Genomic DNA, 144179 nt, shown 5'->3' with positions numbered 1-144179 from the left:
TAGATGAAAAATAAAGTGTATTCTTCTGTCCAGGGCTAATTTGATGTATGACAGTCTAAGTAGAGATTTATGCTGACTGCAGCGTGAAGACAAGGAAGATGGGTAGGCCATAAGTGGATGGTTTTAAGATTATAGGAGAGAAAAATAAGTGTCTGTCCCCTGCTTTCTGATGCATTGTCATATGATAAATAGAGATTGCTGAATTATCCAGGAAACCAGTTGTAGGTCAACACTCTTATTCCAAAGTTACCCTCTATTCTGCCGATTCCAGTGGTCTCAGTGGTTAGAAGAACAGCTACTATCTGCACATATCTCATCATGTTAATGGTCATATTATAACGCAACACACAAAATCGAAGTATCAAGAAGACCAGAACATAAACTTCCATCCATCCACTTATCACATCAATGTAAACTTGTTAAAGCCATACATATAATAAGATTCCTTCTATCGGAACCAATGGGACTTGATATTTGGTGAATCATAAAATATTAGACAGCCATAGAAAGTAGAGAGATGGGCTGAGTGGTCACATTAGCACATTTAGACTCCTATATTTTAAGAAGTTGCTTGTTTCTTTTATAGGACAATATTTTGGTGATGGATGCATTTATTTGTACTATGTATATCCACACGTACATGCGATGTTGCATTGTTTACATGTCCGTCTGTGTTGAAGGTTGGCAGAGTCTTCTGGGAGAAAGTTACAGGGGAGGTACTATAGACAGGCCATGCCCAGGAGGAGCCCTGGGGGGAAAGAGTGTGGTGATGCTGATACACTATGGCACCACCTGGTAGGGGCAGAGGATATCGATTAATCTATCTATTTGTATCATTAGCAGAGAATGTAATAGATCTACCATGTATAAATATTTAAATTTTTTGCAGTGTTTTAAGGATTTTCTCTAACCATCCTACACAGTCCAGTCACATTAATGTGACCACCTGCCAAAATCCAGACATTCAGGAAGAGAGGGGATGTTGTGATGATGTTCACTGGCATGTTGAACCAATGCAACTTCAGTGCCGTAACCAGCTGCGCTAGTTACATGGTTGAACACCCATGGCGCGAACAACCCGATCGAGGTGGTGGAAATTTGCTGGCCAAGGGAGTATGGTAAACTCATCCTGGTGCTCCTGAAACCACGGAGGTATACAGCGAGCTTTATGAAACGTCGCATTGTCCTGCTGGTAGATGCCATCATCCTGAGGAAAAACAATTCGCATGTAGAGGTGAACATGGTTGGAAAGAATAGATGCATACTTGTGTTGATCCATCATGCCTTCCACAATAATGAGTGCACCCAGATGGCTGATGACACGTGCCTTCTGCGATTGGTTATTTAACGTTGACGTCAAAAGTAGGCGGTGGTCACATTAATATGACTGGACTGTGTAGTAGTTGAATGGTTGCCAATGGATACACCCATGAAGGCAAAAATCTCGTATGGTCTTCTCTTGTCAGGAAATCCAGCCATAATTTCCTTTTTGCAGACAGACTATCAGGTAGGACCATTACATAAGGAAATCATGGCTGGATAAGGCTGACAAAATTCCTACATCCATGGTCGTATTCATTGACAACCCAAAAAGACAAAAAATTGTGTCACCAGTAAGCTGATTAGAGGACTTCCCTAATTGTGAGGGCTTCACCAGAGTGTAATAGGTGTAGGCTTAGGATAGGTGTAAGGTATAAAAGAACATACATATCTTCTGTTACCTTCTTTGGGCCTCCTTGTGGCGTGCGGTGCTCTGCTGGCATTCTTCTGTGACGTCATTGGCCTAGGGTCACCGCTGAGGCCTGTGATGATGTGACTGATGGTGGCTCAATCACAGGCTTCAGTGGTTAGCCTGCGCCGATAACATCACAGTAGAATGCCGGACATAACCAGGAGAATCCTGGACACCAAAAAGAAGAATCCAAAAGAGGTAAGGAAAGGTGAGTAAGAATGTTTTTTTAAAAAAAAAAAAAAAAAAAAAAAAAAAAAAAAAATTCACGCCCTCTGGGCCTCCATTTATTAGAATGTTGAGAAACTCCAGAGTATAATGCGGCAGAAATTTTAGTTCACCCGAGATGAATCTCCCTTCAGTTTCATAAAACACTAACAATTTGGAATATTCAGGTCGAACCTGGCGTGGTATGAACTGATTCACCCATCTCATCTAGGAAAACTGGGCACACAAATACACGCCACAAGCTGCGTATAATAGCGAAAGTTTGCATTAAATCATAAAAATAAATTTCCATTTTCATATAAAACCCATGTTGGCGTTGTACATGCTACGTATCATTTATATGTAGCCACTGCACTTGAGCTTGCTTTCGCACCCTGTATACCACTGCATATTAATTGTCTACACGCCACTCATTTTGTCTCGATTTCCAAGGTCTAGGTTTCATCTCTATTTTTATACGCTCTGGGATTTGATCACTCTATCATTTTCACCATTTCTTCATAGTACAATAAGATTTCAGATAGTGCTTCATATCTGCAAGGCCTTTGGGAGTTGGCGAACTTTGGCTGAGGTGTCAAACACAATGTCAATAAATGAGGATTGCACAGTTTCTCAATTTCCTCCGTAGGATTGCTGATTTAATGCCTGGAGACAGTAGCTGTCATTAGGAGGACGTGGAAATAAATGAAGCTAATTTCTGGGTTTAGCTATATCAATATCTTCCCAAATCTCATGAATCCCATAGTGACAACTTTGTGCTGAAACAGAAGATAACAGTTGTGTCTCGGTTCTCTATTTTTCATGTAATTGTCAGGCTTAGCAGCCAATATGTTGGATGCGCCCAATTTGCTTAACATTAGGTATCAAGCAGTTTGTTGTCAGATCATGTACTTGTTAAATATTCGGTTTTGCTACTTGGAGCCTGTTTACAGTTTAATCCAAGTGTTATTTGTCTTATAGATGATCATTTTTCTTACTTTTCACTGCTCTTTGTTGTATATGGATAATCACTTTCAGGTTGATATCACACGCTGCATTGCCAGATATTTTCGGTGGGCTAAAATGTTGCGTTTTGCAGCATTTTTGGGGTCAGTGGCAGAGATGGATATTGACGCAAGTGTCGTATTTTGATTTGTAGAATTTTTGCTGTCAAAAATAGTATGCGTATATGTATGGCATGTTGTTTTCTCCATAGACTTCAATACGCCTAAAAATCCATGCGAAAAAAGACATTCGTTCACATCTGTGTTGGTAATCCGTTTGGGGAGTCCACATGGGGACCCCCCCACCAAACGTAATATCAAGCGTACTGGCAAGTGGTGTGCGGGGAAAGCACGCGCATCTCCATAGACTATAATGGGGTCTGTGTGTTTGTCGTGAGATCTCCGCAGGGATCAAGTGGACACGAAAGTACTTCACAATCAACTTTCATATCTGCATGTTCCGTGCGGAGATCTCACGGCAAGCACATGGACCTCATTATAGTCTATGGGGGCATTCACACAGAGTAACGCCAGCGTGTATCACAGCCGTACACGCCGGCGTTACAGCAGGGCTGCCGAACACTTCCCATTCATTTCTATGGGAGCCGGCATGCGAGCGCTCCCCATAGAAATGAATGGGCTGCTTCTTTCACTGCGAGCAGTCCCACTGAAGTGAATGGGAAGTGCCGGCGTATACGGCAAGCTCTACTCATGCCGAGCCATACACGCCGGCACTTCCCATTCACTTCAGTGGGACTGCTCGCAGTGAAAGAAGCAGCCCATTCATTTCTATGGGGAGCGCTCGCATGCCGGCTCCCATAGAAATGAATGGGAAGTGTTCGGCAGCCCTGCTGTAATGCCGGCGTGTACGGCTGTGATACAGGCTGGCGTTACGTAGTGTGAATGCCCCCTATGGGATCCGTGTGCTTTTACTGCACAGCATTTGCAAATGTGTTTGTAGTCCACATGCAGACTCCCCAAATGGATTACCAATTACCACATGTGAACCAAGGGTAAGGCCCAATGTAGCAACGCACAGCAAAAATGGTACGTAAAGAACCGTGACGGAAACACGTGTTTTTTCCAGCTGCGCTTTTCACGGAAAGTCCGCAGAGTTTTCCTTTGAAGATTTTCTGCCCCTATTTCCTATAAGGAAATCATTTGCATTGTCGCAACAATTTGAAAATGTAGCTTTTCCTGCTGCTGATTTTTCTCTGCAATAAGTGGATGTATTAGTTAGAATTCCCTTCACTTTGCAGGTACTGTAAAATGCAGCATTTTTTTTGCAGTGCTTCTGCCGCACTCATACGCTGTATTTTCACAATGTGACCCTGAAATCACCAGTAAGGCCAGCTAATGCTGCTACGCTTCTGTCAGGTAAATTCGGCAGCTTATAGCAACATAAAAACACTTAAGGCGGAGGCCCCACGTTGCGGAAATGCAGCTTTTTTTTGTTGTAGATTTTGTTGAGTTTTTTGAGCCAAAGCCAGCAGTAGAAGTATAAGAACTTCCTATATATTTCCCATTCCTTTTTTAGCTACTCCTAGGTTTGGCTAAAAAAAATGCAGCAACATCTGCAACAAAAGAAGCTGCGTTTCCGCAACGTGGGGCTTTAGCCTAATACTGCTGCAGGTTTAAAACTTTGCACTGTAGGTTTTAGTTACAGCCTATGTGTGAGATTTGGGATTTTTTTCCACCATGCTCCTACTATAGAAAACTCCACAACCTGCTGCAATCCGAGGCCTAAAAACTTTTTCACATACACATTTTTTTCTTTTTTATTCTGATATTTTTAATGATCACTTTAATGACTTTTTAAACTCCTAAGTTTCACTATTTGCTTTAAGCTAACCTCTGGACACATCATTAAAAAAAAAATTCTGGAAAATTACCAGAAAAAAATACCATGGAATTTTTCTCTTTGTGCAATGTCGAACCGTTAGTGGCTTGAAAAGGAATGGGAAATATAAAGGCGCTTTTAGACATTTCCCTTCTGTTAAATCCAGTCCTGACTGCAACAAAAACCCACTGCATTTACACAATATGGAGCCTCAACTTAAAGCTATGACCCCAAGTAGCAACCTGCAGTCAAAAAGTGTTGCAGAAAAGACAGCGACGGAGGAATTTTAGAAATTCCACTATGGATTTTGTTCTGCAATGTGTGGATGGGATTAGCCAGATTCCCATTTATTTTGCAGGTAAAGTCAAATGCATTTTTTTTTTTTTTTTGATGTGGCATTTCTACCACGGCCAAAATGCTGCGTTTCAGTAACATGGGGCCCGGCCTTAGGGAGCCTTCACACGGAGTTTACGCTCACTCAATCTGAACGTAAAACTCGTTCAGAGTGAGCAGCGTAAAAAAACGATCCCATTGACTTGAATAGGTGCCGGCATACACGCTTATCACATTGAAAGCAATAGGTAAAAAAGCCTCCCATTGATTTCAATGGAGAGCGCGTTTATGCCAGCGCCCATTCAAGTCAATGGGATCTGTTTTTACGCCGCTCACTCTGAACGAGTTTACATTCAGAATGAGCGAGCGTAAACTCCATGTGAAGGCTCCCTTAAGCACATAAAAAATGCTTACAAGCTCAGAAAACTAGAGAATTTGAAAGTGGGTTTACACAAACACATAGTAAATGACAGGCTGCTACTTCTGCTTTTTGCATTCACTGATGTGTTTGGCTTTCAGACCCTGCACTGAAAACAGAGGCCCAAATTTCTGCTAAATTTTTTTTTTAATTTTTATCTTTTCTTTTAATCAATTGCCACATTTGTAAATTGAAAAAACTCTTCCATAAAGATATAGTTTAAGCGGAATACATTTGCAAAAGATTCTGAAAAGTTTATACAAGACCTAAAGGCTACAAGTCTCAGAGAGCTGTCGGTGCAGTCTGCGGGTGCAGCCAATAACTCCACAACAGGACAAGGACTGCAGGTTGGAAAACCTAGCAGACCCCTCTCAGATCCCAAATTTTTAATCCTTTCAAGAAACGGAAATGTTTTTTTATCTTGACATTTTTTCAGCACAAGTTGTGTTTTAATGGAATGATTTTAGGGTACATATAATTTATTAATGAACACTTTCAGTTTGAGGGTCTGTTCACACACGTCAGCAAATGATGGCATATGCGTGTAAACACTGATATAATCATGCCATCATTGAGGTTCGCCTGTTTTAGGCTGAGGCCCCACTTTGCAGAAACACAGCTTTTTTTGTTGCAGATTTTGCTGCATTTTTTTGAGCCAAAGCCAAGAATGACTACAAAAGGAATGGGAAATATATAGTAAGTTTCATTAGGGCTAGTTCACACAGGGGGCGGTATAGCGGTTTTTGGCACTGAGAGTGACGCGGGGCGTCATGTTACTCTCGGGTCAAAACCCGCCTTTCCTCCCCAGACTCTGCTCAAATGAATGCCGCTGGCGGAAAAAAAGCAGCCTGGCGGTCTCCATAAACCACCATTGTGAGGGGGTGGATTATGACGCGTAATCTATGTCATAATATGTGCCCGTGTGAACGGGCCCTTATACTTCTACCTTCTCCTCAATATACTCCTGGCTTTGGCTCATGCAATATGCAATAGATTTATGATGTACCTTCAGTCACTGTAATAATACTGGCACATTTTTAGACTAAGTTTGCACCGTCTAAAGTGGGTATAGAATAGCGGTCACCCAAGCTATTGTTCGGCTGACATCTGTCTCACCCGACACCCTTATATGAATGCACGCTGAGCTTGGCTGAGTACTACATATGTAACAAAGTAACAGAGAGGACATAGCTGTAGCAAGACACCTCTGGCGGAGGCTTATCGCATATCTTCCTGAAAACAAGAAGATTGGCAATTGAAATCCAACTACTCTTTATTATTTATCTCCCCTGGCATCAGAGGAGAAGTGAAGGCTAATAGAATTTTCGGAGTTCTTTTTTTTTCATGTAGATTGTGAGCCCCGTTTTTTTCTCCTATCAGTATGTCTTTGGAGTGAGGGAGGAAATCCACGCAATCACGGGGAGAACATACAAACCATTGCAGATGTTGTCCTTGGCAGCATTCGAACCCATGACTCTAACACTACAAGGCTTCAGTACTAACCACTGAGCAATCGTGTTGCCCCTCGAATTGTCATACTGTAGCTGACTGAGGCAAATCTAATTTGTAATAAAGAGGTCATGCCATTACAAACATTGATAAATGTCAGATTACTGGGGAACTGAGTGCTTGAACCCCCAGTGATCAGTACAGTGGGGGCCTGAATGGTCCTCTTGAAGCCTTCCATTGAATGAAGCAATAGTGCACTTGAGTACATGGCGCTCCAGTGCTATAGGATGATTCAGTGCTAAGGCACTGCTGGACATCTGCATAGATGTGAATGGCAGCTACCAGGATTCTTTGTTTACAGAGAAGCTTATGTCCCTGCTATAGATCATTGGGGGTCCCAGCACTCAACTCCCTGCAATCTGACATTTATACCCTATACGCAATGTCTGTAATGGCACAACCACTTTAAGGCAGAATTGTTAAATATGCCTCAAATTACCCTTTAGCCCTATGTAACTTAACTTTACTATATGTATTTCCAGGACAGATACCATAGAAAATGAAAACTTTGACAACTTACTGTAATGTAAGGTCTGGTGACATGAAGGTACAGCATCTAGCTCTTAGTGCATCATGCTTAGTTTAAGCGGTTCATGCACAGTAAAATACATCCTTTATAGGTTCTGCATGACATTTTGTGATGTCACAGAGCAGGGTAAAGAAGGATATCCTATCACATAACATAGGTGCAACTTGCACGCCAAGTTGCACTAAGTGTTAGTAGGTGAAACAAATACTCTGGAAATATGGAAGAGAAAATATATTTTTGTTTGGATCAGAAAGACATGGACAGAACAGGTCAATAATTGGACTTCTTCTGGTGTCAGAATCAATATCCTAAAAATAAGGATGATGGAGAAACCAAACCAAAGGTAGGAGGCTGAACAGGAGTGGTAAAATGAAAAATTTATTAAATGCAATAACTAAATAAATAACAGTGCAATGCGTTTTGCAAACCTCACTTTATCAGGTGAGATGAGGTGAGGCTCACAAAACGCGTCGCACTGTTATTTATATTTATTTTTACTTATTAAATTGTTCATTTTACCAAGTTCACCCTGTTCAGCCCCTTCCTATGGTTTGACTTGTGAGAAAATTTTCTGTTCTTCCTTGGAGGTGGTTGGAAACGCCTTCTTTGTATCTTCTTTCTAAAAATAAGGAGATTTATGTATAGAAAATATAAATGTTAGTGACTTTAGCTCTGCTCCACAATAGTGGTCGATATTATCTAACCATTACCAATTTAGACCAATTATTATTATTATGAATATTATCTAAATGTATATACTTTCAGCATACTAGTGCAGATCCAGTCCATTGTCCTAATATTTGGCGCCGGCAAGTAACATAACAATCCGTCCTTTCTTGATCTTAAGTCAAATCCACATGTTAATAATTGTAATTCTACAAACATGACTTCCCGAAATGTATTGCATTATCTTGGATAAGAAGAATATAAAGTTCACAGAATGCATATAAGAGACTGAATGAATTACCTTCTGGGGATATCGGTAGACTTTAATTGCCACACTTTCTATGCTAAATAGATTTAGATTTTTTCTTCAAGGAAGTAAAGCAAGTTCAACTTTTTCCTTCACCGACATTAGATATCGCAGATTAATAAACATTAATGGTAAATGAAATTATAAAGGAAACTGAAAAATGTTAAGGTGCCGAAGATTGGTGTAAAACATAATATTAAGTTATAAAGGAATATTACCGAGGACATTATCACAAATGTTATTATATTCTAAAACTTCCAGTGATTATTGTTACTGGATGATGATCACATTTCCAGCTGATATGTGCATTAAACGTGGGTAGCGCTACTATAAATATGAGAATAACAAGACAGATTTGGGTCAGGACAAGGACATGCATAGAAAAGATGCAGTTTGCATTCATTACGGGTCACAGACTAGAATTATCCTGTCAGGGTATTAGCTGGTTTTAAGATAAACCTAATTAATTGTCAATTATATACTTCTTATCTATGTGTTACTAAGCGTGTTATTTAAGTCTGTATTACTAATGTACTGATTCAATAGGACTTGATCACCTGTGACAGAATCTGCACAACGCTATGTGAAAATAAAAATTGGACAATAAATAAAATAAAGTATAATATTTTTAAAAATATATATCAGTACATTGTTTCTCCCATATTTACTTTTGTGCGCCCTACTATCACTTTAACTCATTCTTCCTTCCTATTTTCAAATTGGGTTAACCCCTCTCCTCTCTGCACTGTATGTTATATGTCAAGTGTATAGTTAAAGTGTAACTCCTATTTTTTTTTTTTTTTTTGGGGGGGGGAGAGGGTTGGTGACCATTTTTGTAATGTGCTTTATTGTCCTATCTAACTTTCTTTTCATTATACACAGGCTGCAATATTCTCTCTAGCAACCCCCTAACTGAGATGTTACATGGGAAAGTCTTTACAAATGTTAGAATTGGCTGAAGGTAATTCTCAATAACAGCTGCTACAGGAAGGGAAGGCAAAGATAGCCAGCCCTAAACCTAGGCCTACTTTGTGTCCCTAGTTGTGTCCCCAACTGTCCTAATGACAGGAACAACTGGACGACAAACCCTACTCTAGATAAGTGATACAAACAACAGGACAAGAAAACATAACACAGAAGAGGAGTCAGCAAGCAAAGGGTCAAACCAGAGAGACAAAACAGTACCAAATCGCAATCAAAAAGAGTAGTCAAAAGACAAATGAAGAGGTCAGAAAATACAATATAAGAGCAAAGGTGGGGCAACATGGTGGCTCAGTGGTTAGCACTGCAGCCTTGCAGCGCTGGAGTCCTGGGTTTGAATCCCGCCAGGAGCAACATCTGCAAGGAGTTTGTATGTTCTCCCTGTGGTTGCGTGGATTTCCTCCCATTCTACAAACACATACTGATAGGGGGGAAAAATTTACATTGTGATCTTTATATGGGGCTCACAATCTACAAAAATATATACACTATGTGATCAAAAGTATCGGACACCTGGCTGAAAATGACTTACAAGTTCATGGTGCCCTCCATCAGTAATGCTGGAATTCATTATGGTGTTGGCCCACACTTAGCCTTGATGACAGCTTCCACTCTCGCAGACATACGTTCATTCAGGTGCTGGAAGGTTTCTTGGGGAATGGCAGCCCATTCTTCACGGAGTGCTGCACTGAGGAGAGGTGCTGGTGAGGCCTGGCACGAAGTCGGTGTTCCAAAACATCCCAAAGGTGTTCTATAGGATTCAAGTCAGGACTCTGTGCAGGCCAGTCCATTACAGAGATGTTATTGTCGTGTAACCTCTCCGCCACAGACTGTGCAGTATGAACAGGTGCTCGATCGTGTTGAAAGATGCAATTGCCATCCCCGAATTGCTCTTCAACAGTGGGAAGCAAGAAGGTGTTTAAAACATCAATGTAGGCCTGTGCTGTCAAACCCTAATATAATTGGTTATTTTTGCAAAATGGCATTTTATTTAGAAAAAGTAATAAAACATAATAAAACCATGGTATTGCCATAAGCATAAAGGCTCTGTGGACAGCCAAACTGTCTTGTGTCCTTAAGGGATGCTCTAGATATATTGGACAAAGAATGTACAAAACACTGCACCCCTTCAAGTTATGCTCCATAGTCAGTGCTTCATAAATCTAGTAGGCTGCTACACAATAACCTACATTGTGCCCCTCCTCTGACTCCACCCCAGCCCTGGCCCCTCCTCCAATTGAGTGAAACCATCCTACTTACATTGCACAGTACTGTCGGCCATTTTTGTTGTTTACAATTATACCCCTATAGATAAAATGAGCTTCTGTTTCTTACTTAGCGTTATCTATTAGGGCAACCTTACTGCCATTTTTTTTTTAAATAATTGCTGGAGAACCACATTTAGATTTATCCCCCCTACTAAATATGTTCTTATGAACATCATCCACTGATAAAAGGGTTTCTTAGGGCTCTTGATCATGTGGTGTCTATCATTTGTGAAAACATTGGACCTTTGAAGCTCTCTGAGGTATACATGTGAATCACATGGCCGAGAATCAGCTTGGTCGTGTGAATACAGCAATAGGCAATATTGTGGATTTCATCATCTGAAGCTCCCTGTATAGTTTGTGCAGATTTGGTTTCACTGCAAGTGATTTGGGTTTTGACTGCAGAGACACGACTGATACTAAAAATAGGGGGTGCAGTGTCTACCAAAAAGGAGAAATGATCACGGATTACGCGCCATTATCCGCTCCCTCTATGCCCGTGTGAACTAGCCCTAACATGTCTTACAACTAGCTTGGTGGCTTCCAGTCACACAATGGCGACATTGATCAAGTCTCTTGCGCCTATCTTCTTCTACTTCTGGCCCTTTTTTTAGTTTATGGTACGCTCTATATATTTATCATGTGTTTTCGCCTATTAGGCTAAGGCCCCACATAATGAAATGCAGTTAAAAACCATGCCAAAAAAAAGTGGTGGAAACGTACCATGCTTTTTTTCATTGCCACGCTCTTCCAAAAACTGACCCCTATACAGGCTAACGCTAGGTTCACACCTGCGTTCAGGGTCTCCGTTCTATGGTTTCCGTGTTCTGCATGCCAGAAGACGGAAACCATAGACCGGGTCCGGCCGTGAGCGGCGGTGAGCGTTTTAGGCTCTCCGCCGCGAAACCGGATTTATTTATCCGGACACAGAGTACTGCATGTCCGACTCTGTGTCCGGATTATAAAACCCGGTTTCGCGGCGTAGAGCGCAAAACGCTCACCGCCGCTCACGACCGGACATCTTTCTCACCCATTCAAATGAATGGGTAAGAAAGACTCCTGCAGGTTTCTGTCTCCTGCCTCTGTTTTAAGCAGGAAATGGGAACCTCAAGTACGGAGTGCCGGGCGCAGATGTGAACTAGCCCTAAGGCTGGATTGACACTGGGTTTTTTGGTCCGGAAACTGAGGTGGAGGCTGCCTCGGTTTCCGGACCAAAAAACAGGTAGCTGTAACTTGATGCTGGTGCAGTGCATCGGCATCCAGTTGAGCACTCCGCTCCGGATTAGACGGCTCCGGAACAAACGGCTCCCAGAAAAAAGAACTGACCGGCTCCCATTGATTTCAATGGGAGTCATCTTTTTGGTCAGGATCAAAATCCTGACCGGAAAACTATGTGTGAACTCAGCCTAATGATATAGTTAACCTCTACCTTTCCGGTCACATCATGTATTATATTTCACAGACCTTCTACCTCAAAACTAGAATTCTCCAGGCCTAAACCTAAAGTGGCCAAAACAACAAGCCATTTCACTGTTGATTCTCTGAAAGTCTTTCTAGATACCACTTAAGTCACGCCATGGTTTATCTGCAGGCCTCAGTCTCTCCACCATCCATTCATAGTCGTCTTTCACAAAGTAGTCATTCCAGTCTCACACATCTATATCCTTTCAATTATATACAAGCTAGACATGGGCTTCAGTCACCAAACATGGCTTAAACCATGGACACCAAATGGGACCAAGAACACAACCTAATACCCACACTCAAACATCATCAACTTTACAGCTCCTTTGTAGCTCCTCTCTACAAATATCAGGAACCTTCCATGTAATCCGGAGCAACTTCCTTCAATCAACCGACAGATGAGGGATGGTATAGTTTATCTCAATTACACACAAGATATGTAGGGTTTAGTGGATGCTGGAATTTTTTCTTGTTTATATAGTCTATATTCTTATGTTATTAGTACCTGTAGACCTCGATGAGTGACATAGGTAAGATTATCAAGCTCTATGTACATTGGTTTGCATGACCTTGAACAAGAGGAAGGTGAATTAGTCACTTCCATCTAACCAGTCACTACAGTTACTAGGGCATCTGGATTGTAAAAGTTTAATGGGAATTTAATTTTTCAAGATGGGTCACCAGGAATGAACATGTGTTTTGCCCTTTAAGTGTCGTTAACATGGTATGGGGACCAGAACGAGAGCTCTCTGTACAGCGGGAGATGAGCAAACACATAAAGAGCCATTCTAATTGACATTTGGTACTAAAATGAGGGTCTCACAGTAGGCAGCTAAGTGAGGAGCCAACCCATCTAGTACTTTTCTCCCCTTGTAAAGACTTCAGCTCATTACTCCCATTCTTCACCTCCACTGAAACCTAAGTAAATTAAGGGGTGGTAAAACAAGGAACCTAGGATAGCTGAGTATCCAAAAATAGAGAGCGCCTGGCTAATAAAAGCTACATATACTAACTCAAATATAGAAGGTAACGTAACAAAAAGTCCTAAGGGACGTTTCCCATCATCAAGTGGTGAATATTACACTGTATACTGTATATTAGCCTCAATGTAAGAAAAACCTGGACAGAAACTATTGGGATTTACTTATTCTGGAATAATGTATGTTTTTTGGAGTGTTTGGGCCATTGTATAATACTGGACACTGCTGATTACTGTGGATGGGTCAGACCCAGTGGCGTAACTAGGAATAGCGGGTCCCCGTGGCGAGCTTTTGACATGGCTCCCCCTCCCCTCGACCAACACCGAAGACCTCAACCGACCGACACCCCCCCATTCCTGTGCGCTTCATTATGCCCCATAGTGGCTCCTGCATACAGTATTATGCCCCATAGTGGCCCCAGTACACAGTATTATGCCCCATAGTGGCCCCTGCACACAGTATTATAACCCATAGCGGCCCATGCACACAGTATTATGTCCCATAGTGGCTCCTGCATACAGTATTATGCCCCATAGTGGCTCCTGCATACAGTATTATGCCCCATAGTGGCTCCTGCATACAGTATTATGCCCCATAGTGGCCCCAGTACACAGTATTATGCCCCATAGTGGCCCCTGCACACAGTATTATGTCCCATAGTGGCCCCTGAACACAGTATTATGCCCCATAATGAACACCCATGAACAATTATTATACTCTGGGGTCTTTCCAGACCCCAGAGTATAATAATAAGAGACCAAAGGGGGGATAAAAACATAAAAAACACTGTCACTTACCTAGCCCCAGCTCCACTGTAGTCCTCGCTGTCCAATTGGAACATCTGCACTTCTATAGCCATACCCCAGCATAGGGATCCATTTGGCACTCAGCAGGCCGACATATTTGGGAATATATTACAAAGAGCTATATCTTCTTGGCACTTAGCATTTCTCTCCATCTAGAAAGCTGATGATTTCAATACCTCTGTACAGAACAATATGAACTTTCCCTTTAACAGAGGTAAATATTGGTCGTATGAGTTCATGGTGGCGCCCATTAATATAGGAAGCCATATTGCATGTACATACATCACATTGGGCCGGTAGGTACTGAAAAAATACCTGGGCATGTATCTGATCTATGTGCTAAACCTGATAGAGCGATATATAGACCCTAAGTTTCTTTTCTCTAAGCAAAAACCACAAAGGTGATCTTTTGTACTTGGATGGAGTTTTCATTGTACGCATTCATTAACATAAAGACAATAGTATTCTGCTTAGTTAGTGCTAAATATTCTCCCAATGTGAACTGCAGCCTCTATAAAGACACTCCATTTATAGGACTTAAGTCACCTTTAGCACTATAATGTGTGAACAGAAAAAGGCATAATCATTCAGACAAATCATATTACTCCATTTTAATAACATATTCCAAGAAGTCTGTCATTTTTTTGTAGGGTCTGACCATTTACTTTAATGACTGTGACATAGATTAAGAATTCATTTCATGGTTCTGCAAACAGGCCGCGAATATTGTAGAAAAATACAAAGAAAGTACTTGAACATGATTTTTTAAGTTATTGAATATGAAATATTTTCTTGTTATAATTATAGCTTTTCATAATCACGTTACATTGTGGCATGGTAATGCTTAAGTTTCATAGCAGACTCGGAAGTAAGATATTCACTGAAGTCAGTTCTTACTGGTTTATTGTCGAATATAGAAATATTAGGAATTATTTCTTCATATACTGGGGTAGTAGGATCAGAAGTGCAAGTCATAGAAGTAGTAATATTAATAATATACAGTCCTATTAAAAAGTTTGGGCACCCCTATTAATCTTAATCATTTTTAGTTCTAAATATTTTGGTGTTTTCAACAGCCATTTCAGTTTGATATATCTAATAACTGATGGACACAGTAATATTTCAGGATTGAAATGAGGTTTATTGTACTAACAGAAAATGCGCAATATGCATTAAACCAAAATTTGACCGGTGCAAAAATATGGGCACCTCAACAGAAAAGTGACATTAATATTTAGTACATCCTCCTTTTGCAAAGATAACAGCCTCTAGTCGCTTCCTGTAGCTTTTAATCAGTTCCTGGATCCTGGATTAAGGTATTTTGGACCATTTCTTTCTACAAAACAATTCAAGTTCAGTTAAGTTTGATGGTCGCTGAACATGGACAGCCCGCTCTCAAATGATCTGAAAACAAAGATTGTTCAACATAGTTGTTCAGGGGAAGGATACAAAAAGTTGTCTCAGAGATTTAACCTGTCAGTTTCCACTGTGAGGAACATAGTAAGGAAATGGAAGACCACAGGGACAGTTCTTGTTAAGCCCAGAAGTGGCAGGCCAAGAAAAATATCAGAAAGGCAGAGAAGAAGAATGGTGAGAAGAGTCAAGGACAATCCACAGACCACCTCCAAAGAGCTGCAGCATCATCTTGCTGCAGATGGTGTCACTGTGCATCAGTCAACTATACAGCGCACTTTGCACAAATAGAAGCTGTATGGGAGAGTGATGAGAAAGAAGCCGTTTCTGCACGTACGCCACAAATAGAGTTGCCTGAGGTATGAAAAAGCACATTTGGACAAGGCAGCTTCATTTTGGAAACAAAAATTGAGTTGTTTGGTTATAAAAAAAGGCGTCATGCATGGCGTCCAAAAAGAAACAGCATTCCAAGAAAAACACATGCTACCCACTGTAAAATTTGGTGGAGGTTCCATCATGCTTTGGGGCTGTGTGGCCAATGCCGGCATCGGGAATCTTGTTAAAGTTGAGGGTCGCATGGATTCCACTCAGTATCAGCAGATTCTTGAGAATAATGTTCAAGAATCAGTGACGAAGTTGAAGTTACGCTGGGGATGGATATTTCAGCAAGACAGTGATCCAAAACACCGCTCCAAATCCTCAGGCATTCATGCAGAGGAACAATTACAATGTTCTGGAATGGCCATCCCAGTTCCCAGACCTGAATATCATTGAACATCTGTGGGATGATTTGAAGCGGGCTGTCCATGCTCGGCGACCATCTAACTTAACTGAACTTGAATTGTTTGTCCAAAATACCTTTATCCAGGATCCAGGAACTGATTAAAAGCTACAGGAAGTGACTAGAGGCTGTTATCTTTGCAAAAGGAGGATCTACTAAATATTAATGTCACTTTTCTGTTGAGGTGCCCATACTTTTGCACCGGTCAAATTTTGGTTTAATGCATATTGCGCATTTTCTGTTAGTACAATAAACCTCATTTCAATCCTGAAATATTACTGTGTCCATCAGTTATTAGATATATCAAACTGAAATGGCTGTTGCAAATACCAAAATATTTAGAACTAAAAATGATTAAGATTAATAGGGGTGCCCAAACTTTTTCATAGGACTGTACATGCTAAATATCGCTAGTTCATACTAATTCCATGAATAAAACAGAATATGATTGTTTATGGGCAATATATAAATAGATAAAAATGATAAAGAAATATTTTTGGCTGATATTGCAGTCATGTTGTTTTTTGGCCCCCAATGTCTACTGATTGTAATGCACAACATTGCAGGTCCTTATGATGGTGTAGATTCAGGTGAGAAGACTGACTACGAGGTCTGGTTCACATCTGCATTTGGTAATCAGTTCGGGAAGTCTGCATGGGGACCCCCTAAATGGAATACCGAATGCATTGGCGAGTGGTGAGCACTGAAAGCACACAGACCGCATAGACTATAATGGGGTCTGTGTGCTTTCCATACGGTGCCCGCACGAGTCATGTGGACAGGAAAGTAGATCCTGTCCGCATGACTCGTTTGGACATGGTATGGAAAGCACACGGACCCCATTCTAGTTCATGGGGTCTGTGTGTTCCATAAGCTCACCGTTGCAAATGCATTTGGTTGTCCTTTCGGGGGGGGGTGTCCCCATGCGGACTCCCTGAACGGATTACCGAACGCAGATGTGAACCAGGCCTTACTTGGCAGTGATACTTATGTGGAAATGGTCAAAGAGCTGAACCCAACTAAAAAAAGTTTGTCTCGGATAAGAAGTGAGGTAAAAATAAAATGGATAAAAACAATTAATATAAACAACAATTTTATAGTTCCTCCCTTTTATTATCATGATGGCGCCATATGGTGCAACTTTCTTGAGAAGATTCAGTAGAGATGAATTTATTTCTCATATTTTTTTAGCCACCTTTTGTCTCCAATTTGGAGCTACTGCTGGAGTCTTCATTAATGAAGGGAAAGTAAAGTTGCAGTTAGCCAGCCATGGAAATTAGTTAAAATTTGGCCAAACCTGGTGATTTAGATGGTGCTGGCCAACAGTCTAATGTTCACAAGAGCTTCAAGATGTTAGGAAAAAAGTCAATGGGATTCTGTTTTGCAGCACTGATCCTTATGCAAGTTATCGTGCCAGAATCAGCGCCGCGTTACCCCGTGTGAATTCTCCCATGGATGCAAAGAACCTCACATTCTCACTGGCTTCAGGACCCACTCAGAATGGTCATGTGACCACAGGGGTCCTGCACATATTCAATAAACTAGCATCAGAATAGCATATGCAATGCAATAACATCAGCTGACAAAAAGAAAAGAATTAAAGAAACACATAAAGCTAAGCACAACTAGAAAGCCCTACCTAGGGAATTTTACAACTTTACACCATTTTTTGGTACTTTTAGCACAAGTACTATATAGTCCCCCATCTACAATACGGTAAACATTGCATTATGGCTGAGAGTTCTCAACTCTTTGCTACATTGGTTCTTGAAACTTCTTCTATAGACTGGAAAGGCTCAATAATCCTGTCGGTAATTGTATCCGACCTTAATCCTTTAATGTCTGTCAGAACATCGCCACATTTAATAAGTGGATTTAACAGTGTTTATTTGTCTAATCTCCATCCTACAGCAAAAGGGTCTCCAAAACAACAAGGGTTTATAGATATGTCCACCATTTGTACTACGGAACTGCCATGATTTTTTGTTTTCTATGGAAACAAATTAGTATCACGATACGTGGTATTTCCTGGTATTTGTACTTTTTTCATATCAATTGGTCACCTCGTACTCATTGCATTCACTCATCTCGAAACATCTTGAGCTAGGAGGAAAAGGGAAGAAGGACACATATTTTCAAGCAATGAGCGCAAGGGGCTTGGAAATACTCTACAGTTCCCTGGACTATAAATCTGTACGATTCTCATGAAGTCAAGTCAGAAATAGTCAATCATGTATTTGACCTTCATAGTTATAATGATATTGTTACATTTTCCTTAAAGGGAAAAGTTGCAGACTGGTGGGCGACTGGTGGAAGCCAAGAGGTGCCCACACTTCTTTCATTTCAATGGGATTTGTTGCTGAGATGGGAAAATCCCTTTAAATGTATTAGTCTATATATATAAATATATATATATATATATATATATATATACATACTCTTTCACAGAATTCTCTCTTTTAAAGGGATTCTATCATTAAAATGCTATTTTTTGCCCCTAACAAGTAGGAATAGCCTTAAGAAAGGCTATTCTTCTCCTACCTTTAGATGTCTTCTCCGTGCCGCTGTTCCGTAGAATTCCCGGTTTTCTTCTGTATGCAAATGAGTTATTTCGCAGCACTGGGGGCGTCCCCAATGCTGCGACAGAAATCTCCAGTGACGCTTCTATCTTCGTCTGGAACAGCCTCTCCCTTCTTCCGGCACTGGCTTCAAACTTCTAGGCAGGCGCAGTCGGCTTTTCTGTCGGGCCTCGGACAGAGCCGACTGTGCATGCCCGCGGTATTTTTCCTGTGGCCGCTTACACAGTAAAATGGTGTAAGTGGCCATTTTCTTATGGCTGCTTTCACAGTAAGCTGGGGTAAGTGGTCACAAGAAAATGGCCGTGGGCATGCTCAGTTGGCTCTGTCATCAGAGACATGCATAAAAGTTTGAAGCCAGTGCCGGAAGAAGACGCAGGGAGAGGTCGTTCCAGGCGAAAATAGAGGCGGCGCTGGAGATTTCTCTAACAGCATTGGAGACACCCCCAGTGCTGTTTGAGCACTGGCACCGCCCCCAGTGCTGCAAGAGAACTCATTTGCATACAGAAGAAAACCGTGATTTCTACCAAACGGTGGTGCGGAGAAGACATCTAAAGGTAGGAGAAGGATAGCCTTTCTTTAGGCTATTCCTACTCGTTAGGGACAATAAAATAGCATTTTAATGATAATCCCTTTAAGTTCTACTTTGACCCTAAAGAGATGCACAATGACACGCCGTCTACATCAGCAGAAGCCAAGTTAAGAACACCACTGGGTGGACAAACTGGACGGTCTTTTGAGGTTTCTTTCATTCTTTCAAGATGACTTTCATTTCCATGTTATTTCAATGGGTATAAGAAATGATGGTTGAGATATAACTAATGTGCAGTCCTTCTTATCCTCTCATGGTGGCACCCATACCCTCTTTAGCATGGACTTCCTATGGAAAAGATCGGATGATTATAGAAAACCTTTCAGATCCCACAGCAATAACCCCAGTGGGAATTATGGACATTATATTTCTTGCGCATTCCTGTGATTTGCATACCAATTATTTTTAATGTGCCTGTCTGTTGCCTTGAGGACCTCTAAAATAAATCTGTTCACTTAGTTCATTAGCCTTATTCTCTTCCAAAGCCCCTGTTTGTTTTTTTTCTACGCAAGGACTGGCGTACCACACGGACTCCATCTTTCTCCCTCTCCACCTTGTGAATTGTCCCAGTCTTTTCCTTCCCATTGAGAAGAGATATAGGACATTGGAAATGAAGCCAACCCTTTAATTGTCCTGCAGTGAATTATTCAAATGTATAATCTTTGCAAAATTTCAGCGCAGGCAATGCAAGTAAATGCTGTGCATGTTTAAAAGTCATTTCCATAAGTAACTGCAATTTCTCTACTGTTTGCCCCTGTTTAATGAGCTGAAATCTTGTTTGCATTCCTCCCAATTTCACAACGAAAAGCGACCAAGCGTTGGTACCGAAATTACATGGCCCAAATTAAAAGCATACAAATGCTTCCCGGAAACAGTAAAAAAAAAAAAGAGAAAGTGGTCTGTATAGAAGGAAAAGTAGAAAAAAAAAACGGTAATAATGTACAATGCTATACATGTAACTCATATATATATATATTTATATGCACGCGCTCCGTGACAGTTATTAAAAACGGCCTTAAGTGCACCCCAAGACTCTTCATTTATTTCAGACTTTCATTATACAAGTACTAAGGCCTTTTTTTTTCTTTTTTTTCCTGCTTTTAGTTAAATGAACTTAATGGCAATAAATGCAAATGTCTCTAAGAGGAAAATAGTTAACATTTATTTATTCTTACTGTTGTCTCTTCCCTTGCTGGTATCATTAGAACAGTTCGTTGCATCCCATTCGCTCCCATTATCTCTGCTATCAGAGCCACTCAGCACGACTCCTGCACGCCTAGAAGTGGTTTTCAGAGGCCCACATAGGGCTGGTACATCATCTCCCAGGCACCGGCTTAATGACGAGAAAAAGAGCAGGGAATGTGTCTGAGGAAACGCACAGAGAGGGGGGGGGGGGGACACACACATCTTTTCTGTACTTGAGCTTATCTGTGATGTGACCATATTTGTTAGGCTATGAAGGTCTTATGACCAGAGGTAAACTGCATTCATGCTGCTAATGGGAACAAGGTATCATACCGTAAACCTTTGTTGCTCTACAAGGTTTTTATTACAATGCACTGTATTCCAGCAAAGCAAGAAACTTGACACTAAAAAGTTTTGAGCACGCATCTCAGCAAGCCATCATTTACTTGGATGGATCCTCTACAGCGTGTGCTTTCCCATTATGCCATGCGAATAATTACAAGGCTTAAAATAAACCCCTAGTCTTATTAACCCAAGTTCTCGTCATAGGAATACATTCATTTATGACACATCTGATGTGTACATTAGTCTGATGTCTTCATGCAAGTTAGCGATGTGTAGACATATACATGCAAGTCCACCAAACGTCTTGTCAATTTGCACTAGTAGATGGGTCCACGGGATCAGAGCTAGGGCTACGTAAAGTCTGCAATTCACTTTTATTTCCTGATTTGCTAAATTCTATTTATTTTTCCCCAAAAAAGTACATTGAGGCTGCTTTCACATGGAGTAATGCTCTGCTCATTCTGACACTTAAACACGTGTCAGAGTGAGCGCTGTGAAACAGAATCCCATTGACTTCAATGGGTTCCATCTTACGCATGCTACACATTGAAATCAATGGGAGGCTTTTTAACCCATTGATTTCAAGGTGTAGTGTGCGTAAGACGGCACCCATTGAAGTTAATGGGATTCTGTTTTACGGCGCTCACTCTGACAAGTGTTTACGTGTCAGAATGAGCAGAGCGTAACTCTGTGTGAAAGCAGCCTAACATGAGAAGCGTACACGTTTCATGACTTCAATTCTACCAAAAAGAGAAAAGCAAGATGAGGCAAAGGTTGTACTGCATGGATGGAATAGGAATCTGTCACCAGGTTTATCCTGCCCGATGTAAAACAGTAAGGGTATGTTCACATGGAGGAGAAGGTCCCAGAAAGCTTTTCCGCCTTGTGAACATTCTGCGCGGCTAGCCGTGATGGGACGCCAGTACGGCATCAGTATTCTGTCGCGGCATTCCGCTCCTGATTAGGCCTGAATGAATGGGCCTAAACAGGAGCGTGTCTCGAGCTGCCATGGCTGAATCCGCGGCAAGATAGGGCACCTCGCTTCTTTTTTCTGCTAGTGGAAAAAAAGGCAATCGGAAGAAATACACTAGCAGAAAAAAAAGCAAGCGGCCCCTATTCAGTCAATGGGAGCCTTTTTTGCAGGCGGATTTTGAGGCGGGTTCCGCATCAAACTCTGTATGAACTAGCCCTAACTGAAACCCTAATTTCAGTCCATTACTTTTTTCTTGCCATACTTAATATAAAACCAGTGTTTATAAGCAGATTAAAACAATGCTTGGATTCATAAGTGGTAGATTCTCTCCGTCCTTCAACTGCTGATTGACAGCTTTCTCCCTATACTGTGCATAGGGAGAAATCAGTCAAACAGCAACAAATAGGTAGGAAAAAACATAAAAAGTCCTCCACAGCATCCAGACATCATTGAGATGACTCCGGTGCCCTAGATAGGGCAGCATAAAATTGGTAACAATATGTCAGATAAGTTTACACACAGTTGTATACCATCGGTTCTTTAAATTTCAACTATGTTTTTTTTTATTGAAAATAAAATATATACGTTATGAACATGTCAGACATGTACATGGCACAGAGTATCTAACCCCCATACTGGAGTTTATACTATAGAGTATATACCTTCCCCTATCCTATTGGTTTTAGAATATCTTATAATGTGGCATCCAATGGCGCATGCTAGGTTTTTCTGTCAATTTCCATAGAATTCCTACCTAAAAAAACAATTGTGGCATACTTCTATATACCTTTCTGTAAAACTGGTGGTACAGAAGTGCAATACAGTCAAGTGCACTTGGCTTTCACCATACAACACAAAGTTTGTATGGAGTATTAACTTACTGCTGTCCATGAGGCTTTGCTGCCATTTTTTCATGCAAGTATCCTATGTCTAACATTGCAAATACAATAGAGTAAAATAAATCTGCACCAAAATCTAGGGAGTATGTAGGTCCTAAAAGCAAAATAGTATCATGTAGGGGCCTCTTATAGGATCACAAACATATCTGTGTAGTCTCAAACCGATTATACAATATCGAGATAAACTTCTTATGGGGTGGACCCATTTGCCAAATGTGATGCAGACAGTGGCCGAAAATGTATCCCACGGTTAAAGGGGTGACATTGGCCATTGATTCCAGAGCATTTGCAACTGTCTATAAGTAAAGCAGGTCCCGCCCTAAAAGCATTTGCAGGCAGATTCGGAAATCCATAAAAAGACGATTATCTCTATGTATTGCTGCATTGATTATGTAGGTATGTTTCTTGGTTTGGGAGACATTTTGGACCTGACAAGCTCCCATTATCTGAGTTGGAAGAGGTGTGTTCTTTACAAAGTCAATGCACAATCCACAGTGGTAGGACATTATCATTCATGCCCAATATTTGCAGGGGTATTGTAATGGAGAGCCGTCTCAGCCTGGAAACGGTTAACCGTCGTGAAAAAAAACAACAAAACATGGCTGTTAATTAGAAAAAGTTGACATTGTCTTCTAAGATAAATTTTCTGCTGAGGTAGAAAGCTCTTTACTGCAAAGTTGCACACAGCCAGCCCTATTCCTCACCCCCCGGCCCCCCCTCTTCTTCACCAGCATCATTTACATCGGTAATTAGTTGTAATTCTGCAGTGCTCATTAGAGAAGAGCTGGAAACATATCAAGTAGTGCAAACGCAGTGGGATAGTAGCACATAAGGTTTAGAGGATTAGATGTCTTAGCGCATGTCATGTAGAGGGAGTCGTAAAATAGAAATAAAGAGTCAATATCATTTGGGGTAATGTGAAAAATATGACGGATTTGGATGTAGGCCTTATTTTGTAGATTAGATTGTCAGCTCTTGTACCCAATTAATCTACATGTTAGTAGCATAATACGTCAGATATGGTTACAATAACTGTGCAGCACTGCTGAATATGTCGGTGCCATGCAATATAGCCATAGGGGTCTACCATGACTACTAGAGATGAGCGAACAGTGTTCTATCGAACTCATGTTCGATCGGATATTAGGCTGTTCGGCATGTTCGAATCGAATCGAACACCGCGTGGTAAAGTGCGCCATTACTCGATTCCCCTCCCACCTTCCCTGGCGCCTTTTTTGCTCCAATAACAGCGCTGGGTAGGTGGGACAGGAACTACGACACCGGTGACGTTGAAAAAAGTAGGCAAAACCCATTGGCTGCCGAAAACATGTGACCTCTAATTTAAAAGAACAGCGACGCCCAGCTTCGCGTCATTCTGAGCTTGCAATTCACCGAGGACGGAGGTTTCCGTCCAGCTAGCTAGGGCTTAGATTCTGGGTAGGCAGGGACAGGCTAGGATAGGAAGGAGAAGACAACCAACAGCTCTTGTAAGAGCTAAATTCCAGGGAGAAGCTTGTCAGTGTAACGTGGCACTGACGGGCTCAATCGCCGCAACCCAGCTTTCCCAGGATCCTGAATGGAATACACTGTCAGTGTATTCCCGTATACCCGATATATACCCCGATACCCGTTCCAACGGTGTGCCCCCCCACCTTCACCCCAGAAATACCCTGCAAGTCCCCTAGCAATAGAATTGGGGCTATATACACCCACAATTTTTACTACTGGTATACAGTGCCATTGTCTGACTGGGAATTCAAAGAATATATTGGGAATACAAATACCCTCATTTCTTGCTACTGCCATATAGTGCCAGTTTCTGACTGGTAATTCAAAGAATATATTGGGGTTACGTGCACCCACAATTTTTACTACTGGTATACAGTGCCATTGTCTGACTGGGAATTCAAAGAATATATTGGGAATACAAATACCCTCATTTCTTGCTACTGCCATATAGTGCCAGTGTCTGACTGGGAATTCAAAGAATATATTGGGGTTACGTGCACCCACAATTTTTACTACTGGTATACAGTGCCATTGTCTGACTGGGAATTCAAAGAGTATATTGGGAATACAAATACCCTCATTTATTGCTACTGCCATATAGTGCCAGTTTCTGACTGGGAATTCAAAGAATATATTGGGGTTACGTGCACCCACAATTTTTACTACTGGTATACAGTGCCATTGTCTGACTGGGAATTCAAAGAATATATTGGGAATACAAATACCCTCATTTCTTGCTACTGCCATATAGTGCCAGTGTCTGACTGGGAATTCAAAGAATATATTGGGGTTACGTGCACCCACAATTTTTACTACTGGTATACAGTGCCATTGTCTGACTGGGAATTCAAAGAGTATATTGGGAATACAAATACCCTCATTTATTGCTACTGCCATATAGTGCCAGTTTCTGACTGGGAATTCAAAGAATATATTGGGGTTACGTGCACCCACAATTTTTACTACTGGTATACAGTGCCATTGTCTGACTGGGAATTCAAAGAATATATTGGGGTTATAAATACCCTCATTTCTTGCTACTGCCATATAGTGCCAGTTTCTGACTGGGAATTCAAAGAATATATTGGGGTTACGTGCACCCACAATTTTTACTACTGGTATACAGTGCCATTGTCTGACTGGGAATTCAAAGAGTATATTGGGAATACAAATACCCTCATTTCTTGCTACTGCCATATAGTGCCAGTGTCTGACTGGGAATTCAAAGAATATATTGGGGTTACGTGCACCCACAATTTTTACTACTGGTATACAGTGCCATTGTCTGACTGGGAATTCAAAGAGTATATTGGGAATACAAATACCCTCATTTCTTGCTACTGCCATATAGTGCCAGTTTCTGACTGGGAATTCAAAGAATATATTGGGGTTACGTGCACCCACAATTTTTACTACTGGTATACAGTGCCATTGTCTGACTGGGAATTCAAAGAGTATATTGGGAATACAAATACCCTCATTTCTTGCTACTGCCATATAGTGCCAGTTTCTGACTGGGAATTCAAAGAATATATTGGGGTTACGTGCACCCACAATTTTTACTACTGGTATACAGTGCCATTGTCTGACTGGGAATTCAAAGAATATATTGGGGTTATAAATACCCTCATTTCTTGCTTCTGCCATATAGTGCCAGTTTCTGACTGGGAATTCAAAGAATATATTGGGGTTACGTGCACCCACAATTTTTACTACTGGTATACAGTGCCATTGTCTGACTGGGAATTCAAAGAGTATATTGGGAATACAAATACCCTCATTTCTTGCTACTGCCATATAGTGCCAGTTTCTGACTGGGAATTCAAAGAATATATTGGGGTTACGTGCACCCACAATTTTTACTACTGGTATACAGTGCCATTGTCTGACTGGGAATTCAAAGAATATATTGGGGTTATAAATACCCTCATTTCTTGCTACTGCCATATAGTGCCAGTTTCTGACTGGGAATTCAAAGAATATATTGGGGTTACGTGCACCCACAATTTTTACTACTGGTATACAGTGCCATTGTCTGACTGGGAATTCAAAGAGTATATTGGGAATACAAATACCCTCATTTCTTGCTACTGCCATATAGTGCCAGTTTCTGACTGGGAATTCAAAGAATATATTGGGGTTACGTGCACCCACAATTTTTACTACTGGTATACAGTGCCATTGTCTGACTGGGAATTCAAAGAGTATATTGGGAATACAAATACCCTCATTTCTTGCTACTGCCATATAGTGCCAGTTTCTGACTGGGAATTCAAAGAATATATTGGGGTTACGTGCACCCACAATTTTTACTACTGGTATACAGTGCCATTGTCTGACTGGGAATTCAAAGAATATATTGGGGTTATAAATACCCTCATTTCTTGCTACTGCCATATAGTGCCAGTTTCTGACTGGGAATTCAAAGAATATATTGGGGTTACGTGCACCCACAATTTTTACTACTGGTATACAGTGCCATTGTCTGACTGGGAATTCAAAGAATATATTGGGGTTATAAATACCCTCATTTCTTGCTACTGCCATATAGTGCCAGTTTCTGACTGGTAATTCAAAGAATATATTGGGGTTACGTGCACCCACAATTTTTACTACTGGTATACAGTGCCATTGTCTGACTGGGAATTCAAAGAGTATATTGGGAATACAAATACCCTCATTTCTTGCTACTGCCATATAGTGCCAGTGTCTGACTGGGAATTCAAAGAATATATTGGGGTTACGTGCACCCACAATTTTTACTACTGGTATACAGTGCCATTGTCTGACTGGGAATTCAAAGAGTATATTGGGAATACAAATACCCTCATTTCTTGCTACTGCCATATAGTGCCAGTTTCTGACTGGGAATTCAAAGAATATATTGGGGTTACGTGCACCCACAATTTTTACTACTGGTATACAGTGCCATTGTCTGACTGGGAATTCAAAGAGTATATTGGGAATACAAATACCCTCATTTCTTGCTACTGCCATATAGTGCCAGTGTCTGACTGGGAATTCAAAGAATATATTGGGGTTACGTGCACCCACAATTTTTACTACTGGTATACAGTGCCAATTTCTAACTAGGAATTCAAAATGCGCAAGGCTCCCGGAAAGGGACGTGGACGAGGCCGTGGGCGAGGTCGGGGGAATGGTTCTGGGGAGCAAGGTAGCAGTGAAGCCACAGGGCGTCCCGTGCCTACTCCTGTGGGGCAGCAAGCATTGCGCCACTCCACAGTGCCAGGGTTGCTTGCCACATTAACTAAACTGCAGGGTACAAACCTTAGTAGGCCCGAGAACCAGGAACAGGTCTTGCAATGGCTGTCAGAGAACGCTTACAGCACATTGTCCAGCAGCCAGTCAGACTCTGCCTCCTCTCCTCCTATTACCCAACAGTCTTGTCTTCCTTCCTCCCAAAATTCCGAAGCTTTACAGAACAATAACCCAAACTGTCCCTGCTCCCCAGAGCTGTTCTCCGCTCCTTTCATTGTCCCTCAACCTGCCTCTCCACGTCACGATTCCACGAACCTAACAGAGGAGCATCTGTATCCAGATGCTCAAACACTAGAGTCTCCTCCATCTCCGTTCGATTTGGTGGTGGATGACCAGCAACCCACCCTCATCGACGATGATGTGACGCAGTTGCCGTCAGGGCATCCAGTTGACCGGCGCATTGTGCGGGAGGAGGAGATGAGACAGGAGTTGGAAGAGGAAGTGGTGGATGATGAGGACACTGACCCGACCTGGACAGGGGGGATGTCAAGCGGGGAAAGTAGTGTGGATGTTGAGGCAGGTGCAGCACCAAAAAGGGTAGCTAGAGGCAGAGGCAGAGGTCAGCAGCTTAGGCGAAGCCAGGCCACACCCGGAATCTCCCAAGATGTTCCAGTTCGTACCCAGCCCCGAAAAACTCCCACCTCGAGGGCACGTTTCTCGAAGGTGTGGAGTTTTTTCAAGGAATGCGCCGAGGACAGATATAGTGTTGTCTGCACAATTTGCCTCTCGAAATTGATTAGGGGCTCTGAGAAGAGCAACCTGTCCACCACTTCAATGCGCCGTCATTTGGAATCCAAGCACTGGAATCAGTGGCAGGCAGCAACGGCAGGACAAAGGCCGACTGCCGTTCACGCCACTGCCACTGCCTCTGCCTCTGCCTCTGCCACTGCCACTGCTGACTGTGCTGGCGATGCACTCCAGAGGACGAGCCAGGACACCACTTCATCTGCCTCCGCCACTTTGTTGACTTCTACCTCATCCTCCCCTGGTCCTGTCTTATCTCCTTCTCCTGCACCATCAAAGGCACCATCAGGCGTTTCTTTACAACAACCCACCATCTCTCAGACATTGGAGCGGCGGCAGAAATACACTGCTAACCACCCACACGCGCAAGCCTTGAACGCCAACATCGCTAAACTGCTGGCCCAGGAGATGTTGGCGTTCCGGCTTGTTGAAACTCCCGCCTTCCTGGACCTGATGGCAACTGCGGCACCTCGCTATGCCGTCCCTAGCCGTCACTACTTCTCCCGGTGTGCCGTCCCCGCCTTGCACCAGCACGTGTCACTCAACATCATGCGGGCCCTTAGTTCCGCGTTTTGCACAAAGGTCCACTTGACCACCGACGCGTGGACAAGTGCATGCGGACAGGGACGCTACATTTCACTGACGGCACACTGGGTGAATGTAGTTGAGGCTGGGACTGCTTCCCAAACTGGCCCGGTGTACCTCGTCTCCCCGCCTAACATTCCTGGCAGGGACACGAGAAGAACACCCCCCTCCTCCTCCTCCTCCTCTACCGCCTCCTCCTCCGCCACCGCCTCCTCCTCCGCCACCGCCTCCTCCTCCGCTGTTAGATTGACCCCAGCTACGAGTTGGAAACGTTGCAGCACTGGCGTTGGTAGACGTCAGCAGGCTGTGCTGAAGCTGATCAGCTTGGGGGACAGACAGCACACTGCCTCCGAGGTGAGGGATGCCCTCCTCGATGAGACGGCAATATGGTTTGAGCCGCTGCACCTGGGCCCAGGCATGGTCGTTTGTGATAACGGCCGGAACCTGGTAGCAGCTCTGGAGCTTGCCGGACTCCAACATGTTCCATGCCTGGCCCACGTCTTCAACCTAGTGGTGCAACGTTTCCTAAAGAGCTACCCCAATGTTCCAGAGCTACTGGTGAAAGTGCGGCGCATGTGCGCCCACTTTCGCAAGTCGACAGTAGCCGCTGCTAGCTTAAAATCTCTCCAGCAACGCCTGCATGTGCCACAACACCGGCTTTTGTGCGACGTCCCCACACGCTGGAACTCAACGTTTCAGATGTTGAATAGAGTGGTTGAGCAGCAGAGACCTTTGATGGAATACCAGCTACAAAACCCTAGGGTGCCACAAAGTCAGCTGCCTCAGTTTCACATCCATGAGTGGCCATGGATGAGAGACCTTTGTGACATCCTACGGGTCTTTGAGGAGTCCACAAGGAGGGTGAGCTCTGAGGATGCGATGGTGAGCCTTACAATCCCGCTCTTGTGTGTTCTGAGAGAATCCCTGATTGACATCAGGGATAACTCAGATCACACAGAGGAGTTAGGGATAGCATCCGATCCGTCACAGCTGGAGAGTAGGTCCACACATCTGTCCGCTTCACTGCGTTTAATGGAGGAGGAGGAGGAGGAGGAGGAGGAAGAAGAGTTGTCCGATGATGTGATGGTGATACAGGAGGCTTCCGGGCAACTTCGAATCGTCCCATTGTTGCAGCGCGGATGGGTAGACATGGAGGATGAGGAGGAAATGGAGATTGAACTTTCCGGTGGGGCCAGAGGAGTCATGCCAACTAACACTGTGGCAGACATGGCTGAGTTCATGTTGGGGTGCTTTACAACCGACAAGCGTATTGTCAAAATCATGGAGGACAACCAGTACTGGATCTTTGCTATCCTTGACCCCCGGTATAAAAACAACATCTCGTCTTTTATTCCGGTAGAGGGGAGGGCCAATCGCATCAATGCTTGCCACAGGCAATTGGTGCAGAATATGATGGAGATGTTTCCAGCATGTGACGTTGGCGGCAGGGAGGGCAGTTCCTCCAGTAGGCAACCAAGTTCTCACCGGTCCACACAAACGAGGGGCACACTGTCTAAGGTCTGGGACACCTTGATGGCACCCCCTCGCCAAAGTGCCGCCACGGAGGGTCCTAGTGTCACCAGGCGTGAGAAGTATAGGCGCATGTTGCGGGAATACCTTTCCGACCACAGCCCTGTCCTCTCCGACCCCTCTGCGCCCTACACGTATTGGGTGTCGAAGTTGGACCTGTGGCTTGAACTTGCCCTATATGCCTTGGAGGTGCTGTCCTGTCCTGCCGCCAGCGTCCTATCTGAGAGGGTGTTCAGTGCAGCCGGTGGCATCATCACTGACAAGCGCACCCGTCTGTCAGCTGAGAGTGCCGACCGGCTCACTTTGATAAAAATGAACCACCACTGGGTAGAGCCGTCATTTTTGTGCCCACCTGTGTAAAGCACCCCAACATGAAACTCCATGTCTGTACTCAACCTCTCCAATTCCTCCGCATCCTCATACTCATCCACCATAAGCGTTGCACAATTCTGCTAATACTAGGCTCCCTCCACCCTGATTTCCCCCAACTCTGCTGGTTAGAGGCTCCCTCCACCATGAATTTGCCCAAACTGGGCTGTTTAGAGGCTCCCTCCACCATGAATTGGTCCAAACTGGGTTTTTTAGAGGCTCCCTCCACCATGAATTTGCCCAAACTGGGCTGTTTAGAGGCTCCCTCCACCATGAATTGGTCCAAACTGGGCTGGTTAGAGGCTCCCTCCACCATGAATTTCCCAAAACTTGGCTGTTTAGAGGCTCCCTCCACCATGAATTTGCCCAAACTGGGCTGTTTAGAGGCTCCCTCCACCATTAATTGGTCCAAACTGGGCTGGTTAGAGGCTCCCTCCACCATGAATTTGCCCAAACTGGGGTGGTTAGAGGCTCCCTCCACCATTAATTGGTCCAAACTGGGCTGGTTAGAGGCTCCCTCCACCATGAATTTCCCAAAACTTGGCTGTTTAGAGGCTCCCTCCACCATTAATTGGTCCAAACTGGGCTGGTTAGAGGCTCCCTCCACCATGAATTTGCCCAAACTGGGCTGTTTAGAGGCTCCCTCCACCATTAATTGGTCCAAACTGGGCTGGTTAGAGGCTCCCTCCACCATGAATTTGCCCAAACTGGGCTGTTTAGAGGCTCCCTCCACCATGAATTGGTCCAAACTGGGGTGGTTAGAGGCTCCCTCCACCATGAATTGGTCCAAACTGGGGTGGTTAGAGGCTCCCTCCACCATTAATTGGTCCAAACTGGGCTGGTTAGAGGCTCCCTCCACCATGAATTTGCCCAAACTGGGGTGGTTAGAGGCTCCCTCCACCATTAATTGGTCCAAACTGGGCTGGTTAGAGGCTCCCTCCACAATTAATTGGTCCAAACTGGGCTAATTAGAGGCTCCCTCCACCATGAATTGGTCCAAACTGGGTTTTTTAGAGGCTCCCTCCACCATGAATTTGCCCAAACTGGGCTGTTTAGAGGCTCCCTCCACCATGAATTGGTCCAAACTGGGCTGGTTAGAGGCTCCCTCCACCATGAATTTCCCAAAACTTGGCTGTTTAGAGGCTCCCTCCACCATTAATTGGTCCAAACTGGGCTGGTTAGAGGCTCCCTCCACCATTAATTGGTCCAAACTGGGCTGGTTAGAGGCTCCCTCCACCATTAATTGGTCCAAACTGGGCTGGTTAGAGGCTCCCTCCACCATGAATTTCCCAAAACTTGGCTGTTTAGAGGCTCCCTCCACCATTAATTGGTCCAAACTGGGCTGGTTAGAGGCTCCCTCCACCATGAATTTGCCCAAACTGGGCTGTTTAGAGGCTCCCTCCACCATGAATTGGTCCAAACTGGGTTTTTTAGAGGCTCCCTCCACCATTAATTGGTCCAAACTGGGCTGGTTAGAGGCTCCCTCCACAATTAATTGGTCCAAACTGGGCTAATTAGAGGCTCCCTCCACCATGAATTGGTCCAAACTGGGTTTTTTAGAGGCTCCCTCCACCATGAATTTGCCCAAACTGGGCTGTTTAGAGGCTCCCTCCACCATGAATTGGTCCAAACTGGGCTGGTTAGAGGCTCCCTCCACCATGAATTGGTCCAAACTGGGGTGGTTAGAGGCTCCCTCCACCATTAATTGGTCCAAACTGGGCTGGTTAGAGGCTCCCTCCACCATTAATTGGTCCAAACTGGGCTGGTTAGAGGCTCCCTCCACCATGAATTTGCCCAAACTGGGGTGGTTAGAGGCTCCCTCCACCATTAATTGGTCCAAACTGGGCTGGTTAGAGGCTCCCTCCACCATGAATTTGCCCAAACTGGGCTGTTTAGAGGCTCCCTCCACCATGAATTGGTCCAAACTGGGGTGGTTAGAGGCTCCCTCCACCATGAATTGGTCCAAACTGGGGTGGTTAGAGGCTCCCTCCACCATTAATTGGTCCAAACTGGGCTGGTTAGAGGCTCCCTCCACAATTAATTGGTCCAAACTGGGCTAATTAGAGGCTCCCTCCACCATGAATTGGTCCAAACTGGGTTTTTTAGAGGCTCCCTCCACCATTAATTGGTCCAAACTGGGCTGGTTAGAGGCTCCCTCCACAATTAATTGGTCCAAACTGGGCTAATTAGAGGCTCCCTCCACCATGAATTGGTCCAAACTGGGTTTTTTAGAGGCTCCCTCCACCATGAATTTGCCCAAACTGGGCTGTTTAGAGGCTCCCTCCACCATTAATTGGTCCAAACTTGGCTGTTTAGAGGCTCCCTCCACCATGAATTTGCCCAAACTGGGCTGTTTAGAGGCTCCCTCCACCATTAATTGGTCCAAACTGGGCTGGTTAGAGGCTCCCTCCACCATGAATTTGCCCAAACTGGGGTGGTTAGAGGCTCCCTCCACCATTAATTGGTCCAAACTGGGCTGGTTAGAGGCTCCCTCCACCATTAATTGGTCCAAACTGGGCTGGTTAGAGGCTCCCTCCACCATGAATTTGCCCAAACTGGGCTGTTTAGAGGCTCCCTCCACCATGAATTGGTCCAAACTGGGCTGGTTAGAGGCTCCCTCCACCATGAATTTCCCAAAACTTGGCTGTTTAGAGGCTCCCTCCACCATTAATTGGTCCAAACTGGGCTGGTTAGAGGCTCCCTCCACCATGAATTGGTCCAAACTGGGGTTTTTAGAGGCTCCCTCCACCATGAATTGGTCCAAACTGGGGTTTTTAGAGTCTCCCTCCACCATGAATTGGTCCAAACTGGGGTTTTTAGAGTCTCCCTCCACCATGAATTGGTCCAAACTGGGGTTTTTAGAGGCTCCCTCCACCATGAATTTGCCCAAACTCTGCTGGTTAGAGGCTCAATCCACCCTGATTTTCAAAACAAATGTTGGTGCCAACCTCAACTTACTACAAGGGCCAAATTCACTGCTGGTGACAAGCTCTCCTCACTGCAAGTGCCAAATACACATGTTTCAAGGTGTTTTCCTACTGTCAGAGAGGTGGTATTGAGTGTGTAAAGTGTGTAGTTGTTAGGCTGTGATGTTGGGGTAATAGAGGGTCTTTGGTGTGTTAGATGCCCCCAGACATGCTTCCCCTGCTGTCCCAGTGTCATTCCAGAGGTGTTGGCATCATTTCCTGGGGTGTCATAGTGGACTTGGTGACCCTCCAGACACGGATTTGGGTTTCCCCCTTAACGAGTATCTGTTCCCCATAGACTATAATGGGGTTCGAAACCCGTTCGAACACACGAACATTGAGCGGCTGTTCGAATCGAATTTCGAACCTCGAACATTTTAGTGTTCGCTCATCTCTAATGACTACTAAGCCTAATCATAACGTCTTTGTATCGTCATCGTTCAGCTTTTCACCAGTAACCTGGCTGAGGATCAGCATGTTATGGCACCCCGCAGCTCAGCCAGACACTTCACCGCTCAGATGTGTCAGGGCACTTAATAAATGTGGGAAAATTGAGTATAACAAATCCGCATTAAATCGTAATGTGCACTTTAATACGGAGGCCCAGTGGACATGTGTTAAATTTCACACAGCAAGTTGCATTTACATATTGGAATAATACGGGATAATAATCCTTAAATGATTTATACACAAAAGCTACAAGCAGATTTGACAGCTACAATATGTACGTAAAGATTTCTGAAGCTTAGCGATTTACAGAAGAGCGGAGGCCGGATCTGAAGAATCAGCGTTTTATACAATATTAATAAACAATTAATAATTTTGATAAAATGATTTCAGCTAAGGTTTATTTGTGTTATGGTTAAATGCAGAAATTTATGAGATGTGAAAACGGAGCAAATTGTACCAAATTTATCAAAATTTAGGCCTATTAGACAATTTACTCTTCCTTTTGCTACTTCAGTGTAAGTTCGCGCAGCGGCTTGAGAGCTTTCCTAAGGATAATTAAATTTTACCAACTGGATATTGGTAACTTCATCCAATTTCTTTAACTCCTAGAGAGATGATTGGTAGGTGAATGGGAGCACCAGATACACGTTGCCGAATTTTGCTGCATTTTTTTGAGCCAAAGTCAGGAATGGCTACAAACGGAATGTGAAATATATAGGAAGTTCTTATACTTCTCCCTTCTGGGCAATCCACTCTTGGCTTTGGCTCAAAAATCTGCAGCAAAATCTGCAACGAAAGAGCTGCTTTTCTGCAATGTGGGGCCTTAGCCCACATTTTGTAGACAAATGATCTCAGTTATGATTGCATACAGCACTCCATACTGTTATGTTGGGTCATGCTCTGTCTGCGGTTGATCCATTATTCATATCCATAAATAATCAATCAACTTTTTGAAAAAAATTTCCTGCACTTTGGGTACTTCAAAAATCTGTGTGCTGTCCATCTTTTTCATGGACCCATAGACTTTAATGGAGCTCTGTGGTCCCTAAAATGGACCAAAATAGAGTATGAATGGAGGACTGCATGTGCACTTTAAAAGAAATAGGTCAATAGGTCAAAATACCGTATACTACACTTTTGTATGTGTCTAAAAAAAAACAAAAACAATACATACGGGCCAATATGGTGGCTCAGTGGTTAGCACTGCAGCCTTGCAATGCTGGAGTCTTGGGTTTGAATCCCGACAGGAACAACATCTGCAAGGAGTTTGTATGTTCTCCCCGTGTTTGTGTGGATTTCCTTCCATTCTACAGAGACATACTGATAGGAAAAAAAAGGACATTGTGATCCCTATATGGGGCTCACAATCTACATTCAAAACCCCCGAAACATATATAAAATGGGCTGCCAAGGTGAAACTCTGGACTGCAGCACAGAGTTAAATTAATGTGAACAGAGGCAATATGAGTTAGGGATCGGTAGGATTGCCCGAAACGCGTAAACTTGTCTGCTGATGTTTTTATTATGGATCCATGTTTGTATTCATTTTAGCATGATTTTATATGGCATGCTGGTGAAATATTGCCTGTGTTCACATTAAGTCATATCTATTATGGATTCATCCATTAACTCCCCCTTTAATTTTTAAAATATTGTAGAAATATTGTATAAAATTATGGGTCATTGTTTTTCTTCACACGGTCCAATTTTGTCTTATACACAGTGAAGCAAAAGTTAGGCTCTGTTCACATGTCGGTGACAACTGGCTGTGTGGAATCAGTTGTTTTGACGGACGTCACAAGGCAGCATTAATGTCAGAGAATGGGGGCTATTCTCATGGCGGTTAGGGGTTCAGCTTTGGTGCAAGAAGGGTGTGAAAAATGGATATTTTTCATGGCCATTTTTTATTTTTTTTTCAAATGTAGATTGTGAGCCCCACATAGAGCTCACAATGTCCATTTTTCCCTATCAGTATGTCTTTATGGAATATGGGATGGAAATCCACGCAAACACGGGGAGAACATACAAACTCCTTGCAGATGGTTTTTTTGCCCTTGGCAGGATTTGAACACCAGGACTCCAGCACTGCAAGGCTGCAGTGCTAACCACTGAGCCACCGTGTGGCCCCTTTCATGGCCATTTTTCACCTCGGTGCTGTACATCTACTGTTCGTCATAACTTTGACACGTTGAGGCAATCTATTATGGGACTAGAGACCTAACAAATTTGGGATGCACAAGATGCAACTTCACATTACTCCTTTTTGAAATGCCCTTATGACCCCATAATAATAATAATATTAGCCATAATTAGGCCTTATTCACATGACGACACTTTAAAAGCAGCTGTGTGGTGTCCATTTTTTGTACAGTGATCCAAAGTATATGGGTGTGTTCACATGTGTATGAATACAGCACATGATAAGTGCGTTTTTTTAATGCATCACTGTCTGTGCAAGATTTCAGTGCTGGTCATATATCTCTCCCGCAAAATTTCATGGTTTTAAAGCAGCCATGTGATGATCGTTCAAAAAAAGTGTGAATAGGACCCAATGTGTTGAAAAGTGAATATGTCATGCAAAAACAGTCATTCCCCACAAATATGTTTTCCTATCTGATCATGCTGCTCCTCTCTGCACCGCGCTCCTAATACTGCTTGTCAAATTTTACATACCCCTATATGATTTGACAATGAGCCTTTTAGTAGGGCAGTTATAGCCGCAGTGAAACATGGGCGTATGGCAGAGTGGATTTTCACTTTGATGAAAGAGAAAAGTTTGGCGGCTTATAATTTGCAGTTCCATTATTTAGATATGGCAGAGTCTGCTTGTGATCTACAGATAGGGCAGGGTCTACTTGTGGTCTACAGATAGGGCAGGGTCTACTTGTGGTCTATAGATAGGGCAGGGTCTACTTGAGGTCTACAGATAGGGCAGGGTCTACTTGAGGTCTACAGATAGGGCAGGGTCTACTTGAGGTCTACAGATAGGGAAGGGTCTACAGATATGGCAGGGTCTACTTGAGGTCTACAGATAGAGCAGGGTCTACTTGTGGTCTACAGATAGGTCAGGGTCTACTTGTGGTCTACAGATAGGGCAGGGTCTACTTGTGGTCTACAGATAGGGCAGGGTCTACTTGTGGTCTATAGATAGGGCAGGTCTACTTGAGGTCTACAGATAGGGCAGGGTCTACTTGAGGTCTACAGATAGGGCAGGGTCTACTTGAGGTCTACAGATAGGGAAGGGTCTACAGATATGGCAGGGTCTACTTGAGGTCTACAGATAGAGCAGGGTCTACTTGTGGTCTACAGATAGGGCAGGGTCTACTTGAGGTCTACAGATAGGGCAGGGTCTACTTGAGGTCTACAGATAGGGCAGGTATACTATTTGGCCACCACATGTATCAGTAAAAGATTCCCAGACGTCCTCATGCAGCAATATTCGGTAGCGATTTTATGTACTGCCTCTCATTATACATATATTCCCTAGTTTCAGGTGTACTGCACGGTTATATATCAAACCCAAAGAAATGAACACACAGCTTAGTTTTTGCAATTAATGTTACTATGGTTACATCAAAGATAACAAATAGAGTCTGATCATAAATCTTCTCTGATCATTAATCTTTCCATTGCTAATGTTCAAGCTGTAAGGTACTGAAAGCATCGCAAGAAACTGAAAACTTCTACCAAGACATTCATTACTCATCAAAGCATCTGAAAGCGCAGACAAATTATATTTATCAAGGTGTGGGGGAAGAAAAGTTGCAAGTGTAGCAATGAAAGTATACTGCGTGCTAATTCATCCATGTTCTTGCAACAGGTGAATAAATTCTCCAGTGGGTGAAATTGTGAAGGTGAAGGATTGAGCAAGATTTACTAACACAAAAGCAAGGAAAATCCGAGGAGCTGACTATAATAACCAATGAAAGTGCATGAAAATCTCTCTATCTTATAAAAATTAATTTCTGTCTGTCTGTTCTTTATGCGCGACCAAACGACTGGACCCATTTTCACCAAATTTGGCACACAGATACTTCAGGTGTCCGGGAAGGTTTAAGATGAGAACTCAACTCACTTGGATGTACCGTTCTGGAGTTACAGCTTTCCCAAGACCCTGACCCCCCATTAGCCAAAACAAACCTGCAAGTCTTTCACTCATATTCCAACTGCAATACACACAGTCACTGCACATGTACAATCCAACACTGATCACCAAGCTGAGATACACGCATTAGAGGATTAGATGCACAGGTCAGCACACAATATCATATGTCAGAGGATTAGATACTAGGCCCCTCAGTGGTGGGTGCCATTAACGTGTCCCAGACCTTGGAGAGTGTGCCCCTGCCGGGTGTGGACCGGATGGCAGTTGTTAGCCTGTTGGAGCAACTCTGCTCTCAGCCGCCAACTACAGTTGATGGACACATCTCCATCATATTCTGCACCAGTTGCTTGTGGCAATCAATGATGCGACTGGCCCTCCCCTCTACTGGAATAAAATTAGAAATATTATTTTTATTCCGGGGGTCGAGGATTGCAAAAGTCCAGTAGTCGTTGCTCTCCAGGATTTTGACAATGCGTTTGTCAGTTGAAAAGCACTCCAACATGTTACTTGGCATGACTTGGCTGCCCCTACCGGAATGGTCATTCTCCATTTCCTCCTCTTCCTCCTCCTCCTCCATTTCGCCCCATCCGCACTGCAGCAATGGGATGGGACGCACTGAACTTCCCCGCTAGCCTCCTGTGTGACAATGAGATCTGCCACTTCATCATCCTCCTCCTCATCTTCCTCCCTCAATATATACTGTGAAGCGGACAGGAGTGTGCCCTGACTATCCTGCTGGGATGTTTGTGATCCTATGCCCGACTCCTCAGCGTCCAATGCGTTATCCCTGATGGCGATGAGGGATTCTCGCATCACACACAGGAGCGGGATTGTGACACTCATGAGTGCTTCGTCACAGCTGACCCGCATGGTTGACTCCTCGAAGACACGCAAGATCTCGCATAAGTCTGCCATCCATGGCTACTCATGGTGCATAAACTGCGGGAGCTGACTCTGAGGAACCCTTGGGATGGTACTCCATCAAGGGTCTCTGCTGCTCACACACTCTACTCAACATGTGGTATGTCAAGTTCCAGCATGTGGGGACGTTGCACATCAGCTGGTTTTTTGGCAAATGGAGGCGTTGCTGGAGGCTTCGGAGGCTAGCAGCGGCTACTGTAGACTTGCGAAAGTGGGCGCACAAGCACCACACTTTCACCAGTAGCTCGGGTAAATTGGGGTGCGTTTTTAAAAACCATGGAATGTGTTGGAGGTTGGCAAGCTCCAGAGCCGCTACCAGGTTCCGGCCATTATCACACATGACCATTCCTGGGTCCAGGTGCAGCGGCAAAAACCATGTTGACGTCTCATTGAGTAGGGCATCCCTCACCTTGGAGGCAGTGTGCTGTCTGTCCCCCAAGTTGATGAGCTTCAGCACGGCCTGCTGATGTCTTCCCACGCCAGTGCTGCAGCATTTCCAGCAGGTAGCTGGGGTTGATATGATGGCGGAGGAGGAGGAGGGTGGTCGTTCAGAGCCCCTGCCAGGAATGTTGGGTGGGGAAATGAGGTAGACCGCCCCAGATTGTGACCCGGTCCCAGCCTCAACTACATTCACCCAGTGTGCCATCAGTGAAATGTAGGATCCCTGTCCGCATGCACTTGTCCACGGGTTGGTGGTCAAGTGGACCTTTGTGCAAATTGCGGAACTTAGGGCCTGCCTGATGTTGCGTGACACGTGCTGGTGCAAGGCAGGGGCGGCACAACGGGAGAAGTAGTGACGGCTAGGGACGGCATAGCGAGGTGCCGCACTTGCCATCAGGTCACGGAGTTTCCACAAGCGGGAACGGCAACATCTCCTGGGCCAGGAGTTTGAAGATGTGCGCATTTACAGCTTGTGCATGGGGGTGGATAGCGCTGTATTTTTGCCTGCGCTCAAAAGTCTGGGAGATGGTGGGTTGCTGTGAAGAGGTGCATGATGGTACAGGAGAAGGAGCTATGGCAGGAGAAGGAGCTAAGGCAGGAGAAGGAGCTGAGGCAGGAAAAGGGGAGGAAGAGGGAGAAGTCTCCAAAGTGGTGGAGGCAAATGTGGAGGTTTCCTGGTTGGTGGTCTGAACTGCAGCGCCAGCACTGGCAACAGTGGGAGAGGCAGTGGCGGCAATGCCGGACAACGATTGTCCTGCGTTTGCTCTTTGCCACTGAGCCCAATGCTTGCCTTCCAAATGACGGCGCATGGCAGTGGTCGTAAGGTTGCTCTTTTCAGAGCCCCTACTCAGTTTCAAGTTGCAGAGTGTGCAAACCGCACTATATTTGTCCACCGCACATACATTAAAAAATTCCACACCACCGAAGACTGTGGCCTCGATGTGGGAGTTTTTCTAGGCTGGCTACAAGAAGGAACATTTTTGGCCCTGCTGGCTGTGGCCTGGCTTCGGTGAAGCAGCTGTTCTCTGCCTCTGGACATGCCTCTGCCTCTAGCCACCCTCTTTGGTGCTGCACTTCCCTCCACATCTACACTGCTCTCCAGGTCGGGTCAGTGTCCTCGTCGTCCACCACCTCCTCTTCCAATTCCTCTGACGGCTCCTCCTCCTCCCCTTGCACACCGACGATGGCAACAGGCTGCCCTGTTGGCAACTGTGTCTCGTCATCGTCGTCAGTGAGGGCTGATTGCTGGTCAACAACAACAACAGGAGATAATGGATGCTCCAGTGTTTGGGCATCAGGACACAGCAACTCATCTGTTACCTCCGGCGATTTCGAATGTGGTGGGACGGAGAGAGGGACAGTGAATGGACCCGAAAACAGCTCCTAGGAGGTGGGAAAGGTGGGATTACTTTGCTGGGAAGATTGGGCATGTTGTGAGGAAGGAGGAGCAGACTGTTGGTTAGGAGGAGGAGTTGAGATAGAGGTTGACTGGCTGGTGGAGAATGTGCTGGAAGCATTGTTCAGCCATTGTAACACCTCTTCCTGGTGCTCGGGCCTGGTTAGGGTTGTACCCTGCACCCTACTTAATGTGGCCATCAAGCCGGAGACTGTGGGGAAGCGCAATGCTTGCTGCCGCAGAGCAGTAGGCACAGTAGGCGCTGTTGGTTGAGCACAACCTTTCTCCACATCTGCATTTCCACGCCCCCGTCCTCGTCCCTGTCCTCGTCCCCTTGCACTAGCCTTACGCATTTTTTTATCTATACTAATGCCCTTTTTATGGTCTATACACTGAGAAAAGCTGGTTTGCACGTATATATGGCAAGAACTAACTGCTCTGTATTCCTGCTATTTTGTGGGGGACACCACGAAGAAAAGCTGGTTTGCACGTATATAGCAAGAACTAACTGCTCTGTATTTCTGCTATTTTGTGGGGGACACCCCAATGAAAAGCTGGTTTGCACGTATATATAACAAGAACTAACTACTCTGTATTCCTGTTATTTTGTGGGGGACACCCCGAAGAAAAGCTGGTTTGCACGTATATAACTGGAACTAATAGCTCTGTATTGCTGTTTTGGGGGACACACCATCCGTGGAAAGCTTGACTCCTCTCCCTGCAGTATATAGCTCTGAAAAGAGGTGTTGTTGTTCTTCGCTTTTTCCATGCCTACTAGAAGCTATTGCCTATCTAGCCCTCAGCAGATATGTTTCTCTCCCTATCTCTCACCGCAAATCTGACGAATATGGCGGCCGCTGTTCTTATGAATGGGAGGTCACATCTTTTCGGCAGCCAATGGGTTTTTTCAATTTTTTTTCAATGCCTCCGTTGTCGTAGTTCCTGTCCCACCTCCCCCGCACAGTTATTGGTGCAAAAAACTGCCAGGGAAGGTGGGAGGGGATACAAATTTTTACTATGTATGCCGCGTGGTATTTGATTGGAAACGAATACCTTGAACGGCCTGATATTCGATTGAATACCTATTCGATCGAACGGTGTTCGCTCATCTCTAGTGTCTACTCTTTTATTTCAGAATTTACCTTAGGCCTGGTTCACCTCTGCGTTCGGTCCATTCCATTGCCCTATCCACATAATTATATGTATAGAGAAAAGTCCTGCAAGCAGCTCTTTTTTCTCTGTATTTTTCATGCAGAAACTGAGTGGAAACCACATGGACCCTATTCAGGACAGAACATATAGCTGCTACAGGCTAAGTTCTCATATGCGTGGAACTGTCTGTTGTCTTGGTCAGTTGGAGGACCAGAACATTATACAGGTGGACAGTTACACAGAGCCCAATACACCCCAATGTTTTCTTTAAACTGAAATCGGCGGATGAATAAATTATGCATGTAGGACTTTTTTGTCCAGTGATTTCAGGTGGACACTACATCAGATTCTTCAATGCAGATGTGAACATAGCCCCACTTACAAGTTGCATCAGTTGCAAACTGCAAAGTGACAAGCAGTTAACATAGTTACGGTGAGGCTTGTACTTGGGGCAGTGCAATGAGTCTAAGATAGCGAGACGCTGAAATTGTGACACTAAGATATGGGAGAATTTAGCCAATGCCACAAAATAAGGATAGTCACTGGCAGAGGTCTTCGTCAGAAGTTCACTCTCCTCTCCCCATTGAATAAACATGCACACTCAGTTGATCCAGACATCCATGTGTATGGAAAGTCTGGAGGAGAATCAGACAAGCATTTGGTCCACAGCTTTTGGAGGTGTATGAGATCCTTAATTGAACTACTATAAGTACTGTCAGAAGGTATGTCAGAAGGTGTCACCATAGTATTCAGGGGTGGGACTTAGATCTGAAAGCACTTGCTCTGGCATGCTGTGTGATTTACAGACATAAATATTTCTCTTTCAGGTCTGTAGGAGTAGCCATCTGCTATAATTATTCTCAGATTTTCTGAAAGGTATAAATGGAAGGTGTGGCCATAGTGTTCAGGGGTGGGACTTAGATCTGAAAGCACTTGCTCTGGCATGCTGTGTGATTTACAGACATATCTATTTCTCTTTCAGGTCTGTAGAAGTAGCCATCTGCTATAATTATTCTCAGATTTTCTGAAATGTATAAATGGGAGGTGTGGCTATAGTATTCAGGGGTGGGACTTATACCTGAAAGCACTTGCTCTGGCATGCTGTGTGATCTACAGACATACCTATCCCTCTTTCAGATCTGTAGGGGTAGCCATCTGCTATAAATATTGCCAGATTTTCTGAAAGGTATAAATGGGAGGTGTGGCCATAGTGTTCAGGGGTGGGACTTAGATCTGAAAGCATTTGCTCTGGCATGCTGTATGATTTACAGACATATCTATTTCTCTTTCAGGTCTGTAGGAGTAGCCATCTGCTATAATTATTCTCAGATTTTCTGAAAAGTATAAATGGGAGGTGTGGCCATAGTGTTCAGGGGTGGAACTTACACTTGTTCTGGCTACAAACCTTCTTATCCCTCTTTCAGATCTGTGGGCGTTCACTTTGCAATGTAGAATGGGAATGAACCTGTTGTCAGTCCTGCTGCATAGCATCATCATCATTCATAGCGTGCACAGAAATGTTACCCCAGAGTTTCAGGGAACAGCAAGTTGCAGTTGAAGCCTAGATTTTCTGTTTTGCCTTTTAACTAAGCATAGCCTTTCATCGTTTGCTATTATGTAACAGGTGCACTGCTCCTATATGTGTGCACCTAATCTCTCTAAAGCAGCATTGGGTTGTACCTTTGTGATAATCTGAGTATTAAACTTTGCATTAAGCAACGCTAGGCACTTCCAATATGGCTCTCATAGGGTTAAGAAAATTAAAGAGTGAAACAGAAATCTTCTGCGAGATGAACGAGCTTGATAAAGACACAATGCAGCCATTTCAAGCCAACAACAATTATGTGGAATTATTACTAGACATTTTATTTTGTGCCTCTGGAGTGAGCATTGAAAGTAAAAGGCAGACGCTGATTATTCTCCTGGGAGCGGTAAGTCTACGTTGCGGCGAGGTCATCCCTTTTTTCATTAGCTGAAGAGTTTGTTGAAAAGTTAAATGTGCTGACAGCTTCTTTGCCTTTGATGTTGGGTTTCACCCTGCTGCAATTACCACGACTTTTCCCTGGTGGCAGGGGAAGGCTGCGCGAAAATGATCTTTCTTCCACATTAGCAGTTTGGTTGTATCGCCATTTTAAAAGCTTCATTACCAAAAGCGTATATACAGAACAAGTGCTATGTAATGCGCGTTAGTGGGAGACGCAAGACAGGTAGGTAGTCTGACGACAAATACATGCAGGTGGTAAGGGACAGTGTCTATAATCTGGTAACTAATCTGGAAATGTTATAAATTATGGAATTTTTATAATTAATAATCCAGGAACTGAATAATCTGGCTTCTACTAGGGACTAAAGGGAGTCTGTCAGGTCCGAAATGCCCATCAAACCAATAATAGTGCCTTGTAGAGGCCTTTAATAGGAATTAATGTCTCATTTCTCCCCTTTCGAGAACACCAAGCGTTATTATAGTGTAGATAAGTTTGCAATGGATGTTGGAAATAAAAATGTACAGAGAGATGGACCAGTTGGTCCCTCACCTTCAGGTGTTGTGATTGAGTCACAACACCAATGGAAGCATAGAGGTTGAGGTGGCTACAGAATCCACAAACTGGTCACTGAGGACCAGACGGTAATGGAACGGAAGGAGGCCAACAGATAGAGATGGACGTCTGCGCTCTCTGGTCCACAGATTGGATTGTCGACAAGGTGAATAAAATATATGACCTTCATTGGACGCAAAAGTACTGCACCAATGGAAGCATTGCATTGTGCAGTACGTTTTTGTCCAATAAAGGTCATATATTTTATTCACCTTGTCGACACTCCAATCTGTGGACCTATAGCGCAGATGTCCATCTCTAGCCATTGGCCTCATTCCTTCAATTTCTCCCCTTTAGCAGTAATTGATATTTTCAGCTTCTGTCTGCATAATGGTTACCTGTAGGAAAGTCTGGAAAATTAGACTCCGCCCCAGTGCACTTGCAGAGGGATTTTCCCCATTTTCTCAATCACACTGCCGGGGCCCCAATTATCTGAGGCCTGATGCTGTGTGAGCAATTATACCTGGCCCACAGAGTCATGAGGGCCCTAGTCTATGGCAAACACCAGGCAGCAGTCTACTGAAAGGACCCCAGGACAGAAGTCCTAGACACAGGGACTAGGCTGCAAACTATTACTAAATAATACTTTTATGTTGGCAACATTTTAGGAATTTGCAAAGAATTGTGAATTAATAGTTGTATGTAGCTGTATAGTGGCCCCACAGAACAAACTGGTGGGTGCTAGGCACCCCAGTCCCACAATGTTCATATTACATTTAAGAGCAAAAATACATCAAGGAGGATCTTAAGTCATTGATGAGAGTCATGAAGGCACAAATTACCTGGCATTAAAGGGAACCTGCCCAAGAGGGGCATAACGATTGTGGTCGCAAAGGGTGCAATCAGGCCCTCATTGATATAAGGCCAGTGGCCAGGCACCCCAACCGCTATACATCTCATTAATTGAAAAGAGCCCAGTGTTATGTGATGGACTACAACTAAGGAAGTTTCCATTCCGAAACGCATAAGCTAGCTAGTCACTCATGTGGCTCACTGCATAATTCCATCAATGCATAATGCTTGCTGAAGAAATTTTGTGGATTTTAATTCGTATTTTCATTAAAAGTTTAATTTTGTGGAAGAAGTTTATGCTGGACTTTGTACATTTTAAACCTCTCAGTGTTATGTGATGTCTGTACATGCCGTTAGACCCCTTTCCAGTAGAAGCCTTCCCAAGGGAGGTGAAAAAAAAAAAACACTTACTCACCTCTCCTGTGCTTTGGATGGTTCCCACCATGCTTTTTGGGGCTCTTATGGTTGTAATGATGTCAGAGTGCCCTATGTGTGACCACTGAGGCCTAATCACAGGTCCCAGTGGTATGTTGCCTCAGTTGTATGAAAAAGAGGACCAAAGAGGATGCTGAGGAGAACCTGAGCAAGGATGCCCAGGAGAGGTGAGGCAAGCATTTTTTACTCACCTTCCCTGGGCTTCCACTTATAATCTGGGGTCTTAGGAGACCCCAAAGAATAATAATAGCACTGAAACAAACCAGATGGCTGAACCTCATGAATATTCATCAAAATTAATTTCATCGGGTTAACCTGAAGTGGCTATAGAGGGGCTCTTGGGAGCATTTCTCCTTGCACTGGTTCAGACATCTACATTTCAGCATAAGCAGCGTCATCACACCGCCTACGCTGATAAGCAGACGTCTGCCAGGAGAAAAGGATGCGGCGGCTGCAGCGGGAGCAGCAGCAGCATCGAGGTCGGTAAGTATGAGAACTTTATGTTTGTTTGTTTTATAATAGGCCACTACCAGGCCGCGATCCCACTACTGCTATTATTATATTCGGGGGTCTTTTCAGACCCCCCGAGTATAATAATCGGAGCCCCAGGGTAGGTGAGAGAACATAATAAACAATGTTACTTACCTCTCCGGGATCCAATGTCAATCTGACAATGCTGCGGCCTAGGCCCCGCCCACAAGAAGTGGGTAGTAGATATTTTGACTTGGTCATTTTATAAGTAGCTCACATGCTGAAAAAGTGTGAGCTCCCATGGTTTACAAGGTGTAACTTCCTGATGTGCAGCTTCCTGTGTAGCTTCCACACTAGTTCCCTTTCACTTAGCCCCTCTTCCTCTCTTACTCTGTTACACTCCCCTCCCTGTCTCACTAGTTAAACTATCCCACCCATTACTAGCCCCTCCCCCATCTCCATAGCTAACCTATTCAACCCACTACTAGCAGAAGAGGGAATGAGCCGTTCTCAGAACAGGAAGGCTTGATAAGCATTAATGAGGATGGGGGGAATAATGGTGACCTTCCATTTCATCGCTTCCGCATCGGATTATCAAAGTGTCACTGGGGTGGTCAAAGGACTGCTCCAGGGATATAGGTAATTATAGATTTTTCTTAATTGAAGTAAATTAGAAATTAGGTGGGGGGAGGGGGTTTATTTTATGGGTTAATTCTTAGTTTATCCTGCACAACTCCTTTAAAGCTATGGCCACACTGGCGTTGGGTGACCATTGGGTGATTCCATTCCCCCATTCAGTTTTTTCATCCAGAAACCGGACCCCATTATAGTCTGTGGCTTTTCGTGAGTGACCATTTTTAAGGCAGATTGAGTTTCCGCTTTTTGTAAACTCCAACACAGGTGTAAACTTAGCGTAAGTGATGCACATGGTACATTCATTGGACTTACAAAGCACATGTTACATTAATTTCACACACACTGGATACTCAAATCACATATCTTAATTATATAAGAGCATCACAAACAGTAAACAAGGACAGCACAGACTGCACACACATTAGCAGAAGCTCCCCCTCCTTGTGGTGCTGAACCCCACTCCCATACACAATAGAGTTGTACAGTTCTCAGATCCCTGCCGCAACTTCTGAAATTGTATTATTATACTTGACTGTTCATGCTGAAGTTGGTAGATTTGGTTGACCTGCAGTAAGTCTAATGTGTATGGGACTTACATGATTTTTCTTTTCCATATATATGTGATGATGGGGAGCTGACACTGATCCATGTGCTGTGTAGTCCAGGGACCAGATGCACACCTGAATAGATGATCCATGTGGGGGACCCCTGTCAGCCCCCCACAATCAGATATTTTTGACTTATCCTAAGGATAGGCCATAAAAAGATTTTAAACAACCATATTAACTCTTAAAGTCTACTAGATATTAATAGGATATTGAAACGGGCTACTATGCCAGGTTAATAAATAATTGTCATATTTATATACATTGAAAGTCTCTTTATTAGTAATGTAAATGAATGCAATAGTATGGCTTCTATTTCTACTCTATGCTGTGAATGAGCCATAGGAAGCAGAGCAGCAGCACATGCATGTACTTTCCTGAAGCTGGAGGTCCTCCAAATTAAACATCACCAAATTAAACATGAACCCGTTGGTGATCCATTGGAAATGAAACCAATGAGCAGAAACAAATCATTGACGCTTCTTCCTCTTTCTCAGAGACAGAGAAAAATCCACTCCAAAAATGAGTTTTCTCCGTGGATCAGCCCTGTTCTCTACATAAAGCAAGCAGTCATAGCACATGAGAGATGTGATTTATGTGTGTACTGTAAGCTGGAGTTGGTGTGCCTACAGCTCTATCTATCCCTCAGGGCCATTCCAGCAACCTTACACAATGTTTCCTATCAGACATTTCACTGCCTTTCAATCAACATCACTCCTCATGTGCCTTTTTTAACAGCCCAAGAACACACTGTACCAAAACTGCATTTGTAGATGCCAGTTCTCCCTCACATCAGTTGACAAACTAAACACATCTTGTGAAGGGGACATAGCTGCACGGAGCTCGTACTTTAATAGGAATCTCAGGGAGCTCCCTGGGATGGGCAAGGTCAGACCTGAGCCTACGTCAGAACCAGAAGGCGGCAGTCAACACTTCTGGGAGGGGATGGCTTGCTGTAATAAAGACAGTTTATGAGTGACACTGTCTTTCCCTCCCCCTCCACTAATTTCTCATACAGGGAACTTGGCTATAACGGTAGCTGTTGGCCCTCTCTTGGCCTCTCTTGGCCTCTCCGATGCCGAGCGCCAATTTCTTTTCCTACTTTCATCAGAATTCAATTTTCTCCTCGTAAGTTAACACCATCCAAAATACACATGCTTTGTATCTTGCAGTGATGGATGAGGTCTCCCTGTCTATCACAGCTTGCAATAATCAAAATAACACAACACCCATGGCCGAACAAAAAAGCCCTCTTTATGCATGTTGTGCCTTTTGTTTTATTTCCTCTTTTTATTAAAAACTTCCTCGCTCTCTTTGTACCCCCATCACTTCTTCTCCCTTTTCCCCCTTCTCGTCTTTTCTGCTAACACCTCTATTCATCTCGGAGAAACATCATTTATTTTGTACTTCCCAGATAATTTACTTTTTTCCCTTCTACTGGAATTCTCCATTTCCCTATAAAATGAAAATTCATCTAGAATTACATCTTATGTCATCATTATGTTTATTAAGCGTGGATGATGTATATGAACAGTACTGGCTTGCTGCTGAGTGCTTAATGGTGCATAAGATTAAGCCGAGACTCTCAGCTGCGCTGTGACTCCCCTCCGGTTCCCATGTTGTAAAGGCATGCTGGGAGTACAAGTTCCAAACGGACAACCAGGTGAATTCTGCTAACATCTCATTTTTCGCCCCCAAGCCCCCTCCTCCAACCTACATCCTTCTTTATTTTTATATCAGTTGGTTACTGGTGTGAGTGGTAATCTGTGGAGTGACCATTTGCTGCAGGTGAAACATAGAAACACCATGTTGTGACAAGGATTCATTATCCATGCTTTGTTGTGCTGTCTTAATACACTTTTCTATATTTATGTTTTTGCAGGATCTCCGCTCAAGTAGGTCGCATGGTGTTTATTAACCCTTTTGTGAAGAACGCAGCCTCCTACTGCCATAGAATTGGTGCATACGTTATTACCCGGCTGTACCGCTTTAACTTCAGACCATTGTTGCAGCGTTCCCGAATTCACGTATTTTCTTCTAAGCTTGTTCACTTTAGAGCGCTGATGAATTGGTAAACAAGGGTCAGCCTTAAGGGATTCTCCTAGCCGGAATAAAGAACGCAGCAAATGCCACAAGCATCACCTTCCTGCCACAATCTTCACACTCTGATCTCATCCTTAAAACAAAGAGCAAAAGCCAAGTAAATGATTGTGCTGCTACATATTGGCTTAAAGTTGTAATTTCCTAGTATTATGTTCCTGCTCGATATTATATGCTATCTAAGATGATCTCTTACAACATACCTAGCATGCTCCTAGCTCCCTGCACATGATGTAAAATATATTTATAAAGTGATTTTACAATATTTTATTTCACTTATGTTTAGTTTACAGAATACTTGACAACTTTTAAGAAGTGAGATTGCAAAATGAGTAATGAAAAACAGCACAAAAATGTTTACATGTATGCTCACAAATGATTACAAATAATACGTTGGTCACACCTAAAAATGAACCTTATTTTGTAAATAAACACCACACACCAGAACCCTTATATACGAATATAGAGCCCAGTCGAGCCCTTTTACAGACACTACACCCCACCACCCATATACAGACTTGAGCCAATGCCCAACTCATACAAACCCCAGGCTAAACCCCCTATATACAGACGTAAGATCAGAACTCTCCTCTTTATAGATCCCATACCAAGCTTCAGGTAGTTCATATATATGAGGCAGTCAGTAGTGGTAGATATATGTGTAACATCTACAAATAATGACATTATAGAAATGTATTCTCAGTGCTGACTACTCAAAGCCTATAAACCAGCATGTCTCTTCACTATAGCTAAAGTACCTTCCATGCCAGGAGCAACAAATTCATGGTGACCATCAGTGGGCTTGGTTCTCAGTTTCATTCTGGATGACTATGGGGGTACTTTGGTCTTTCCACAAGATCCACTTGATGTAGTAGATGAACTGTCCAGTGAACCGATCCTTAGTCACCTGACCCCACAGTTGGCAGCACATCATCACTCTCTGTAGTGTCCCTATTCACCTATTCATGGCTTTCCCAATTGCCAGAGCTGTAGCCACTGAAATAGCTGCCACCAAAGGCTATGCCAATGTTATAGTAGAGGTCATGGAGCAAATATCAGAAAATATCAGGATCTGACTAATCAGTAGAATTAGCTGTTTAAATCCTATACAGGGTTGAGCCATAGGTCCCCGACACCCAAATCCTTTCACAGGCACCAGCCTCAAGGCCAGATGGACTTTTTGAATCTGAGGTCCAAGTTATAACCATGGCTTTCCCAATTGCCAGAGCTGTAGCCACTGAAATAGCTGCCACCAAAGGCTATGCCAATGTTATAGTAGAGGTCATGGAGCAAATATCAGAAAATATCAGGATCTGACTAATCAGTAGAATTAGCTGTTTAAATCCTATACAGGGTTGAGCCATAGGTCCCCGACACCCAAATCCTTTCACAGGCACCAGCCTCAAGGCCAGATGGACTTTTTGAATCTGAGGTCCAAGTTATAACCACCAGAAACTGTATGAAAAATAAACACTCCACTATCTGAAATCAAAGCCAGAACCCACAATTAACTTACAATGATGATCAAGATAGAGAAGAAAAATAAGGAACATTAACTTGCAGGCCAATAGTCAGTCCCAGGAGGTCAATCAGAAGACAAACTGTTTGTGAATATCAAAGCAAGGGTCAGTTCCAAGAGGTTATGTCAGAGGCAGAATAAGGAGACAAGCAGTTTTCCAACATCAAAGCAAAGCTGAATATAAGCAGTATACACAATCAGGGTTCAGAGCCTAACAAGAGTATAAACTAAATTAGCGGATACCTAGCTCAGAAGGAAGGGGGTTTATATATGTCTCCTCAGGTGCTAACTGGATAAGACCAGAGACACTGCACAAGTTTCTCATGTCAGTAGGTAACCTTAAAGGTATAGCAGCTGAACTGAGATTCCTGACAGCCAAGGCTTATGCTTCCACTAGTATGGCTTATTGTGTATTTACAGACTACAACAATTCTGGATTTCAATTAATACATTTTTACTATTTTTTATAAACCAGTTCTCCAAGTTTAGAAAATAAACAAGACAACACCGATCAGCTAAGTTTCTCCAATTTTCTAAGCATTTTGGCATTAAAAAAGGTGTCTTTCTCTCAGTGTTGTTTTTTTTTTTTTTTTGTGGTGAGTCTTGCCATATGTGCCCTTAGCCTAAGGTGGTCCAAGATACACTGAAAAGTGACCTTTTGGGGAAGATTGCCTTAAAGAAGATAGGCAGCGAGCATAACAATTTTCATTGCCGGGGGAAACAGTGGAGCTCAGTGGTTAGCACTGCAGCATTGCAGAGTCTGGGTTCAAATCCCACCAGAAACAACATCTGCAAGGAGTTTGTATGTTCTACCCGTGTTTGCATGGATTTCCTCCCATTCTACAAAAACATACTGATAGGGAAAAAAATGTACATTGTGATCCCTATATGGGGCTCACAATCTACATTTTAAATAAATTAATAAATAATTTTCATTGCTGTTTCAGCTCAAGTGTATACTGGCACCTACAACACTATCAGTATCTTGGACATAGTGTTGAAATGGTTGTGAAAAAAATGCCTGCATTATGCCCTGGGTGACCATTTATGCTACTTAGTCTATTGCTATCAATTTCTATTTTATTGTATCCAGTGTACATGTCCGATTGCCATTAACACACAAGTGCTGTCCAAGAACGAAATGAACCTAAATGATAATGTAATAATGATTATGTAATTTTGCATCCATTTAACCAATTCCCATATTGTACATGATAAGCAGACAACTTCTGGGCCCATGTTAAAGGATGGACTTTTAGGAAGAAAGATGATCGGGTTTCTACACATGTGGGACTGAAGAATTGTCCGTAGAGAGTACTGATTAGTTTTGCCCAGATTGCAAATTTTCTAGTCTGGAATATAACTAAAAATGATCTGCTTATTAACTTTATAGATAGTCGAAACAAAGCCTTAAATTGTGTGCTTAGCACATCGGTGTACGTAGAGTAAAGCCAGATGTACCAACGTCGTTTCCACTGTATGTAGTGCGCATGCGCTGGAGTCCCTCAGTGGAACCTGGAGCTGATGCAGTTGGCAGCTTATTACTACTGCTGCAAGTGTTTTAGATATTTTCTAGACAGCTCGTACAAAAGCGGGGTTTGCCCTCTGCTGAAATGGTATGGATTCATGTTGCACCAAATTTTGGCACATTTTCTGGGGGTAAACTAATCCACCACATATTAGGTGTAAATTTAGTCTAAATAGTCTAATAAAAAATTTATCAAACAGATTCCTGGCTCAGTTTAAGACCAAGTAGTCTAAGTTTGCACTTTCAAACTTTTACAGAGCAACAGTAAATCTACCCTGGAGTCAGAGATGGGCAAACCATTCGTAATGAGCCGTATTTGACCCATATATTCCTGAGGCTAAGGCCCTACGTAGCATGTCCACAGCGCATATTTACCCGCACTGTGGGGATGAGATTTGGTAGAATTCCATCCACTCAACACCATGTTTGTTTCATTATTGCCATAATGTTAAGTTTTTGTTGTAATAGAGCGATTCTGGAATACCTTACCTTCATCAAAATTAATCAGACATAGATCCATTAGGATTTTCACAAGTCTCCGGTTGATGCAACCGAATAAATCTGCCACTGTCTCCTTGTATCATGTTTGATTAACTGTATTGGTGACACTGCCTGATACTCCTAAACAACCGAACATCATCTATTGTGGCCTGGTCCATCACATTAATCCATAGCATACAAGTACTACCACTTATGTTGCTACTGTTAACCCCACTGCCACCATCTAATCAGACATGTCCAAAAGACTGGTCCATCATATTATTTCATATGTGTTAGGATGGGGTCCCGCAGCGCCACCTGCGGGTCAATCCAGTTCTCGCTCTCGGCGTCGGACGGTGAGGTTTGTGGAGCCTAAGTCCAGCATTTGGCCTACTGAGCATGCTCAGACTTTTTGGAGATGTTCTGAGGCTAAGTTCCATTCCACCCATACTGGGCATGCCCAGTGAGGTTATGGCCACTGCCCTGTGGGCGGGGACTTGCCTTTATATGGTGTGAGCCGACGCCCGCCGGGTGCTCACACTTTGACTATTGTCAATGCCAGGTTGCCAGTAGAGGTATTCTAGGATAGGATTCCTGGGTACTGCTGGTAGGGAACTGTAGAGCCTGTTGCTTCTGTTTAGTACTGTTGTAGCTCCAAAGCTGTTGTGGAGCCCTTTGTATTTCTGACCAGGGGTGACACTTAACCCCTGGCAGTCTTGGTTGCAGCCAGTTCAAATTGAAGCTGCCTAAACACTATTACCCAGTGAGGTCAACTGGTGTAATCCTCCTTTGCAGCCGGTTCACAGTAGAGCTGCACAAACGCCTTCACTCAGTGAAATTAACTGGTGAACGTGCATTGGCCCCTGTTCACACTTGAAACCGCACAAACATACTGCTGCTTTGCTCAGGCAGACGGCCGCCCCTCTGGGGCTTGTGGACCTCGACTGCAGCCACTACCGCAGTCAAGAGGTTCTGTCAAAATAATTATATATATATATATATATATATATATATGTACAGAACCGTAACATACTGCCACAGCTACCACCACTCAGCCAGACATGTCCTGCGTCCTGGTCCATCACATTGTACTATATCACACTGTTCCCATGAAGGCAGCCACTTCTTCATCGCTTTTCAACACAATCTATAACACTTCAATCACAAATAATACATTGGGCCACTTATAGCACACACAGTCCAGTCCAGCCCATTATACATGACACCCCATCAGCCATATAAATACTTGAAACGAAGCCCAACCTGTATACAAACCCCAGCGTATGGTTGAACTAGGAGTTTTTATCCATGGCTGGCCAACCATTTTCCCATATATATGTCACTTTCAATTTGACAAAACTTTGGCTGTGTTTGCCTTGGAGAGCTAGAAACTGGCTAAATCGAGTCCAAGGAACCCCGACAGTGTCATACACTATATTTCAAGCCAATTTAAGCTGTAGTCTTGAACGTATTCAACCCAAAACAAATCTTTGGACCAAACCACCTACTGTAAATCCAAAACAGAACTAATCGTCAAATATCTACCTATCTCTACCAATAGTGTCTTTCTAATGGGGCCCCTACAAATATCTTCCTGACAGTGAGAGATGAGGAATTGCGTAGCCGGTTTGAAGTGAATATAGAAGTTTAATATTAATGGATTCAATCACTCATTTCACACAGATGATATTCAGAGAAATCTGTATGCAGTATGTATGGTGGCCACTGGAGTCCTGTGTGCCACCTTATAGTAAGAAGTATGGTTCCGGATGAAAAATGTGCAACACAGCTCACCTCTGTTGTGCAAGATCCAAGAACATGTGTGATCTCTCCACCGCTTGTATACAAAACACTTTTTCCAAAAAATAGTCAGCACGTCCACAATCAAAAAAGTTAGGCTACCTCATTAATAATCAAAAACGGTTGACAATCAGTATGATACAGCTATATGCTTGGTATTGGCTTTACTGCTGTATCACACCGACTGTCAACCGTTATTTTTGGTTATCAATAAAGTAGCCTACTTTTGTGAAAAGGTGATAGGCAGAGTGCTGGAATCACGGTGTATTCCCCCAAGATTTATGACTTATGTGTGGACCAGGGTGGTTCTTGAATAGGCTTCAGCCCCAGGTGTGGGTCCTGGACTTGTTACTGGGCCATAAAAGGCTGCAGAGCTTGCACTTCAGGGCAGATCCTGGGAGCGAGAGGAAGTGCCTGGGTCTGTCCTGACACTGTGAGTCTGCTGAGACTGTATTGTGCTCTTTTGGTTGATTTGTATGGCTGCTAGTAAGCCACATGTACAGTTTGGACTTATCTGTTTAGCTAGCGCTCAGACGAGCAGGGATTTGTTTCATATTGCTTTTGCCTGACGATAAGGCTGAACTTTATTTTGCTCCTTTTTTTACATGTAGGTTCATTTATTTTGCTTATTTTTTTAAATAAACCTGTTGGCTACAGTTTTTGTGTCCCTGTCTTTGACTGGTTGGATCTGCACCATTGCAGCTACCAAGTTATCCTTCCCACAATATACGAGTATATTGAAGAGTCACTACGGGAAAATAACTTGGTAATATTTTTTTCTAGTATTTGACCAAATGAAATCAGAGAATACAACACCAACAAAATTCTTTGAGTGCATTATTACAACTTCAAATAACAGTACTGAGCTTAGCAAACAATGTAGAGCAGGGGTAGGGAACCTTCGGCTGTGAAACTACATCTCCCATCATGCTCCATTCACTTCCATGGGAGTTCCAAGAACAGCAGAGCAAGTATGCATGCTGGGAGTTGTAGTTTTGCAACAGCTGGAGAGCTGTATGTTCCCTACCCCTGATGTAGAGGCTGCAGCAACAAAACTATAATCCTAAAAAACCCCTTTAATATACAGCTGTATGCCAATTGTTTCAGTTATTTTCCCCGCTACCCAATGTTGATAATTGTGCTAAAGCTTTTTTAGCTTTTGGAAAATTAGGAGACTAAGTATTAGGTGAAAAAAAAAAGTCTACTTACATAGTATTAGCAGAATTAATCAGCTTTGCACGGGTGTATTTTTTTGTTTCTTTTATGCGGTGAAAAACCTTGTCTGCTACTGATATGAAGCCAACCAGTGGCGTAACTACCGCCGTAGCAGCAGAGGCAGCTGCCACAGGGCCCCTTGACATTAGGGGCCAGGTGACAGCCGCTACCGCTGCTATAATTATACTTGGGGGTCTTTTTAGACATCCGAGTATAATGATCGGCGGCCTGGGAGAGGTAAGCAGGGCCGGCATTGGGGGTGGGCAAACTTGGCTATTGCCCAGGGTCCAAGCACTTGCAGGGGCCCCTGTTGGTGGAATACTTTCCCTATTAATATAGTGAAAGTATATGTCCGAAGCTGCAGCAACAGCTGATACACAGGAGCCAATGCAGGAGCTGCAGGTCTGGCTCCCCTCAGCGCTCTCAGGACACTTTGTACCCCATCCCCTCCCTTTCTCTGGCTGTCCTCTGCCCACCAATGAGAGGGCTGAGGAGAGCCCAGGAGGCGGGGCTTATCCCTATACAGAAAATGGACCCCTGCCGAGCTCCTGCCGTCCTGCACACAAGAGAAGCAGCAGAAGAAGCTCCAGGGAAGGGAAACTAAAAAAAGAAAACACAGGTACACAGGACATACTGAGGTTACTATGCTTATTAATATCAGGCATTTGGGGTGATTAATTTTGTTTTAGTAAATCCATGTGCCTCATATTAATAGCAATTAACCCCATCATGTCCCTCACATTAACCCCTGTGTGCCTTACCATAAGAGTTACTAATATGTGAGACATATGGGGTTAATAATAATGAAAATACTTTATTATTACCTCCATATCTCTCACATATCAGTAACTCTTATGTGAGGTACACAAGGGTTAATGTGAGGGACGTGATGGGGTTAATTGCTACTAATATGAGGCACATGGAGTTACTAAATTGTAATGCACATGACCAAACTTTTTATCCACAATTGTCCTGGTATAGCGGGTGACATGACAGTATTTAGTCCTGTAGGGGCCACTGAGGGGCATAATACTGTGTGCAGGGGCCACTATGGGACATAATACTGTGTGCAGGGACCACTATGGGGCATAATACTGTGTGCAGGGGCCACTATGGGACATAATACTGTGTGCAGGGACCACTATGGGGGATAATACTGTGTGCGGGGCCGCTATGGGGGATAATACTGTATGCGGGGCCACTATGGGGGATAATACTGTGTTGAGGTGCCACTGAGGGACATAATAGTGTGTGCAGGGGCCTTTAAGGGACATAATACTGTGTGCAGCGGCCACTAAGGGACATAATACTGTGTGCAGGGGCCACTATGGGCATAATACTGTGTGCAGGGGCCACTATGGGCATATTACTGTGTGCAGGGGCCACTATGGGGCATAATAGAGCCCGCAGGAATGCGTAGGCGGGGCTCGGTAGAGATCGTCGGGGGGGGGGGGAGCCATGTCAAAAGTTCGCCACGGGGCTCCACCATTCCTAGTTACGCCACTGAAGCCAACATTTCCTTTAAAGTAAGCCTAAAATGCAAACATTTCTACAGAAAAAATATTATTTATTTATTTGAATTTACAGAAAGCTTAATATTATTAAACAATTGAAAATTTTGATAACGTAACATTAATAATAAAAATCATACAAAATATTCTAATTTCTTTGAAATCTAATACAAAACTCTAGACTAGATTTGTTGTCTTTTTCTCTTTCTAAAACAAAAATGTCTTGAAAACTTGGTCTAAAACAGTGTGGATATCAGTGAGGCTAAGAACTAAGGATTTGTGTTGCTATGGAAACCCAGCCAAAAAACAAAAATAGCTGTTTTGTTATGGTGACCTGGTTTCAAACTGTGTGTATGTCAGTGATGCTAACAATGAAGGGCCTGCAAGCTGCTAATAGCTAATACATACAAGTCATGTGATATGAAGTGTAGGAAGGCCCTTGAAGTAGAAGCTATATTTGCTTTTGGGAATATGTTGTTCGGGTTGTCATGGAAACATGGTCTAAAACAAAAATAGCTGGGTTATTATGGTATTATGGAAACCCGATCTAAAACTGTGTGTATGTCAGTGAGGCTAAGAATGAAGGACCTGTGAGCTTCTATTGGTTAATACAGGTAATCTGATGTTGTGGAGCTATATGTGCTTTTGTGAATAAATCGAGAAAAATAGGTCTAAAACTTTTAGAAGCACCTGATTTAATTGTATGACAAATTTGGTGCAAGTCGTGCATGTGGTGCATGTCAAATAGACAAAATTCATTTTTATATAATAGATATATGATGTATGGATCTATACGCGTTATTTATATTTTGCAATAGAAGGAACATATTTTCACTTAGATTTTTCCCTCCATTGATGACCCACAAAGAAATACACAATCCGGGTCATCATTTAGACTGTATTCATGTTAGTTCTGCCTGTGTACTGGGCTGGTTGCTGCTGTTGTGCTGCACAGCAATAGCAGTCTATGACAAAAGCATTATCCTTCTGCTGCTAAACAATCCAATAAACCTCTCCACAGGGAGGAAGTTAACCTCTTGTCTGTTCTGCTGATGCCTGGCAGCCCACGTGACTGCTGCCACAGTAAATTCAAATCATTAGTCTCCTCACCCCATCAAAAAACTTCTATTAGTAATGGAGACCTCGGAGGAGACCTTCCACGGAGAGCGCCTGCCTTCCCAATTCCCAGTGGAAAAATTCAGCGCAAAAACTAATTCTACTTTTAATAATCTGTCATCAGGACCAGAGGCAGTCATAAATTATATGGGGAGCATGTGTGAGAGCGTGCCACAAGAGGGAAATCAGGGGGAAAAATCAAAGCCAGAGTTTGACAAACTTTCTTGAAGATAAATAATAACTTACAAACAGGATTACTTGTAAAGTCACACTTGAGTGAGCAGCTTCTTCGCCACAATCAGCAGACTATGCAGAATCAACCCGTTACTATGTATCCCCATATCTTTATGAAATGTTATTCTATATGCATATATACAGTGTGTGAGGATAGAAAGACAGATAGATAGGAGATAGATAGATAGATAGATAGATAGATAGATAGATAGATAGATAGATAATATAGATATAGATAGATAGACAGACAGACAGACAGACAGACAGACAGACAGACAGACAGACAGATAGATAGATAGATAGATAGATAGATAGATAGATAGATAATAGATAGGTAGATAGATAGATAGAACATTTGTATACGCACATTTGTGTTTGTCCTTTCTGCTATGTACAGCGTTACCTCTGGTAATAAATGGCTCCTGCCTTTCTTGTTCCATTAGGGCTATTTCCAAGCACTCATTAAGCCCATAAGAAGGTCGACATTGAGGAAGATGATACTTTTGTATAATTCTTCTTCTTAATTCTGTTTTAATGCATTTCCAGCAAGAATGGGATCTGTCCTGATATCCACGGCTATTTTTTATTCTAGGGACTCTCATTTAATGGAGAAGTAGAAACACAAGATAATTGAATACCTAGATTCAATAATGACTATTTGCAAGCAATATATTTAAAGTGTACCTGTCTGTCCAGGTAAATTTTCAGAATGAGCTTTATGGGTATACATGAGGAAGGGTAGTATTTCTATCCAGTATATCCAGTGTATTCTGCATTTACTGTATAGGCAGTTTTCTTTCAATAGGTACCATTTCTAATAGACCAGCTACTATGGTGTCTCCTAGTCACATCATACTGTATATATTAAAGATATTCTTAAATTGGGCTCACACTACGGTTGTTTATGTCCATTGCTGTCTTCCATCATAGGATGACAGCAACGGACATTAACTGTTGCAGAGAATGGGTGCAGACTGATTCTGTGTCCGTTCCCATTGAAATTATTCTAAACAAAATGATGTACGCATGCATGACTTTTTTTTCCATTACAAAAGTGAACAAACATGACCGAAGATTGCGTCCATCATGTTTTTTATATTAGAGTCAATGGCAATGGACACAGAATCAGTCTGTGTCCATTCTCTGCAACAGTTAATGTCTGTTGCTGTCATCCTATAACAGAAGACAGCAATGGACAATAGCAACAGTACTGTGAACCCAGCCTTACTTCTCTGTGTTCTGCAAATGTACACCAGTACAGTTTATCAGAAGACCGCAGAGCATATCTGGATGGAGCAATTCAGGTGAGTATAAGTTCAGAGTATGTCAGGTTCCATAAATGACTAAGGCTAGGGACCCATGTAGCGAGTCGTAGCCAAAGAGAGCTGCTGTAAAAACCACGTTGGAAATGCATTGCTGTTTTTCCCACATCGCTTTTCACGGAAAGAATGCAGAGTTTTCCTCTGTGGACTTTCTATTTCAATTATACCTACATGGAAAACACCAGCATTTCCGTAGGTATAATTAACATGCGGCAATTTACAAAAACACAACGCGTTTTGAAATTGCAGCATGTTTGCCATGGATTTTTATCTGCAATGTGTAAATAGGATTAGCCAGAATCCCATACACTTTGCAGGTAATGTAAAATGCATTGACGCTACGTGGGGCTCCAGTCTAAAAGCTGAATTTTTATTTTTTAAGTCAAAGTTGAAAGTGTGGTCGGGAAACTGTTTACTGTTTGTAAAAAGCAAAATGGAGGAGAATCATTTTCAGTGCCTCTATATGGTTCTAGGTGTTGGACCCCCACATATCAGATGTTAATGAACTATCTTGTTAAAAAATGTATTTGAGGTTGTAGAACCCCTTTAGGCTTAGGCTCCATTAGGCTGCGTTTCTGCCACGTGAGGCCTCAGCCTTTATGCAGTTCTGTACTTATTACATACCATATCACTGGCCAAAAATCAGACAAGCCCTAAAAAAACTTACCAAAACCACTTATTGGAATACTCTAAAGAGAACTTATGATGAGCTAAAACAGATCAAACTAACTAAAAAGAAGATTAAAGATGCTCTTTAAATTAATTATCAGGAGATGCCATATTATTTAACCCTTTGAGGACACAGTTATTTTGGGCCTTGAAGTTTTTTTTAATTTTTGTAACACTACTTTCAGAGAGCCAAGATTTTGGCCATTTTTCTGTCGCTTAAAGAGGACCATTTACCAACACCGCCATCTCCAGTTCTTAGGATATTTTAATAGACTCCGCTCCACTGATTCTGCTGCAGTTGGTATTTTTTCTCTAGCCCCGACTATTCCCAATACTGTTAGTTTTGATGCTATTTAGACTCTGTACTGTCAGGAGGGCGGTGTCAGACAGAAGCAGACAAGGGGTGTGAATCTGAGCTCTGACACTGGCTGCCAATGATTGGAGGTCTGAACCACACACCCTGCCTGACACCTGTCATTACACAGCTTATATAGCACATCAGACTCCAAAACTAACTGCACTTATTGCTCAGGAATGGTGGGGGCTAGAGAGAAAATTTCCAACTGTGCTGAAATAAGTGAATCAACGTCTATTAACCCTTTCCCGACATCCGCCGTAATAGTACGGTGCATACCGGGTGTGTAACCATAGCCGCCTAGTGTCTACTGCTTTACGCAGTAGACAACTGGCAATAATGTCTCCGATCGGTCCCCGAACCGATCGGAGGCATTCACTCCTCTAGCGCCACGGTCAAAGGCGCCGGAGGCACCATTTTCCCGGAGGCGCATGGGCGCCGCCATTTTGCCATACTGACACTGTTGGGGATTTTTTCAAAATTGAAGGCATACTGAACCAGAATGGCTACCACAGCATCTTGCAGCGGCATGCTATTCCATCCGGTTTGCGTTTAGTTGGACCATCATTTATTTCACAACAGGACAATAACACCAAACACCTCCAGGCTGTGTAAGGGCTATTTGACCAAGAAGGAGAGTGATGGGGTGCTACGCCAAATGACCTGGCCTCCACAATCACCAGACCTGAACCCAATCCAGATGGTTTGGGGTGAGCTGGATGGCAGAGTGAGGGAAAAAGGGCCAACAAGTGCTAAGCATCTCTGGGAACTCCTTCAAGACTGTTGGAAGACCATTTCAGGTGACTACCTCTTGAAGCTCATCAAGAGAATGCCAAGAGTGTGCAAAGCAGTAATCAAAGCAAAAGGTGGCTACTTTGGAGAACCGAGAATATAAGACAGATTTTCAGTTGTTTCACACTTTTTTTGTTAAGTATATAATTCCACATGTGGTAATTCATAGTTTTGATGCCTTCAGTGTGAATCTACAATTTTCATAGTCATGAAAATACAGAAAACTCTTTGAATGAGAAGGTGTGTCCAAACTTTTGGTCTGTACTATATATATATATATATATATATATATATATATATATATATATATATATATATATATATACACACTTCACTACTTTTGCACAATAACAACTATTTGAAAAAAAACATAGTCATATTTTGAGAGTGATAACTTTTTCATTTTCTACAATTGGCACTAGTTGAGAACTTATATTGTAAAGGTTGGGGTGCAGTTTAGACTTGTACATTTTACGGCCTATACTACAACTGATCACTTTTTATTAAATTTTTTAGAAAGTGGGATGAACAAAAAAACTGCCTTCTGACTTTTTCTGTATTTTTGTTTGCTTTTTTGCCTTTGATTTTATCTAGTTTACTTTGTTATAGTCTTTGGGGGCTTGAGCATGTGGTCACTATTTCTGTATTGCAGTGCTTTATGTCTGTTAGTACAAAACTTAGGGGCCTCCTGTTAGGCCTTATACAAAGATGGCAGAACTGGGATAATTTATTAGGTTGCCTTGGAAAAAACACCATCTCTCTGTCTAAAGTTTTTGCCGTACAGAAAATTTTTAACAAAGTATTTAATGGGTTAAAGAGCCAGAACTGGTGTTAGCAGCATACTGTAATATATAGTGTATAGCCGCTGTGGTTGCCATTCCCATACCATATACTGTATATAGGACACTTGGTGCTAACGTCAGGTTTTACAATAATCAATACACTGACATTTCATGTTTTCTTCAGCTGATTCATCGACTTTGCTGTATAGACTGGGACATCGCCAGCAGAGGACAGAGGATTTCATGTCTATTGTACAGAGATGGCAGAACACTATACATGTAGAGAATGACCCTCTATATGGCAAATTCATATTGAACATATTTTTTATTCCGAAGAGATATAATTTGTGAAACAAATATACAGTATGAGAAATCCCTGTACAGAGCTGCATACATTGCATGGGCCACAGATCCAGCAGATGCTTTGCTCGCCTTTCTGTATATTTTTAAGGGGGTTTTAGCTGCCAATGTTCCTTTTTACAGGATTTTGAAAATATACAATAGAAATTATTACATACATAATTGTAAGACTCATTGTTTCCATTTCTTTAGACTTCTTCCACCTCTATGAATCCCCAGAGTCAGTATTAGCAGCGCCTTTCTTATAATTTTGCATATGTTCTTTTTGTTCTCGGCAGCCATATCTGTCCTGTTTGTGAAACAGATGCTTTCTATTGTAGTGTGTGATGGGATGGATATAAAGCAAAATGTCAAGCCTCAGAGGTTACCATGAATGACTCTGCATATGGCCCTTTACTTTAGTCCTATTCTTTACCTTTAAGCCATTCACAGTGCGATTTATTATGGATTCAATATCCACTTTTTGCTTTGTCTTATAGCGGTTGTTTTTTCACTTTAGCATTATCAACCATATTTCTATTGTGCGTAATGTTTTAGCTTTCTGACTGATGTTTTCATATTTGTTGCCATGGCTACGTCCAGGGGTCTCATGCTAGTATTTGTGATCTATTGAATTCATAAGTTTATATATAGTGAGATTAGCTCTTTTATTAGGGTCAAAGGGCACTGTGATTGCGTCCCCCTCCAAATCACGCCAATGACATAAGTCTAAGGCTCTATTCAGATCACGTTTTTTACATTTGTTTAAAAAATGTAAAAAAACTGATGCAAAAACACATTCAAACAGAGGGCCATCAATTTACATACACATTAGAAATGAGCGAGTAGTATTGGATCGAATACCTCACCGCCATAGGAATGCGTGTAAGTGGCCGAACACCAAGGAGTTAAGCGCATTGAATATTCGATGCGTTTAACCCCTTGGTGTTCGGCCGCTTACACGCATTCCTATGGCGGCGAGGTTTTCGATCAAATACTACTCGCTCATCTCTAATACACATCAATGTTAAAAACAAACGGATTCGTAACTGCCAATTTTTTTTATTTTTTTTTGGATGGACACAAAAAAATGCTATGCTAGACAGCAACGGATTACTTTTTTTTTTTTGATTGGCCATCCGATTGCAATCATTTTTTGCATCCATTTTTTTAAACCTGTTTTTTGCATTCGATAAATGGACGCAAAAACTGTGATCTGAATAGAGCCTAAGATGACTAGTTGTCAGCCTTGTTTAACCCTTACATGACACCGACACTTTCATTTTTGTGTTTTCATTTTTTACTCCAAAAGCCATAACTTTCTCATGTTTCTGTTTACATAGTCAAATGGGGGCTTGAATTTTTGTGTGGCAAGTTCTACTACGAAATGGTGCCACTTATTATTCTGTACAATGTACTGGGCAACAGGAAAAAAAATTCAGAATGAGGTGGAATTGAGAAAAAAAATGCAGTACCAACGTTTTTTTAATCAATTTTGTTTTTAAGGCTTCCACTCTACATTAAAATGCTGTTAGCTTTATTCTGCGGGACGGTAACATCACAGTGATACCAAATTTATAACTTTGTTTTCATGTTTTAACTTTATATAAAATTACCGTATATACTGGAGTATAAGCCGACCCGAATATAAGCCGACCCCCCTAATTTTACATTAAAAAAAAACTGGGAAAACTTATTGACTCGAGTATAAGCCCAGGGGGAAGAATGCAGCAGCTACTGGAAAATTTAAAAAATTTAAATGGTCGGAGTCTTTGGGTGCAGTAGATACTGGGGAAGAGGAGGGGGTGTTTTGGTTGTCTGTCTGCCCCTGAGCTTGAGGACTGGGGTTTTTCCCCCCCACTTGGAATTCAGTCTGGCTGAATATAGGGGATCCGCAGTGCTCCTATTAACCCCTTCCCGATGGAACAGGAGCACTGCGGATCCCCTATATTCAGTAGACCGGGCACTTTCAGACACAGGGATACCTAATGTGTATGTGTTTCACAGTAATTTTCTACTTTTGTATGTATTCTAGGGAAAGGAGTGATTTAGAACTTTTATTTTTTAAAGCTTTTTTTTCCCCCACTATTTTATAGGAGATCCCATACATTGATATTGCAGCTGGTCATAGCCCCCCCCCCCCCCTTAAAAAAAAAATATATATTTCTTTTTTGCTGACTTGAGTATAAGCCGAGGGGGGCTTTTTCAGTACAAAAACTGTGTTGAAAAATTCGGCTTATACTCGAGTATATAGTTATAGCTTAACAAAAATTTTAAAATTTTTAAGAAATTTTTTTCTTTGAATCACCATATTCTGACCCCTGTAACTATTTTTATATTCCAGTGTACAGAGCTGTGTAAAATTTCCTTTTTTGCAGGATAATATGTAATTTTTATGGAGACCATGTTGGGGAATGTATGATGTTTTGATTACTTAGAATTTCATTTTTTATGGGAGCAAATCATCAAAAACACGCCATCAGCCATTTTGAATTTTTTTCCTGCTACAATGTTTACAATAGGGGACAAATATTTTTATACTTTAATAGTCTGGGCTTTTTTGGACTTAGGGATGCCTAAGGTGTTTATGTTTACTTTTATATGTAATCTAGAAAAAGGGGTGGGTGATTTAATAATTTAGTTTTTTAATTTTTTTTTATACTTTTGAAACTTTTTTTAACTTGTTTTTAGCTCTAGGGGGCTTCAACATGTGATCTTCACATTAACTACTGTATTGCCTTCAGAAGGCTCCCAGGTGCCATGGTAATGGGAAATGCATTGCAGTGATTTTTAGGCTGAGGCCCCACGTTGCAGAAATGCAGCTTCTTTTGTTGCAGATTTTGCAGCAGTTTTTTGAGCCAAAGGCAAGAATGGCTACAAAAGGAATGGGAAATATATAGGAAGTTCTTATACTTCTACCTTCTGCTCAATCCATTCCTGACTTTGGCTCAAAAAACCGCAGCAAAATCTGCAACAAAAAAAGCTGCGTTTCTGCAACGTGGGGCTTCAGCCTAAGGCTGTGGCCCCACGGGCCAGAAACGCTTCGATTTGCCACAGCGTTGTACAGTACTTGCAAAGTGGATTGGATTCATGAGAATCCCATGCCCTCTTTGCGGAAAAAATCGCAGCGAGGACATGCTGTGATTTCCAAAACCATTGCGGTTTTGAAAATCGCAGCATTTCAATTATATCTATGGAAATGCCTGAGGCTGTGCCTGTGTGCATGATGAAAGGGAACTTAATGGCCTTATCATTCTATCAGTGGGGGCCTCACTTATCGAATACTAATGGTTTACCCAAAGGCTTGACCATAACTAGGGTGGAGTGATCAGGATCGGGAAAGATCGGATCCCGATCGGCGATCGAGCAAATGTCACGAACGAGATCGGGATCAGCTGGAAAATGATCAAAAATCAGATTTTAAAAACGATCCTGGAATCTCAAGATTGGCTCAACCCCAACCACAACCCAATGGCCCCTCTGCCACACTTAAGAATAGCAGTACTTATGCTTTACATGACATGTGACAGTCGAGAGGACTATTTTACGCTAGGTTCATGCTAGCATTTGGTTTTCTGTTCTTCTGGGTCTACTTGGGGATCCGAAAAATGAAAACCCTATCCGCTTAAATATTTCACACTCAAACTTGGCATAGAGAAAAGTCCTGCTTTATGCAAAATGTGGGAACGGGTCCCGAATCGTCACCAAATGCTAGTGTGACCGCAGCCTTAGAGATTCTTCATGGGCACGTTTCTGGATTGGTCCTAATATCTAGAACATGTTTGAAGATAGTAAACTGGTGCTACTATAGTTAAGTAATCTGCAAATGGAACAATTGTTGTGTTTCCTTCCTGTACTTTTGGAATACTTGTTTCATCTTATTATTCAGGATATTTTATATTACACCGTAAAGACACAGCAATAGCCAGACAGGAGCCCTGCTCATTTCTCTCATCTACAATAGTCAGGCAACAAAGTGTTTATACGGTGAGAAAACGTTGTTATCCTAATGCTTTATTGTCAGGAAAATCTCACCCTGACTAAAAGGCCCTGAGCCCCAGCTAAGCTCTTTGTTCCCCCAACGATATCTTGGCTAACTATTGGCATGCATCATAACCACGTCCTTCTATCAAGTGCAGTCTAAAGAACAATCTCCATTAGCTGACAGCCAGGCAGGTTGATAAATGCCCTCGACAAAAGGGAAGGAATTGCGTAAAATAAAGAAGCATGTTCCAACAAGTCTTGTCAAAATTCTATTGATTTAATCATCTGCAGAAATACACATTCCTGGTTACTGTAGCGTGCGCTGCTGGTGCAGTTTACAGTTGTAGACACTCCACGCTCTCCCTCATTGGGTCTGAAGGTGATGGAGAAGCACAAGACAAATGGTCTGTTAATTTTTTATCTTATTCTTTTTTTTTTTTTAATGTGTCACACAGTGTTTTTAATGTTACGGCCATTAGTTCCTTTTTTCGTTTTTTATGGTTGTGGTAATAAGTGATGTAGAATTTGGGTATTGGTAAAACAGGATTAAAAAATCTTTATAATGTTGTTATGTACCAATCCGCACCTCCCATGGGGCAAAATTATGTTCAGTCTTCTGAGGATCGTAACAGGGGACGGAAGGTCTTCCAATGGATTCACAAGGGCTTGTCTGGAAGAGTCCATATGAGTGAATTATGCATCATCATCATTATGTCCTTCATCCAGGACCCTTACCTGTTGGGATTACTCACTCCTTACAGTACCCATGCACTATACAGACAGTCTTATGTCATTGGGCCCTGTGTAATGATTCTTTTTCCCTGTGGAGGCGCTGTTGTGGAATTTAACAGTTTTTCAATCCATTTACTATGTATGAAGACTATCCCTGCCAATGCAGCAATCCTTGTCTGTCCTTGTCCTTATCCAAACACAGGGACCTGTCAAACAGTTTGGGGCAGTGACCACAGGTAACACAAAAAAGCATGTTTACTATGCCCATGTGCACATACATACACAAGGGGGCATGGTGGAGCGAAGGGGGCGGGGCTTAGCACCGTTCGCAGGCAGAGAGCAGGCACGGAGATGAACTGCTCTCTGCCTGAGCGTGAGGGGAGGCTGCTGGACAGCGCTGCTCCAGTGGCCTCCCCAAACCACCGCTCGGTGCTAAGCGGTGTCCTGGACTGGCTTAGGTAATCAAAAATGCCACCCTCCCTGGGGTCCTGACATAGCGCAGCCTGAAGCGCTCGCTTCAGGTCGCCTCATGGGAGGTGCGGCGCTGTGCTCACTAACAACCCCTAAGCAGAGATTTTCATGGTGGTAGACTCCCTTTAACATGTTTAAGATAATATTATATTATACATTTGTATAGATTTATCCTACAATTTATGCCTGAGAGTTTTACTACTTTTTATGGTTAAAAAAAAGTAGGTTTTTAAGGAGCTCTTTAAGGCTATATTCACATAGCCGTTTTCAAAACAAAGAGGGCCCATGGACCATTCTCATGTGGGTTTTTGACAAACCGTTTACGCATCATGTCTCCTATTTTTGCCCATTTTCCTAGATCACTGTATAGCCTCACTGACATACACCAAGTCTATGAGGGATCCATGAAAATTGATCATGAAAAATGGACAATTTCATCCATTCTTCATGGCCATTTTTGCACAGTCATGTGAATATAGCCTTGGAAATACTTGATCCTGCCATAAATCATCCAATCTAGTTCTATACTGCAAATTCACCCAGCCCTCTAGAATAATATATATTATATATCTGCATTTGTTCATTTTGGTCTTATTCGTACATTTATTAGGACACAATAGTCTATATTGTAGCTGTTAATATTAATTTTCATTTTTTCCCACCTAGTATGGCTGATTTGCAGACCCTCTATTATCTGCAATAATCTTTGTGTAACTCTAACAAGAGGCGACCTGATATCTATTTTTCACCTTCCATGCAGCGATTTAATATATCTTCATGCAGTAGCCCCATGACGGGATGTTTGATGTTTTAAACATATTAGCAAGGAGTCAGGCATTGTAAAGTTTAATAGGTAGCAAATGTCTGCCTTCTATTACTCTTCTAATATAGTCTTCCCAGAATCCCAAACCTATGACAAATCTTCTGAGAAAATACAAGTCAGTTAGAAAAAAACTTTGGATCCACTTCAAACACTCTGTCCATAATTCATGTGCTCAGATTAAAAAGTTGTTTCTTTCTTTGCCAAGTACAAGGAGACCTGAGCGTTCCCTATTGTGTAGGAACATCACATCATGTAGCCCTCCCCAGAGAAGGTCACTCAGGAACAATTTTTAGAAATACATATTGCGCTTTATTTCAACATCGAAAGTGAAACATATTGAAAATGTGTTACATTTAGTGGATCATAAAGTATTCAACCTGTAGACGTCCACCTGTCAAACACTTCATAGCCCTCAGAGCCCAATTTATACTAAATCCCTATATAAATGAATTTAGTCATGTGATGTCTGTTCTTTAAGGACAAATCACATGACCTGTATTAGCCATTAGAGGCATGCAGGTCTTTCATTCTTAATGGCCTCACTGACATACACCATTATCAAAGGATTGCAGCATGCATTCACTGTTGTTTTCTGTTATCAGCCATTATCAGAGGATAGCACTCACATAATCCATGATAGCCAACAGAAGTTCGCAGATCCTTCATTTTTAATAGCCTCACTGACATGCACCCTTATAAGAGGATTGCACCACTCGCTGTATTTTTGTTCTCTGTTTTCAGTCATTATCAGAGGATTGCATATAAACATATAATGACCCATAATAGTCCATAGAAGCTCACAGATCCTTTATTCTTAGCCTCACTGACATATACCATTATCAGAGCATTACAGCAGTCATTTGCCTCTTTTGGGCCTCCTGGTGGCGTCCAGCTCTCTCTCACCACCTCCTCTGTAATGTTTGGTCCTTTCCTGTGATGTCATTCTCCCGGGGGCACTGCCAAGGCACACAGCATGCCAATGTGACCACTTGTGGCCCAATCACAAGCCTCAGTAGTGACTATGAAAGTATGACATCACAGGAGAGCATCAGACGCTGTGAGGAGACCCAAAAGAGGTAATGGAAGGGGAGTATGATTGTTTTTTCTTTTGTTACTTACCCTGGGTCTCCATCTATTATACTTTGGGTCTAAAGAGACTCTAGAGTATAATACGGTAGCCATTTTTGTTCATCCAAAGCGAATTGTCATTTATTCAGAATAATTAAAAACTGAACAAATTGGAATATACAGGTCAAATCCAGTTTTAGATAAAGCGGTTTACCTGTTTCTAGTGGTCATACCAAATATTATATTATTTTAATTTAAATTTGTATTTTGTTTGTTCACTTAATTTTGTTAAATGACAGAAAAAAATAGTATCCCCTTGTATTTTTAGAAGCATTTTTTACTTTGTAGCATTTTCTATGCCTGCCAAAAATTGTGCACAGTACGGTATATGGAGATTTACACTATTGCTAAAATTTTACAATGTGTTGCAATTGTGCCCCTACTCCATCATCTGTGATTCAACAGAAAAAATAACATTTTTAGCAATTCCCAGTCCAGCCACATGTTCTCACCTATATTGTCCACACAACTCAGAGGATCAAAGGGTATCTTTTTGTAGGCTTCTTCTATAGCTTGTAAGATGGTTGTCCAGTGTGATGGGCTAGCATTGTAGAACTTCATGATGGACATTCCCAAGCATAAGGCCTCGTTCTCATCTGCGTTGGTATTCCGTCCAGGGGAGTCCGCATGAGGACTTCCCAGAACAGAATACTGAACGCAACTGCAAGCGGTGTGCCTCTACTTTCCTGCCCACTTGATTCATGTGGGCAGTGCGCGGCCAGCACACAGACCTCAGTATAGTCTATGGGGTCCGTGTGCTTTTACTGCACACTGCTTGCAGTTGCATTGGGTATTCCATTTGGGGGGTCCCCGATGCAATGGGAGCGCTCGTAACAGCAGCGTTTACAAGCGCTCCCATTGAAGTGAATGGGAAGTGTTTGGCAGTTTGCCATAACGCCGGCATGTACGGCTGTGATACACGCCCGGCGTTACTCCATGTGAATGCCCCCTAATAGTGTCACTTTTAGCTTTGTCTCGGCTTGTTCAATCTGAAACGAATCAGTGACCCAAGGCACAAGAAACTAAACAAATCTTAGGAGATTTGCCCATTTCTAGATATTACTACGTGTAGTCTTTAAGGGTAATTTCATTCAGTTGCTCAGTATCATTATCAGTTATTAGGATGTTTGCTTTTTTTTTAATAAATCTGGACCCAATTTAAAGAAAACAAAAACTGTTCCGGTATGAGAATTGCTTGTACATATCACTGGCAAGAAGAGCAAGGAGCAAGCCCAGCATGTGGCTACCAACCATACAATCATATGGACAGATGATACCTATCGACTAGGTAAATGAACGTGTAGAGTGCGTTGCATAGTTATCTACTGATCTATCTACACAGCATGGACATATTCTAAACATGTTGCTGGTTCTATTGAAACCTATGAGCTTCACTAGCTGGGTCATCTGTATGTTAGAACATCAGCAGGGTATAATAAGATCAGACACATTATGCTAAACAGACCTGGTGAGAAGTTACTGACCTGTGATTTTGATCCAAATGGTAGAGAGAAGCCATCCAATGGTTATATGAGCTCTCTTTCCCATCGAGATGATCAGTATGTCTAAGTTATAGGCTTGTGAGATGAATTCTACTTATCCGTAACCTGCAAAGCGAAGTCACCTACTGTGTGATCATATGATTTAGTAGCCCTTAAAGGACTATGTGTCACACTAATAGTAAGTGCTAGTGGAGTGTGTTGTATGCGTTTAGACAGAATTGGGTAGATTTACTAATACTATCTAATTGTAAGAGACGGCAAACTTATACTAAACCAAAATGTCTAATACTAAATGATGAATCTGAACCTGTCTAGTCTAGCTTTATAAGATAAGATAAGATAATCCTTTAATAGTCCCACTTTGGGGAAATTTCAGCATGTAACAGCAGCATAGTAATACAGATACAGGATAATAAACAGTAATATATTACAGAAGTAGACACACTGAGAACAAAGATACTAGGAATCCATAGCAGCTAAGGAAGAAAAGAAAGAAGGAAGACTTCAGGATGATTTAGTTCTTTGTGTGGAATGGTCTTCGCTTGGTCTCATGTAGATTATGTAACCTGACCTCTGTTGGGAGGAAGGACCTCCATCTCACACTTGGGGTGGAGCAGTCGGTCACTTACAGTGCTGCCAAGTGCCGTCAAGATTTCATACATGGAGCTCACCACGGACAGTGTCCTTCTGTCACCCACCACCTGTACTGGGTCCAAGGGGCTCCCCAGGACAGAGCTGGCCCTCCTGATCAGTCTGTCAAGTCTATTTCTATCCCTGGTTGATATACTGCTACCCAAGCTGGCCACACCGAAAAAGATGGCTGATGCTACCACAGAGTTGAAAAAAAGCCCTAAGAAGTGGCCCCTGGACTACAAAGGCCCTCAGCCTCCTGAGCAGGTAGAGTCTGCTATGACCCTTTCTGTGCAGAACATCCAGGTATTTAGCCCAATCCAGTTTATTATTGAGGAGCACACCCAGATACTTATAGGTCTTGATTACATCAATGCATGACCCCTGGATCTCCACTGGGATCGGAGCACTTATCCATTTACTAAAGTCCACCACCATCTCCTTGGTCTTCCCAGCATTAATCCTGAAGTGGTCTGCTGGCACCATTCAACAAAATCCCGGTTTAAGTCTCTGTATTCCCTATCGTCACCATCAGTGATAAGGCCGACTATAGCAGAGTCATCGGAGTACTTCTGTAAGTAACAGCTGGAGGAGTTGCGCCTAAAGTCAGCAGTGTACAGTGTGATGAGAAATGGGGCAAGAACTGTACCTTGTGGTGCCCCCGTACTACAGATCACAGTGTCAGACACACAGTCCCCGGCTCTCACATACTGAGGTCGGTTTGTGAGGTAGTCTAGTATCCAGTTGGACAGGTGATGGTCCACTCCAACAAGGTTCAGCTTGTCCCTCTGTATCCCTGGTTGATTGATGGTCCAATGGTATACCACCTATTAGTTTCAATTGTAATGTAAAATTGGAGCAAAATCAACCCATTTCGCTAAAAACTCATGTACATTTCCCGATAAGCCCCACCTCCTTGTCAAAATAAGTCACAGAAAGCATCTGAAACCATTAATAAAAGTGCTGTAAAGCATGTACATCAGGTTTTTTTTTACACAATTATCACCAAAATGCAAACTCTGGTACAATACGTGGCAAAAAAAACTGGAGTGTATGCTTTATGCCATATTTATTAACCATTTTAGACACCTTCTAACTACCACAGGACTTATTCACGTTTGGACAGAGCTTAAAATGCAACATTATACACAGAAAAGTACCAAAGCTTTTCTCCATTATTCTACAACTAAGTTAACTATTAGGTAGTCGAAGGGTCGGTTCACACAGCGTTTTTTGCAGACGGTTTTTGACGTGGAATCCGCCTCAAAATCCACCAGAAAAGCCGCCTCCCAATCATTTCAATGGGAGTCACTAGTGTTTTTTTCCTCTAGTTTTTTTTTCAGCTAGCAGAAAAAAAAAAGCGACATGACCCATGTTCAGGCGGATTCCGCCTGGAAAATCCCATTGAAGTCAATGGGAGGTGGAGAATACGTGACACTTTTTTTGATGCGGTTTTTGCCAAAAAAAAAAAAAATGCTTCAAAAACCTCTAGCATTTTCTTAAAGATAAGTTTCCAGGTCCATAAAGTTTGCTTTGGAAAAAAATAAAAGTGTCAAAAACCGCATCAAAAACCACATAAAAAAATGCGTACAAAAAAATGGTGACATGAGTATTTTTTTTATGTTGCCTCTTCTGTGATTTGTTCAAATCCTGGACAAGCCCTTTAATAAACTCTTCCCATTATTTTTAATAGAATTTACATACGTTGGCCGACATTCTAATTGATTTGGACGTATAAGCCAGATAAAATAAGCATAGAATAATTAACCCTTTATTCGCCTTCAGTCAATGCATTGTGCAGTGACCCAGAGCGGCCACTGATAGTGAGTTAGGGCCCTTGTGCGCCTGTGGCCAGTAGCTTACTCCTGGGCACTGCTCCCCAGCACCTCTGTGGCACCCCTGTCAGTATTTAGGCAGATGTATCTCTCTTTTATATAGGTTCTGATGTACTCTGCATTATAAATGTATTGTTATGTACTGTCACTTTAAGTTTCCTGTGTCTGCTAAACATGTGAGTTGTGAGCACCAATCCCTATCCAGTCCTCTCCCTGGGAGGAGCTTCTTTCCTCTCAGGCCTGCAGTCTAGACCTAGAGTCTAGGGAAGGCAGACATCCTTGCCACCAGCTCTTAGCTCCTGTGTAGGCCTCAAGCCTGAGGTCTATACACACTTGTTTTCTCTGAAGTTGCAGTGAGACTGCAGGTCTCAGCCGAGACCCCTGACAAGCTGAAATCCGGGTCTGGAAGATATAGCCCGCCGGTACAGCTGGGCTGAAGTGCCTGCACCCCTGAAATCAACTCCTGCACCTTCTACCTCTCCGGACAGAGCCCCGCGAGCTGCGGAAACTCTTCAAGGTCTCCTACCTCCCTAAAGTATTGTGCATACTGTTTGCCAGGAGGGGCAACTACTTCAAGGACCCTCCTGCCTTGCTAGTGGCCTTTCATCGGTCCCCGAGCCACTGCACCCCGACATCACCAAACGTGAGTCTTTATCCGTAACGAGCCAAGTTACGAAGCCGCAGTTCTCGTTGTCTCCCACAAGGGCTGGCCTGTCCTATCATCTACTCTCCTACTGTCTTGGAACACCTTCACATTGCTAATAGCAACCGTCCTCCCAACTACTGCTAAGGGACATAAGGATTGGTGATTGGTGCCTCACTTAACTCTTCAGTGCCTGGACTGGACTTTGTCACATTGCACTGTGAACCTGCTGCTGCAAAGCACTGTAAGACTGTCGGTTTCTTCAGTAAAGTTAACCTGTTCACCCTAACCCTGTGTGGTCGACTGTTATCCTGCACATCGCACCTGGGTGAATGGAAGAGTGGAAAGGGTTGTGGATAATCAGGGATACACCGGGACCCCACTCTGCCCAAACGTGACAACACTACATTGCCCGTTGCCCCTGGTTACCACAATTGCAGTGCATACAATTTATATCTGAATATACACTCACCGGCCACTTTATTAGGTACACCATGCTAGTAACGGGTTGGACCCCCTTTTGCCTTCAGAACTGCCTCAATTCTTCGTGGCATAGATTCAACAAGGTGCTGGAAGCATTCCTCAGAGATTTTGGTCCATATTGACATGATGGCATCACACAGTTGCCGCAGATTTGTCGGCTGCACATCCATGATGCGAATCTCCCGTTCCACCACATCCCAAAGATGCTCTATTGGATTGAGATCTGGTGACTGTGAAGGCCATTGGAGTACAGTGAACTTATTGTCATGTTCAAGAAACCAGTCTGAGATGATTCCAGCTTTATGACATGGCGCATTATCCTGCTGAAAGTAGCCATCAGATGTTGGGTACATTGTGGTCATAAAGGGATGGACATGGTCAGCAACAATACTCAGGTAGGCTTTGGCGTTGCAACGATGCTCAATTGGTACCAAGGGGCCCAAAGAGTGCCAAGAAAATATTCCCCACACCATGACACCACCACCACCAGCCTGAACCGTTGATACAAGGCAGGATGGATCCATGCTTTCATGTTGTTGACGCCAAATTCTGACCCTACCATCCGAATGTCGCAGCAGAAATCGAGACTCATCAGACCAGGCAACGTTTTTCCAATCTTCAATTGTCCAATTTCGATGAGCTTGTGCAAATTGTAGCCTCAGTTTCCTGTTCTTAGCTGAAAGGAGTGGCACCCGGTGTGGTCTTCTGCTGCTGTAGCCCATCTGCCTTAAAGTTCGACGTACTGTGCGTTCAGAGATGCTCTTCTGGCTACCTTGGTTGTAACGGGTGGCTATTTGAGTCACTGTTGCCTTTCTATCAGCTCGAACCAGTCTGGCCATTCTCCTCTGACCTCTGGCATCAACAACGCATTTCCACCCACAGAACTGCCGCTCACTGGATGTTTTTTCTTTTTCGGACCATTCTCTGTAAACCCTAGAGATGGTTGTGCGTGAAAATCCCAGTAGATCAGCAGTTTCTGAAATACTCAGACCAGCCCTTCTGGCACCAACAACCATGCCACGTTCAAAGGCACTCAAATCACCTTTCTTCCCCATACTGATGCTCGGTTTGAACTGCAGGAGATTGTCTTGACCATGTCTACATGCCTAAATGCACTGAGTTGCCGCCATGTGATTGGCTGATTAGAAATTAAGTGTTAACGAGCAGTTGGACAGGTGTACCTAATAAAGTGGCCAGTGAGTGTATGTTACATGGTAAATCTGTAGGGTATTGTGTAGGTAGCTCAACCGGGTGCAGAACTGAGAAATTCAGCATCAGGGATAATTTCAGCTTTGAGTGATGTAGTAATAGATTATACATATAGAAACACGCCTTGCTGAAATAAATCAGTTCTTGTTGAGGATGGAATTGTAGAGATGTCTTTGTATATAAAAAAATCAGTGAAACTCGCTCACATCACCCAACCTTGACCATGGTTAAAGCTCCGCTCTTATCATTTAATCTCTGCTCTCAATTTGCAGTATAGAGTTCGAACAGTTGTATTGATCCCGGAGAACACAGATTTTCACTGTTGTGATTCATTTTTCATTGGTGTAATACATAGCTTTTCCAGATCATTTAAGCCACTTGTTCTGGAGATCACAACCTGCAGACGGGAAAAAAACCTCATACAAAGCTATATTTCTGGTTATCAATAACACATTGCTCTTGGAGCTTAAAGAGTCACCGCAGCAAATGTTAGATCCATTTCTTTATATTATTGACCTAGTTGTATACAGTTGTATACATCTAGCAGGATGGAACAGTACATTGCTTGAGATTTGCCCTATGTTGTAGGTCATATAGCTGGCAGGCAGACTTGGATTGTCCCATTGGGAGCCAGTTAACCCCTCAATGGGCACCAAAGCCAAGAGTTGGCCTTCCTTAGTCTACCCTATAGTTCTAGGCTATTGCCCAGAATGACACGTGAGACCTCTGAGGTGGTATCTCCTTCAACAATTGCTATCAGGTTTTTCCATGCCAAGGGCATCAGGACCCTCACAGGGCAATGTGCAGAAGACTTTGGAAAAGAAAAAGCACTGCAAAGACAGGAAGCAATAACATTGTTAATGGATGGGGGTGTAACAAATATATAGGGTCACAAGAGTGGATATTACTAACGTATGGAGCATAAAGGAGGACCTAGTTGGAGCACAAAAGGACACATTATAGATTTATGTGGCATAAAGGGGGATCCTTTTACTGAGGCAAAAAGAGGGACGTTACTATGGTAAGAGAGTACAAAGGGGGGCATTACTATGGTAAGAGAGCACTAAGGGGGACATTACTATGGCAATAGAGTACAAAGGGGACAATACTAAGGTAATAGAGTATAAAGGGGGACATTACTATGATAAGAGAGTACAAAGGGGGACATTATTATAGTAAGAGAGCACAAAGGGGGACATGACTATGGTAAGAGAGTAGTACAAAGGGGGATATTACTACTGTTTGGAGGCACAAATAGTTGGAAATTTATAAACATGTTATGTAATACATGCCATATTTATCCACTATGTGGTCTCTTTTTCTTACTTGTGTTTTCCATTTGTGGATGTGGCTGAAAATAATAATAACATTTAGTTCACACTTTACATACATGCTGTAATATGTAGGGATTTAAGTGATGTAAGGGATTTTTTCTAAAGGGTTAATTGTTGTATACAGTATTTTATTTCTTAGGCAACACAAATTATTTTGCACAGAGCAGGTCTAGAAAATTCTCCTACAGATTTCCGAGTTTGGGCTAGCGTATTGCTGCTTATGGCCATGAGAATACTGTAAACATATCTTTAATTGCTGTTAATTGGTCACTAACTTTTCAGACAACTTAGTCTCATTTCATAGAACAGGTGATTCTGGAACAAAATGTAATAAACTTTAATTAAAACTTGGTTCCTTTCTACCTGAAAACCTCCCAAAGTTCTTGACAATAGGTGTCTTCCTTCTAGCTAATTTGCAGTTCACTCCTTTGTTACCAGGAAAGTCCATCCGTAGATAGGAGAAGCGTCCAGAAGATGGTTCTGTTCTGTCTTTACACAGTGAGTGCAGATGGGAGGGCCTGATTCTCCTCACAGCCTGCACAGAGATCTGCTAATTGTTGATATGTGCAAATGACAGAGGATTCTGCAAATCACACTGCTTACAATTAAGAAAAAAAATCTACTATATACTTGTGTCTACTTCTGGCTGGCTGTATGATTACAGATGAGATATCATTCACAGACACAAACAGTTTTACTGCTTAGATTTCTTCTTCTTGTGTTTTATCTGCTTGGTTGCATGTTTTTGCCCTGTATATACAGTCTAGTGTTCTTGGATCTCCTATATTATAGTCACTTGGGCTTTTCTCAGTTATTTGCATGCTATTGTATAGTTACTCTGGGTAGAATGGCAGAACATCAGTAATGGATGCTACAAATTGTACATGCCCACAGCCTGAGACACAAATGGAAAATCTGTTTCAGCCATACTGTGACTACTAACAGGAGAAGGCTTATTGTTAGGGAAGCGGCAGACAGTAGTTCCGCAGTGCTGTACATGAACCCTGGAGGAAGGGGTTCCCTTCCTGCTTGCCGGTCCTGTCCTATTGTAATAGGCGACAACTGGACAACAGGCCCTTCCTAAATACGTGATGTACAAAACGCAGACAAGACAAACAACAACAAGGGAGGTCAGCTAGCCAGGGGTCAGTAACAGTCGAGCGATGCAGTGTCAAAATCGATATCCAAAAGAGTAGTAAATAGGGAAAGCCAGAGGTCAAGAATCAGAATACAAGAATAAACAGTGAGAGAAAAGCCAGCACACACAAGGCAATAGCAAGCACCAATGTGAATGTGAGCAAAGAATAAATAGGGAGGAAGAACCTGCCCTGGAGTTGATAGGTGGACAGGCCATCAATCACACAGCAAGACTAGAATTAACTCCTTCATACACAGAGGCAAACAAGGCAGAAGACGGGTGTTGTGGAAATTCAATTACAGAACTAGAGCCGTGTTCACAGAGTGCAACCAAAAACTCTAAGCAAGGAACCAAACTGCACACGCCTCCTGCACCGCAGCATGTGAGCAGAGGGTGGCGCAGTGACCCAAACAGGCAGATACGTTACACTTATACAGCCAGAGAACAGACTGTCCAACAAGACCCTGTAGATAGTTCAACTTTTACTGAAAACTCAGGTACCCTTAAATTCAGGCGAGGTGGCAGCCCCCATAATCATCTACAACAAATAGAATTGAAAAATATATAATCAGAAATAGATAATAAAAAGTGATTTATTTCATCTGGTTTAATAATAAAAAAAAAAGATAATATATCACCCTTAAGGCAGTTGTCCCACAAGCAGCATTTATATCCTATTCACAGGATAGGTGACAAATACATGATTTCTGGGGATTCAACCTCTGGGACTCCCACCAACCCTGATTCCCCTTTGTGAATGGAGTGGTGGTGGAGAATGACTCCATTAAATTGTGTAGGACTGATGGCGATAGCCAAGGACAACACTGCAACGGTTCCAAAGAAAAGAATGGAGCAGTGGAGCAATGGCTGTCTCATGAACCTGCCTACTTCACAGACCACCCATTCTGGTCCTTGATAGAAAGATAGTTGGATCCATAGATAGATAGACAGATAGATTACTGGTTGTCTTAATGCACAGTCGTAGATAACCTACCAGTTCCATATCAGTAATTCATTCCATTTTTGAGTACTTATTTACCTGCATGCTACTGTGGAAATATTGTCAGCCATTGTGGTGTGTGTAGGGTTAATGCCTTAAGAATCGTGAGCTATGTTTAACTGCAGCTTCCCTCCAATGCCTGAGAGTGACTTTACTGCACTGAGAAGCCAGGCTGGAAGGTCATCTCTTTCATCAAGTATTCTATTTGCATTCAGAATTGTATGTACATGAAAAATGTGTTCGTGTGTTGCACCTAGCTGCAAACGCAGATGAAATTCTGTAGAAAGTCTGATGTACACTAACCTTTGCAGATGGCGCAGCTACTGTTGAAAAATGGATTGCTTAATAAAGCATATCATCCGACATATTTGCTGCTTGGCTAGCCAAATAGAAGTTGTTTTTTGCACAAATTTCCTTGTCAAATTTGTCAATGTTCATGTCATTTTGCTTTAGGTCACAGAGCAAGGTGCAAATTCCTGGCATCTTTACTAGTTGCAAGCCAATTTCAGCTATTTCTAACAATGAAGTGATTTTCTCCCAGGAGCTGGCGTAGGGCTGGCAGGAAGGTAACAGGAATACTGCCTTGTTCAGCCTTTGGGGGGTTTTATTTATTAATTTTGGCTTCTAGCATAAAAAACATAATACATAAAAATGGCTGGGAAATAAAGAGCATTAACAAAATATGGAGCGAAGGGTTTTCCATCTCTTGCCAATGGTTTACTTATAACTGTGCGCGCTGTGTGTTATAGGCAGACATATACTTTATTAGCAGATATGATGCATTATCTATGCCGTCCGTCAGGGTATGTGACATTTGGTCCTCGCAACACAGCAGAAGCAGTATGTTACAAGACTAGATGCTTTTTACACTGTACCAGGTGTGTTCCCATAGCAGGTTTATCACGCATTCAATTTTTTTAAGGCTCTTGTTTGGTAGCCAGATAACCGAGTCTGCCTGCAATGCAGCCAGCGCGAGTGATTAATAGCAAAGCCTCTGCCATTTTATTATTAATAGCAGTGTGTTGACTCAATTAAATCCGGCCTGCTTTTTTTGGCAGGCCTTTGCAATTATACATATCATTATGGGCGAGAGCCCAAATGCATCCTGGGAGTAACCCAAAAATCCAAATTAACTTTTTTTTTTAGCGTGTCTGCGTGCTTGCAGGTTTGTTAGGATAATATGATTGTAGATAGAGGGATAGACAGAAGCGCATATACTATATTAGGAGAAGATTTTAGGATCATTAGTAGTGGTTTTAATAGTGTAAGGGGGAGTTCACACAATGTAACGTGCTGCGTGATCTGGCATGTATACGCCGTAAAAGCTCCCATTCATTTCAATGGGAGTTAGGATCGCATACGCCGCAAAATCACGGCCGCAAAATAATGCGGCGTATACTATCCTAACTCCCATTGAACTCCCCCTTACTGGTTAGGTTTTATTAGACAATTGCCATTTACTTTTGGACACATTGGTAACAAGGTGCTTTGGCAGATATTTGCTATCAACTCTTAAAGGAGTACCCACAAATATATGGCACATGCACACCTCTTAGGCCTCGATCACATCTGCATCAGTAATCCATTCGAGAGAGTCTGCATGGGGGGAATTGGCGATCAGTGTGCAGTGAAAGCACATGGATCCCATAGACTATAATGGGGTCCATGTGCTTTCCGCACGGTCTCCGCATGATCAAGTGGATGGACAGGAAAGTAAATCGTGAACTACTTTTCTGTCTGCATGTTTGCCTAGATCGTGCGGAAAGCATACGGACTCCATTATAGTCTATGGGGTCCATGTGCTTTCACTACACACCGCTTTGCCAATGCATTAGGTAGTCCATTCAGGGGTGTCGCCATGCAGACTCCCCTGAATGGATTATCAACGCAGATGTGAACCAGGCCATATAGATATAGGTCTCACCTTTGTTTCCATAAATCCCATAGAAGCGAGAGAATAGAGATGTGAAAATGAGTGTCCTCCTCTTCTTTTATCCTCCACTAGGAAGAGATGACTGGAAGAGACTTCACAATTTGGGATGGAAGTCAACAGACCCCATTTTAGAGATAGGTGCAGATACCAAAAGTGCACATGCATCTATTAAACATTTATGGGATATTCTGTGCATATTGACATACATTTTAACAGGGAAAACCCTTTAAGGCTAAGGCCCCATGTAGCTGCAGTCAAAAAACACTGCGAAAAAGATGTATTGCGGTTCTCCCCCAGCGTTTTTCCTCTGCAGACTTTCTGCTTCTATTATGCCTATTCGGAAAACACCAGCATTTCTGTAGATATAACTGACATGCTGCGATTAGCAAAAACACAAGCATTTTGGAAATTGCAACATTTCTATTGCAGATTTTTTTCTTTTTGGACAGGGTTTAGCCAGAATCTCACCCACTTTGCAAGTATTGTAAAACACTGCATTTTCGCAATGTTGGAATTAACTTCAAACAATTCTGCTGCTTGTTGGATTCGCAGATGTCAAACCCACATGATAGCCTTTCAACAACCAATCTACAAGAACGGTGAATGAGTGCTTGAATTACTAATTTTCGTAGTGTACATAATATATTCTCCCCTGAGAATTTCTGAACAGCAAGACCAGACGATTCATGGCGTTACTGTTGGAGACTTCCCTCATAAAACTGCAGCCTTCGCAGATGACCTCTTGGTCCTCACCACGAATCCTGAACACTACCTGCCACACCTCACTGATCTTTTCACACAATTTGGGTTAGTTTCCAACTTTAATATAAACTTTGGTAAATCTGAAACATCACAAACATCACAGTCCTGGGACATCAGGCCTTTTCGATTGCAAAAGAACTCCCTTTTAGCTGGGCCCGGTCAGACATTAAGTATTTAGGTATCCTTATATCTTGTGCTCCGGCCGCTTTATTTTCTTTTAACTACCGCACTTTGTTACAAGACATCTGAAATCATCTGTCGTCCCTCCAGATCTTGTATGTTTCATGGCTAGGCAGAAAAAACCTACTGAAAACATATATCCTTCCTAAACTACTGTACCTACTACTACATATGATATCCATCTGTACCTACTCTCTTCCTGTATTTCTCTCCCTCCACCTCCATCTTGCTAAATGGGCCGGAGAAGTCCCACAATATTTAGACAGATTAAATAATCTGCAGATTATTGTACAGAATGGACTCACTGTGTGTTTACATAGAGGGATAACAGACTCGGCTTTATCAGCAAAGTGCAATTATCTGAACGGATGTTAGGATTGGGTCCCGCAGGCTTCCTGTCCAGTGCATAGCGCCACCTGTGGGCCAATCCGAACCTTGCCCTCTGCGTTGTGCAGTAAGATGTCTGGAGTCTAAGTCCAGTTTTCGGCCTACTGAGCATGCTCAGACATTTTGGAGCCACTCAGAGGCTAAGTGCCATGCTCTCCCTACTGAGCATGCTCAGACATTTTGGGTCCGCTCTGAGGCTAAGTCCCAGTTTGGCCATACTGAGCATGATCGGTGATGTCATGCCACCGCCCCTGTTGGGCGGGGACTAGCCTTTAAATAGTGTGAGCCAACGCCCGCCCGATGCTCACACTTTGCTTAATATATGTTGAGACAGGAGGATAGGGCCAGGTTCCAGCCAAATGTAGGAGCTGAGTAGGGATCCAGCTAGTATTCCTTGGCTCTGCCCTTTAGAACCAGTCAACCCATTCCTAGCCCAACTGCCTTGTATCTCCTTGCAGGTTTAGGAGTTTGTTGTGTGACTGACCAGGAGTGAAGTTAACCCCTGGCTGTCTTGTGTCTGCAGTGTAGTGTAGCACATGCTAAGGTCTGGTTCACCTGCTGTAAATAGCAGGGGCTTCTGACAAACTTCATTTGCTCAACTGCTATACATTGGCACGCTCCCCCAGTGACGTTAACTGGAGAGACTCTGTTACCGCCTGTTCACATTTGTGTTGCACAACATCACTGCCAGTGCAGTTCAACTGGTGGTGCATAATTCAGACATATGGCTGCCCATCTGGGCCTGTGGACCTCGCCGCAGTGCTCTGCGGCTTAGCGGTTCTGGTTGTGTTTATTATTATTTTTATATATACACACAGAACCATAACAACAGATTGCCCTTTCGGTAGTGAGTAAGTGACATCACTTGTCCTATCTCCCAGGTCTGTGGTTATAGCAACGCAATGTAAACAATGGGAGAAATAAGTTCACATAGCATGCAAACAAAGCAGAATTTCTAAAGCAAAAGTCTTCAATTTACATAAGCTACCAGTATAGATAGGATCCCTTTAATGTCAGCAGTATCAGAAACCTGGAAGCAGTATAGGTGCTCTGACTTTCTTTCCAAGACTTTCCATAATACAGTATTACCTCTAATAATAACCCTTTATGGCTCCCTACTCGAAACCAGGTAAAGTATGCTGGCTCTATCCTCAGCTACAACTATGTGCAAGTCGATCTGTTCACATTATACTGTCATTAATATTACTGCTGCAAACAGAGTCACATATGTGCACAAAATTGTCGGACTAGTGTTTTTTGTAATTATTTACTAGCAGCCATGGAAAGGAGCCCTGTCTGGAAGCCATTGAACTATCCTCTACTGGGTTCACACATTGAGATAACATGGTATTTTTGCTAGGGTTTTAAGCAAATCACAACCATTTTGCTATCAGCAAGCAATGGAAAAACACGATGCACACAGCTTTGCTGCATTAGCTCATAGTCCCCATACATGAACCTACAGACAGCAGTAAAAGTTATGGCAGTACACTGGACTTTCCAGGCTGCATATCTAGAGCACAAAAGATAGTTGTGGCTACAGGTAGAGCTAGCATTCTGAGACTGAGCGTAATGCCTGGATAACCTATGAAAAGTTCACCCTCCCGTCACCTGTGGAACCTGATATGAATAAGGCACAAGACAACTGGTATGGGTTAAATTGTGGTGGTCGGCCACAGCTTTATTAAACATAACAAATTAGCAGAACCCTGTTACCCTTGACGACTACATAAAGGCGCGTCACCAGAATGCCCCGCCACCTCCTGGGTGGGCATGTGAAAGATGTTCCGCGGGTGACGCGCCTCTCCTCTTCTCCTGGATTTGTACGGGGAAGGGCACAAGGTCCTGCCAACCTGCCAGCTGTGACACCTGAGAGAACAAAAGAAACGCATAAATAACAAGATCATAAAAAACAATAACAAAAACAGCATGGAATAACCAATAAATAACCAAGAGTAAGCGCAAACAATAAATAACATAAACACTGAACAAATCCAGCCAGAAAGAAAAAAGGGGGAGGGAGGGAGAAACTCCGTCGGCGCTGGCGGGGATCTGAAAGGAAGTCCCCGCCCAGCGCCGAAGGTTAAATACTTCTTTGCGGCTCCGCCCAATTCCCCCGCCCACCACAGCAGCGTCAGACGCCGTGACGGGAGGGGGAGGCGGAGCTAGAGCGTCACCATGCTCAGTCAACAACCGGCCGGCTTAGGCAGCCGGCCGGCAAGCAGACTGAGCGTAATGCCTGGATAACCTATGAAAAGTTCACCCTCCCGTCACCTGTGGAACCTGATATGAATAAGGCACAAGACAACTGGTATCGGTTAAATTGTGGGGGTCGACCACAGCTTTATTAAACATAACAAATTAGCAGAACTCTGCTACCCTTGACGACTACGTAAAGGCGCATCACCAGAATGCCCCGCCACCTCCTGGGTGGGCATGTGAAAGATGTTCCGCGGGTGACGCGCCTCTCCTCTTCTCCTGGATTTGTACGGGGAAGGGTACAAGGTCCTGCCACTGGGACACGGTGTAAGCCTACATCGGGGACCGACCCCCCTCGAGGAGCATGAACAAGGCCCTCTCAACTCCATCCTGGATACCAGAAAGGAAAATATCTAGACCTACTGTATATCAGTGAGATGGACCCCATCCCTACGCAACAAACCCCCATTATCTCCTTCAAGCTGCCTATGCCGTACCACGACCCCACCCCGAGACCGGACATGGCGAGAAACTCTCAAATTTAACAAACGCCTGGAGCGTTCCAGAGCAGCAGGGTCTCGGGCACCTCTCCAGCGAGCCCTAGGAACAACTTCGGACCAAACCACTACAACGTCCAGAAAAAATGCGGGAAAACAGTCAAAATCCGAGCGGATGAGGGAAATAAGCTCAGACAAGTGGACAACACCAAGATCGTTGCCCCCGGCATGCACCACCAGCACCACCGGGGCCTGGGAGGAACGACCAATCGTCATCACTTGAGGGAGCAATTGCAACCAGCTTAAACCCCGAACTCCGTGCCACCAAAGTTCGGCATTTTCAAACCCCAGCTGCAAGCCTCCAGGTCGAACTGCGGCACGCCTGGCCGCCCAGTATATGTATGAGTGTGGATCCTTGGTCATTATCGGACACATGCCTACGGAAACAAAACAAAGAATAAAAACTCAAAGAAAAAACAGTACAGAAAAGACACAAGAAATAAATATGAAAAACATTTTTTTTTTTAAAAAAACAAAAACAAAGAAACAAAGGAAAGCCAAAAAACTGAAATATGGAAACAAGCTAAACCGTAAGGAGACCTGGACGAACATAACGCTTATAACAATTAGACCGCCATCTACCTATACGCTTAACCTCCTCTTCCGTAAGACCCGCCGCATCCGCTGCAGTAGCGGCGCCGATGCAGAAGGAATGCGTCCCGAATTCGGAGGCAGGGGCCCCGACAGCATGGAGACAGCGCTTAAATAAAGACTGAAACTGAAAACGCGTAAAAAATGAACTGTCCGAATGGACCAAAAACTGAGGGGAAACGGGGCGGGAAGCCGCAAAACGGCGCACCACGTCGACCGGACACAGGGGGCCCTCCAAACGAGAAATAGCTAACCAGGAGCCCTGACCGTAAACATCAGTTTTAGATCGTCGGACTCTAACACGAAGGGAATCCTGAAGGATGACTACATCGTCAGAAGCTAGATCACCCGTAGCGCGGCGCGACGGAGCGACCAACTTGCCCACCCGCAAAGCCCCAAAAAACGCCAAAACAAATGCACAACCCAACAGTCCGGCCTCGTAAGGAGACGAACAAACAGTAGATGCCGCGCCGACCAAACGCCGCAGCAACAAAAAGGAAACCGGCCTGCGAACATCCGCAGGACGGGACGACTTCTTCCAACCTTTCAAGATAAGCTGAAAGGGGAATTCTTTAGTAACATCCCCCAAACCCAGCAAACGCAAACCGAACGCAACCCCAGAGATGCGTTGCGCTGCGGTAGCAGCAGACACACCATCCGACCGCAAGCGAGCAAGATAAGCAAATGTCAAATCCCTGCAGCATGCGTCATCCAATAAACGCTCCGGGGGAGCAAAAGACAGCCACTCACACCACGCCTTACCATGAGACGACCATGTGGAAGCTGAAACCGAATCCCGCAACAATGGCATCAGTGGTGAAGGACCAGGTCCCATAGCGAAGGAGGGCACGGGCAGCCCTCCAAATCCACGCTCGGGTGCAATTCTCTGAAGCGATCCCACTGAAAACGAGAGAGAGCATCAGCAACCACATTATCAACACCCGGGACATGACGTGCCTTAAAAACAATGTTAAACTGCAAACACTTAAGGACCAAGCGCCGCAACAGGGAAAGGACAGGCAAAGAACTGGACGACAAGGAATTAACAGCAGACACCGCACCCTCATTGTCGGACCAAAACAAAATGCGTTTGTTTGCCATAGCCGGGCCCCACAATTCTAGGGCGGCGACCATGGGAAACAACTCCAACAACGTGAGGTTGCGAGTAAGGCCCAAATCAAACCAAGACGGAGGCCACGGGGCGGCGGACCAATGTACGCCAAAAATAGCCCCGTAACCTGCCGAACCGGCGGCGTCAGTAAAAAGCTGAAGGTCCGAGTTAGACATCTCACTCTCCGGGAAACAAGACAAACCCGAATAATCTAAAAGGAAAGACTTCCAAACTCTCATCATCCCGCAGGACACTAGTTATACGGACATAACGGTGCGGCATGCGAACTCCGGATGTGGCCATGGCGAGGCGGCGTGAAAAGACTCACCCCATCGGAAAAATCCGACAAGAAAAAGTCAGTTGGCCCAGCAGCGAATGCAACCGAGACAACTGAACCTTCTTGGCCAACAAACAAAAGTCCACATCCGCCCGGAGCCGAGACAACTTGTCCTGCGGGAGGAGGAGGAGCATGCGCTCCGAATCAATAGAAATCCCTAAAAAGGAAAGGTGCGTAACCGGACCTTCAGTCTTATCCTGTGCCAGTGGCACACCAAAATGACCTGCGAAAAAACGAAGTGTTAAGCAAGAACTCACAACGACGGGAACCAGCAGGCCCTACAAAAAAGAAATCATCCAAATAGTGAATGACAGATGAGGAACCCGATTCAAGCCGAACAACCCACTCCAAAAAGGTACTAAACATCTCAAAATAGCGGCAAGAAATCGAGCACCCCATAGGCAAACACATATCGTAATAAAAGGAACCTTCAAATTGACAACCAAGAAAATGGAAACACTCAGGATGTACCAGCAAGAGACGGAAGGCTGACTCGATGTCCGACTTTGCCATCAGCGCACCCCGACCTTCTTTCACCACCAAAGAGACAGCCCTATCGAAGGAAACGTAAGAAACAGCGGTTTCCTCCTTCGGGATGCCGTCGTTCACCGACTCGCCCGGCGGGAAGGATAGATGATGAATAAGCCGGAACTTTCCAGCCTCCTTCTTAGGTACCAGGCCGAGCGGCAAAACCCTAAAATTGGGAAAGGGTGGGACAGCAAAGGGGCCAGCTAACCTCCCAAGCTCAACCTCCTTAGCAATCTTCTCTCGTGCAACCGGCACATCCTTTTTAACTGAATGAAGATTGTCAACCAATAGAACAGACGAACTATAAACATGTGGAATAAAAAATCCAACTGTAAATCCACTAAGGAGCAGGTCTGCTTCCTGCCTCCTGGGGTACTGGTCGAGCCAGGGGCGCATCTTTTCCGCGCTCACTGGCGTCCTCGGGTTTACTCCCGACGGCCTTAACAGCCTTGCCGTGTTTGGAACAACGCAGCGCTGAGTGAGCGCCACCGCAAATGGAGCACTCATACTTAAAATGGCAGGACGTGAAGAACCGGCAGTGCCCCTCGTTGAACATCCAACAGGCTCCAGGCCCTCGAACGGCCGCGGAAGGAGACTGAGCCCCTCCAGCGGCCGTGGATGGAAAGGGGGGCACGGCCGGCTTTGGCGTCAGCATGAGTTGGATCCAAATATCAGTGGCCTTGGATGCCCAAACAACTTCAGGCTGCAAAGCTAACCTCCTGCGAAACTCCTCATCAGGAGGTTCCCCCATACAACTTGTGTGCAGAGAAAATTGTATCAATATAAACAAATAATTCTGCAGCAACATTTGGGTTCGACTGACATAATATACAGGAGAAAGTGGCAAACGCCTGCAACCAATTAGCGAAGGTTTTTGCCACCTTCGGCTTCCTGTCCTCACCCCTGAACCCTCTTTCCTTATCGACAGTGACCTGGTCGGGCGACAGCAGCGACCAGATATCTACATACTCTCCCTTCACAATTTTCTCTCTCAGCTCCCCAGACACATGTGTACCTAGGGGGGCTACTCCACAAAAATAAGTATCGCGAAAACGAAGCCCAGCAGGAGGGGAAACCAACTCAGGCTGCGGCGAAGCCACCCCTGGGGAGGAAACAACAGAACCCCTACCCTCTAACTGGGAAACCATCGCTTTCAAGACATCTAAAACATCGCCACCCGAAGATGGCGGACGAGCAGACCAAGCCTGTGAACAGGCCAACTCACCAGATGGAATGATCGCAGGATGCGCCGAACCAACCAGGGGGGGAGGCAGCGGAGCCGACACTGGAGCCGTTCCTGGATCAGCAGCAACAGGCATGATAGGACCGCCCTGGACAGATCCCGATTCCGGCCTCCTACTCCGCCTCCTCGGGCTCCTGCTATAGTGCAAACGCCGCGACCTATACGACTCCCGAGACGAGGAGGAAGACCGGGACTCCGACCGCTCATCGCCATGGCCTCGGGAACGTCTCCCCCTACGCCGACCTGACCGCGCCGAACGGCGGCGATGCCCATACCGATAACGCGACCCACTATGAGAACGCCGAGAGCGAGACCGCACCGACGCATCATCAGCCTCAGCACTCCTATAGGAGTGGGCACTAAACTCCCGCACGCGGCTAGAGGATGCAGAATGCCGCGGCAACGCATGAGGGGTACCGGGGACATAATCAACATCAAAAAATTCCTCTTCACTCTCTTGAATAGTATGAGGGGAACCCATAACATCCCCAGGGGATGCAGGAGGGGCAGCCACAGGTAAGGCTAAGGAGGGATCAGCCCCAACCACCGCAGGAGCAGCAGATACCCTGCCAAACCACCTAGCCAAGCGACCCTGCGAAGGGGGTGGCGGTGGAGGCATAACAACAGGGGCCTGAGGACAGCTGGGCACAGGCTGGGGCAAAATCGTGGGGGGGGAGGTGCACCCATAGACCCAGCTGTTACAGAGGGAGCAGCCACTAGGCCAGGGGCTGGCGAAGGAGCCGGCACCGAGGAGGAAATGGCCGCCGACGGCGAGGCCACGCCCCCTTCGGCCTGCAAAGCCTGCGTAGTAGTGGTAGGCCGGCGCCCACGAGACCCAGTGCCAGCCCTACCAGAAACAGAAACCGTGCGCCGCCCGGTGCGCACAGAAGCCCAGGCGACGCGCGACGCAGAGCGGGCGGCCCCCCGCACCGGAGCCCTACTCCTAGTGCTGGGGACCGGACTGGGTGAGAGACGCTCCGGAGGCCTCGCTGCTCTGCTAGGGCGGCTAGAGGCCGCCGGCAGCGGCCCAGGTGGAGCGGGGGCCTGGACTGACACCCCGCCTGATTCAAGCAGGGATGCCAGCCAAGCCGTCCCCATCTCACTCTCCCGTTGGTGCAGCAGCTCCAAGAGCTGCCGACGCTGTGGACTCCCAGACATCCTCGCTGGTCCCGGACAGAAACTCCGTCGGCGCTGGCGGGGATCCGAAAGGAAGTCCCCGCCCAGCGCCGATGGTTAAATACTTCTTTGCGGCTCCGCCCAATTCCCCCGCCCACCACAGCAGCGTCAGACGCCGTGACGGGAGGCGGAGCTAGAGCGTCACCACGCTCAGTCAACAACCGGCCGGCTTAGGCAGCCGGCCGGCAAGCAATCTGGTTTTAGATGCTTGTATTTTGGATGCAGGTCTCTGTTTCCTCCTCCTACTTTCACACAGGAAATGTTGCATACCTAAATACAGGCCAAAGCGGATTGCTACTATGGCTGACGCCAGACAATTTTGGCGTGTTGGTATGTCAGCAGGAGGTTGCACCCAATGGCAAGTATCAGAACATGGACCAACAAGGGATCAATGGATGGAAGAATTACTTATTGTTGAAAATATTTTGTTCCTACACTACATATTAGAGGTTGTGTTTCCAAGTCACATATAGGGGGACTGGTAAGTAATGCAGCAAAGCTGTGTGCCTCTCATTTCTTGCTGTCAGACATTGAAAGAAGCATTACCACCTGGGAGCCACTGGCAGGTCTACGACTGTGTTCATGTGCTGTCTGCCGTATAATAAGTAACTTTTATTAAACTTGCACAATAGTTTTTTTCCAATAGTTTTCTCCTTAATAAGTAACTTAACAGTTGCTGCCCGCAAATAAAGACAAACAATATACGCTATGTGAATGTAAGTCATACAAACTAATGAACAATGAGTTGCATGGACATGCCATTGTTTGCCAAAATGACAATATCAAATGGAGGGGTAGCTAGGGTGCTCCACGGGAGTTACAGAAACAGCTGGTCGTTTTGGATTTGAAACCTCACTATATTATTATTCATAGATTGTAAGCTCTTGCGAGCAGGGCCCTCAGTCCCATTGTGTGAAATGACGTTCTTTGTTATGTATCTGTCTGTATTTGAACCCTACAATTGTACAGCGCTGCAGAATATGTTGGCGCTATATAAATAAAATTTATTATTATTATTATTATTATTATTATTATTATTATTATTATTGGACATATTCTTTGGACATGCAATACTGTACATATCTTATGTCAGGAAACATTTAAAAAAAATAACCCCTTCACAAATGGCTTGCTAGTTGCCATGAATGTAATAGCGGGCAACATCCATGTAGGATTCCTCTTTATACTTTAGGGTAAACACAGTGTTATTGTTACTGCACTAGAATACAGTATAGGTACACACAGTTATTGTTACTGTGCTGGGAGACAGTATGGGTACACACACAGTTATTCTTAGGGGGCGTTCACACTACCGTCGGTGTCCGACAGGTAGTGTCCGCTCCTAGTGTCCGCTCAAAATCTGTCACGGACATTAGGAGCGGACACTAGCTGTGTCCGTGACACCTGTCATTCATTTCAATGGGCATCGGCTGCGTTGTTTTACACTCCGTGCCCGTCCTTCCCTGTCCGCAAGTGAAGATGTCCGACTTCTGAAGCGGACAGAAAAAACCTGCAATTAGCTCCGACCACGACTGTCCCATCTCCAGCTGCAGCCTCTCCCTATCCAGCCTAACTAGCTTTAATGGTGACAGGACCTGTGACCCCACCTATTAAACACAGTGGTCACATGTCCTGCCTGGAAGATGGAAATCTGTCATGCCGAGTCTGGCCGTGAGCGCCGGTGAGTGTATTATGCTCTCCGTGGCGAAACTGTTTTTTAAAAACCAGGCACAGAGTACTGCATGTCCAACTCTGTGTCCGGTTTAAAAAAAGCGGTTTTGCCGCGGAGAGCATAAAACGCTCACCGACGCTCACAGCCGGACACTTTTCAAACTCATTCAAATGAAGGTTTCCGTCTCCTGCCCCTGTTTTGTGCAGGAAACAGAAACCTGCAGAACGGACTCTCGGGCGCAGATGTGAACAAGCCCTAACCAGACACCCAATTTAAGTATCCCATCCACTTTGCACTCCCATTCATTTGTCATGGACTCAGAAAAATACAAAATTTAGAAAATAAAACAAAAAAAATAAATTTGCTTTTCAGAGTTGAAATTGAGCAGGGTGGAATGCTGTCCATCCCACACCCAAACCCACCCCCAACCTACTCCCAAGAATGTGAATATGGCTTCTATCACCAAGATTAAGACACGTACAACAAGTACGTGTGAAAAACCATAGATCTCACACTTCTGCATATGTTTTAGGCTAAGGCTCCATGTAGTGAGCCATAGCCGAAAAACGCTGTGAAAAAGACAGTGGTGAATACACTTAAAGAGGACCTTTCACCACTTTTGGGCACAGGCAGTTCTATATACTGCCAGAAAGCTGACAGTGCGCTGAATTCAGCGCACTGTCGGCTTTCCCGATCTGTGCCCGGTGTGAAGAGCTTACGGCCCGGTACCGTAGCTCTTCTATGGTCAGAAGGGCGTTTCTGACCATTAGCCAGGAACGTCCTTCTGCCTCGCGGCGCCAATCGCGCTGTGCTGTGTGAGCCGGGAGGAACGCCCCCTCCCTCTGCTCACACAGCTTGTCCATAGACGAGCATTATCAGGAGCGGGAGGGGGGAGTTCCTCCCGGCTCCACAGCACAGCGCGATTGGCGCCGCGAGGCAGAAGGACGTTCCTGGCTAATGGTCAGAAACGCCCTTCTGACTGTAAAGCGCTACGGTACCGGGACCGATAGCGCTTTACACCGGGCACGGATCGGGAAAGCCGACAGTGCGCTGAATTCAGCGCACTGTCAGCTTTCTGGCAGTATATAACACTGCCTGTGCCCAGATATGGTGAAAGGTCCTCTTTAAGGCTAAGGCCCCATGGTGTGAACGCATCGCGGTTCTTCCTGCAGCGCTTTGAACAGAAAGTTCGCAGAGTTTTCTTCCGCGGACTTTCTGCTAAAATTATATCTATGGGGAAGCCGCCGGTGTTTCCGTAGATATAATTGACATGCTGCGATTTTCCAAAATGGCGCCAGTTTTGGAAATTGCAGCGTGTATGCGCTGCGGTTTTAACTGCAAACTGGGCATGGGATTCGCATAAATCCCATCCACTTTACCTGTACTGTATAATGCCGAAATTTTTCTGGCAGCGTTTCCGCCGCTGGCAAATTGCAACGTTTCCGGTTCGTGGGGCCTTGGCCTTAAGGTTTTTTTCATGCAGCATTTTTCACAGAAAGTGCTTTCTGCCTCTATTATACCTATACAGAAACTGCCAGCGTCTCCATAGATATTACTGACAGGCTGCGGTTTTTAGTAATTGCAGCATTTCCGCTGCAGATATTTCTCTGCAATGTCTGAATTATCCAGAATCTCATCCACTTTTCAGATACTGTATATATGACTTGTTCATTGTTGCAGCATTTCCACCGGGGACAAATCACAGTGTATGCGCAATGTGGGACCCCGGCCTTAGGCTGAGACCCCACATTGTGCGAACGCAGCTTTTTTTGTTGCAGATTTTGCTGCGGTTTTTTTTTTAGCCAAGAAAGGCTACAAAAGGAATGGGAAATATCTAAGAAGTTCTTATCCTTCTACCTTCTTCTCAATCCACTCCTGGCTTTGGCTCATAAAACTGCAGCAAAATCTGCGACAAAAAAGCTGCGTTTCCGCAATGTAAGGTTAAGTTCACACTGGGTTTTTTGGTTAGGATTTTGAGGCCGTATCTGCCTCAAAATCCTGACCAAAAAGACGGCTCCCATTGAAATCAATGGGAGACGGTCAGTTCTTTTTTCCGGGAGCCGTTTCTTGCAGCTCCTGGAAAAAAGAAGCGACATGCTCATTCTTCAGGTCGTTTCACCTAGCGATTCAGCCAAAAAAAACCACTCCCTCCTCCCGACTAGGCCCATTCATTGGGCCTAATCCGGAGCGGAGTTCGTGGCTGTATGTCGGTGCAGTGCACCAGCATTCAGTCGTGGCTACCCGGTTTTTGGTCCGGAACCTGAGGCGGCCTCTGCCTCAGGTTCCGGACCAAAAAACCCCGTGTAAACTTACCCTAAGGCCTCAGCCTTCATCAAACCGGGTGACCTGAAATATCTAATGTGGAACATCCCTGTAATATTTTTGATGCTTAAATATTTTAATAAAAACTGTTGTTAAACAGTTTTCCCATATTTTGTCAGATGTGACTCTTAGACACCAATGTCTTATACGTAACTATTGCTTGTACAATGCCATTCAATGCTCTTCTGGAGATATTTGGACATTACGTGAGGAGTGCAGCCCCTGATATATAAAGAGGAAGGGGGGCATTGACTTTGTGTAGAGAACTGCAGCTCAAACATTTCAGATGTATTTGTAGACGGCAATGATTGGAGGTAGTTCACATTAATGAAGTTGTTGTATTAGGTGCCCCGGCCATAATCTACTGCCTCGACTAACACACACCCTCTGATTTAATTTTTGGTGAATGTGTGTGAGACAGCTGTCATGGTGAAATCTCTTTGATTAATGGCTATCCTTTCTCTCTGCCTGGCAATGCTAACATGGGCATGCTGTAGGCGTTAGCTTAACAGCACTAGGCCTGTCAGTAAATCATCACTCAGTTACATCTTCTGATTCAGATCCCCGTCTGACAGGTGACAGCATAAGACAGGCTGTGGCTTGCTGGTCCCATGTGCAAACCGCCTGGACAACAGCTTGTAAAATCTAGGAAATCACGACAAAGGAGTTAATGTCTGCTCGCCTTTTGTCTCTTTCCATCTCTTGTCCAGGACACTAAAAGAACACAATGAGATTCATCAACGTCAGCTGCTTTCTTCACATCAGCAAATTTCTGCCCTTTATTGGGTAAAAATCCATTAACGGAATCCAAACAGTGCAATATTGCATAGAGGCGATTTTTTTTTTTATCCCCATTGCACAGAAGACACTAGAAAACAAATAAAAACATTTTTATAGGTCAAATCTAGAGATAAATCCGAGATCAAGAGTTTAAAGATCAGAAAAGTATATGTACAATACCGTTTTTATTTGGGAGACTGTAAGCGTAAAGTGGAATGGTAATAAATACTGTACTGTAATAATTATATTTAACAAACTTTTTACGCGCTTCAAGACCGGAGATCAGCTACTCCCCGCAGGCGGGCTTCTCGAAAGCAAATAGTGGTTATTGGTGCATCTGGCCATACATTGTACCTGTAGTATCACATAGGCAGCCCAAATAATACTTGGACATGCCAGGTCTGCCAGAATGGGGCCCGTGCTACAAAGCTGCTTTACATTATGACTCATTCAAGGGAGTCTCCAGTGGAGAAGCCTCTGTGATCCTATTTGTATGACACAATATGGGTTTGGATCAGCCTGTATTCCTAGCAAAGGTAGAATTTTCAAAGATTTTGCCCAAATGTACTTTAACCTATGTTCAGTGTAGAGTTCAATAAAATCATTCCTGTGTCATTAAACTTAATACATATTGAAATAGTCAGCGTATAACTGTATCTAAACACACTACAAACACAGCTACTGTAAGGAGAAAGTTAGGAACATATACTAAGTATATGAAAAATTGTTTGCATTATTGTCTATAGGTCTAAGGGTCCGTTCACATTAGCGTTTGGCTTCCGTCCAGAAGGAGTCTGCATTAGGACCCCTGAACGGAATACCAACGCAACTGCAAGTGCTGTGCAGTTAAGCACACGGACCCTATAGATTATAATAAGGTCCGTGTGCTTGCTGCGCACTGCCTGCACAAATCTTGTGAGCGGCAAGCACACGGACCCCATTATAGTCTATAGGTCAACGTTTACCCTATGTCCACAGACCCCAGTAAACTCAGTTATGTTCATAGGAGCCACTGCACCATAGCCAGGGTTTACTCTCTACATCCCTCTACCCCAGAAAACTTGCTGATGCTAGGTTCACACCAGCACTCGTCTCTCTGCCGTTTGGGTCTGCATGGGGATCCAAAACACAGAGAGCCTGTCCTCAAAAAAAGTGGTTACCCACGGACTCCACAGACTATTATGGGGTCCGCTGGCTGTCCATCCGGATTCAATCGGTTTTATACTGAACTGGCGGAGAGAAAAGTTCTCAGAATAAAATGAGGCCGATTTATTATTTAGTCTAATGCTGAATGATGGTGTTTTTTGTGGCTCTTGCAATTTTTTTTTATATCTTGCACTAAATTCATTATGGCTGTATGCCATTTAAATATTGAGTCTTAGGGCTTATTCACATGGCAGTGAATTTATCATTGGCCCTTTTTTTGCCACTTTTTCCTGCAGATGTGTTTGTTGCACTGTGGTGTCTATTAATAATGTGTGGGTGTCTCCTTGTTAAATGTTTTGCATGTGTTAATTCAGATACGTTTTTATAAACTAAGGCTGTTTGCCCCTTTTTTGCTAAAAAGTCACAATTGCCCCTTTTTATTTATGTAGATTGTGAGCCCCACATAGAGCTCACAATGTACATTGTTCCCTATTAGAGATGAGCGAGTACTGTTCGGATCAGCCGATCCGAACAGCACGCTCGCATAGAAATGAATGGACGTAGCCGGCATGCGGGGGGTTAAGCGGCCGGCCGCCGTCAAAGCGGAAGTACCAGGTGCATCCATTCATTTCTATGGAGCGTGTTGTTCAGATCGGCTGATCCGAACAGTACTCGCTCATCTCTATTCCCTATCAGTATGTCTTTGGAGTATGGGATGGAAATCCACGCAAACCCGGGGAGAACATACAAACTCCTTGCAGATGGTTTTTTGCCCTTGGGGGGATTTGAACCCAGGGCTCCAGCGCTGCAGTGCTAACCACTGAGCCACCGTGTGGCCCCTTAATTGCCCCTTTTTAATGCAGTCTGATCTGATGGGGGTTTTTTTATACTGCCCATGTACTGGAGGGCATTTTTTACCCCTTTTTCCGGACAAGAAGCAAAAGTGTGGGCAGCATAACATCTGACAAAAAAGGTGCAGAAATAAAGTATATGGCAGAAAAAGACCACAAAAAGGCGTAATATGTACCAAAAAAAGGCGCAAGTAGCTTAATAAATGTGCTCCAATGTATTCACATGGTAGTTATTTTGATGACCGTCAAGAAAACTGACATGCCCTATCTTTGTTCCTGAAAACAGACAGATATAGCCATGTGAAAAGATCTATTGACATACAAGGGTTCTATAATGGCAATTGCAGGGCCATTAATTATTGCCATGTGAATATGTCCCATCCGTGGACTTGCCTGGACGGACATAGACATGTGAATAAGCCGTTTATTGCAGTTATATTGAAACCATCTGGTAATGTGGACCTGATTATATATATTTAATCCCAATTTATTGCATGCAACTTTGTAAGGGGGCGATCACACTTGTGCCCCTGTCTGTCTGTCGTGTTTCCATCCTAATTCCCAGAGAAACTGGATAGGGGACGGCTTGTCGGCATTCAGTTTTAAAACCCATTTTAAAAGTCGGACATGTAGGACTTCGTTTCACCGCGGAGGCTGCAGGCAAAAACCGACAGTTTGCTTTAAAAACCCATTCAAATGAATGGGTTTTAAAACTGACCACCGGGAAGCCATCTCCTGTCCAGTTTCTCTGGGGATTAGGACAGAAACACGGCGGACGGACAGGGGCGCTTAGAAAATGCACCAAATTTTTTTTTTTGTAAACTCTGACACCGTCCCCCAAGAGATCTGTGACAAAGTTATGAACCAGCATGATACATTTGTTGCATAAAAACCACTAATAGAAAATCCCATGCATAAGGTAAAATGGCCAATATGGAGCTTTATGCTGTGGTCTATATATTGTGAGCACTGGAGTATGTTTCACGTATAAGGCCCTATCATTACATCAAATAACTGACAATTCTGTCTGTTTATTACTGTAGTGGTCACGTTTTTCCGGGTCCTACTGCCCACACATAGACCATTTCCTATGGATGGGTCATGCGCAAGGGCCCTTATGGTAAATCTATTAAACAAAGGCATTCCTGCCCGGGCTCACCTTGATTCTTACCTTCCTCAGTCCACTTTTCTCAAAAGTGCCAAGCAGGTCAGAAAATTGCCAAAATGACACATTTTATTTTTTGCCAATAAAAACTGGTGGGGTAACTTTCTCCCTAATGTATCTAATGCAATAAAAACAGACTGATAATATTTTACTTACATTTAAAGGGATCCTATCACTCAGACATGATTTTTCTAAGTACCACGTCGGAATAGCCTTAAGAAAGGCTATTCTTCTCCTACCTTTCGTCGTCTTCTCCGCGCCACCATTCGCCTACAATCCCGGTTCTTGTCGGTATGCTAATGAGCTCTCTCGCAGCATTGGGGGCGGGCCCCAGCACTAAGACAGCACTGGGGGCATCCCCAATGCTGCGAGAGAACTCTCTCTAGCGCCGCCTCCTCTTCTTCAGCAGCGTCATATTCAGCCTCTTCTTTCGGCGGTGGCTTGTAACTTCTTAGGCCTCGGGCCTGCAGAGCAGACTGTGCATGCCCACAGGCCACAAGGAAATGGCCACATTATTAGAATTAGCATAGTATTGGTATTAGCATACCGACAAGAACCGGGATTGTAGGCGAACGGCGGTGCGGAGAAGACGATGAAATGTAGGAGACGAATAGTCTTTCTTAAGGCTATTCCGACGAGGTACTTAGAAAAAATCATGTCTGAGTTATAGGATCCCTTTAACAATGCTGTGGCTACCAATCCACATAGCTGGACAGTATCTAATATATTATTATTATATTATTAATATTATTATTTTACCATCCATATGGATTGGACTTGTGTTTGCCATTGCATACCTGTTTGTGAGTACAGCATAGTACATTACTATTTAGTATAATGTACCCATCTTAGTTATGGCTCCTAAAGTTTCCTATATTTTCCCATTCCCAGCATGGGGCCTATTTATTCACTGTTATGAACCCTGTGTTGTTTCTTTATTGTGTCTTAATGAAACACTGTGTATTCTGGGCTTTTAATTCTTACCATCTATTATGTTTAGACAACTCATTAACAATCATTTGTTATCATTAGACTTCAATTTTAAGCTCCTTTTCCCAGGGGAAGCAATGCCGTTCTTTTAAACATATTTGCATCATAAACAATTATTTAAGCCCTGTGTGCTATCTATTATTCCCCCATTTGTACTGTTACGAGAGAAGTGCTGAATTTTTTATGGATTTTTTGCCTGATTTATTCTGGAAACGCGGAAGCTCCTCGGTGTAAATCTCAACTTGGAATCCTATAGTTTGTAAAGTTTGCTAATCAATCTTTCCGATAATTACTGGAAGACAGGGGATATAGCAGTGACACTTCAGCAAGAATAGTCACAAGGGACATATGGAACTGAGTACATAATGAAATGATTAAGTTCTTTTACTTAATGCCTCTTGGGGTTTGGGATATTGACATGCAGAACGTGAATCTCTCAGTAATATGCAAACGATTGCTATTAATGAATATCTATATGGGTATCTCAATTTATGTAACAGCTAGAATATTGTTCTAAATTTACAGCAGACATTGTGCCATCATATTAAATGGAAGGCAAATTGTGTAGCAAATCTGCTGACATCTAATGTTCACAAGTTTATTAGGATTTTATAAAGGGACTTGATCCTTCAGAAGAGGGAAGTGAAATCAAGATGTGCTCAGTTGGACGGATTAATCAATAATATTATTTCATTTGGGCCTCCTAAGAAGGGCAGGGGTAGCTGTCTACAGTGCCATGCATGCAAGAAAAACAAAAACTTCCTAATCAATTTAGATAGAGCCGGATTCGACATGAAATTTCCAAAATTTTTACACTCAACCCAAACCTAAAAATTTGGGGTTCTTCACTCATGTAACACTATTATACTCACCTTTCTTCACCTCTCCAGAGTTTTTGGAGGTCCCCCAGCATCCTCTTTAGGCCTCGAGCTGACAGCTTACCTCAGGGGTAATAGAGTCCCTCAAGGTTCTGGACCAATCGGATGAGGAGGATTAGGGTAGAGCTCATACAAGCCAAATGGTTCTCAAAGAATTTCCAACAGCTTTTTTGAGTAAAAAGCACAACGCGTTTCAGGCTGGGCCCTTTCTCAAGTGCAATTATAACCAGCTCGTAGCCTAACTTGTGTGATGCCGTTGTGTTGTCACACAAGTTAGGCTACAAGCCGGCTATAATTGAGCTTGATAAAGGACCCAGCCAGAAACGCGTTGTGCTTTTTACTCAAAAAGCTGTTGGAAATACCTTGAGAACCATTTGGTTTGTGTGCGCTCTACCCTAATCCTCCTCACCCGATTGGTCCAGAACCTTGAGGGACTCAATTACTTCTGATATTTGCTCAATTTCGGTTAGCGTAAGGGGAAAAGCTGCTGCCATCATCTTTGAATCCATTTTATGCTAAGATGGTGTTGTGACTCATCACAACACCTGGAGGTAAGAGGATAATCAGCTTATCTTACCCCAGTTTGGTTTGCAATACAACACCATATTGGCGCTCGGTGTCTTTTCTTTTATATTTAACACCTCAGTGGTGACCCCAGGGCACATTGACTCAGGGGAGCGTGACATCAGCCAGAGGCCAGAAGAGGCCTGAAGAGGATGGCTAAGGTCCCCTAGACACTATAAGGATGCCCTAGGAGCTGAGGCAAAGCGAGCTTAATTGTTATTTTTATTCACTTCCCCTGGGCCTTCAGAGACCCTAGAGCAGGGGTGCCCAATACGTCGATCGTGATCTACCGGTCGATCGCAAAGGACGTATGGGTCGATCGCGGGATGCAGCCAGGGATCCCCAGTGTCTGCTTGATCACAGTGCAGGCTGACGTAGACGTTCCTGAAGAAAATGGAGAACACATTTGCATACAAACAAAAACCGTGATTTCTACGGAACGGCGGCGCAGAGAAGTCATCTAAAGGTAGAAGAAGAATGGCCTTTATTAAGGCTATTCCTACGTTTCAACGAGAAAAAAAAATGTGTTTTAATGGTAGAATCCCTTTAACAGAAATCTTCTTAGTGCTGGATGTGTTTGTGTAATCAGTTATCATTATCCTTTTGGTCCTCAACTGTATCATGTGACCAGCAAAAGGACTCCTCAACTGACACAGAGCCTTATGTGTAGGCTCATTGGAACGAATAAAGACACTGAATTCTTGTCCACACATAAGATGCTGTGTCAGTTAGAGAGTCTCATTGCTGGTCACATGACACAATTAAGGACCAGAAGGAAGTATATAACTCACACATAGAGCCTCCAGTAAGATTACTATTACTACAATTTGCCCCTTGTACATTCTCATGGGTCAGAGACTAAGGAAATTTTGTGAGACTGCTACTTTAATAGAACAAACCCAATCCTAAGTCTCTACATTATAAAATCTGTATAATAATATAGTAAATGCATTACAGTATAGTACAGTGCACTGGTATGTGGACATCCATAGACAATGAAGTCCATACTGAATTCTGTAAATAACATTCTATTTTCTCAGAAACCCTACAAATTTAATGTCAAGAAAATATTTATTTTGACGTTTTATGCTCCGATAAAAATAGGAAGAGGTTGTCATTTTATTCTTTTTTAGAGCTTTTTTGTTGAGGTTGACGACACCAATTCTAATATTTGACATTATATAGCGAAATCGTACATTGAGCTTATTCTTTAATAGACATCCATTTCATGTTACAGCAAAGGAAAATAAAAGCCTGAGCGTGCTGTTGGGGCCCCAGTTTTGGAGCCCACTGATGGATGCTCTTACAGCCTTCATGTATAGTTTAAGGCTGCTTGTTTGACACTGATATATCACTTCATTGCAATCTAGAATATATGCCCCATACAACAATCAGAAGGTTCTCCTTTCTAGTCTAGCCTCTGGATATAAATCAATCCTTGCAGGGACAGTGAATGCTGAATATTTGCTTTAGATGTGAGTAATGCTATAATTTGCTTATTTACATACATATTAATGTATGTACAAATGTGCTGTAAATAATGAGTATAGTTCTGGCCTGAGTAACATTGTCTGTTTGTATAAATCAATAAATCTGAGAATTACAGCACATCATGCATTAAAGAATTCACAGAAAATTCATAAGAAATCTAAAAAGTAGTATACATGATGGCCGCTCAGGTACCAGGGCACCCTTTATACCTTGTGACCTTTAAACTAGTCAAATATTGGCCATATCTTTATGGCAAAGATGTCAAATACTTTGCCTTATGGTATTTAAAGAGGAACATCCACAAAGCAATGACCCCTCACTTATCCAGACATAATGTACATACAGTATAGCAAAAACACACACACAGACAAAAAATAACAGAAATTATTGCAAAAATTTGGCAAGCTGTTATGTCTCATGAACAGGGGTGAACCTGCCCCTCTAAACGACCGAAGCGAACGACAGAAAGAGGGGGCGTGATGGAACGGAGGGGGAGGGGCTTGCGAAGGGGGCAGGGCTTAGCGACGTTCGCAGGCAGAGAGCAGGCACGGAGAAGACCTGCTCTCTGCCTGAGCGTGAGGGGAGGCTGCCGGAGCGGTGGATTGGGGAGGCCGCTGAAGCAGTGCTAAGCCAGTCCAGGACAGCTTGTTCTGGACTGGCTTAGGTAAGAAAAAATGCCACCCTCCCTGGGGCCCTGCCATAGCGCCGCCTGAAGCGCTCGCTTCAGGTCGCCTCATGGGAGGTGCGGCGCTGCTCATGAAGGTGCATAAGATCGGAGCCCCACGTGGTGTAAGCCCCACGCTTCACCCACACCATAAACACCTCAAACGCAATGCTTTACAGTCATTGTGAATCCCATCCACATCTTGACATCTTGTGGAAAAATACATGCTGTGATTTCCAAAACCATCACAGTTTTGGAAATCGCACCATGTCAATTATACCTATGGAAAAGCTGGCAGTTTCCCTATAGGTGCAATTGAAGCAGAAAGTTCATAGCAGAAAGTGCTGCAGGAAAAAACATGCACCACCGCCTTGGTTTTTGGTACAGCCCACTACGTGGATTACAGGTGTGGTCTGATTAGATCCTAGGTCTTACCATAAGAGGAGGTAATGGGAGCAGTGGTTATTGTGAGGGCATACACACATGATAAACAAGCTCTGGATCGTCCAGAAAGACCACCCATAGAGGATCCTTTGATCATCCAACAAGCACAAGCAGCTACCACAATTTCCTTGTCCACTATCAAGACACAGGTGGTACCTTCATAAGTCACCTCAATGTCTACCTGGATTTTTCCAGGCACTTAGCAGAAGGAAATTTGTTGTCACGTTACTCTTCTCGTGTCCTGCCATTGACAGCCATTGTCACGTTCATTTGTAGTGGTGTTATGAATGAGAAACCTGGACTGATATGGTCTGTAACCATATTATCTCTAGTGATGAATCCAGGTTTTGTATGAATCTGGTTGGGTTGGAGTATTATGGGGGCCTTATGGTGAACATCCTGCCTCTGCTGGCAAAGTGACACACTGCCCCAAATGTTGGTGTGACGGTCTGAGGGGCAAACAATGTCCACTAGGTTTTTGGTGTAAATTCTCATGCACATTTATTACTTTATCTGCCCCAGTGTGTCCTACTGTTGTGATCCCTAGAGATGTCCTGCAGGAATTGTTCATTTACCTTGCATCACCATTACATGTATCACATATATAGTACAGAAGTGCTGGGACCTTCCGAGTGAGAAACACTCTCTGTGGTCAAACTGTTGCGTGCCCTGACCATAGGTTATCGTATGAACTCTCAATTGTAGTTTGTCAGGTCTCCAGAAAGCATGATATGGCCATTTTATGTTAAAAAAATCCACTTCCATAATAAATTTAGCATAATATTGTGTTGTATTTCATAGTGTAAGATTGCTAGCCCTCTGTGGCACTTTTTTTTATGCACCGTAGTGCAGTCTTTATTAGAGTTGACTGACATACATTCACACATATAGTGGTGCTTGAAAATTTGGGAATTTGCAGGTGATGTAAACCACAGCATAGTGTTAGGATTGGGTCCCGCAGGCCAATCCGAACCTCGCCCTCGGTGTTGTGCAGTAAGATGTCTGGAGTCTAAGTCCAGTTTTCGGCCCACTGAGCATGCTCAGACATTTTGGAGCTGCTCAGAGGCTAAGTGCCATTCTCTCCCTACTGAGCATGCTCAGACATTTTGGGTCCGCTCTGAGGCTAAGTCCCAGTTTGGCCATACTGAGCATGATCGGTGACGTCATGCCACCGCCTCTGTTGGGCGGGGACTAGCCTTTAAATAGTGTGAGCCGACGCCCACCCGGTGCTCACACTTTGCTTAATATACGTTGAGACAGGAGGATAGGGCCAGGTTCCAGTCAATTGTAGGAGCTGAGTAGGGATCCAGCTAGTATTCCTGGGCTCTGCCCTTTGGAACCAGTCAACCCATTCCTAGTCCAACTGCTCTGTATCTCCTTGCAGGTTTAGGAGTTTGTTGTGTGACTGACCAGGAGTGAAGTTAACCCCTGGCAGTCTTGTGTTTGCAGTAGAGTGAAGCACATGCTAAGGCCTGGTTCTCCTGCTGTAAATAGCAGGGGCTTCTGACAAGCTTCATTTGCTCCACTGCTATACATAGGCACGCTCTCCCAGTGACATTAACTGGAGAGAGTCTGTTGCCGCCTGTTCACATTTGTGTTGCACAACATCACTGCCAGTGCAGTTCAAGTGGTGGTGCATAATTCAGACATACAGCTGCCCATCTGGGCTTGTGGACCTCGCCGCAGTGCTCTGCGGCTTAGCGGTTCTGGTTGTGTTCATTATTATTTTTATATATACACACAGAACCATAACACATAGGCAGTGCAGCGTAGTAACATGATCACATTGCCATTGCCATTGCTATTCTAGGGGGATTGTCACCAATATCCTTCTATCTTTTAGAAAACAAAAAAAGCAAGACAGCACCGAGCCGTATATAGTGTAGTATTGAGTGGTGGGGTGAGGGTATACTAACACTTATTTGGTGTGCTCTCACCTGGTCGAGTTGTGAGAAATTCACAACTACTAGATGTGTTTAGGAACCAATTACAGGGGGTTCCTCCCTGGTTGTTGCAAAGCTGCTTCTAATATCCCTAAAACCAAGCTTGGCAAGCCAGATCCTATCGTGACCATGAGCTTCAGAGTTCCTTTTGCACTTGAAAAAGGGCGATATTTGCCCGAAACGCGTAGTGCTGAATTTTAATAAAGTGGTCATCTATTCATCCGTTGAAGCGCGGTCCTTTATTCCGATCCCTACCCATCTCCTATCTTTTAGCATTGTGTCTGAAAGTCTTTGTACTAACCTCTGATGAAACTGGGGTCATGTCCCCCAGTAGAAGCACATTAGGTTTAGTAAGTTAGTTTCTGGTGACCACATATGTGGCACTATAGGAGTAGTTAGCAAGATCTTTCTTTCTTTACTACATTTCTGTATATCCATAAGGAGGGAGGGTATAATTTTTAAAGCCAAGTCATAAGAAAACCAATATTATCCTTCATGAATGAAAGGGCTGGATGTAGAAAAGTAATACAATTATGCCTTTAAGCTGACAGACGATATCCAAACCCCTTCACTTTTCTAGGTAGCCAAAAAGAGTTTATGGGTCTTGACTCCATGACTCCTTAAATCCTTACTCCATATATGAACTCCAATGTAGTCAAACACTAAAGTGTTTTCCAGTATTTCATTTGGGGTCGTCCTAATTGGCAGACATGTAATAAAGTATATTATGGTAAGATCCATGAATATGGAGGTCCCAGAACAACACAGATAGGAATATATGTTCTCAAATTAATAATACAAGGGCTACCCAATGATGTCAAAAGATGCTTTGGCGATTAGTAGTGCTAGGTTCCCCCTTATGATGAGAGCAGGTAAGGGTCATAGCACCCAAAATCTATAGCAGTGGAAGATATATGAGTGTTCTCCTTTATACCCATAGATTTTTAGTGATGGTCCGTTATCATTGTGGTCCAATTCGTGGACCCTCCAGTGGTCATACTTAACATTTATCCTGTTGATAGCTGATACTTGTTACATTGTAGATGAGGTTTGATGAAGACATCAGTCCACCGAGTCCAACCTACAACCCTACAGTCCCCTACAGTGTTGATTATAGGACAGCCCCTGACTTTGGTCAGTGATAGGGTTGAGCGATCAGGATCGGAAAAGGTCGGCTTCCGATTGGTGATCAAGTAAATTTCACGATCGCGATCGGAATTCCGATCCCAATCTTTTCCAGCGGGATGGAGGTTGGAGGTTATCTCAAGATCGGCTCAACCCTAAAAGTGACTTTTCCCATAGAGAAACATTGACTAGGGTTGAGCGATCAGGATGGGAAAAGATCGGATTCCGATCGGTGATCGAGAAAATTTCACAATCTCGATCAAGATCAGCTGGAAAATGATCAGAAATGGGATTTTAAAATCGACCCTGAAATCTCAAGACCGGCTCAGCCCTAGTCAGAGATAATGGATGATCACCGATGATGAATGATATCATATAATTTATACAATAAGGAACAAGTCAACAAAACGGTCAATAGAAAATAGATTTTAAAAAAGGCACATCCAAATACATGGAGGGTTATTGGGGTGATGTTAAACCTCACTGTATAGCATGAAATGCCATTACACAAATGAATCAATTTTTCATTGTGTGTTACAGTAAACAGCAATAATTCAGTAGAAAAGAAAGCAAACATCATTAGATCTAATAAAATGCAGTTTCCCATCTCACAGCTTCTACTAAATTCTTCTCCAACCAGAAGCTGGCAGATTTCGTGGTCTGCTTTTTTCATCTGCCCCTGTAGACGACCAATCTGGGGGCTCGATAATCTGAATACAAAGTATTGTAAAGAATCCTATTAATTATAATTTGAGGTAAAGACTATGACGTACTGCAAATAAACAGAGATTTCAGCTCGTGAAGAGAGCGGGAGGGAGGGGAGACAAAGGAGAAAAAAAGAGGGGAAAATGATTTTCTATCAACAAAACAGCAGGACAAATTCTCGTTCCTCGCATCGGAAACATCTCCATCCTGTGAAAACAGTGCCTGGAGCCAGCACTAATCTCCCAGATAAAATGCTTTTAATAGCAATTAGTCCTTTCACCCAGTGGACACACTTCTTTGTGTGATGGCAGGATGGAAGGGCCTGCCAGCGGGTTAACCCCATATGGCTCACTGTGTGAGCAGTAAGTGCAAAACCTGGCATAAAAACACCGCGTTCATATGTAGTGCATAATGAGATTAGCTGCCTACATTCCAGCATATTCCCAATGAATGCAGCACTCACATATGTAGGAATATGGTGGACAAGTTATCAACATCCAACCTTACTAAGGTGTTATAATGAAAATTCAGGTAATACAATTGTATCCATAAATACCTTTGAGTAAGGTTGCTAAGGGTCCATTCACACGGAGGAAAATGGTGAGGAATTTGGTGTGGAATTTCAGCGCTGAAAAAAAAGCTTCCTTCCGGTTCCTTTTCTGCTCTTCATTTTCTAAGTATAATAGTTTGGTGGGGGAATCACTCAACCTTTAGTCTTAATAATTATATTGAGCATTTACTATTATACTAAGGCCCAGAGTTGCCCCAAGTTGTGAAATCTGCAACAAAAAATGCTGCGCTTCTGCAACATGGGGCCTTAGCCTTAGGCTGCATGCATGCCGACGTTACGAGCGCTCCCATTGAAGTGAATGGGAAGTGTTCGGGAGCCATCCGCAGCGCTCGCGTGTATGGCTGTGAATGAGTATTTTTACAAGCCCGGCATAACTCCGTGTGCATGCAGCCTTAGGAGTATTCCTGTTATCATAACTATATTGAGGTTTCCAGAAAGTAAGGCTTAAAGCCTCATGTATTGTGGAAACACCGCGGCAATAAAAAAACAAAAAAACTGTATATTACAGTACCTGCAAAAAGGATGAGATTCTGGCTAGAAAAAAAATCTGCAGCCAAAAAGCTGCATTTTCGAAAACAGAGGAAAACTATGTGAAAATACAATGAAAAACTCTGCAGAAAAAATACAATGCATTTCCTGTGCAGTGTTTTTGTTTTGTGTTTCGTTATATTCCATTTATTTTATAGTCTGAGTCTGTGAAATGGTGACTCTTGAAAACTTCCTTTTGGACTTTTGCTAAAACACTGCCCTTTGTGATTATTTTGGAACTTGCCAAATACTTTATACTACTTATTGAACGATGATGTCTATTAAAGAGGGGTTAGCCTTGTTTTATTAAGAACATCTGAATCACTTTCACGCCCAACTTCATCCTCTCTGGCAGGAGTCACTTTGCTCACCAATTACTTCTGCTTACTTTAATTTTTCCACTATATATTTTATCCCATACTATGTCATTGTTATGGTAGAGTCTGTAGCAAATATCAGAAGTTGCAGAATCTAGCTGAGAGAGAGCAGTAGAACTAGCTGTTAAAACACTATAGAGCACTGAGAGATAGATCTCAGACACCCAAATGTCTTCACTAGCTCCAGACGCAAAGCCAAGCAGACTAGTGCTGAATTTGAGGTCCAAGTTATCACCCCAGAAACTAGTACAGGAAAAAAACGCTCCAGAATCAGAATTCAAACCAGTATCCACAATAAACGTACAAGGCAGATTGGAATCAGGAGTATAAATTAGCAGAGTAAACAACTAGTCCAATGGCAAGTTCAGCAGGTAACATCAGAGCCAGAAATAAGACACACATGGATTTCCAGTATCAAGCCAATGGTCAGTTCCTAGAGGTTATGTCAGAGCTAAAATCAGGAGACCAATGGATTTCCAGTATGAAGCCAGAAATCAGAATAAAGCAGTGCAGCACCAAAAGTCAGGTTATGAAAGCCAAATTAGGTTCATTCACAATAGCAGGCAGTTGGCTGAGGAGGAAGAGGGTTTAAATACACTCACCGGCCACTTTATTAGGTACACCATGCTAGTAACGGGTTGGACCCCCTTTTGCCTTCAGAACTGCCTCAATTCTTCGTGGCATAGATACAACAAGGTGCTGGAAGCATTCCTCAGAGATTTTGGTCCATATTGACATGATGGCATCACACAGTTGCCGCAGATTTGTCGGCTGCACATCCATGATGCGAATCTCCCGTTCCACCACATCCCAAAGATGCTCTATTGGATTGAGATCTGGTGACTGTGGAGGCCATTGGAGTACAGTGAACTCATTGTCATGTTCAAGAAACCAGTCTGAGATGATTCCAGCTTTATGACATGGCGCATTATCCTGCTGAAAGTAGCCATCAGATGTTGGGTACATTGTGGTCATAAAGGGATGGACATGGTCAGCAACAATACTCAGGTAGGCTTTGGCGTTGCAACGATGCTCAATTGGTACCAAGGGGCCCAAAGAGTGCCAAGAAAATATTCCCCACACCATGACACCACCACCACCAGCCTGAACCGTTGATACAAGGCAGGATGGATCCATGCTTTCATGTTGTTGACGCCAAATTCTGACCCTACCATCCGAATGTCGCAGCAGAAATCGAGACTCATCAGACCAGGCAACGTTTTTCCAATCTTCAATTGTCCAATTTCGATGAGCTTGTGCAAATTGTAGCCTCAGTTTCCTGTTCTTATCTGAAAGGAGTGGCACCCGGTGTGGTCTTCTGCTGCTGTAGCCCATCTGCCTCAAAGTTCGACGTACTGTGCGTTCAGAGATGCTCTTCTGGCTACCTTGGTTGTAACGGGTGGCTATTTGAGACACTGTTGCCTTTCTATCAGCTCGAACCAGTCTGGCCATTCTCCTCTGACCTCTGGCATCAACAACGCATTTCCGCCCACAGAACTGCCGCTCACTGGATGTTTTTTCTTTTTAGGACCATTCTCTGTAAACCCTTGAGATGGTTGTGCGTGAAAATCCCAGTAGATCAGCAGTTTCTGAAATACTCAGACCAGCCCTTCTGGCAACAACAACCATGCCACGTTCAAAGGCACTCAAATCACCTTTCTTCCCCATACTGATGCTCAGTTTGAACTGCAGGAGATTGTCTTGACCATGTCTACATGCCTAAATGCACTGAGTTGCCGCCATGTGATTGGCTGATTAGAAATTAAGTGTTAACGAGCAGTTGGACAGGTGTACCTAATAAAGTGGCCGGTGAGTGTATGTCTCATCAGCTGCTAATTGGATACGCCTAAGAGAACTCTGCAGAAGTTTCCCAGGTCGGTATGGTAACCATAAAGCAATAGTAACTAAACCCAAATTCCGGACCGTCATATTACTACTCACCTGAAATGACTGAAATATTTCAGCATTGTGGACTATTTAAACATGCTTAGTTCAGAAATCATCGGTCATTTGTCTGTGCTATATCCTTCTATACTACTGATATTTGTCCTTTGACATTGGTGTTTTTTTTTTTGTTTTTTTTTTATCCTGATTCTCATTTTGCTCTTATGATAAAGGCCGGACATACACTTTATATTACTAGCAGCGGGCATGCGGACATCCAGTTGATGATTGTCCATATGAATGATCCCATCAGCAACATTAACAACCAATCTCTCTCACCAGAGGGACAGGTTAGTTGTAAAAAAACCCAAAAAAAACACAGCGAGTTTGAACAAGTTGGCTAATGATCAGCCAAAAGGTGGGCAGCCACTCTGAACACTGGTATTCTGGCCAACAGCCTTCCAAAAATAGCCAGCATGACCAAGCTGTTTTTAGCAGAACAAAGTCTGCCGTTGGTTACCTGTAAACATTCACATGGCAGTTTGCCGGCCGTTTGCTGAACTTTAACTCTTGGAATCCACATGACTTCATGGCTTCACGTATGGAGACACCGGCTGCACATCAGAAATTACTCTGAAGAATGAAACACTCCTTGGCCTCATGTACATGAAAGTTGTTTTTAAGAGCGGTTTCCCATCCATTTGTGACTTTTTAAATCCCAGGCATCTGACCATTTTTAATGTTGGTTGTCTTGCCTTTGCCATCCATTTTTAACTGTCCATTAAAAAGAATGGACGAACTTCATTGGTCTTTTTTTTTATGACCCAAACCACGGATCCATTTTTAATAGCTGTCACATGGATGAAAATCTGACAAATGATAAAAATGGACCTATTGACTTGTATTGGCTCCGACTGGCCTTGAGCAGCCAAAAACAGGGCATGGTCTGATTTATGACACAAATGCAGCTCTATCGAACAGAATCCAACATCTCAGTTTAGCTACTGGGTTCTGGAGGGAAGTAGACCATAGTGGAAAATTCCGCTAGTGGAAAAAAAAGCTATCAGAACCCATTGAAATCAATGAGAGGTTTTATTTCAGCATAGAAAATTCCACACCAAATTCCTCACCACTTCCTCCATGTGAATGGACCCTTAGGCATATTTCCCATAACTTTACTTTTAATCCAAAGTGTGGACACCTGAATTTTTTTGGGCCCATAAACACAACCACGACTGTATGTACAGGCCGTAGTGAAGAATACATGGAGCAGGTCCTATACCTGTTCATATTTGTGATTTGGACCATTCAATTCCACGTATGAGTCAGTGAAAATCACGGATGACGCAATGATACTTACTGACACGTGTGCACGAGGCCTTAGGGTATGTTCACACAAAGTATTTCGGATCAGATTTTGACACGGAATCTGCCTCAAAATCCTCCTCCAAAAACGGGTCCCATTGACTTCAATGGGAGCCGCTCGCTTCTTTTTTCCGTTACCTAGTAGCAGAAAAAAGAAGCGAGCTTCCCTAACTTGCTTCGGATTCCGTGGCTGACTCAGCCGCGGCATCCGTGGCGCGAGGCTCCCTCCCAATTAGGTCCATTCTTTGGGCCTAATCCGGAGCGGAATGTTGCGACTGGCATCCCGTCGCGGCTAGCTGTGTGGAAGTGTTCACACGCGGAATGCGAATACAAAAGCACTGCATTTTATAGTCCCAGCAAAATGGATGAGATTTACACTGTGCATAAAATCTGATTTTTAAAAAAGCAACATGTTATTTCGCAGCACTGTGAAAAGCGATGAGGGAAAAAACGCAATGCGTTAATGCCACATTATATTCCTGCAGCGCTTTATTGCTGTGACCATCTACGTAGGTCTTTAAACTAATAGAGATTTCTTTTTTTATGGTTCAATTAAGGGTTAAGAATATCCCTGTACATTGTTCTATTCTTCAATACTACTATGGGAAGACTAGACAAATCTGTCTCCCATGATGTTAATATAGGGAAATAGTGCTTCAGTCATGCAGCCCACTAGGGGGCGCTCCCTTTAACATCAAGCCCGTCCTTCCCAGAGGCCTTTGCTGCAATGATGTGGGATTTTACCAAGTCAGTCTCTCATCGTGGGAGACAGATTTGCATATTCTTCCCATGATCCCTCACAGTGGAGCGCAAATGGCTTAATAAGTCTCCACACATGGTGGTCTCTCCCTAAGGAGTGACAATATCCCCTTAATCAATACTACTACTAATATTACTTAGTTTTTCTAGAAACACATTATGCATTATTTGTTTGTGCTCTGGGCAGAAAGTTTCTTTTTACTTACAAGAGAATTCTAGAATTTTCTAAAGAGAATTTATAGGGCTAAATATAAATTCAATTATTTTATTTAAATACATATTTCCACATTTGTATCATGGATCAAATAACCTTAAATTGTAAATAATGGAACGTTTGTGTTTCCTATTTTACTTCCATTATATAAAATGAGATCATTTATTGCTATTATGATGTTTTAGTTGCCAACTGCATGACTAGTTCTACAACAAACACTAGTATTATAGCATTGTCCTGTAGGTACAACACGTCTGCTCACTACACAGCTGCATCATTGTTCCCGCTCCCTGCTTCTTTACTCACAAAGACCTTGGTATTTATGTGAAGGTGATCCTAGTTGTCCTGCTATACAATACTTACTTTGTTTCCTCTCTAACCCTTGGCCACAAAGACACTGTGATACAATCCTTGTTTGTTGCTTATCCTTTAGAGTACCCTGCACCCCAGGACCTTCAATGCACCGAATAAAGCCAAAAAAAGAAAACCAATAAAGCAAAAAGTGACAATGCCAGTCTTAGGCAAGGACAGACATGCGGGTGAATTTCTATCAGGGATATTCAGCAGTATGTTATCCTTCACAACCACCTAAAACCAGCATGTTTTTACTGCAACACATCTGACGGCGTTCCAAACATAGTCGAGGAGGCCGAGGTGGGACCTATGGAATATCCTGTAGACATAGTTATAATTACCCAGATGGGAATATTCCTGGTCAGGGCTGATTTTAGACAAACTGTGGCCCTGGGCAAAATTAAAAGTAGGGCCCCAAATGCTGATATACCAACAACAACATCATTTTTCCATTGAAAGCCCCTTTAATAACGCTCCCTTTTTGCCTCCAAACAGTAACAACCTCCCCCTCTTATGCCCACACACAATTCAAATAACCACCATTGTACCACCTAATAGATTTTTGCACCCCCTCATCAGTTATTATAGGGAGCTTCTTATAAATAATAGTCCCTGGTTATAAGCAGTGCCCCATATCAGTAATGGTTCCCCTCTTATCAGTAATAGCCCCCCTTCATATATAATAGTTCACCTTATAAATCATAGCCCACATTATCAATCTTAGCCCTCTTATAAATAATGCCCACTTATAAATAATAGCCCTCTTATAAATAATAGATCCCCCTTAGAAATAGCCTCTCCTTTTAAAGTCTCCCTCTTATAAATAAAAGAGACCACTAGGGTTGAGCAGATCTTGAGATTTTACGATCATTTTTAAAATTTTAGATCATTTTCCAGCCGATCCGATCTTTCCCAATCACTCAACCCTAGTTACTTTATGTTTATGGAGTAGGGTTGAACCGATTTTGAGATTTTAGGGTCGTTTTTAAAATTTTATTTTCGATCATTTTCCAGCCGATCCCGATCGTGAAATTTGCTCAATCACCGATCAGGATCCGATGTTTCTTGTTCCTGATCACTCAACCCTAGGGACCACATTATAATAGTCGCCCATATAATGTCCCCCTTATTATAGGACTATTATAAATAGTCCTTCCCTTATAAATAATAGCCCACCTTATATATCATAATTTCCTCTTATAATAGCCCCCTTATAAATAGTTCCACTCTTATACATAATAGACCTCCAATAACAATCCACCTTATATATTATAGTTCCTCTCCTATAGTAGCCCCTTTATAGGTAATAGTCTCCCCCTTATAAATAACATTTCTATATAACAAACACCTCCTTATTAGAGATGAGCGAACACTAAAATGTTCGAGGTTCGAAATTCGATTCGAACAGCCGCTCACTGTTCAAGTATTCGAACGAGTTTCGAACCCCATTATAGTCTATGGGGAACATATACTCGTTAAGGGGGAAACCCAAATCCGTGTCTGGAGGGTCACCAAGTACACTATGACACCCCAGGAAATTATACCAACACCCTGGAATGACACTGGGACAGCAGGGGAAGCATGTCTGGGGGCATAAAAGTCACTTTATTTCATGGAAATCCCTGTCAGCTTGCGATTTTCGCAAGCTAACTTTTCCCCATAGGAATGCATTGGACAGCGCTGATTGGCCAGAGTACGGAATTCGACAAATCAGCGCTGGCACTGCTGGAGGAGGCAGAGTCTAAGATCGCTCCACACCAGTCTCCATTCAGGTCCGACCTTAGACTCCGAAGGCTGGCCAATGCATTCCTATGGGTATGCAGAGACTTAGCAGTACTGAGCCAGTTCTGCTCAACTACACCGTGTGCCGGTCAGCCCATCTGATATAGCAGAGCTGAGGGTGCACTAGAACCCTTATGCACCCTCCTCCAGCAGAGCCAGCGCTGATTGGTCGAATTCCATACTCTGGCCAATCAGCGCTGGCCAATGCATTCCTATGGGAATGCAGAGACTTAGCAGTGTTGAGCCAGTTCTGCTCAACTACACCGTGTGCCGGTCAGCCCATCAGATGTAGCAGAGCTGAGTGTGCATAAGGGTTCTAGTGCACGCTCGGCTCTGCTACATCTGATGTAGCAGAGCCGAGTGTGCATAAGGGTTCTAGTGCACCCTCGGCTCTGCTACATCTGATGTAGCAGAGCCGAGTGTGCACACTCGGCTCTGCTATATTAGATGGGCTGACCAGCACACGGTGTAGTTGAGCAGGACTGGCTCAGCACTGCTAAGTCTCTGCATACCCATAGGAATGCATTGGCCAGCCTTCGGCCAATCAGCGCTGGCTCTACCGGAAGAGGCGAAGTCTAAGGTCGGACCTGAATGGAGACTGGTGTGGAGCGATCTTAGACACCGCCTCCTCTAGCAGAGCCAGCGCTGATTGGTCGAATTCCGTACTCTGGCCAATCAGCGCTGTCCAATGCATTCCTATGGGGAAAAGTTTGTCACAAAAATCACAATTACACACCCGATAGAGCCCCAAAAAGTTATTTTTAATAACATTCCTACCTAAATAAAGGTTATCCCTAGCTATCCCTGCCTGTACAGCTATCCCTGTCTCTTAGTCACAAAGTTCACATTCTCATATGACCCGGATTTGAAATCCACTATTCGTCTAAAATGGAGGTCACCTGATTTCGGCAGCCAATGACTTTTTCCGATTTTTTTCGATGCCTCCGGTGTCGTAGTTCCTGGGAAGGTGGGAGGGGAATCGAATTTTTTTGGAGTTTGCCACGTGATGTTCGATTCGAATCGAACACATCGAACAGCCTGATATCCGATCGAACATGTGTTCGATAGAACACTGTTCGCTCATCTCTACTCCTTATATATAACAGTTCCTCCCTTATACATAATAGCCCCTTATATAAGAGTCTTCTCCCCCTTATAACAGCCCACCTTATATAATAGTTTCTTTCCTATAATAGCTCCCCTTATATATAACAGTCCCCCTCATAATACACCCTATATATAATAATTCCTCTCTTATTATATATAGGGAGCGCTATTATAAGAGAGGAATTATTATGTATAAGGAGCACTATTAATAGGTGGGACCGTAGGAGGTACTGTAGGAGAGTAATTATTTTATATAGGGAGCGCTATTATAATTCCTACCCCTATATATAATGGTCCCACCTTCTCCTTATATATAATAATTCCTCTCTTGTAATGCCAGCTCCTCCATGATGTGATTGCACCTTGGTCTAGCATATTTATTATATCTCCCACCAGTCTTCTGGAGTGTCATAATGGAAATTTTGCCAATTCCTGAATGGCGTAGATTTCCATTCTGACAAAGGGACGGCAGATAGATTTATGAAGGGGCCGCAGCTTCTCTCGGTCTTTGCGCCAGTTTGGCCATATAATAAGACTGGCATACGAGATGCCCTGTTGTGTTTTCAGCTGCTTATATTTACTCTTGAACTAAAATAAATGGCTTGAAGGAAGACCAGGCATGAAGAAGATGCACCAGTTTTGTGACAGTGACTTACACTGTGATAAATTTGGTAGATCTTGACAGTCATCTTAATCTCACTTAGCTATTTTCTTCAGTCCCATGAACTTAGAATGGCACACCTACAGAAATCTGCACAGGTCTACAACATCTTTCAAAGGTTGAAAGCCAAGGATGAAACCCACAACCATAATTGACTGACTTCTGGTTACTTTGCTGTGTCAATTTTAGGGAGGAAATTTTATTTAGAAAAATATTTGAGTTTGTGACAGCGAGCCCGATACAAGCTTTCATTTAATTTAGATTATTGACCAGGAATCCATCCTATGTATTACCCTCTTACATTGCAGTCGTGTTCTGGCAGAGAATAGGTTAAATGAGGTTGCGCTCTCCTCCATGTTGTATAGTCAATGCCCACAGCAGTTTTCTGCCTCTTTTGGATTTCCGTCTAACTTAACCATTATGGCAATACTTTACATCTGCTGAACAATTGAAAGGTGGTGTCTGCAATATTAGAGCATATGTCAGAGAGACTGCGGGGCATTCCTACTGATTTTGTAAGGACCGTTTATATGTAATTATTGTTAAAGTCACATCTGTTTTTTCTTTGCAGCTACCTCCTTGTACCTCAGCCTGCTATGTCTACTGCTGTCACTGGAATTGTGTTACAATTTGTCAATGTTCATTCAAGACGAGAACCTCAGAGCCTTCATATTTAATATCATCCCAATTAAGAGATCTGGGAATCAGTCCCAAGCTGATCTGTCAAAATGGTTCACCGATCAGGCCGCAAAGCAGTATTTTCACAGGATGAAATGTGTTAAGGGATGATAGCTAATGTCCCCTAATCCTGGGAAATTAGGATAATCTCAGGGAATATACTTCATTGCCTTATGTTTGCAATGGGATTTTGGTATATTTCATTTCCGTATATACCCTAAGAGTAAAAAGGAAATGCCCTGAAATCGTGCTGGATTAGTTTATTTTATATACTGGATTTTCATTCAATAGAGATTAAAAGCTTTCCCACATATTACCGCACGCGGGTCATAGCTATCTTTAGATTATACCCGCCGCAGCTGCAGGAAATATGGTATTATATAGTGCCCATTCCAGATGGGTCCACCGGAATTGATACTGCGGGCTCTCTGCTCTAACTGATAGTGGAGGGCCATAGTGGAAGATACACTCTTAGGGTAAATTCACACGGCGATTAGCCGAGTATCCGCGACTGAAAACCGGTGCACTGCATCGGCATCCAGCCACGCACTCCAATTCGGGTTAGGCCCAATGAATGGGCCTAGTCCGGAGGAGGGTGTGTCTTCAGGCTGAATCGCGAGGCGACTCAGCCTGAAGAATGAGAACCTCGCTTCTTTCTTCCGGGAGCTGGAAGAAACAGCTCCCGGAAAAAACTGATTTCAATGGGAGCCGTCTTTTTGGTCAGGATTTTGAGGCGGATAAGGCCTCAAAATCCTGACCAAAAAACTATGTGTGAACTTACCCTTATAGTTGACAACTCCTTTAGGGCCCTTTCATATGAATGATTTTTCATGCCCTGTCTGTGAAAAAAAAAAAATCAGACAGCACACAAACTAATTTTAGTGAATACAGTCATTCACGCGTATCATACATGGATCGAGATATTTTTTTTTATTTTTCTCGACTCGTCTTGGCAATTCCAGTCTATGAGTCTGTAAAAAAAATTGGAACGTATACAAAAGTCATTCATGTGCAGTCCATGTTTTGTCCAAATTTGGCATATACATTGTTAGGTGATGCGAAAATAAGACTGTTTGCGTGACATATGTATGATACATGGATTGGGTATGGATGACAAACTGATCAAACACAGAAACCCAAAGGATGTACAGCGTACAAAAGTATCATTTGCGTGAAAGTAGCCTTAAGGGAACTATTTCACCGCCAAAATTCAAACCACTAAACCACATATGTATCTGCTATTTTAAGGGCCGGTAGAGCCATAGTGTACATACCTTTTTGTGTCAAAATGTAATCTCGTTGCTGAGAAAATGAGCTTCTAATCCAAGTGACCTCCTCAGCGCATCCAATATATGGCGGAGCCAGCTAGGGGTCTCTTTATCACCAGTGGTCAGTACACATCAGGATTCGTCAGTACTGATGTGTAGTGATGTTAGGGGCAGAACTGGTTAGGTATCACAGACAAAAACAGCTGCTTTGTTTGGCTAATCTGCATATTATAAGTTGAATTTTTCAGCAACAAAACTGCACTTTGACCCAAAAAAGGTATATTTGCTATGTCGCTATCAACCCCAACAACTGCATATAAGTGGTTTAAAAGTAGGGTTGAACCGATCTTCTTGAGATTTCAGGATCGATTTTAAAATCTGATTTCCGATCATTTTCCAGCCGATCCTGATCGCTCAACTCTCTTAATGATATATACATAAATAGGGTTGAGCCGATCTTGGGATAACCTCTGATCTCGATCCCTCCAGAAAAGATGGGGATTGGAATTCTGATCGCGATCGTGAAATTTACTCGGTCGCCGATCGGAATCCGATTTTTTCCGATCCTGATTGCTTTTTTTTTTTAGTGGCTGTTGACCTTTCAAGTGATTGTGTCTCAAGTATCTCTTCCATCTCCATATAAATCTCCTACAAAGATTCTTAAATTAACTGAAAACACCTTCACCGGTCATTCCACGCTATTTATTCCCCTTTTACCAACTGTAAACATCGACAAAAATTTTTGATGTTGCTGACAGATCTTCTTCCATCAGTAAAATAGACATATGATCACTGTATCTTTTTACATTTTTCTTTCCAACTGAAGTTTCATACCAAGTGACTCCTAAAGGAACTATTTTAGGCTTAGCCAATCCAGCATCCAAGAAAAACCAAAGAAGTAAACAGCTAAAAATCTAGACAATCGATACAATTTTCTTAGCTCATCATGATAATTCAATTCCAAAGAAAATTGGCCTCAACCTCTGGGAAAATTACAGGCTGCATATAAGCTAGTAAATAGTGTTCAGGGCATTCATAGCCGGGCTAAGTGTTTTGGTTAATTAATAGATTTCCCGGTGCCTGATGTATAAGTCACAAATGACGGAGTAAGGAAACTGCCAGAAATGAGGTCAGTGGGGATGAGTCAGGGAAAACAGTTTATGCAACTTTTGTTCAGTGTTTTCGGTTTTCTCTCCGTGCTGAATGAGATTAGACCTCTATTCTCCTTTTGTTTGAAGTTTCTGACCCTTTGCTAATTCGACACAAGTAAGGAATGTGTACATGTTTATTTTGGAGGCCTCCGACCTCATACAAAATCATAGAAGGACCTTTTTTTACTATTGTATGTGTAGCCCAAATATCTGGGTTTAATAGATAATCTATATATAAATGTAGCTAATCAATATTATACACAGGACGCTGGACTGCGGGAAGAATGAAGAACTGCAAATGACTCGAGTTACTCTCAAGATGGTGCTATCCAAATATACAAAGTTTCAGAGAACAAATTGTAAAGTTGCACCAAATGACCCGCACATTCTGGGCTTTTATAAAAGGGTTTTGAAAAAATACTCTAAAGGTGATGCAACACAAATAGTGTAACCGCGAACAGCGATGGGGTCCGTAGTGGTCTCTCAGATTCCTGACGGCATTCTTTAAACACTCTAAGAGCCTGACTGGTTGTCATGGATATTGCTGCTATTTTGTTCTCTACTAGGTTGTCGAATGACCCCCTTGGCAGTACAGAACTATGTGCAAGAATTTTTTCATGTATCCTCTATACTCTGCAACTTGCTACGGCTAAGTTCATATTTCGGATTCTAAAGTCCATTGCTCTTTCGAAAGTTGAGCGTTATGGACTTTAACAGGGAGGGAATGACTGATACATATGGAGCCTCCCCTGCGTTTGCTTACATTTCTAATGAAATAAAAAGTCCTGCATGTAAAGGACCAAAGGACTGAAAAGTAAACAAATATGACGAAAGAAAGCATCCATCGTGTTTTTTTACACTAGAGTGAATGATCTCCATTCGTCATTCTAGTCTCATTCAAACCAGTTGCTATCATCTTATGGCAGACGACAGCATCAAACTTTACAAGCAGAAATGTGAACCAAGTCTAACTCAACTTATCAGACTCTTCACCTACACCATGGTGAACTTCATGGACATATGTCTTTTTTCAACTATGTAACTATTAGGGTTGAGCGATCGTGTTCGGAAAAGATCGGATTCCGATCGGCGATCGAGAAATTTTCACGATCGCCCTCGGAATTCTGAACACGATCTTTTTAGGTGGGATCGAGATCGGTGATTATTTCCCACAATACTTTTCTACTGGCCAAGCATTGTGGGAAAAGCTAACAATGTTAGCCTTCACACTGAGTATACGCTCCGCTCATTCTGAACGTAATCTTGTTCAGAATGAGTGGCGTTAAAACATATCCCATTGATTTCTATGGGTGCCGGCATATGTGCGCTCCCCATTGAAATCAATGGGAGGCTTTTTAACTTATTGCTTTCCATGGGAGACTAGCTAACATCTCCAGTAGCTACTTACCTGCAGCGATGGCTGGTCCAGTGCCAGGTGTTCTCGGTCTTCTTCGCCTCGCTGCCCCTGCCTCCCAGGTTAGTGTTAAAGACCTAGGAAGAAGGCGGGGCTTGTGGCTTAGGAGAGTGTGGGTGGGTACAGGGCGGGGAGATGTGACGTCTCCCCTCCCAGTACCCACCAACACTCTCCTAACCCGCCCACACTTTCCTAACCTGGGAGGCGGGGACAGCGAGGCGAAGAAGAACGAGAACACTGGGCACCGGACCAGCCATCTCTGCAGGTAAGTGGACACCAGTGGACACCAGGGGGGACTAAGTAGCCAGAGGATTTTAAAAAATCCTCTGGCTAATTAGTGATTAAAAAAAATCACTATACAGCGTGGATTCTAACAATTAAAGCATTCAATTGTTAGATTCCATGCTGTATAGTGAATAGGAACGTTTTTAAAATCCGATCTCCGATTAGTAAAAAAATCCCATTGACTTGCATTGGGATCGAGATCGGGTTCGAATGAAAAATGATCGGAAATCGGATTTCAAAATCGATCCTGAACAGTCAAGTCAAATTTTCTCGATCGCCGATTGGAATCCGATCTTTTTCGAACACGATCGCTCAACCCCAGTCAAGATCGGCTCAATCGTAGTAACTATGAAACCTTTAAAAGCAACTTGAAAACACACCTATTCAGGAAAGTCAACAACTTATAACCCTGATGCCATTGGACCAGTGTATACCATCACCTATTCCTCCTTCCCTTGTAGACTGTAAGACCTCTTTACCAGTCTGTCACCTAACTTGTTCATGTTTATTGTACTTTTTGTATATTTTGTCTTCTGCACTAAAATTCTATTTTATATATACCTTGTCCTGCATTTATTGGTATTCTTACAATAAATAGTACAAGAAATTCAATAACAGTATATAAGCTTTGTTCTTATGAGTCATAAAATCCCACAATACTCTCCCCTCCCAACTACTAGAGTAGATGTTAACTAGTCACCTATATATGTTGAGCATCTTCTCTTCTCCAGGCAACTACTTAAGTTGTCAAGACGCTCCTAATCTAAAACCTTGTTTCTGCGCATGAATTGGTCGAGAGTGATGTCATGGCTTGCACAAGCTTCACTAATATTCAAAGCTGTGAAGTGTAGTGACCTGGAAAGAACATCAATGGGAGGGATCCTGAACTAAAATAGTCTTAGTTGGAGTTTCATCTGAAAAAGGACCTAATGGGGGAATTTATCAACTGCCGCAGGGGGATGATATTGTTCACATTTGGCGCAAGGCCCTTTTTTGCGGCGACAACACGGATATTTTGCCACATTAAGTGAATATGGACAGAGCAGGGAGGGCCGTGCCGAAATGTTTATTAGAACTTACTCCAGTTTTGTGTGTTCCTGCTCCATCTCACACTTTCCAATCAGTACCGGTAGTGTCAGACACATACGTTACAGGGGAAATGGTAACACCAAGTTGTCAATGTATTCAGAAATTTCTAAAAAGAAAAAAAGAGGAACGGCACAATATAAGGTTATAAGAAAAGATGTCCCAGAGTCATATTTACTAACATGGTCCTAGTAACAGAAATATGGACCATTTAACCATTTATAGATATGGGACAGGATAAAATAAAGATTAGAGATGAGCGAGTAGTACTCGATCGAGTAGGTATTCGATTGAATACTACGGTATTCGAAATACTCGTACTCGATCAAATACCACTCGCTATTCAAATGTAAAAGATTCATGCAGAACCAGCATTGATTGGCCGAATGCTATACAGTCGGCCTATCAACGCTGGTTCCTCTCCTACCTTTAGAAGTCTTCTCCGTGCAGCTTCCCCGCGGCGTCTTCCGGCTCTGAATTCACTCTGCCAGGCATCGGGCTTGGGCAGAGCCGACTGCGCATGTCCACTTGTAGTGCGGGCATGTGCAGTCGGCTCTGCCCAGGCCCGATGCCTGGCAGAGTGAATTCAGAGCCGGAAGATGCCGCGGGGACGCTGCATGGAGAAGACTTCTCGGAGGATCCAGCCCGACCCTCACTCATGGACTTGGTAAGTATAATTTGATCGAATGTTGCCTACCCCTGAAACGAGCATTTTTACCCCATAGACTATAATAGGGTTCGATATTCGATTCGAGTAGTCGAATATTGAGGGGCTACTCGAAACGAATATCGAACCTTGAACATTTTACTGTTCGCTCATCTCTAATAAAGATATATCGTACATGACCCTCTTACCATACGCAGAATATTGTATTGACCAATCAGTTTTCATGCTATCAAGTAAGACGCAATGGTTCGAGCGGACCATTAATAATTAAAGTAAACAAACAGGACAAGAAAAGAAGCCATAAGTAAGGTGAGCATGAAGAAGAAGCGGAGGGAGTGACAACTACAATATAGAGCCGCAGTGATAGGGGGGTTAATGTTTGCACTGTTTCAGTCTCCCCTCCCCTATGTCTCCTTTTTACAGAGTCTGCATGGAGCGCACAATTACCATTAAGTCTAGGGGGCTACAGGAAGTCTCCTGGCCCCTCTTCTAATGTAAGGTTATTGTAATTGATATGAAGGTAATTGATAATGTGTTACGGTGAATAATGTCTTCAATTTTCTGCTAAATCCCATTTTTGTAGCCATCTGGGCTCCTCAAACTGCACCCCTGGGATGCAGAGTAATAGATAGTAATTATTCTCAAGTCATTTACTTTTTCAAAGTGTTTAGTGCTTATCTGTTTTACAATTAAAATGGAAACGACCCTGATTCACTTCCTTTCCTCCTCTTTTTTTTTTTTTTTATAATATATTTTTTCATACATTTAAACAGCGTTCCCCCCACACCTTTCTTCCTCCCACATACACGCACGTAGAGGCGCTTGCATGGGTGCGTTCTAGTTAGATATGTGATCATGGATGAACAATACTGACAATTCATAAGCATTGTTACACACTGTGTGAAGATGGAAATCGCCTTCCAAGTGCAAAACTGCACTTGGACACTGCTGCTATTAATGGCCTCATGCTCTAATAGGGATTTTGGTTTTATGGCTTTCGAAAGCGTTGCAGCCGTATTTTTTTTTTGCCAGAAGAGTTTACCTTTGCATTTTCCATACCATTGAATTTAGTCTAAGAGAAACAACCAGACAGAAAAAAAAAGGAAAGAACAAATGTGGTTGAGTAGGAAAGTGGAGTATTTTATTTCCAGCAGAGCACTGTCAGCGGAAGCAGTGATGTACAAACTAACTAGGACGATTCATTAAAAAAACGATGCCAAGGGAGTGTTATGGGTCAACGTCAAGTGTAATAAAAGTTTGGAAACGCTGAGTTATGGGTCTCTGACCAATAACCCTGTCCCCATACGCTTTATCATTCTAACATAAATCATGGAGCTAATATTTGGATTTCACAACATTCACCACGACTCTCCATTAAAGGGTTCACAAAGTGTTTGTGGTTTACAATGATATGAATCGACTAAATAGGAAGCAGAAAGGCAATGGTAGCAGAGACCATGGCGTATTCTGGGTTCAGTTTATTGGTTTCTTTCCCAACCCCTTTAGGACTGGTCTCATTTTTATTTGTCTCATTAATATTTTTTGCTCCCCACATTCCATGAACCATAACTTTTTTATATCCACATCAAAATCGCTATATGGGGCTTGTTTTTTGCAAGACAAGTTTTATTTTTTTAATGGCAAGATTAATGTTCCTTATGATGTATTGTGGAAGATAATTTGTGGGGGTGGAGAGAAAAAATATGCACTTGACTAGAGATGAGCGAGTAGTATTCGATCGAATACCTCGCCGAAATAGGAATGCGTGTAATCGGCTGAACACCAAGGCGTTAAATGATTCGAATATCCGATTACATGCATTCCTATGCTGGCAAGTTATTCGATCGACTACTACCCGCTCAACACTACACTTGACGTATTATTTTTAAGTGATATTTTTATACCATTACCTGTGCAATATGAACAACATGTTAAGTATATTCAGTGGATTGGTACAATTATGGCAATGAAAATTTACACAAATGTTTTTATGTTTGACTACTTGAAATTACGGTACTTTTTCAAAAATTGTTTCGTGTCTCCATTCTGGTCTCTGGTATTTCTAATAACTATTTTTTTCAGGTATTATTTTATTATTTTAGTCTAAGGACACCTATTGTGTTGGATATATAACTAATAATTTAATAAACTGGACTCTTGTAGATGTGACAATTACAATTATGTTTTATTTATTTTTTCATTATTGCTTTATCTCTTTTTTAAATAGGGGATGATTTTAATTTCTAATAATTTAGTATTTTGTTTTAATTTTTAAAAATGTGTAAAAAAAAAAAAAAAATTACCTTTATTTTTTGTCCCCCTAGAGGATTTGAACATGTACAAAATACTGCAATGCCAATAATGGAATATTACCACTGTGGCATCCTTCTATAGGCTGGCTATCATTACAAAAGATTGGTGCCCTGCTATGAGGTACCAATCGGTTGCAATAGGGTAATGCCCATACAAACTAACAGACAATTAGGGAAATGGGTGGATTGGCGTATAATGACAGATTTACACAATCTATGGGGAGGTCTAATAACAATGTATAAATACATGAAGGGACAGCACAAAAACTTTTCTCAGGCCGGGTTCACCCAGGGTTTTTTGGTCCAGAACCTGAGGTGGAGGCCGCCTCAGGTTCTGGACAAAAATGGGGGTAGCAGTGCACCGGCATCCAGTCTCGCAGTCCGCTCCAGATTAGGCCCAAATGAATGGGCCTAGTCGGGAGGCAGTGTCTTCAGGCAGATGTCGCGAGGCGAATCCGCCTGAAAGAATGAGCATCTCGCTCAATGGGAGTCGTCTTTTTGGTCAGGATTTTGAGGCGGATATGGCCTCAAAATCCTGACCAAGAAACCCAGTGTGAACTTACCCTTAGGATCTTTTTACACCTAGGCCAGTGACAAGGGGACATCCTCAGCGCCTAGAGGAGAGAATATTTCATTAATGTCATTTGTAGTGATGGTGAATTTGCTAGTTCAAGAAGAGCCTGTAAAGATATCACAGGTTACAGGTTTTTGATTTTTGGTAAAGACAAGCTGATCCTGGGTTTTATACTCGGATTTAGAATCAGAAATAATTCTTTCTACTGACAATGGGCAATTGGCATCAGCGTGTAGGGTTGTAGGTTGGACTTGATGGACCTGTGTCTTCATCCAACCTCATCTACTTTGTTACTACGTACCTGAGTGGAGATCCAAGTCAATGAATCATTTATTTTCTGTGTTGAGTTACTGAGTAATAGAAGATTGCCCTAACTATCTTCCATACAATATTCGGTCAAACCCCAGCTGATCCAGAAGGGAAAAAACACCTTTGAATGGTATATTCCAGAGCCAAAGCATTATTGCGGTTTCTGGTTTGTAACTACTATGTTGTAAAAAGGATCAGAATTCTTAAAGAAATAATTAAAAAGTAATACTTACCTTGCCACCCACCCCCGGTCCATTCTGCCTCTTCCTGAGAGTGTTGGTGAGGTTAGTGTTACTTTTTACATTTTTAATACATTCCAATCCTTTAAAAAATGCAGACCGACAACCAACCCCTGTAATACTGGGAAACCTGTATATTGTATCTTTCATGCAATATGTCTAATATGAACTATAGAAATGCTTTTTCTACCCAGAACAATACATACAGTCCTATGAAAAAGTTTGGGCACCCCTATTAATCTTAATCATTTTTTGTTCTAAATATTTTGGTGTTTGCAACAGCCATTTCAGTTTGATATATCTAATAACTGATGGACACAGTAATGTTTCAGGATTGAAATGAGGTTTATTGTACTAACAGAAAATGTGCAATATGCATTAAACCAAAATTTGACCGGTGCAAAAGTATGGGCACCCTTATCATTTTGTTGATTTGAATTCCCCTAACTACTTTTTGCTGACTTACTGAAGCACAAAATTGGTTTTGTAACCTCAGTGAGCTTTGAACTTCATAGCCAGATGTATCCAATCATAAGAAAAGGTATTTAAGGTGGCCAATTGCAAGTTGATCTCCTATTTGAATCTCCTCTGAAGAGTGGCATCATGGGCTACTCAAAACAACTCTCAAATGATCTGAAAACAAAGATTGTTCAACATAGTTGTTCAGGGGAAGGATACAAAAAGTTGTCTCAGAGATTTAACCTGTCAGTTTCCACTGTGAGGAACATAGTAAGGAAATGGAAGACCACAGGGACAGTTCTTGTTAAGCCCAGAAGTGGCAGGCCAAGAAAAATATCAGAAAGGCAGAGAAGAAGAATGGTGAGAACAGTCAAGGACAATCCACAGACCACCTCCAAAGAGCTGCAGCATCATCTTGCTGCAGATGGTGTCACTGTGCATCGGTCAACTATACAGCGCACTTTGCACAAATAGAAGCTGTATGGGAGAGTGATGAGAAAGAAGCCGTTTCTGCATGTACGCCACAAATAGAGTTGTCTGAGGTATGAAAAAGCACATTTGGACAAGGCAGCTTCATTTTGGAAACAAAAATTGAGTTGTTTGGTTATAAAAAAAGGCGTTATGCATGGCGTCCAAAAAGAAACAGCATTCCAAGAAAAACACATGCTACCCACTGTAAAATTTGGTGGAGGTTCCATCATGCTTTGGGGCTGTGTGGCCAATGCCGGCATCGGGAATCTTGTTAAAGTTGAGAGTCGCATGGATTCCACTCAGTATCAGCAGATTCTTGAGAATAATGTTCAAGAATCAGTGACGAAGTTGAAGTTACGCCGGGGATGGATATTTCAGCAAGACAATGATCCAAAACACCGCTCCAAATCCTCAGGCATTCATGCAGAGGAACAATGACAATGTTCTGGAATGGCCATCCCAGTCCCCAGACCTGAATATCATTGAACATCTGTGGGATGATTTGTAGCGGGCTGTCCATGCTCGGCGACCATCTAACTTAACTGAACTTGAATTGTTTGTCCAAAATACCTTTATCCAGGATCCAGGAACTGATTAAAAGCTACAGGAAGCGACTAGAGGCTGTTATCTTTGCAAAAGGAGGATCTACTAAATATTAATGTCACTTTTCTGTTGAGGTGCCCATACTTTTGCACCGGTCAAATTTTGGTTTAATGCATATTGCACATTTTCTGTTAGTACAATAAACCTCATTTCAATCCTGAAATATTACTGTGTCCATCAGTTATTAGATATATCAAACTGAAATGGTTGTTATAAACACCAAAATATTTAGAACTAAAAATGATTAAGATTAATAGGGGTGCCCAAACTTTTTCATAGGACTGAAATTGTTTTTCCAGTCCTTGGTTCCCATAGAAAGTGTCCACCATTTTCTTGTTGCATTAGTTGTTTTAAGGGCCACTAGTGTATAATGTGATAACCATTCATCCATCCAGCCTTACAAATCCTGCATATAAGATCTTTTAGGCGATGTATAAATCTTTTATTATATACGCCAGCTCATTTACTTCCCAGCTGTCATACATTTCTTGTGCTATTAACTGGAGGACAGGACCGCCATACTTTCACTAATTCACAAATATATTAATGTATCATATGAATAATCTAATGTAATTAATATGTGTAATAATTATATTGGTATAGACGCCCAGATAACACTATTTTATACCTAGTGCCACATGGTGACTTCCACTATGCAGTAGGTTATAGCATATCATTTGTCTGCCTGTTGACTGCAACTAGGGTTGAGCCGATCCTGAGATTTCAGGATCGTTTTTAAAATCCAATTTCTGATCATTTTACATCCAAACCCGATCCCGATCCCAATTCCGATCCTAATGCAAGTCAATGGGATTTTTTAATGATCAAAGATCGGATTTTAAAAATGATCCTATTCACTACACAGCATGGAGTCTTAGGCCCCCCCCCCCCTGCTTTCCTGCACAGAACCGGTGCCGCTTCCCGTTGTTCTCGGTCCCCACACTCTCCTAAGCCACAAAAAGCCCTGCCTACTCCCAGCATCAGTAACTCTAGCCTAGGGACGCGGGGGCGCGCACGACGCTCTGCAGGCGTCTGAATGAGAGAGGAGAAGACCAAGAACAACAGCCCGGAGCTCTGGGGAGCAGCAGCGGTTCTGTGCAGGTAAGTTGATCAGAATCAGAATTCCGTTCCCGATCTTTTTTAGGCGGGATCGGAACCTGATCACGATCGTAAAATTTACTCGATCGACGATCAGGTTTCGATCTTTTATAATTCCAATTGCTCAACCCCAACTGTGACACATATTCCAATGGTTTCTATACAGTGCAGCATGTGTGTGAACCTATATTAACATTGAAAAGGTTGTACAGGCTTGGCTACTTTCTGCCTGAAAAAATCATCAAATCTGCCCCAAAAAATCATCACATGGACTGCGTATGATATTGCAACTAGGATCATTCCCTTCAACAAAGCTGATCTCTACAAAGATACCATGTTTTATCCTTTAGGCTATGGCCACTGTACATATCATCCTGTAGTTGGACCCGTCTTACAAAAAGTAGCTGAAATCTCCGTATATATTGATATTGTACCCTTGTAGTATTGGAGGGGTAAAAACAATTACTTGTAATATATTATGTACTAGAATTGCAATACAGACCCCGGTCTGCTTTTAGAGATTTAAGCACATTTTATTTGCTATTACTTTTATCATTGTGACTAGATAGCTATCCCAGAGATTTAGGCTTTATCCAGTCTGCACTTGAGTACATTGTGCTGCATTGAGTAGAAAGGTGAAAGATCTATAGAGGTCAGAGACTCGGCACTGGAGAGACAGGAGAGTTGTGCGGTTTATGAGCCGCTATCATGCAGCATGGTAAAATCATGTGTTTAATATCTCAAGTATGAGAAATAAATTGCAGCCCACTCATTGTGTAATGATGATTCAGTCACTTGTTACGGAAAAAGTTGGAAGCACTGAAGCCACGACAGTAATGGCTTTACTCAGGATCACATCTACTAAGCAGCGCTATTACAAGACACTTAAAATACAGACACAATTAGATTTTTTGCTTGTATTTTTTGGCACCCCAGAGATCTGATTTTGCTATAAAAATACTCAGCGGTGCAAACTTTATTTTTCCTATGGAAAATACCTTGTTACATATTGATAGATTTTTAAAGTGAACTTATCACATTGACAATACAGTCCAATTGGCAGGTGGGATGTTATAGAGCAGGAGTCGCTGAGCAGACATATATCTGGTATTGTAGGTAAATATTCTTGATAACTTTATTTAAATACCTGTTTATTCTGGGTTTAGGAGTCCAGCGGATATTTAGAGATGAGCGAACAGTGAAATATTCAAGATTTGATATTCGTTTCGAATAGCCCTTCAGTATTCAACTATTCGAACGAATATTGAGCCCCATTATAGTCTATGGGGAAAAATACTTTGTTTCAGGGGAAGCCACACTTCGATTCAGGAGAGTCACCAAGTCCACTATGACACCCCAGGAAATGACGCCAACACCCTGGAATGCAACTGGGACAGCAGGGGAAGCATGTCTGGAGGCGTCTAACATGCCCAAGTACCTCGTCAATATCTCATCGGGATCCCTGTCAGCTTGCGATATGCGGGAGCTGACTTTTTCCCATAGGAATGCATTGATCAGCATTGATTGACCGAATGCCATACAGAGTACAGCATTCGGCAAATCAACGCGGGTTCTGCCGGAGGAGGCGATGAGATAGAGCAGCTGTTTGAGTAACATTCCCACCTAAATAAAGGTTATCCCTAGCTAACCCTGCCTGTACATCTATCCCTGTCTCACAGTCACATAGTGCACAGTCTCATATGACCCGAATTTGAAATCGACCAGTCGAATAAAGTGGAGGTCACCTGAATTAGCCAGCCAATTACTTTTTCCGACTTTTTTTCGATGCCTCCGTTGTTATAGTTACTGTGCCACCTCCCCTGCACAGTTATTGGTGCAAAAAAGTGCCAGGGAAGGTGGGACGGGGGATACAAATTTTTAGTGCGTTTGCCTCGTGGTATTCAATTGTAATCGAATACCTCAAACAGCCTGATATTCCATCAAATAACAATTCGATCGAACGCCGTTCGCTCATCTCTACGGATATTACGTTAGTTGTCAGTCACAAAATAGCCACTATGCAATGATAATATATTCACCCCCCTTCGCTTCAGGATCCATTCACACAGAGGAAAATGGTGAGGAATTTGGTGTGGAATTTCAGCGCTGAAAAAAAAGCCTCCATTGACTTCAATGGGTTCCTTTTTTCTCCATCTACATCTTTTATTCTATTAACATTTCAGACCATTGTACTGATTCTATCTCAGATTAGAACAGAAAGAATGATGGCGGTGTAAACATAACCTATGTTAGACCTCTTGCACATGAATCTTGAAGAAAACGGATATTAAAAAACAGATACAACATTCTTTCTTTCATGCCCATCTTGTATCTATGGGGTTGACACAGATCCCTGATAGACTTGAATGTATTGATAAATCCATGAAAACAACCAAAAATAGGACATGTCGCTTTAACAGACTTGTGAATAGCCTCATTGAAATCAGGGAGTTCTAAAACGCGCGGCGAGTACACGGACCCCATTATAATCTATGGGGTCCGTGTACTTTCATTGCACACCGCTTGCAAATTCGTTTGGTAGTCCATTTGGACTCCCCTGAACGGATTACCGAAAGCAGATGTGAACCAAGGGTTGGAGAAGGCCTATAAGTACTCTATACCGTTAGACATAGCAGGTAAGAATATCGGATTAGGTTTAATTTAAAATATATGAAAATTATGGAGGCAACAAGAAGAGATCAGGCATCCTGAATCTGTATACGAAGTTGAAAAAAAAATTCCTTTTTCATGTCATTTTTTGCTGAATACTTTGAAATGAATCATTACCTGTGACACAACTGTCATTTATTTTGTTTGTTGTTACAATGAACTTGTTCCACATGGTTAAAAGTCACTGATTGGGACATGCATTGTCAGACGGCGCCGTGTATGTGTATAGGTTCTCGGCTGCATGAGGTATGTTCTCTACATAAAGTTAATTACCTATGCAAAAATGATGTATCACGTTGTTGTATCTGTTGACAAATTATTAGAATATTGTAGTTGTCGATCTTGCAAAATTCCCGCTAACATTTTGCTTTCGAAGCTAATAAAAATGAATAGCATCAAATTACATTAAGAAAATGGGAATTAGAAAACATTGGAAACTATTAGTATTATACGGAGATAATATATGTATAACATTAGGGGTAATAATTATAATATATCTAATGAACGAAACAAATTCTGCAAAGTTATGCAACTAAGCAAACAGTGCTATGGAAGATAGAAGCCCATTTGTAATAAAGCAATATTAGCCACAATCCCATCCACTTTGCAGGTACTGTAAAACGTGTAAATTGTGGCCTTTTCGCAACGTGGGGCCTTATAGCAATAAAATATAAAACCAATAAAATATTTAGAATTAAAAAAAATTATAAAATTATTTTAAAAATCTCCTAATGAGAGATTGGCTCCAGTGTGTGAGTGGCCATAGCTGACCATATACATTAGATATACTGTATGTTGGCTGAGCCAACCAATTTCAGTGGGACTGGCTTACCACCTAATGTGTATAGGGTCACCCCAACTGAAGATGTCAAGGAGAAGAAGGATTGGGCTGTTTTAGGCTACATTCACAAAAACATTGTACATTTTTCACGGCCATCTTGTACCTGATAAAGCTCCCAGTTTCATGGATTCCTCATACATTTGAGGGTATGGAAGGATCTGTCAAAACAATCGAAAATAGAACATGACCTATATTTTGACAGTCCATTACAACGGAACGGAGGAGGACAAACCATTGGCGCAGATGCACAGGGGTTCAATAGGTCGTGAGACACTACTGCAGTTTTTACTGTCTATTAGATTGCCAATACTGGTGGATTGTTAGACAGACATAAGGGGTGGAGGTCTATACTGATATATTGCAAAACAAGGGGTCTATAAAGTTGAGGCGCCACATTGCGAAAATGCAGCTTTTTTGCTGCAGATTTTGCAGCATTTTTTTGAGCCGAGAGGAATCGGAAATATAAAAGAAGTTTTTATACTTCACTCTTTGGCTCAATCCAATCCTGGCTTTGGCTCAAAAACTGCAGCCAAATCTGCAACAAAAAAAGCTGCGTTTCCACAACGCGGGGCGTCCATTCACACAGAGTTTTTTGGCCAGGATTTTGGCGCTGAATCCGTGTCAGAATCCACGTGGAAAAAATACCTCCCCATCGAGTTCTATGGGTTCTGTTAGCTTTTTTCAAGTGGATTCTGCCTGCAAAAACCAACACAAGTCAATGGGAGGCGGAAAATCCACGTCATGGATTTGGGCGCAGATTTAGGAGCGGAATTGGCAAAAACCGCCTGGAAAAAACGCTATCGTTTTTTTCAAGGTCCATACATTGTGCTGGAGGAAAAAAACATTTTCTAATTCCTAAAGCAGATTTTTTGCTCTTATGCTCTTGTACAGGATTCATCAGTTGTCTGTGTCCACCCCTACATCTAACCTTCAAAATATTGTACATGTGTATAATTGACATGCTTCGATTTTAAAAAAAAAAAAAAAAAAAACGCAACGGTTTTTGAAACCAGGATATTTTTCTGCAAAGTGTGGTTGGGATTACTATAAAGCATTGCGGTTTTTGGTGCAGCGTCTTTGCAATGTGGTGCTCCGACCTAACAGCACTTTCTTCTTTGAAAGAAAAATAAGTAAAAAGCCATTTCTCCAGTATGAAGTCTCCCGTGTGATGCTGGAAAGTGTTTTAGTGTATGGCCAAATGTGGTAACTGCGGGCCCAGCAATTCCCTGTCACTCTTGATGCATTGCTGTTGCAATGATTATAGATTATGCTTGTTATGAAATAAATAGATTGCTGGCAAGGTAGAAAAGCTTCCTTAATTTATATATCAAGGATCCCAATTGGCACTGCTAGTCCCTGACTTCGGGAAAACTGCAAGAGCTTTATTCCTTAGTTAAAATACATTTCTTATAAGTGTATCTTGACAATTTCTTACATTTTAAGAAAAACTCTTCAGACAAATGTAATGGTTAAGTGATAATGCTCCCACATCTGACCAGCTTTCATTCAGGCCAGTGGCTAAACTACCGGGGTAGCAAGGGTAGTGGCTGCCAAAGGGCCATTAGGACATTAGGGGCCCGGCGACAACCGCTACCCCTGCGGTTTTTTCTTTTCTTAATAGGTCATTACTGGCTGGAGTTACCCCAGCTGGTATAGGCCCTATTTACTTACCGATCCTGGCAGGGGCCACGGGTCCCACAAGCACCATTATTATACTTGGTGGGTCTGCCCGAGTATAATGATTAGTGGCCCTGGAAAGGTAAAGGAACATATTAAACATGTTACTTACCTTTCCACGCTCCTGGCAGGCTTCGGGCCTAGTTGTGTGACGTCCCTGACGTCACATGACCCGGGTCAAGTGACGTCCCTGACGTCACATGACCCGGGTCATGTGACGTCAGTACATCATTAAAGAATGCCGACACCACCGAAGACTGCAGCAGAGCGGGAGATAGATAAGTAACAATGTTTTTATGTTTGTACCCCACCTTGGTCTCCAATTATTATACTCTAGGGTCTGAAAAGCTGGTCAATGCATTCCTATGAGAAAAAGTCAGCTCCCTCGTAACCGCAAGCTGTCAGCTCTCCTGACTAGCAAAGACGAGTCTGTGGCAAATCAACACCTGTTCTGCAGCAGGCTCGCCTTTGCTAGTTGGGAGAGCTGTCAGCTTGCTGTTACGAGGGAGCTGACTTTTTCCTCATAGGAATGCATTGACCAGCGTTGATTTTCCAGTGTACAGCATTCGGACAATCAATGCTGGTTCTGCCAGAGGCTCATCTGTGAGGAGGCGGAGTCTAAGATCAGGCCACAGTAGTCTCCATTCTGGTCCAATCTTAGACTCCGCCTCCTCACAGACGAGCCTCCGGCAGAACCAAAGATAAGCAGTGCCAGATTTTGCTGGCAGCTACTTATCTCTGTCAGTATCCCCAAATTAAAGTATCAGTACTAAATAATGTATTCTTGGTGTAAAGTGAAATTTGTACTGGAGAAAATACAGTTTTTCACTAATGGACGGAGACTACTATTGGCAGAGCTGTACATTGGACGCTCATTTCAGGCCAGGGTGAAGATGACTGTAGTGGTTGTAATGGGATTACTGACAGGAAGTGTAGAAAGAGTGGCCTCTGATCTCAGATTCGGAGGACCTCCAGGAACATTTCTATATGTATTTGGGAGCCTTTTTAGCAGGTTTAGATTTTTTTACTGCTGGTTTTAGGTGCTACAACTACTTTAAAAATGGAGAGTCTTATCTGTTAAATGCACCTTAGAAGTCTGGCCTCCTTAAGGATAATCTACAGAGACACGTGGTTTTCTAGGAGCAGTAGCCGACATATCTTAGAAGATTAGCCCTATGATAATGCAATTAGCTACATAATGCCAGCAGAAACATTGGCTTTGTGTCAGTCTGCACGGAGGCCAAATATATGCAAATGTGGATGTAAGCTTCTTATGTCCCAAGGTAAGCTCTTAAGCAAAGGGCCTATTGGATTTAAATAATACAAAGAGAAAAGGGACCCTGCCATTTCCAGGGGAAACCTTGGATCTGATAACTCATTTACAAGCAGATCTCCATTGTAGGTGACTAATATTAGATAGAATATTGTCACTATTAAAAACATCTCTAAGAGACGGTCACCAAAATATAGAATATACCTTTTATCAAAAACTCAATTACTTGTAATAAAAAATAATTAGCTATATATCTTTCCTCACACAATGGGTGACCACTGATATGGCTACTATTACAGGGGCTGAGCTTGTCATCCGAATCTGTAAATATGTGCAATGGTAGGATTTTCCATTAAGCATTACTACCCAGAATTAACAGAAACAGATGACTACAAGACATACAGTACAATAAGACCGTCTGTCTTATATCGCCAAAACTATTCTGATCGATAGAGGCAAGGACATTGCGAGGCCTCTGTGAAGGTATCCTCCGTTATCAGGTTTGCATCTTCTGCAGGCATCTTCTGCAGAACCTGTCAGACCATGACCAGCAGTGAGCGCCCGTGAGCGTCTTATGCTCTCCTCGACGAAACCGTTTTTTTAAAACCGGACACAAAGTCCTGCATGTTCGACTTTGTGTCCGGTTAAAAAAAACTGGTTTCGCCGCGGAGAGCATAAAATGCTCACCGGCGTTCACAACCGGACACTTTTCAAACCAATTCAAATGAATGGGTTTGAAAACAGATTTCCGTCTCTTGCCCAGTTTCGTGCAGGAAACGGAAACCTGCATAACGGAGACCCTGGGTGCAGATGTGAATGACCCCTGAGGGGCATAACTACTGAGGTAACCGCAGTAGCGGCTGACACAGGGCCCAGGACTTTAGGGGGCCTGGCGACAGCCGCTACCACTGTTTTGTTTTGTTTTATTAAATAGGCCGATACCCGCTGCGGGCCTCACAAACACTATTATTATACTCGAGGGTCTTTTCAGACCGCCGAGTATAATGATCAGAGGCCATGGGGAGGTAAGAGAACGTAAAAAAACAGTGTTACTTAGCTCTCCGGGATTACGGCAGGCTTCAGGCCTACTTGAGCAACGTCCCTGACGTCACATGACTGGGGCTTGCGTCCTTATGTGTCGCAATAAAGGCCTGGGTCACATGATGTCCCGTACCTCATTGAAGATGGCTGACATCAGCAGGTAGCGCAGGAATAGGTAAGTAACTGTTTTTTTATGTTTGTATCCTCCCCTGGGTTTCCAATTATTATACACTGGGTGTCCACAATGGGGCATAATACTGTGTGCAGGGGCCACTATGGGGCAATAATAGTGTGGAAGGGGGCCACTATGGGGCATATAGTGCGTGCAGGAATGCGGGGGGAGGTCGGTCAGGGCCCTCAGCATCGGTCAGAGGGGGGCCATGTCAAAAGTTTGCCACAGGGCCCCACCATTCCTAGTTATTATAACTCACGCCAGTTTTCTGGAAATCTACATCAGTTCCTAACTGACAAGACTTTCCATTCTAGTGCAGAGATGGCCAACAGGAGGCCGCACCCCTTCACAAATCTCTCAGTCCCTGCACCAGTCAGGTCGTTTATTAAGGTCACTCATATCCTGAGCAATCCCTTTAATGACTTGACATAGGAGGCTGAATCAAGGATCTTGATAGATTTTAGGGGTGAAGTTACCCAGTGAATGTACTGTGGTGTAATGTGATAAAAGAAGGGACTGTGTGTTGAATGGGGAAAGCCCTGACATGTTGGGTCCAGCGACAGACAGTGAACAGCCTGTGATTGTCACTCCAGGCATAAAATGTCCTCACTCTGATTCTGAGCATGTTGTAGGCAATGCAGAATCTTTATTCAATAACCCCATTTGCACTTAAACCGTCTATTTTGCCATAGTCCAATGCTCGACTTGCCGTTATGGCCACATCTCAAATGATTATACAAGGCAACGGCCGTAATAAGGGAGCCACAATCCTGCCACAATAATGATAAACTTAGTCAATTAACTACTCCAAAGTACTGTGAACTAATGCTACAACTCCTCGTGTGACTAGACAAGATGAGAGTAAATATGGCTGGCAGTGTATTATGACACCGTTCATTCATTAAGTGCCTGAATATGGCAAGATCTGCAGAAAATAGGTTTACCAGGGCATTGTGGCAAATGAAATATTATACGAATAGGCAGAACTATCTCGAACGACCGTATCACTTTCACATATAAATAATCATTATAATCTAATGACTAATAAGTACTAATTGTGCTACTTTATTCTGACCAGTAAGACTATATTCACACCATTGTGGAGGAATTGCCGAGAAGAACACACAAAACGGTCCATTGTTTCTCCTCCGTTTTGTACCCATCTGGGACCTGTGTTACATATCCCTAATAGACCTCACTTATTAGGGGATACATGAAAATGGACAAAGATATGATATGACGTGAAGAGACAGATTATAGGCAGTGGGGCAGATTTATTTTGCCTTGTCTGTCACTTTTCTGGCATACAAGGTATAAAAAGTTAGTAATTTTTTGTATTTTTGTACAAATAATTTTTCCACCAAGGAGCTACAAGGTGGCTCAGTGGTTAGCACTGCAGCCTTGCAGCGCTGAAGTCCTGATGTTCAAATCCCGCCAAGGGCAAAAAAGACATCTGCAAAGAGTTTGTATGTTCTCCCTGTGTTTGCATGGATTTCCATCCCATTCCAAGAAGACATACTGTTGTATGCTCTATGTAGGGCCACAATCTACATTAAAAAAAAAAATAATAATCTTATCACCAAAAAATTTAGTTTTTCTTTTTTGTGCCACCCACATAAAAGGGGGCATGGTGAGAGTAGTAGTACAAAGGAGGACAACAGAGGACAACCTCACGTGGAGCTGGGCCATGGACCACAGACACAGAGATCTGGAGCTTCTTCCACGGAGCAGCATGTTAAAAAGGAGGTCACCAAGAGCAGTCTGTCTAATAGAGGGGGCACAGGGAAAAGTCTGTGTGATAGAGGGGGCAGAGGGAAAAGTCTGTGTGATAGAGGGGGCATAGGGAAAAGTCTGTGTGATAGAGGGGGCACAGGGAAAAGTCTGTGTGATAGAAGGGGCACAGGGAAAGGTCTGTGTAATAGAAGGGGCACAGGGAAAAGTCTGTGTGATAGAGGATGCCACAGGGAAAAGTCTGTGTGATAGAGGGGGCGCAGGGAAACATCTGTGTGATAGAGGGGGCACAGGGAAAAGTCTATGTGATAGAGGGGGCACAGGGAAAAGTCTGTGTGATAGAGGGGGCGCAGGGAAACATCTGTGTGATAGAGGGGGCACAGGGAAAAGTCTGTGTGATAGAGGGGGCACAGGGAAAAGTCTGTGTGATAGAGGGGGCACAGGGAAACGTCTGTGTGATAGAGGATGCCACAGGGAAAAGTCTGTGTGATAGAGGGGGAGCAGGGAAACATCTGTGTGATAGAGGGGGCACAGGGAAAAGTCTATGTGATAGAGGGGGCACAGGGAAAAGTCTGTGTGATAGAGGGGGCGCAGGGAAACATCTGTGTGATAGAGGGGGCACAGGGAAAAGTCTGTGTGATAGAGGGGGCACAGGGAAAAGTCTGTGTGATAGAGGGGGCACAGGGAAACGTCTGTGTGATAGAGGATGCCACAGGGAAAAGTCTGTGTGATAGAGGGGGAGCAGGGAAACATCTGTGTGATAGAGGGGGCACAGGGAAAAGTCTATGTGATAGAGGGGGCACAGGGAAAAGTCTGTGTGATAGAGGGGGCAGAGGGAAAAGTCTGTGTGATAGAGGGGGCACAGGGAAAAGTCTATGTGATAGAGGGGGCACAGGGAAAAGTCTGTGTGATAGAGGGAGCACAGGGAAAAGTCTGTGTAATAGAGGGGGCGCAGGGAAACATCTGTGTGATAGAGGGGGCACAGGGAAAAGTCTGTGTGATAGAGGGGGCACAGGGAAAAGTCTGTGTGATAGAGGGGGCACAGGGAAACGTCTGTGTGATAGAGGATGCCACAGGGAAAAGTCTGTGTGATAGAGGGGGCGCAGGGAAACATCTGTGTGATAGAGGGGGCACAGGGAAAAGTCTATGTGATAGAGGGGGCACAGGGAAAAGTCTGTGTGATAGAGGGGGCGCAGGGAAACATCTGTGTGATAGAGGGGGCACAGGGAAAAGTCTATGTGATAGAGGGGGCACAGGGAAAAGTCTGTGTGATAGAGGATGCCACAGGGAAAAGTCTGTGTGATAGAGGGGGCGCAGGGAAACATCTGTGTGATAGAGGGGGCCACAGGGAAAAGTCTATGTGATAGAGGGGCCACAGGGAAAAGTCTGTGTGATAGAGGGGGCGCAGGGAAACATCTGTGTGATAGAGGGGGCACGGGGAAAAGTCTATGTGATAGAGGGGGCACAGGGAAAAGTCTGTGTAATAGAGGGGGCGCAGGGAAACATCTGTGTGATAGAGGGGGCACAGGGAAAAGTCTATGTGATAGAGGGGGCACAGGGAAAAGTCTGTGTAATAGAGGGGGCGCAGGGAAACATCTGTGTGATAGAGGGGGCACAGGGAAAAGTCTATGTGATAGAGGGGGCACAGGGAAAAGTCTGTGTGATAGAGGGGGCACAGGGAAAAGTCTGTGTAATAGAGGGGGCGCAGGGAAACATCTGTGTGATAGAGGGGGCACAGGGAAACGTCTGTGTGATAGAGAGGGCACAGGGAAAAGTCTGTGTGATAGAGGGGTTCAGAGGGAAAAGTCTGTGTAATAGAGGGGGGACAGGGAAAAGTCTGTGTGATAGAGGGGGCACAGGGAAAAGTCTGTGTGATAGAGGATGCCACAGGGAAAAGTCTGTGTGATAGAGGGGGCGCAGGGAAACATCTGTGTGATAGAGGGGGCACAGGGAAAAGTCTATGTGATAGAGGGGGCACAGGGAAAAGTCTGTGTGATAGAGGGGGCACAGGGAAAAGTCTGTGTAATAGAGGGGGCGCAGGGAAACATCTGTGTGATAGAGGGGGCACAGGCAAAAGTCTATGTAACAGAGGGGGCGCAGGGAAAAGTCTGTGTTAGAGGGGGCACAGGGAAAAGTCTGTGTAATAGAGGGGGCGCAGGGAAACATCTGTGTGATAGAGGGGGCACAGGCAAAAGTCTATGTAACAGAGGGGGCGCAGGGAAAAGTCTGTGTTAGAGGGGGCGCAGGGAAAAGTCTGTGTGATAGAGGGGGCACAGGGAAACGTCTGTGTGATAGAGAGGGCACAGGGAAAAGTCTGTGTGATAGAGGGGTTCAGAGGGAAAAGTCTGTGTAATAGAGGGGGCACAGGGAAAAGTCTGTGTGATAGAGGGGGCACAGGGAAAAGCCTCCATTGACTTCAATGGGTTCCTTTTTTCTCCATCTACATCTTTTATTCTATTAACATTTCAGACCATTGTACTGATTCTATCTCAGATTAGAACAGAAAGAATGATGGCGGTGTAAACATAACCTATGTTAGACCTCTTGCACATGAATCTTGAAGAAAACGGATATTAAAAAACAGATACAACATTCTTTCTTTCATGCCCATCTTGTATCTATGGGGTTGACACAGATCCCTGATAGACTTGAATGTATTGATAAATCCATGAAAACAACCAAAAATAGGACATGTCGCTTTAACAGACTTGTGAATAGCCTCATTGAAATCAGGGAGTTCTAAAACGCGCGGCGAGTACACGGACCCCATTATAATCTATGGGGTCCGTGTACTTTCATTGCACACCGCTTGCAAATTCGTTTGGTAGTCCATTTGGACTCCCCTGAACGGATTACCGAAAGCAGATGTGAACCAAGGGTTGGAGAAGGCCTATAAGTACTCTATACCGTTAGACATAGCAGGTAAGAATATCGGATTAGGTTTAATTTAAAATATATGAAAATTATGGAGGCAACAAGAAGAGATCAGGCATCCTGAATCTGTATACGAAGTTGAAAAAAAAATTCCTTTTTCATGTCATTTTTTGCTGAATACTTTGAAATGAATCATTACCTGTGACACAACTGTCATTTATTTTGTTTGTTGTTACAATGAACTTGTTCCACATGGTTAAAAGTCACTGATTGGGACATGCATTGTCAGACGGCGCCGTGTATGTGTATAGGTTCTCGGCTGCATGAGGTATGTTCTCTACATAAAGTTAATTACCTATGCAAAAATGATGTATCACGTTGTTGTATCTGTTGACAAATTATTAGAATATTGTAGTTGTCGATCTTGCAAAATTCCCGCTAACATTTTGCTTTCGAAGCTAATAAAAATGAATAGCATCAAATTACATTAAGAAAATGGGAATTAGAAAACATTGGAAACTATTAGTATTATACGGAGATAATATATGTATAACATTAGGGGTAATAATTATAATATATCTAATGAACGAAACAAATTCTGCAAAGTTATGCAACTAAGCAAACAGTGCTATGGAAGATAGAAGCCCATTTGTAATAAAGCAATATTAGCCACAATCCCATCCACTTTGCAGGTACTGTAAAACGTGTAAATTGTGGCCTTTTCGCAACGTGGGGCCTTATAGCAATAAAATATAAAACCAATAAAATATTTAGAATTAAAAAAAATTATAAAATTATTTTAAAAATCTCCTAATGAGAGATTGGCTCCAGTGTGTGAGTGGCCATAGCTGACCATATACATTAGATATACTGTATGTTGGCTGAGCCAACCAATTTCAGTGGGACTGGCTTACCACCTAATGTGTATAGGGTCACCCCAACTGAAGATGTCAAGGAGAAGAAGGATTGGGCTGTTTTAGGCTACATTCACAAAAACATTGTACATTTTTCACGGCCATCTTGTACCTGATAAAGCTCCCAGTTTCATGGATTCCTCATACATTTGAGGGTATGGAAGGATCTGTCAAAACAATCGAAAATAGAACATGACCTATATTTTGACAGTCCATTACAACGGAACGGAGGAGGACAAACCATTGGCGCAGATGCACAGGGGTTCAATAGGTCGTGAGACACTACTGCAGTTTTTACTGTCTATTAGATTGCCAATACTGGTGGATTGTTAGACAGACATAAGGGGTGGAGGTCTATACTGATATATTGCAAAACAAGGGGTCTATAAAGTTGAGGCGCCACATTGCGAAAATGCAGCTTTTTTGCTGCAGATTTTGCAGCATTTTTTTGAGCCGAGAGGAATCGGAAATATAAAAGAAGTTTTTATACTTCACTCTTTGGCTCAATCCAATCCTGGCTTTGGCTCAAAAACTGCAGCCAAATCTGCAACAAAAAAAGCTGCG

This window comes from Leptodactylus fuscus, chromosome 10 (genome assembly GCF_031893055.1).
Source record: "Leptodactylus fuscus isolate aLepFus1 chromosome 10, aLepFus1.hap2, whole genome shotgun sequence".
Lineage (NCBI taxonomy): Eukaryota > Metazoa > Chordata > Amphibia > Anura > Leptodactylidae > Leptodactylus > Leptodactylus fuscus.
This window is presented reverse-complemented; position numbering follows the sequence as displayed.